The sequence below is a fragment of the Sceloporus occidentalis genome, unplaced genomic scaffold (assembly GCF_023333645.1).
Source record: "Sceloporus occidentalis isolate IW3139 unplaced genomic scaffold, rSceOcc1.0.p SCAF_16, whole genome shotgun sequence".
Classification (NCBI taxonomy): domain Eukaryota; kingdom Metazoa; phylum Chordata; class Lepidosauria; order Squamata; family Phrynosomatidae; genus Sceloporus; species Sceloporus occidentalis.
In genome coordinates, this window is record NW_028316996.1 from 5,869,888 (window position 1) to 6,003,220 (window position 133,333).

Here is a 133,333-nt window from a genome sequence, read left to right on the forward strand (position 1 = left end):
TACTGGGCAAGCCTTTACATGAATGGTCGCGGAGGGGTTGTTAAAAAAACCAAAACCAAAAAAAACAATCCTAAATACAAAAGAAATGCCAAGTCTGGAGCAACAAGGAGGGGTAGTTCACAGTGACATAAGACCTCAAGGAGAGTATAGATTAATTGCCTGAACTTTTCTTTATAAATCAGACTGACAAGTTGAGACATGCAGCAACTTGATCCCTATTCTCAAGCTAAACAGAGACAGACTGCACCAAATTAAGGACAAAATAAGGGCAATTATTATCTTATTAATATAGCGCCAACAATTTACGCAGCACTTCTTACAGTACATACATCCAGAGGGTAAGACAAACCAATACAGTTGACAGAGAGGGCCCTGTTTGCAAGCTAACAAGTCTCATATGTATCCAAAATGAACTTATCTTAACCTAGGTTCATAAGTTAAAGTCCAACCAGTAACCATAATTCCTCAGCTGCATAAACTTGGCACTTTCACCAAAATGGTGGCCACATACTTGCCTGCTTCACAATTACGCTATTTTCGTAATAACTAACCTTTCTACACAGAATACATCTAAAGGGTTTTACATGAAGCACATGTGGGGCTCTAAACTGCATTAATGATACCTGTTTAGGCTTCAGGGCAAAATCATGACCATTCCTTCCGCACTCAGATGTCATTGTATTCTAGCCGTCACCATCCCACTAATGGGTCTGTCCTCACCTAAACTGACCGGAACATGAGCGGCAAGAGACTGATCTCTCCTAAAACAAAACACTCTCTCCAACAGACGATAGTCAGTAAAAATAAAAAATGCATACAAACACTGCAGTTGAACAGTAAATAAAAATCCTGTCCTTGTCGAAAGATACAGATTTAGGCACACATACACTAGCTTGACACTTCCACTGGCATGGAGTGCCGGTGCCTTCTATTTAACAGAAAAGGCTTTTTTATTTTTATTTTTATTTATTTTTTTAGTGTCGACAGTGTTATGAGGTTAGGTAACAGTAACTCTTTCCTAAAGCCAGCAAATTGTTTTTTTTTTAATCTGCTAGCATGCCATTCTTCTAGGCCACTGAATAAAACTTTTTTTTGCTTAATAATGCTTAATCTCTGCATATAGACAATATTAAGAGGAATTAGAAGACTAACGGAGCAGATGGGTACCATTGTGTAACATTGGCTTAGCAGTAATACAATGTATGAGGCACATTTGCAGGAAAAATAAAGTAATTGATTCAAACTTGTATCTTTAAGATTTACAAATTAAACAAATACAAGTGTTGACTGAAACAAACAGGAAGAAAAAGTAGGCTTGTTTGATAACCAGCGGTGTATTTAACTTAGGCACCGACCTAGGACTGACTTTAGGAGCATCCAGCCACCCATCAGGGTTGAAGTGCTTGCAATGGATGGCTGACAAAATTACATCATAACGTGGAGTTCTGTGTCTTTTAATGCATCTTATAGGGGATGGACAGGCTTGATACAGTCCTCCATAGTATAAATGGGCTCCAAAACTGATTGGCCTTAAGAGATTTCCCTTGTAAATGGCCCAGTGAGCAGAGGCGCACTGAGGGGCCAAGTGAACCTATTGGTCTAGGTGAAGGCATATGAATATGTCGCTGGTTGTTTCTAATGCGTTACAGTTTCTAAACTTTCTTAATTCGAATGAGAAAAATAACAAACACATTTCACGTGGCAGATGAATAGGTTTTATATAATAACCAGGGTCTATTATTGCAGTTTTATGTACCTCATAGAAGAGCACGTTGCAATCTACAATAATAGAGTAACTAAGCATGAATGAGTTACACCTCAAAGTCACACACTAAATTTAATAAGCCATGATATGTGCTGATAAAAAAATCTGTAAAAAAGACCACAATTAGGTTATGCCCATCAAAAGCTAAGTTTAATAAATCTAATTACCGTCACGTTACATAAAAAAGTTTGAATAGTGAAAGGGTAGGGGAAAAAACCCAGAGATACTGTGAGAAATAAATAATTGGATGACTAGGCACCATCGATCTCAATTTAATGTCTGCTTCTGAAAGAATGAATTATGCTATTTATCAACCGCTGTATCAAAACTGCAGGCAAGAAACCTTTTAATGAGAAGAGACGAGGGATAAGGAACGACACACTACAGAATCTTTCACAGAGATAAGAGGGATGGCAAGTCCGCAGACAGTGACCTTGGATGGGCCTATAAATTATCTGGTTATTGTGCTTTTGACGTGTAAAATGTCTCAGAATCATAGAAATCGGTTCTTTAAAAACCTAAAGATATTGAGACTAATTTGTTTCCTCCTAACTATATTTTCCTCTTTATGAAAAGTTCTGTAAGCATATTAATTCAAAATGCTTCATATAGAAGCACCATTTGCAATGCGCAGAAGACCTTACCATACCCATAATGGGATGTGTATACAACACAGGTTATGGCATATTGATGGTAGAATAACAGAGTTTGGAGGGTGAGGGTGTTGTTATTCATGCTGTATTTTGATGAAAATTAAATATTTTGCTTCCAGGTTGCTTGTAGGAAAATTTAGTTATTTCATTTTTGGCTTACGGGGAAAAAAAGGCTTTGCAACATTCCGGCCTCATCAATCATAGTGACCCTCTATGTCACCATCAATTGCATAAGTGACAATGTTTTCACCCTTTGTCAAGCAATCTGCCCCCCTCAGATATTAAAGTAGGTTCTGGCTTCTGCATCTGGCCATATTAATAGAAGCTACTTAAAGATCAACATGACACAGGCAGCAGTAACCAGCAACCTGCATATTTACAGTACGAGACCAAAGACCAACATAGAAGCAATTATTCTTCAGACTTTACCTGGGAACTCTCTGGGTTTGTCCTGGAGTCCCCAGGTGAAACCCCAAGCCTCTGGACTCAGTTTCTTCTTTCTGCGAGCTAGGGAGCACTGTTTGGCCACTTCCCTTTCATTACAAATGGCACTTATCTGCCTTCTGATTCTATGAATTTCAGGCTAATAGCTGAGAAACACTGAACCAAAGAATAGCAAATGTAAAATAAATGCCGGCGACCAATAGAGTCGCTCGTACAGACCTTTAACTCGGGCGCGGAATTTGGTCTCCCCACTCCAAGAGACTCTATTGGTCGCCTCTGCTGGCGACCAATAGAGTCGCTCGTACTCTCCCGTTAACCCCTGTGATGCAGTGTAGATACGGTAGGCTAGATGGGGAAGGGACCAGGAAGATTAGTAAACAAAGACGAACACGAAGATTCTTCATTTTATGTGCCTTCATCCTCGTGTACGTTTTCCTGCCGCCATGTTCACTTATTCGGTATTCGGGCTGAACAACGAAAACGCACCCTTCGTGTTCGTTTTCATGTTCGCCCGAATAAAAAATGCACAAGTCTACTAATTATACATTGTATGAGTGGATGTTCTTTAGTATCTCTACCACATGGTTTAGAGCAAAGAATGATTTGTACTCCAGTGACCACGTAAAACATCATATTATAGATACGTGAATATTGTAGGTAGCACTTAAACATAAAACGTGGTCTTAACTGGCTTTACTAAATGTTTTGTAGTTGGTGTACATGCTGCATTACAAAATTTTTGTTTCACTGACATATTTAGTGAATCCGGATTTCTCCAATAATATTTTTGTACATTTTAACCCATGACCCGAATCAATAAATGCAATGTAAAAAATTACATTATACACCTGATAACATCTGCCTGACTCAATTGGGCCATTTACATATAATATAAACCTTTAAGGCTGTGCTAACTAATATATTACAAGGGCTCTTATTTTTATCGTTGTGTATGAATGATTTACGGTTAGCCAGCTGCAGGGAAGTTTCCCCATTCTGGTAACCATTAACAGAAGCAATTGCTGGGTGGTCAATGCATGAAACACTGCAATGGCAGGACCTATGTGTTCTTTAGGTCATGGGCTGCACTCCATGTTTTTCTAATAATATGCTTCTGGGGCCCAGTTGTATAATTATCTCCACAATGGATTATTTTTTTTTATTTTTTTTTAGCAACTAATGCTAATTTAAAAAAAAATAAATAAAAAAAGTTTAAATATAAAGAATGCTTTCTTTAGCAAATCATACCAAAAATGATTGTGAGTGACTTTATTATACATATACTATAAATAAATATATATATATATATATATCTTAATTCAAGGACCGGCAACTGAAGGGATTGTGGCAATCTTGAGAAGCACACTTGTTGTAATTAACGTGCCCTATGAATAGTGTGGCCAGACTCTTTTACTTTGTCCATTTAAGTCCTTTCATCCTAAAATATAATTTTCTGCAGCTTGACTTTCTCAGATCACTGGTCAAATATGCCTGTGTGAAAGAAACACTTGTTCTAAGTAAGACTGAACATTGCAAATGTTCTTATATGGCTGGTCAGCTGTGACCGACCTACAGCCGGAACCACCCTCTGCACACACTTGACTGGTTTAGGATGATTGTACTTGTAGCTTAACAACAGCTCAGAGACTGTTGCCTGTTCTAGATAAGGCTGTTTAACGGTTTCATAGCTGCCAGTGAGGGAATGCATCTTATGAAACGGGCAAAAGAAACTAAACATTGTTTTTAATTAAAAGAAGAGTATCTGCTTCATTTTCTAATTATGTGAACATGTGAAGGTTGGAAAGTTGTGGTTGAAAATGAAAGGCCTTAGGGACAAGGAAACCTAATTAAACATGGTAAAGGTAGAGGGGAGATTGAAGACTCATTAATAACTTATGAAGGCATCTGATAAGACGTTGCCGTCGGGAGACCTCGATGCAGCCTCTCGCTAATTTACAGGCTCCTTATGATTACCTGAATGCAGGCCTTAGACATGAAAGTCTAAGCTAATTTTCCACGCTATCTTCAAAAGACTGAATGAAAACAAGTCTTTTTCAAACAAATGTAAATTGCATTATGATTTTTTGCATAATTATGTAGGAACCACATAGGCATGTAATCATCATATGCATTTCATTACACATACACAAAAATATGTAACATCTATGCAGAATTACTTTCCATAGCTGATTCGCCTTCTTAAGTATCAAACGGGAAAACACAAGTAGGAGGCCAGAGGTAGAGAACATTGGCTAATTTTACATAAAGATGTACAATACTGGATTAAACAATGTTATTTTAGTGCAAGACATCTGAGACCATGGTCATTGTAGGGACAAACATTGTTTTAGGACACTACTGGGAATCTCAAACTTTGTTGGTACTTTATATTTAGATAAAAACAAATTAGTAATAAAGACCAAAAAAGAAGATACCCAAGAATAAGTGGATGGCTATCATTGAGCATAATATCATACAATTTGACAGCAATTAAGAACTATTGATCCCATCTACCCAGCACATTATATATAGGTATAATACATTTCATAGGATCACATGTCTTAAAAGCCTATGAGATACTGTTTAACAATGACCCTTAACACACCCCAGCACCCCCTCAGTTGTCATTAGTGGATATACGGTATTTTTCAATGTACAGTATTCTACTTTGAGTCTGGAAATCCTTAACTTAAAATCTGTAATAAAGTGGAGTTATCAGATCCAATAGTATATGTTTATGTTGTCTGCAGATATGTAACACAGTCTTCTTTAGCAGAGCCGGCCTTAGGCGTTGTGGCGCCCTGTGCGGACTACTCCTCTGGCGCCCCCCCTCACTACCCCCCCTCTCTGCCCCTTCAAACTACCCGCCCTCTCTGCCCCTTCAAACTACCCCCCCATGCCCCTTCAAAATACCGCCCCTCAAACTACCCCTTCAAACTACCCCTCCCCTCTGCCCCTTCAAACTACCCCCCCTGCACCTTCAAACTACACCCCCCCTCTGCCCCTTCAAACTACACCCCCTCCCTCTGCCCCTTCAAACTACACCCCCCTCCCTCTGCCCCTTCAAACTACACCCCCCTCCCTCTGCCCCTTCAAACTACACCCCCTTCCCTCTGCCCCTTCAAACTACACCCCCTTCCCTCTGCCCCTTCAAACTACACCCCCCCTCTGCCCCTTCAAACTACACCCCCCCCTCTGCCCCTTCAAACTACACCCCCCCCACTTACCTTGTTGCCGGAGTCCTGCGGTGAGAGCGGGAGGCATCCGTCTTCTCGCTCTGCCGCGGTGCCGGCATTTCATGTTGAGAGCCGGAATAGTCCGGCGCTCAACATGAGATGCCGGCACAGCGACGGAGTCACGGAGAGTAAGGGGCGCCGAGCGGTTGCCGAGTTTGTTTTTTTTAAACTTTATTTAACATGAATGATGTTAAATAAAGTTTTAAAAAAAAACACAAAAAAAAAACCGATGCTTTAATCTAAGTCCCGGTCAGGCGCCCCTGCAACCATGGCGCCCTGTGCGGTCGCACACCCCTAAGGCCGGCCCTGTTCTTTAGTAAAACACATGTATTTATTTAAATGTAATACAGACTTAACCTATGCTAATATAATGCATCTCACTTGACTAGGCATTGAGTAAATGGATTCTGAAGATACTGAGGCAGGCCAGAAAAAATGCCTTCTTGATCGCCGTGATGTTTACTTCCATGCAAAACTATTTTGGTAGGGCAGTACAATAAGGAGTCAGGATAGTAGATTTGGCTAGGATAGGGCAGCTATAACACACACACACATTATATATATATATATATATATATATATATATATATATATATATGTATATATATATATACACACACTGCTCAAAATAATAAAGGGAACACTTAAACAACACAATGTAACTCGAAGTCAATCACACATCTGTGAAATCACACTGTCGACTCAGGAAGCAACACTGATGGACAATCAATTTCACATGCTGTTGTGCAAATGGAACAGACAACAGGTGGAAATTATAAGCAATTAGCAAGACACCCCCAATAAAGGAGTGGTTCTGCAGGTGGTGACCACAGACCACTTCTCAGTTCCTATGCTTCCTGGCTGTTTTGGTCACTTTTGAATGCTTGCGGTGCTTTCACTCTAGTGGTAGCATGAGACGGAGTCTACAACCCACACAAGTGGCTCAGGTAGTGCAGCTCATCCAGGATGGCACATCAATGCGAGCTGTGGCAAGGTTTGCTGTGTCTGTCAGCGTAGTGTCCAGAGCATGGAGGCGCTACCAGGAGACAGGCCAGTACATCAGGAGACGTGGAGGAGGCCATAGGAGGGCAACAACCCAGCAGCAGGACCGCTACCTCCGCCTTTGTGCAAGGAGGAGCACTGCCAGAGCCCTGCAAAATGACCTCCAGCAGGCCACAAATGTGCATGTATCCACTCAAACGGTCAGAAACAGACTCCTAGAGGGTGGTATGAGGGCCCAACGTCCACAGGTGGGGGTTGTGCTTACAGCCCAACACCGTGCAGGACGTTTGGCATTTGCCAGAGAACACCAGGATTGGCATATTCGCCACTGGTGCCCTGTGCTCTTCACAGATGAAAGCAGGTTCACACTGAGCACATGTGACAGACGTGACAGAGTCTGGAGACGCCGTGGAGAACGTTCTGCTGCCTGCAACATCCTCCAGCATGACCGGCTTGGCGGTGGGTCAGTAATGGTGTGGCATTTCTTTGGGGGGCCGCACAGCCCTCCATGTGCTTGCCAGAGGTAGCCTGACTGCCATTAGGTACCGAGATGAGATGCTCAGACCCCTTGTGAGACCATATGCTGGTGCGGTTGGCCCTGGGTTCCTCCTAATGCAAGACAATGCTAGACCTCATGTGGCTGGAGTGTGTCAGCAGTTCCTGCAAGAGGAAGGCATTGATGCTATAGTAACATAGTAACATAGTTCATAAGGTTGAAAAAAGACCAAAGTCCATCAAGTTCAACCTATATACATATTGTGTCCCTACTGTGTTGATCCAGAGGAAGGCAAAAAACCCTTATGAAGCAGATGCCAATTGCCCCATACCAGGGGGAAAATTCCTTCCCGACTCCAAATATGGCAATCAGAATAAATCCCTGGATCAACGTTCTGTCCCTATTAATCTAATATCCATAACTTGTAATATTATTGCTTTCAAGAAACACGTCCAGGCTCCTTTTGAACTCTTTTATTGAGTTTACCATCACCACTTCCTCTGGCAGAGAGTTCCATAATCTCACCGCTCTTACTGTAAAGAACCCCCGTCTGTGCTGGTGTAGAAACCTTCTTTCCTCCAGCCGTAGAGGATGTCCCCTTGTTATAGATACAGTCCTGGGTATAAATAGGTCCTGGGAGTGATCTCTGTACTGTCCCCTTATATATTTATACATAGTTATTAAGTCCCCCCTAAGCCGTCTTTTTTCCAAACTAAATAACCCCAATTCTGATAATCTTTCTGGGTACTGTAGTCCTCCCATTCCCCTTATTACTCTGGTTGCCCGTCTTTGAACCCTCTCCAGCTCCACTATATATGGACTGTCCCGCCCATTCCCCAGACCTGAATCCGATTGAGCACATCTGGGACATCATGTTTCACTCCATCCACCAACGCCACGTTGCACCACAGACTGTCCAGAAGTTGGTGGACGCTTTAGTCCAAGTCTTGGAGGACATCCCTCAGGAGACCATCCGCAACCCCATCAGGAGCATGCCCAGGCATTGTAGGGAGGTCATACGGGCACGTGGAGGCCACACACACTACTGAGCCTCATTGTGACTTGTTTTAAGGACATTACATCAAAGTTGGATCAGCCTGTAGTGTGGTTTTCCATTTTGATTTTGAGTGTGACTTCATATCCAGACCTCCATGGGTTGATAAATTTGATTTCCATTGAGGATTTTTGTGTGATTTTGTTGTCAGCACATTCAACTATGTAAAGACACAAGTATGTCATACGATTAGTTCATTCATTCAGATCTAGGATGTGTAATCTTAGTGTTCCCTTTATTATTTTGAGCAGTGTATATATATATATATACAGTAATTCCCAATTCACATAGTTATACAGGGCACAACAAGAGAATGGGTTAACCAGTAACAAAGTAATTATATATATATATACACACACATATACACATGCATACATACACACACACACACTCTCAATGTACATCCCACCTTCATGAAAAACAAGGACTGCATATTTTTCAACTGATATCATCAATCTTACTATCATAGCATGGTATCCACCTTTGTGTATTTCAGATGACATATTAGGGTCGACGGATGGTAGTCAGCACTTCTGATATAGACACTACAGAAAAGGTTTTCAGATTTTCAATGAACAATATCAGTTATCCATTTAAAATAAATATATTTTCTGTGCAGCAGAGGCTGATTTTATCTACTGCTTGTCTGCAGGACTCGCTCATGAATGTTAAATGGCAAACCAGTGATATAGCTGCCAAATCTTTATGATGACCTTGACACACTCATCTTAACATTATCTCTACTAGGTCCATACATTGTGCAAGTCATAGACCTAGCAATGGGTAACCCCAGTGAATTTTATCCAAAGCCCCAATACACCTCCTGAAGTCTCGGTTCTTGCAGGACATTCAATGTTTTTGGACACTATTCTGTATAGCTGCCCTACTCTTTCAGGCAGTAGGAATCATTGGTCTATTCGAAAGAGACTCTAAAATCAATAGGGGTATGTGCTGTTGTAGTACAAACCTCCATTGCAGTTGCCAAGTGGTTATCTTGTGATACTCTGCCGCTGAGCACTGTGGCTCTTTGAGTATTGTGGCCATGCCCCCTCACTGAGTATGGTTGGCAGATGTACACACTACCAACACGGTTGTCCACATTTGGACAAAGCATTTAGTACTCAAATACTTACTCCTATAGAAGAGACCAGCACTGTTTTAAGTTAACCAACAGTATGAGATTATTTTTTTTTTTTTTTAGCAGTGAATACTGGTTTTGCGCCTTACAAATGAATAAGCTTCTTTGTGGGTTTCCGAAATGCTAACACCAGATGTGTGAAAACCTAGAACAAATGGGTGAATTGTTTTTTCACTTCACCTGGTCTCATAGGGGGCTAAATGAGCAACTAAATATATGAAGTATTGTAGTTGGAATTTTAAAACAAAATAAATTAAGTTATGAAATGTTTTATGACATAAACCAGGAAGCTTGATATAAGACACATGCCCTATGGCAACCAAATCAAATTAGCTTAATGCACACTGGGCATTATTTATTGTTTAAATTGTGCGTGCAGCGGAGTGGGTACAGAAATATAGTAATTCAGTTTGATTTAAAGTGCATAAATTCCCAGTATATTCATGCATGAGTAAATGTACCATGTGAGGCTTGTATAAACTCCTGTGTGGCTTACAATGCAGTCACAGATAATTTCCAGTGGTATGATATTTTGTAAATACGCATTAAAGCGTGGAGAGAGGAGTGAAACAGGGAGAGAGGCTTTATTACGTGACCGCGTGCTGCAAGCAGTTAAAAAGAACTCTGAGCGAGAGGATAGGGGACCCATTAGTGCTTAAGATTTTTTGTGCCCTACTATATATATAGTAGAATTGTACACATGAACCAAAAACGATTCAGACAATCAATTTTGCCCCATACTTTTTTAGACAACAAATTTGGTTTCCAATTTAGAAAATAAATTTGTTGTCCCTCACTCTCTATCTCTCAAACCATCTGTCAACATCTCCCTCACTTCTCTGCCAATCGCTTCCGTGTCCCTGCCTCATTTTCTGCAGCTCTGTTTCTTCTCTTGCCTCTTCTCTTTCTTCGTTTCTTCTGTCTTCTTTTTTGGTCCTACTGTCCCCGCTATCCGCTGTGTTGCCTAGGCCTCTCCAAGTGCTATCAAAAAAGGGTCAGGCTTCTGCACACATCCCCTCCTCCGATTCGAGTAAAGGGAGAGAGGCTGTGCCCATGGGGCTTGCCGTGACTCTGTCCTTTTGTGGAAGTACTCCTACAGGCCAGAATAATGCAGACGGATTTAAGAAAGAGGTGCAGAAACGTTGCTCTGGTATGCCAGGTTAATGGAGTAGATAGCGGAGAGAAGCAGACCAAGAAAGAAGACAGAAGAAGCGAAGAACAAGAAGAGGCAGCACAAGAAGCAAAGCTGCAGAAAAGGAGACAGAAACATGGAAGCAGTTGGCAGAGAAGGTAGGGAGACACTGACAGACAGACAGAGTGTGAAAAGAAACAACAATATTCAAAGAAAAAAAGTTGAGCTCTTTGCTTCGTTTTCATCGGTTTTGTAGGGGGACACTCCTCAATTATGGACATTCATAAGAACTAACAAAATTGGCAAATTATTACAATTTTTATTTGCACAAATTAGAATGCATATGCATATATATATATATATATATATATATATATATATATATATATATATATAAAAATGTGCACACAATTTTCAATACAACCTCCAGCCACAAATCATATATAGGAGGAAAAAAAAAAAAGGGGCACACACAAGGACTTTTTTCAGAGCCAGATTTAATAAATTCTAGGTAAATTTCCCCTATTATAATGAATTAAATTGTGTGGTATGCCCTATTTCTTTATATATATTATTATATATCAGCAACTGCGGGGCAAAAACAACTAAACTGCACAACATTTTAAGTGAATAACGTTATATTTAATGAAATATGCTACAATGCAATGTCCAAAGGAAATACACATTTGGCAGAAAATATATGTCAATGCCCACTTTGCATTCCTAACCAGTACACATGGATCAAAAGGGATAGCATATAGAAATGATAAAATATATTTAATAATGACAACATGCAAATTTTAATGGATAACCCTAGCCAAATCTCCCTAAAACATATGGCTGATAAACAGTTTTCGTTTACTAAACAGTTTATAAAACGCAGAGCTTCCATCAATTTGCACACACAGTACTAACCACTGTGGATTAACAGCAGGGAGTTTAGCTAGACTAGAATATCTCAATAATTATCTGGTACCCTGTTCATTGTAATATATATTATATATACATACATACATACATACACACACACCCTACATATTATGATAAATTCCAATTCCAAGTACATTTATAAGTACTCCACAAACTTACTGGTAAGCCTCTCTTAGATATTGGATTGAATACAAATGGAAATTGCATTTTTTTTTTATATTGTTTGATGCAAATAACTTTCTATCCAAGCATAACTGTAACCCTGGCATAAAACATTAATTAACAGAAAAATATAAAATTGCCTTGTAGGACTATAAAATCAGTCTGAAATATTTTTATGGCTATTCTTTACAGCCAAACAGCCTCCTAATGCAGGGAATGTGCAGTGAGCTTTAAAAGATTTTTTACAATGCACTTTTGGCTAAAACTCACAGAATGCTTTGTGCAGATATTAAGGTGCTGCTCCATGAGATCTGAACACTTGAAACCTGACATAAACAGACATTAAAAGTAACTTTAGAAAAGATGACTTTTCACTTTTTTGAGAGATCTTACTAAATTGCACAAACCGTGAGAAAAAGCTCACCCCGAACAGGGAAAATGTTATATAAAAAACATGCCCAATGCTCATGTCCTCTTGTTACCATTGAATTAATTATGTTTGATTAAAAAGGGATGTGTGCTTTTAGACATTATTTGGTTTATTTTCATATCATGCTCAGTATTTAACCAACCTAACCAAAAAAATAGACTTCAAACAATTACTGCACTATTTACCCATATAAAAAAAAAATACAATAACTAAGTGTGAAATGTACACGTAAGTGTTGCTGAAGTGAAGGTTCAGTGGTTAGCCTTTTACAAATATTAAGCAAATAAGTAAATGGCTCTATGAAAAGAATACCTTTTCCTGGCAGAGAAGCAACTGTAGAAATTGCCTGAAATGCACATAATTTATTAAAAAGTACTCCGTGTAATTAAGCCTGCAGAATCCCATGATCTGGGTGCTTCGGATTCAGATTGCTGTACATATGCTTGCCTGTTCCTCATTCAAACAAAGTTCCAGGCCATAAATCTGCCTGGCAGTGTAGCACACGGTCTAAATTGTGGACAATGATCCAACAGTATCATTACACATGTTCTGTATTATATGAAATAAGATGGGTTTCACAGTAACAATGACTAAGCGGGGAGAAGATGTGAGTGCGTGTGATCTAAGACCAAAATAAATGAACTAGTGAGGACCTGTGTGCATGCCGAGGCATGCCTTGGTCTATTCTCCAGACAATTTCATCAGGTCATTGATTATAAACTTATTTTCTTCTTTTCACAATACAACTGGTTTTCTTACAAACATTGAATTGTGATGAAATGAAACCACACAATACAGCTTGACTCTTGAGGTTGATATGAAATGGAATGCATTGCAACTCAAAAGTGGCCATGACAATTACAGCAGAGTCAGCACAACATGTCTCTCATATCTGATCTTCTAAGCTTTCAAACTAAAAAGAAAATCTTATATTCAGATCTGCAAGTCAGTTTTCTCACTGCGATATTAAGGAGCCAGATTCTGAACACATTTACCTCCTTACTTGGATCACAAATGCAACGTTGTTATGCTACTCACAGAACGCTCTATATCAACCCTGAGTGTGGTGAGCAAAAGGCTTCAGTGTCTGTATTTAAAAAGGAATATGAACTTCAAAACAAGTCCATATAAAGTGGCTCAGGAAATGTATTTGGTGGGTTTAAATTGACAAGAAGACCCTAGAAAATGAAGCCTGACATTTTCAACAGCAAGCAGGGTGTTTGATGGGAATTGCTGTCAAATCCCATCTGCAGAAAGCCACCTTATGTTATTATATTTTTGGGCATGGCTGGAGAGCACAGTCCTATGGTATCCCTCGCATGCAATGCTATATGCTATAAACATCTGAAGAACATTTCTCATTTAGGCAAACAAGAATGTAAGGTTGGTCCAGATCAAAAGAAAATTGCCTTCTTCCATTTGGCGCCTCCACTACTGTGCTTACAAAGTTTAAGAGTGCCTACAATATGTCCATGGTTACATACTGGTTTATTAGAGCAAATTCAGTTTAGCATAAAGCAAGTATACACATAGATCTAGAACAAGCTAATAACTTATTTAAGGTATGTTAACCTTTCCATAAGAGAAAAATATGCAGTGGCTATTAAGCACCAACATACCTTTACCCCATTCCATCTTCAATCTGCCATTTATCACCATTTCACTTTTCTTACTGTAATTATTCTCTCATGTGCCCAATAATGTAGGAGTCGTGGTGTGTGCCAGTTAATGCATCATTTTATCAGACCAACTGTATTCTGAAGTAGTGCCAAGATCCAACCACTTGCAATTCTCAGAATTATTATTCTTCATTAAACGCACAGCACATTTATAGCGGCTTGAAGGTTAGCACATACAAAGAAACATGAAGAAAATACAACAGAGCAGTCCAAGCAATTTACACCGGCAACAATGCCTATTAAGGTTGTGGAAATCCAATAGATGCAAACAATCTCCAAGTCTTTACCGCAGAGTACAGGTAAGCACAGTTGTGCATTCTGACCATACACTGGGACCTGTACTCTCTCTGTACTCAAGAAGCTGGCAGGGCATCCCTTTACTGACCATAGGGCAAACCAGGCAAATGTACCAGATGCTACTTATGGTACCTGCAGTAGATCATGTCCCTTCAGTAAGCAGCCATGGACTGTCTTAATACCAGAACCCCCATCCGCCATCCTCCCTGAAAACATCCCTAACTAGTGTTAACACTTCAAGCATCTTTTCCCAAGACATTTCCAAGGATTCCATAAGATTAGTTAGGAAGATCAATCATTAGAGAGCATTAACCCTCCTTCCTTGTGAGCTGCTCAGTGAACTAGGGATGTGAGCTCAGCATGACATCCTATGAAATACACAACTCTATAGAATATATATGTTGTACATTTATAAAAAAGTATAACATTGCATCAGTTAGAAAGGCCACAGCTGACGACTGGTTAAATAAGGCAGACATTTCCTATAGTGAATGCCTCTAAGGATTTGCATAAAATTCACTGGATTCCATGCAATCTATAATTACAACTTGGGGACTACACTGTTTCATTAAATGCTGGCTTTAGTGATAACATATAATGCAGGGTCGATTTGGAATAGAAAGAAGCAAACGAAATAAAAATACAAAAAATTATTATTACAGTAATATATAATTTCAGTATCAAAGAACAATTCCCAGCTTAGCCCTCTTGTCTCTAGAGGGCTAATGGATGGCTTTGTATTTTTAATCGTCGTACATTATCTTTTGATATTGTTACATGATTAATGTACTCACCTAGTTTTAACATACTAGGGTTACAGCATTTATCACTATGGCACTAAATTCTCAAGCTGAACCACCTAAAATGTTTTAACAACACTGGGACAATTTAAACAGGGCGGCTCCAGTGAAAATGAGACTGGCCCAGGTGCCAATAGCCCTAGTTACTGCTCTGACAACGCGTAGCAAGAAAGGTAGTTTGTTACGGGGAACTGTAAAAATAACCAATCTGTCCAATACACCAAAAATACATGAGCTCAAGAGATATAAATGTATAGATTGCTATTAACAAATACTAGCCTATTGTCACTTCATTACTATTCTGCTCGGGTGTAAAGAAAAACGCGCACTGCAGATTCTCTAAAGTACATTCTAGACTTCACGCTTAATTTATTGAGGCAGCTAATGATAGAATATCATTATCTAATATTTAAATTAGATTGATTACCTGAAACAGTTAAGTGTGACAAACATGCAAAAATAGTAGAAATTGAGAAGAGGGAACTACTTTTTCACAGCACTGAATGTTTTTTAATCTGTACGTCATACATTTTACAGCATGTTTGGGCTTTATCTCTGTTTAGTCAGAGATGTACATTAAGCGGGGCTTAAGATCCGTGGCCAAAGAGATAAACTGTGTTACAACAACTGAATGACACTTGTGGGCCACTCTGACAATCCTCCTCCCTCCAACTCAGTATCATCCCAATTAGTAAAAAAAGACATACCTGAGAAGTAACGGGTCATAACCGTTTGGAAATTTATTTTCCAATACAACGCAAAAAAAGTGGGTTTTTTTTATTTTTATTATGCGCGCTATCTGCATTGAAAATGCACATTTAAGTCATTTCCCAGCCAGAGAACTGTCATGTTTGAGTCATTTTCAAACTGCGGCATTGCTACTTATTATCATTTAGAATGGCTTAGTATTGAAAGCCTGAGGTTTTTTTTATAGCCTTAAATTTGTTATAATGAATGGTATTTGGTGTCACAGCTAGGATAATTATGTCTGCTGCTGATGGCACTTTGGACAGGTTTGATGTGTTTAAGCTTGGTTAATTTTAGTAAAATCAGATTTACACAACACTGCTGCCGACACCAACCAACTGCCAGGACCAGTGGTTTAAGTGGCTTTAATACTGGAAATTGGGATATCGCCGATACTAGAAATTAAAATAAGTAACCTATATAAAAAAAAAAAAAATAAAAAAAAAAATGGAGGGCAGGTAGCTTAATTTCCTTTTCTCAGTATCTTCATGATTATTCCTCTGCATTGTTACACAAATGTATTGTTTTTGTTGATTGTTTATAAGTTATAGGTACTTTTAACTTAAGCATTTGGCTACGCTAAAAGTGGTGATAATGCTCCTCTAATACTGCAGTCCCGTTCAAGCATACATGTAACCGTTCTTAAAGTTACAAAGTGATTATTCTAATACCAACTTGTTTTCGCTATAGTTAAGAGTTAATTCTTAATGGTAAATTTGTTGTATACTTTGGCTCTGCTGTCATTTACTAATGAAGCGGTTTCTTTGTGTACCCCTTTAATGCAGAAGTGCTATGCCTGGGAATGAGAACGTGCCAAATTTTTCCTTAAGTCTACACTTAATTCTCCCAGGTATTTGTCTAACAAACTCAGCAGAAACCCGTCCATAACTTTGTAAAAAATGTGTTGATGTTGTTCTTGCTAGCGATGCTTAATGTGGCCCTACTGTGTTATTTGTTTTCTACGCATCAAACAATCTTCCACAGAAGACCTGCATACAGTATGATGAAATACAAAACTGCAAAGCCAGAAAATGGCACAGTAACTGTAAATGAAATCCTAAGAAAACATTCATTATGAAAATCAAGTACATTTAAAGAAATGCAAAATAAATATTTCAAAAAGGCACCCATGTGATGTCATAATGATGATCATATTTTCACATATACAACTCTTTCAGTAGAAGTACACTAAAATAATTAGAAATCAATGTATTAAATATTAACTAAAAAAATACTGTAATGTGTCCGAGTATTCCTGACATCCCCAACATTAAAACCCACACAGACTCTACATCACTTTATATCACTCTACAAAAGAGTGATGGTGAAAATAAATTGGTGATTTTTTAGCACTCACCAAAAAAAAATTAAAATTTATTTTTTCCTAATTTGAGAATTTTTTATATTTTAGTCCTAATAAATGCTGTGGTATATGTTTTAAAAGAAAGCCCTACTTTTCATTGCAAACAATATAATATTTATGTGGTGAACTAAATGTAAACTAAGGATATTAGAAAATCTAGTGGTCCTTGGTCCTTAAGGGGTTCATAATAAATATTAGTCCCCAACCAATCTGTACGCGACTATGGTGACCGTTACTGAGTTAATGTATCGGCACATTTACAGCTAGTCTACGTGTTTTGCGAAGGTTGTATCAGTTTGGTAAAACTATAACAGAAATGATCTCATAAGTAAAGGGAAACAAACACGCAATCTCCCAATTTCAGAGAAAGAGCCCGAGCTAGGATAGCCACTTTCCTACCGCTAACGGCCACAGCAAAAGCTGATATGGGCTATTAGAATTCATGCCGAGCTAGGCTTAGTGACAGAGCTAAGTGTAACGGCGCTGGATTACGACCAGTAGACAGATGTGGGTTTATTAACTAAAGTGGGTGCTGCAGGAGAGTTTTCTCTGCAAGAAGGGCTGTGCTGGCCCTGCATTATGCATAGTTCAATCAGGGAGACACCTTCCAAGAACTCTCACTAATTTAAATATGCTTTACAAGGTGCCATCTAAGCTATTCTTACAGCAGGAGCTCACTGGAATTGGCCCTTATAATCAAATGACATCAGAGGAAACTGCCTCTTTAGTGAATAAATCCCTTTGTCTGATTCTGCTCTTGCATGTCATTCACACTAATTGTTCGGCAAAACCAGACAGCATGTCCCAAGGGACATTTCTATGTCCTATGAGGCACCTTTGGAGGAAAAAAAACTTCATGGCTGCTTCACTCGCACTCAACCACAGGCTCCAAATTTTAGTCCCAGCATCTCAAAGCATTTATATGCACTGAGTCTTACATGCCAGGTCCTGCTGTCAGCACATTCTTATTCTGCCACTGATTTCCACATGTCCATCTATTCCCTGCAAAACACTGCCCATTTTACAGCAACATAACCACAAATTCCATCCTCCACGCAATATATTAGAAACCCGAGCAAGTACACAACACTAACTTAGCGTTGTGATGGTAAGAGTGATAACATGAATGCAATAGAATGAGGCCTCTCGAGCAAAGCGTGAAGACAATATAGTTAGTCATTTTAAATAAAGAATTTATGTTTTTTTAATGCTTAAACATTTTTCATGGCTTTCATGCATTGCTCCAGTTTGCATTGTTTTATGCGGCTGATATGTTTGGATCTTTCACGTTTGGGGGGGAAAGATTTTTTTTAAAACATAAAAAATATGGAGACTATAAAATTGTTGTATATACAGAATTTACATACTAATTGATTTTAATACTGTTATTTTAATATTACTTGATAAGTTTTGTGCAGCTATGGTTTATTTTTTTACTACACAGCCAACCATCAGAAGTGAGGGAATTAAAGATATATGGGATAGGCATAAAGACCAAGGACTGATTAAGGTCTTTATATCGAGAAAATTGGCAGATTCAATGGGCTGAATGGTTATTTGTACCAATGTATGTATGTGTTATTTATATATATATATATATATATATATATATATATATATATATATATATATATATACACACACACACGGGTAACTGAGTGATGCAGTACTCTCTCGCATTGTTGAGGTCAGTAATGGCTTATAAGGCTGATAAGTGCATAGTAATACTAAACTAATACTAAACTAAACTAAAACAAACTAAAACTACACCAAACCATCTACACCAGAAGTATTCAAAATACTACACTACAAAGTTACTAAGTAAGGGATAGACCAAAAACAAAAATCCAAATTTCACGTGTCAAGTGTAAAAAAGTGATATAAATAAATTAATACAATAAATAAATACAAGAATAAATAAATTAATAAATAAATACTCCCCAAGATAGCAGCCTCCAAAAAACACTCTTCCTCAAGATGCTCAACAATACAATATGACGACCAAGGAGCGCATATACATGGGGAGAAAACAAAAACAACACCAATAGTGCAATATGTATACAAAATTAAAAATAAAAAAAGGGGTGTAAGATCCACTCACAAACTTGCTGAATAAATCAGGCTCATCAAGGTTCAGTAGTAGCAGAATTTAATATCTTCTAAAATCTATAAAAATAGAAAAAGACCACAAATGGTGCAATATCTTAACTAATCCTTAAACAAATGAAAAAGTCTTTTTCATCTGTTGGACTACAAATTCATGCTAAAATCGAATTTTCTCCTGAGGAAGCCAGTAGAGTACTGGCGAAACGCGTTGAGAGATATTATCCTGAGAGAGTATCCCATACAGTGGATCCGGGACTTTGGTTCACCTGCGCTTTTGCACACTATGATTTAGTTGTGCCTGTAATAACTGTAAGTGTATCCAGACCTCCCTCTCCTCGGATTAGTTAAGATATTGCACCATTTGTGGTCTTTTTCTATTTTTATAGATTTTAGAAGATATTAAATTCTGCTACTACTGAACCTTGATGAGCCTGATTTATTCAGCAAGTTTGTGAGTGGATCTTACACCCCTTTTTTATTTTTAATTTTGTATACATATTGCACTATTGGTGTTGTTTTTGTTTTCTCCCCATGTATATGCGCTCCTTGGTCGTCATATTGTAAGTAAGGGATAGAAATGGCCCTCTAGAACATAAAAAACATGTATGCGGGTATGTCTGTAATCAGGAGATGTTGCCGAACATAAATTTTGTTATTGCTCATCAGTGGCAACGTTGGTGTAGAAGAAATTCCAAGCTAAATTACAAAAAAATATATTTTAGTATAGATTATTTGTCTAATTTCTTTGTACATCAAATACAGAAAAGGGAATTTTGATCAAACCCACATACGGTAAAAATGGCAAAAGGCATGGGGTACTCAAAAACCCCAGCATGACAAGAGTTGAAGGAATATGAAGATCAATACACGACACATGTACCCATATAACTCACCCACGGTGGGGCCACTGAGTAACATACAGTAACTGTTGCACACATTGCATTAACTGACCTTGTGGTAATGAATGGATACACCACACAGTCGGCAGGGAGTTACCTTCATGATTAAGTATCTATGCCATGGGTATAACCTATCACCCAGGTATATCCCCATAAATTAGATTGGGTGATGAAGAGAAAACATATCAGGGGTTAATACATTATGTAAGAAGGGGTAGCTAAAAACATGCTTAGTTTGGAGCCTTTGCAGCCAATGTACCTGTAGACCGGTAATGGAATTATTATATAGCTTCATCATATTCTGCAGCCATATGCAATCAATAAGCAGTACATAACAAGTAATGTATAAGCAGGGTCCTGCTGGAACGAGCTTACAATATAAAGGGATCTAGAGGGAATAACACATTATGCAGCTGGAGTTGTCCCAGTCTATGCCTTTCTTTGGATTTGTTTACACAAGGGATGGAATACCCCAGTCTGCAGTCACCCGAGTGGCTTATTTACAGAGAACGGGTGAGTTCTGGTTGTTCAGAATTGTGGCGTTCCCGCTGAATGACGTGGCTGGTGTTCCTTTCGCATTATCTATCACGAGGTTGGACGTTCCTTCCCCCAATAACTCATCATTAGTTGTTACAAAGCTATAGCACATACCTGGACACAGTTATCACCGCAACGGTATACACATAAAGAATTTCGAAACAAACAAAAGTATCACAGAGACATTAATCTGTTTTCCCTAATTCCTCGATATTTCCCATTTTTGACACTAATGTATGCACCTAATGAGAAGTACCTGTCTCAGAAATAGATATTTCTTCAAAACACCAGACTACCGATTCCAGATTGTAACCCACAGGAGCAAAATCTCTCACGAACGAGAGGACCTAAAGCAGAATTGCATTTTCTTCCATTGTAAAATGAAAGTACTTTGCTTTGAAATATAATAAAACAAGACTTGAAATATTACCCTAACAGGAGTGTATTACCGCAAGACAAGAAATAAATTGATTGCCTTGACATATGTGGATGCAGCACTTCTGAGTTATAACAGTAATATCTCCAAGATTTATACTTCTTTGCTAGCAAGAGATATATTTTTCATCCTTGTATGTTATTCTCTATTATTTTAAATCGGAAGTTAATGTTTCCAACCCCACCCAGCAAATGAATGCACTCAAGTATTCCCCAAGGGATTGAGGCACGAAATATTATTTTTTGCACCTAAGTTTATTGATTATTTCATACCTACTTTTACCCTCGATTCTGTTGCCCGCCAGGAACTGCAAATGCATTACAAACTTTTAAGAATATATATATACAAACGTACATACATACACACACACGTATCCTCTACTTTCTTCCAAGTAAATTCATATTTTATTGACATAAGAACACAGTTTTTAACCATATGGGTTTTAATACCCCCCTGGCATTGCAAGCATTTAGGCAAATAAAATCTTATTTACAGTATAACAATATTTTTGCCTTTTTTTAAGTAAAAGTATATGACACAAAGGACAGAATTTCCAACAACCGCATTGCAATGCAGCCAAATCATTCTCCGGGGATCTCATAAGAAGCACATTAGTGAAGCCCAAATATTAATAAAGGTGGAAAGAAACGGAGTGACCTTGTGATGACCACAATAAATATTCTCCCAAGAAAAATACCGAATGTATTAAGTTGTAATGTGGGATCAGATATGTATGCTGTATATGCTTTTTTGGAAGATTATCAAAATACTACTTTGACTAAGTTAATACTTTTGCGTCTTGTGGAATATGTATTTTTTTTTTTTTCCCTGCCAATTTTCTTATGGCTGACAGTGTGGATCAATCAGGGACATAAAACTGGAAGAAAAAAGAAAAAGAAAATACAGCGCTGTTATTATAAATATATGTGTATATATTTTAAGTGTAATAAGTGTAGTCATTAAAATGTGTATTAAGCAAAGAAAAAAAAAAACACCCTATTTTTAAAAACAAAGTATAAAAGTATATAATTTATTAGATAGACAAACATTAAGCAAAAAAAAATAAAAAATACATATCAAAAATACTTACAATAATAAAAAACAATCTAATAAAGAAAAATCTAAAAACTCACTGTAGAAATAGTAATGCCTGACCAGGCTTGGTGCCAAAATGCAGGACGCGTTTCGTTTACAAACTTTTTCAGCTGCAGAGTAACGGCGCATAACTGTTATTTCCTTTTGCTACTAATAGTACTATTAAAGGAGGAGAAATGTTAGAAAAGGGGGTCATAATCTAAAACTAGAGGGTCAGAGGCTTAGAGGTAATGTTAGGAAGTTTTAGTTTCTAGTGAGAGGTAGATAAGTGGAACAAACTGGAAGAGGCAAATACAGTGAGAGAATTGAAACACGAATGGGATAGGAATATGGCTATTCCGAATCTAAGACAAGACCAAGGACTGATTTTAGTCAGACTCTTTAACCCCTTGATGACAATTGCCGGTCCGGGCACGTCACGGAAAAACATGTCGTTAACGACAAATGACGTGCCAGGACCGTCATTTGTTAAAACGGGTAAAAAAAAAATAAATCGATCCGTGATCGATTTTTTTACCCAAACGGCGTTGCTGTAATGCCTCGACCTCGAGGCATTCAGCAACGCCATGATCGGAATCAGGGGCCATGTCTGGCCCCTCCCCGGGGCGTCAACATCCGCCATACAATGTATGGCGGCGGACGCCCGTTTTAAAAGCGTTTAGGAGGCGATCAACGATCACCTCCTAAACTTAAATGGTGTCGCTGGAATGCCTCGATCAGGAGGCATCCAGCGACACCAAACACTTACCTCTTGATGGACTGTGACCGCTCCGGAGAGCGGTCACAGCCGCAGCTGCTGGTGATCTTCGCCATCAGCAAGATGGCGGCGACCCGGGAAAAAAAATAATAAAGACGAAAAAGTTCGCTAGACGGTCTCCTGACCTTCTAGAGAACTCTGGCTCCACTTGCAGGTTGAATACAGGTACTGCATTCAACCATGCAAGTCAATGGAGCTCAGCTTTCTAATCACAGTGTGATTAGAAAAAATTAAATTAAAAATAAAATAAAATTAATAATCATTAGAAAAAAAATAGTAAAAAACCAGTAAAATGTAAAAATAATTTCTCTCTGATGTCACTATCAGGGGAACCTTCAAGTTGAAAAAAAATCTTAAAAATGTTTTAAAAAAGGCAAAAAAAAATTAAAATATATATATATAAAAAATATATTTTTGTGAGCAAGTCCTAAAATTAGCACATTAGCTTAAAACAATTCTCGCATGGAAAGAGTTAAAATACTGGCATATTAAATGCCCATGGGGTGTCTACTTTTAAAAAATGTATGATTTGATGGGGTAAATTGAATTGGCTGGATTCAACATGTCCCAAATAACACGGGGGGAAGGATGGCCACACATCTAATTTCCAATTAGAAAAATGCACACGTACCAAATGTGGCCTTTTAGTTCCCCCCAAAAATGACAAACCCATGCATGTGGGGTATCACTGTACTCAGGAGATGTTGCTGAACACATATTGGGGTGTCGTGTGACAGCGGCATATACCAGGAGCTGTAAATTCATACATAAAGTAGGTGTGTGTGGGAAAAATACACACACAAAAATACTACTGCAAACTTTGAAAAAATGCTGGTGGTAAAATGTGTGCATGCAAAGAGTTAAAATACCAGCATTTAAAATACCCTGGGGTGTCTAGTTTTCAAAAATATATGGCTTTATTGGGCACACTGAAATGGCCCGGCTCAAAGATGTACCAGATAGGGCATGGGCAGTGGATCCCCAAATGCCAAAGTTCCACATTGAAAAATGTGCATGTCCCAAATGTGGCCCTTTTGCCCCCAAACAGCCAGGCAAAATCATTCATGTGGGGTATCACTGCGCTCAGGAGATGTTGCTGAACACATATTGGGGTGTTTTGTGATAGTGACATATACGAGAACTTTTTAAATCATACCTGAATTAAAATGTGTGTGACAAAACAAATGCAAAAAAATGACTACCACAAAGTTTGACAAAGACTGGTGGTAGATATGGTGCATGGAAAGAGTTAAAATACTAGCATTTGAAATACCCTGGGGTGTCTAGTTTTCAAAAATATATGGCTTTATTGGGCACACTGAAATGGCCCGGCTCAAAGATGTGCCAAATAGGGCATGGGCAGTGGATCCCCAAATGCCAAAGTTCAACATTGAAAATGCGCATGCCCCAAATGTGGCCCTTTTGCCCCCACACACCCAGGCAAAATCATTCATGTGAGGTATCGCTGTACTCAGGAGATGTTGCTAAACACATATTGGGGTGTTTTATGATAGTGACATATACCAGAACCTGTTTATTCATACCTAAAGTAAAGTGTGTGAAAAAACAAATGCAAAAAAAATGACTACCATAAAGTTTGACAAAGGCTGATGGTAGAATTAGTGCTTGGAAAGGGTTAAAATACTAGCACTTGGAATACCCTGGGCTGTCTAGTTTTCAAAAATATATGACTTGATGGGGTAAATTGCATTGGCCGGCTTCAAAGATACCCGAAATGGCACATGGGGGGGAAGAATTACCAGATTTGCCCCATAATGTAACATTGGGTATTTCTAAACTCAGGACAAATAGTAGAATCTATTTAGCAGGTTTTTTCATTACCTTTTATAGATGAGTAAAAGATTTTTCCACTAAAAGTTAGAAACAGTCATTTTTTTCTAAATATTTCACCATATTTTATACTTTTTTTAATAGTAAATAATATGATACAATCAAAACAATGTCATCTAAAGAAAGCCCTTCTTGTCCTGAAAAAAACAATATCTAATGTGTGTGGGTTCAGTAAACGGGAAAGAAGAAAATTACAACTAAACACGAGCAGCGCAGAAATGTTAAAACAGCCATTGTCACGAAGGGTACAAAAAGTAAAATCAGCCTTTGTCACGAAGGGGTTAAATCAGGAAAATGGACAGACTAGATGGGTCGATTGGTTCCTATCTGCTGTCAGATTCTATGTTTCAATGTATGAGGATAGGCTTCAAGGGATTGTGGTTATTTTGACATTGTGGTTGTCAATTGTAATTTAAACTGTAAAGTAGTAAACCAAGAGTGGTTGCTACTATCTCTTAAAGAAGGACTGTCACCATACTAGCTTTTAGCATTAAACCAGGTAATCTATTAATGCTACATATAGATTTTTTACGTCAGATCGATTATTTTGAAGGCATTTGGCTCTAAAGAGAAGTTTAACGCCATGCATAAAAATTAGCAAGTGGTATGTAAAGATGCAAAGGCATATGGGACATTCTGCATAATCCTCCCCTCCATGCATTTGCAATAGGGTCCACATGGAAACGTAACGCATTGACATTCATTAACCCGCATATAATGGCTGCGATGACCCTTTAATACTGATCATTTAGAATTTTCACACCCTGCAGCTTACTTGCAAAAATTTCAAAATGCAGTATTCATTTCTCAAAATTTTACTCCATTACCATTTAATTTCATACTATGCAAAGAAGAATGATTTATATGCTGTTGGCACATTCTTATTGGCAATGATTGGGAGAGTTCTTGCTATGGCCACTAAATGCCAGCCATTTCCTCTCCTTACCCCACGTTCCCAGATCTAACCTTCCAGACTTCCATATGAAGCAGGAAAGGTATATATTTACCTTTTTTCAGGATGGGTGTTTTACCCAAAGAGATAATAACAACATCACAGTAGCAAAATCAGATTGCCAGGAATAAGTAAAATCAACAGAACAGATCTTCATTCTAAAAAGCACGTTTCGCTCATAGAAAGATTGATTAAAGAGATACTCCAGCCTTATATAAACGTTAATGCATTTGCTATTCAAGTGTCAGCTTTAAATAAACAGTTATTTTTGCATGCAAATCCATATAAAGGGTTATAAGAATCCCCTGAATGCATCTGCTCCATTTCTGCCAGCTTTTTAATATAGTGCAGGAGATGCATATATCACATTATTCATAATACCTAATAATATGAACAGAACAGATCAAAGTGGAAGTGTATTATAAAAATATTGTTTAGAATATGGGGTAAAAATGGGGTTCTGTATTTTTTTTGGAAATGTCTGTCTTGGAAGCACTGTTTTAGTCTGTAATGGCCATAAACCAGGGTTATAGGACTAATTGCTTTAGATATTGCTGGCTTTATTGGTGGCTGCTTCAGTGCTAGTGCAGTCTTCTAAGTAGAAGTCTATCATCTGATTACACTGAAAATACTCTGGGGTCTATTGAATGAAGAAAGAGATAGTGTGCAGGAGCTCCTTTGACTTCTCTATACATTATTAGGGGCCAACCCCAATGAGCTTATGCTGCAAGAAGAGTTTAGTCTGGCCCTGTGTAATGCATAGTTAAATCAGAGATTTTATCCTTCACCCAGTAAATTGTGCGCTACGCAGGGCCATCTTAGACCTTCTTGCTGGAAACCATGCCGGTGATGGAATACAACTCTCCCGCCAACTCTCTGTTTAGTGCGTAAACCCAACAGTAAGTGGGATTAGCAATGGAGTTAAATAATATTGAATACAAGCTATTTTATTAGTATCACTACATGGTTTTAGTTAAGAGCACTTCAGCACAACCCTGGCAACAGCTTTCGCAACAACAACAAAAAAATTTGAACACAAAACATGGGCTCTGAAGTAAATAAAATCCTTATTTCTTCTCTTTTAAAATAGTAAAAAAAAGAAAAAAAAAAGATTTTAACTACTATCAAAAAATATGCATTTGGGACACCTAAATTTAAAATATAATTTGCTGCAGTAGTAATTAAACAGAATTACCAATACATTTCTAAATAATGCTCGGTTAAATAAATATGTTATTTGTTATATAAATATATGGTTATATAAAAAAATATTGTATATCCAACCCTTACAGAAGAAAATGGAGAGGCATTTATGAATCTTATTAATACATTAACAATACATAAAACAACACTTTTATGAAACTTACAATAAGTCCTGTGACTTCAAAAGAAGCTGGGATGAAATTGCGTAAATAGCTATCTGTCTTACACAAGAATAACTCTTTTCACATTCTCACTATGAAATATTTAAAAGTAAATGGGAAAAAAAGAGACTGCAAAAGTCTGGGGAGATAAATGTTTATGGCTCATGCGTTGTAAGCAACCAAAAAGAAATTTAAAACAATGCATATTTGCATATATTTCAATTATTAATACAGAATGTCTCTTTCAAGCTACCATAATGGCACTCCACAGGGATTGCTAGAAAGCTAGGATCCATTTTACAAATGGCAACGAAGAAACGCTATGCCTTAAATCTTACATTACATCAAAGGTTTTAGGAGTGTTTTCTTGCTTCAGGGTACCTCCATAATTCAATTTGCTTTCATTTTATCATCTAGATCCTAAAGACAGACAAAATCTAACAAACAGAATATACGCTGTTTAAGGCATTGTTCTTTCACACAGCAGCGGTAGGGTTAAGAGCTTGGGTTTATTAAGCATCTCTGAACAGGTATCCACCAAATTCAGCATATCCAGAATATGATGGCACCATATAAATTATAATAATCGCAGGTAAAATATGGACGGGGAGTAGGCCCTGCCACTGATTGCTCCCTTATCCAGAGAAGGGAAAAACTGGCCTGGAGACCCAGGGAAGCAGGTCTTTACCTGGAGACTCCTTGTCAGACCTGGAATCCCCAGTTATGTGTATAACTTGTTAATCATAAAAAAGATTAGATTAGTGTCTTTTATTTGCTCTACAACTGTTACATTTAAATTCTATTAAAATATATTTTAAAAGACAAAATGAATAAATCAGCATAGCATAAGGGAATGTGAAAGCTGTACATATTAACATAACATTACCATGGATAACAGCTGAAATTCTGACCACCTAGCCTTCTATGTGGTCTAACAATGCTCAGAGTGATGTACAATAAAGTAAGCTTCTTATGCTCTAGGTCCTGGATGAATACCCTGATTGAACAGTAGCCTAGAGGCATTTTTCAATTTTTAATACTTTATTTTTATTACTAAGTATATGCTTTCATCTCGGATTTGCCAATAACCCTGTGAATAAATTGCCACCTGCTTGTTGACCAGATACAGAATCGCTAACACGTATTTTTATTTCGTATCGCACCAGTATATTAGTTTGTTCTTGGAAGTATGTTGCAAAATGTATGGTATTCTAACAATTAGGTTTTGTTAATGTAAGGAAACAGGTTGCAAACGAGAAACAGAGAAAGACATGATTGCTGATTACAGTAAAGCACTCGGAGGCTCTGTATAATTAAAATGATGAACAGAACCAGCAACATCCAATTCAAAGAGATACTCAATCTAACATTGTAACTAGTTCAGAGATGCTCTGAGCACATATTTGGCTTGTTTATCCAGATAAAAACAAAGGATAACACATTAATTTACTTTATACTTAATGGGACAGCAGCATATCGTATTGATTAGCTAAGGAATTGCTATAGCAGGCCAGATAGAAATCTGTCAGAGAGGAGGAGGAATGGAGAGGGTATGTTTTTTGTGTAGGACCACAATACGTGTGTAAATTAACCCAGATAATGGTCCTCCTTGTATCTTCCTTGGCATTTCTACTCCACAGCAGGGACGTAACTAGAAACCTGGTGCGAAAAATTGCCCCGGGCCCCCTAACTTCAACAGCTGGTCTGTGCCATCATTGCCCCCACTGCTCTGTGCCTTCTTTGCCCCTTGCCCCCCTTCCAACATACAACATATTTAAACACGCTTACACAAATTACACACACTTACTAATACTCATTAATACACACTCCATCTTACCCCACTTACACACCGATGCTCACACACATACAAGTGCTGGCATAATAATCCCTGCCATGTTCCTGTACACAGCTTGTTTGCTATTTGATTGTGGACTTTGGTGCTTTGTATGTTGCACATTTGAGAGGCAATCCTTCTGCTTTGTATACCCATAGTCTGTTCCCTTTAATCTGTACATTCAGAACCACACCTGCCTTGTATCTTCAACATGCCATTTGTCTCCTAGCTGTCTGAAACCTTTAGATTCCAATTATTGTTCTTAGACTTTCCCTTGCTACTCATCACTACTTACACTTTGGCAGCCAGTGTAAGAGTCAACAGTAAAAGGACCAAAAACTGCGAGTTTGCTGTTGCTTGCAAATACTGTCAGTTTAGGGGTTTTACCCTTACCTACCTCCATGGTGAAGGTTCTCCCTAGGCCATTGAAATGGACTGGTTAGTTTCCCAGCAAGATTATAACTAGCAACTCCTATGACTGGCCTCCTATATGACCCAGGTACAGTCTATGGGTCAGAAACAATTTGTAAACTGGATTTAGGTTTAATAGCTTTTGCAGAACCTATTAACATATGTAATGTATTAATGAGATCAGCCCACACTCCGGAACAGTCCTGTATTCATATATGGAAACCAGGACTGTTGGATGTATGGTGTACTTCATGTAGGAATTACTATTTCCAAATAAACACGTAATAGTGTAATTCTCCCTGTACTTGGAGATATGCCTCTTCACTCTTATCAGGATATGAACCATCTACTATTCCAAAATACTGTCCCCACTCCTTGCTACAGATAACACGTTCCCCCACCCCTGGAAGTTTTGTAACCAGTATCCCTGCAGTTGAGTTCACAGTTAGCTTGTGCTGTCTTGTTATATTTATTACACAGATGCCAAGTAAACAAACACTCAGTACACCTCGTCCTTTGCATCTTTACCACCTCTTGTAAAAACATGTGCTGAGAGAGCCATTTTTCTACATTATATACTTTCAGTTTAGGTATAAATTCAGTATCTGCTTATTTTCAAAAGTGCACTGCACAATATAGAATCATATGGTGTTGTAAAAGTTTTCTTCATATTTCAAGCACATCTAAAAAAGCTATATAGCTGTATACTGGTACACAACATAAAAGTAACAATAAAAAGGATCTTAAATCAGTATTTGTACAGTGCGGGCACAGAGGCATCATTACCATAGGTTAAAAGGAGCATCAGCTCAACATCCAACAATCTGCAGGGAACCAAAAATATTTTCCATCTTCCACTGCCTCAAGTGGTTTGTTCCATGGGTACTTCCTGTCTGAAGCGTGAGTGAGTGAGTGAGTGAGTGTCTTACAAGAGACTGCTTGCTTGATACCAAGTTTTGTGTTCAAATTCAGGTAATATACTTATTGCGCTTGATAATGGTCAAGGTAAAGTTCATTTAACTAAAATATTCTGCTTTGATAGAGCAGTAAGGCGAGTTCTGTGCATTATATGCATTCATTATAAACAACACTGTATAAATAGAAAAAATTCATTGATTATATATATATATTATACACACACATGTATTATATGCATCTCTGTATTATAAACATTTAGTGAAATCTGGTTACAGGGTCTGCTTAGGCATGTATTGCTTGCCAAACAAAACATGAATTATATGTATAGGGACCAAAAACAGATGTTTGCCCATCCATGGAGGCCCCAGACGTAAAGGATCTGCTGCTAACGTCTTGGTACCAGATACCAACACCTTCAGAGATCTAGTGGAATCCATGCTTTGACAGGTCAGGATTGGCGGCAAAAGGGGGACCTACACAATATTAGGTAAGCGATCATAATGTTATGGCTGATCAGTGTATATATGTGATATTTTTTCGTGCCATGAGTTTTTTTATATTTGTTTCTTTTCCATAAGTGCTGTTGAACCACAGTGGATATTCCCCTGTTCACGTGCACGTTAAGTGTATTACATACTTGGTGTTCATATGGTGCAGTTTTTTAGTGCACCCTACCACTTTGTTGATTACTGCAATCTCTACCTTAGATATGACATGCAGGGCTCCTCACAACTCAACTCTCAGTTAATTAATATATTAGAAGCATGTTAGCACTGTAAAGGGCTGCAGTGAATATATGTTTGGGAAACTGTTACGCATCCATAATAGATCATACTTCTAGCCATATTTTATGAGCTGCCTTTTCAGGTTTCAACAGAAATTGTAGAAGTGCGATTCCCATAAGTAAGCTAATTTGAGTATGTCTTATTGCTAGCAAAGACATTTCGTCAGGAGAGAACACTAAGTATGAAACAAGAGATACCCCTCTAGGGGTTAACCATAGAAATGAGCAGATAATGAATTCTCTGGGTCCCAATCACTTCCATGATTCTTTATTCCCTTCCACTGACAATGTGGGAAAACTAATGCAGATTCCATTCCTATCTCAATACATACAAAGCACCAAACCGGCTCAGTATTAGCCAGTATGACCAGTACTATATCATTATAGCTGTAAATGCAGTCTCTGCAGCAGTCAAGTATTCGTGAGGAGCAAAGTGTTCCACTGGATATTTTCTGATAAATCAGTCTGCAGTCTGGCATTTCTTTTAGGTGTTTTATGTGACCAGAGCTATTGAGTTGTACAATGTAAGCTATTGAAATCAAATTCATTAAGATTAGAACTTTTCTTCAGGCTAATTATCTAATAAAATAATATGCCTGAAGGAGAGCTCTATGTAGCCTTGAAAACGTACAATAAAAGTATGATTTAATAAAATGCTTATTTATGAGTATTGAAAAATCTGCCAGGATGTCAAAACTTGACTTAGCCGATGTCTGTCAACTCTGTCAGACTGCTATATTCTGAAAACCCATGCTGTTGGGAGGCCTTGACTATATTGGGAGGCCTTGATTATATTGTTATTCAGGCTCCCTAGCAACAGTTAAAGTAATGGTTTTAATAAGACAAATAATATTTAATTATATAAATATTGATTTGAACTGAATAATGAGTCAATAACATCCAAACACTTCTGTTTCTTTGATTTCAAATTGGAACAATGTAATTGCCCTCTATAGTCTTAACTCTCTCTTTTTATATATTAAGGATGTACTAATCAGTGCTGTGTATAGCGTGCAGTGCATTCTAAATGAAGCACCCTGCATAAGGATGCAGAGCACACGTAAGGTAACCGAAGGGAAGGAGCCATGCACTCAATCGACCTAGTGTTTCAGTCCTTCCTTCTGACATATGCAGTAAGAAACCAAAGGAAGGGCGAAATAGGACCACAGTAATATGAGGTTAAATCTGTCTTCCCAGAAAGACTAATGATATTCAGATATAAATGTGGTAAATCCTCAATTAAAGACTAAAACAAAGCCTGTTCATATTCCAGCAATTTGGTTATACTCAGGGTCAGAATCTCCATAAGGCACACAAGTGTTTTAAGTACCGCTTTTGAAGGGATGGTACAAGAGGAAAAATTGGAGCTTAAGTATAGCTCTATCCTGCCTATGTCCTGTCCATTTGGCCCATCCTTGCATATCTTCATAGTCTTCCTATTTCTGCACATGTTCGGTCCATATTCCCCCTGTGCTTGTCTAGAATTATATTTTCATGTTTTACAGTATGGGGAAATAGAGGTGCTTTTGACTAGTTGTGGTCTGAAAGCAGCTATAATTCTAAAAATCCTGAAAAGTCCTCTAAATCAGGTTTGCTCAACTCCAGCCCTCAAGGGCTCCAAAGGCCACACACCTTTTGAATATCCTAGCTTTAGCACAGGAATCTCAATTAAAAATCCTTTGTTTTCAGGCAAGCGTTTACAGAAGTCCTAGCCTGTTTGCAGTCCTAAAGGACTAGACTTGTGTAGAGCTGTGCTTAATCCTTTCCCTAGTTCCAGTAATGTGCAAATGTGTCAAATGATTCTCTTTGGCAGGTCCATATAGCAAACTGAGCAAATGGCTCAGTCCTTCAGCCAGCCGCGGTCGGCTGAATACACGCGGCCACGTACTGGCAGAGCATAAGAGTGTGATGCATGGCCACTCATATCCAGTCAGCAGTTGCACATACATCGTCTTAAAGTGCCCCGGCTGCTTTTCATCCTCAGCCTTCTCAGCTTTAATCTAGGAGCCAGCTAAAAAAGTTAGGAGCCAGGATTTTTTTAACAAAGTTTTATTTTCAACGACAAAAATTAATGAATCCCCCCTACTTCTCCCTTTAAATATAGGTCCACTTTCCTCGAACCCCTAACTATTTTTTTTGTCAAGACCAACGTTCACATGGTGCGGCCGCGAGGTGAGGTGGTAAGACCGCCGTTTGTGCACGCAGGCCGCCTGGGATTTGTCGAGCCCTGATTAATAATGATAATATTTTTTAAGCTGATAACTATGCATTGGCATGAGAAGAAGCAAAATAAGAGTAAGCCCTCTACTAGTATTGCCCAATTCAAAAACTATTGGACTAGTAGTCATGGGCAATACTTTCAGTATTAATTTCACCACCAGATCTCATATAAAGGGGGTGGTAATTCCCTTGTGTGTCTTCTACAGTCTAGTCACCTTTGCACAGATCTGCACAAGACTGACCCTTCTATTGTTAGAGAGCCGGACAGTAATTCCTAGAAATAATTCTGGCAAGGTTTCTAATAGTGGTTGTGTACTATACGATCCTGTCACACTTAGCTCCCAAAGTTGTCTCCAAGAAATCAAAGATTTACGCTGCTATGGGAAAATGCTATATTATCCAATTACTGCAAAAGAACAATAAAACAGAAAAAATTTACATTTTGTTTGTGCAGACTACACTAGATTCAAATTCATCATATAATCTACAGTCTACTAATGTAGCTCGGTCTGAGCTGAATAAATCCCAAGAGGCAGGTAGTCACAGTCCTAAAATCTTACTAATGGTGCATTTTGTGTGATTTACATGGTTCACTAAGGGCAAGTCCCTTCCAGTCTGTTTAAAAAAAAAAATGAAGTTTTTATTTTTCTTCCTGCAAAATTTATATATATATATATATATATATATTTCATATACACACACCGCCTACTGCCATGTTTGCTATTGAAACAAACTTTTATATATTGGTATATACCACCAGTCCACAGTCTTCAGGATCACACTCTTATAATTAACATTACACAACACACGACAACACACTATGTATATACATACAGAAGCACATATGAAAATCCCATCTTTAAGATCCACATATCACATTGGTCATCTTCCAACATAGATAATATACCACAAGCTACAAAACAGAAATGAAAAGTGATTAAAATAGAAGGTAGATCACAGTAGAGGGTGCTAATGATTTATCCAATTATTTACCAATTACCAATCATAAACAAGTTGCAATTTATTAAGTGGGCAAGACTTCAATCCCACAAACCTATAAATCGTTTAACATATAACAGCACATAGGCAAATGCCAAATTTATATACCACAAGGACATGTATCTCTAGACAACTTTAACTCACTAACAGGCTATAAACATAATCAAGTAGGGCTGCAACAACTAATCGATAAAATCGATAATAATCGATAATGAAAATCGTTGCCAACGAATTTCATTATCGATTAGTTGAATCGATTTTTATCGATTATTAAATGAGGGTTTTTTCCGAGCAAACGCTCTGAAAAATACCCCTCATTATATAATCCGTTTAGTCTGACTCACAGCAGCAGCTCCTACTTATCAGTCCCTCCCTGTAATCACTGTGACAACTGGCCCCGCCCCCTTCCTTCTCCCAGAAGGCCAGAACCACATGGCTGTGACACTCATCTAACTGTAAGTATAAAATTAATATTTGGGCTACTGAAAGTTAGGGGAGGTGGGAGTTAATTTAGGGGCAGTTAGGGTTAATGGGGTGTTTAGGGTTAATTTAGGGGCAGTTATGGTTAATGGGGTGTTTAGGGTTAATTTAGGGACAGTTATGGTTAATAGGGTGTTTAGGGTTAATTTAGGGGCAGCTATGGTTAATAGGGTGTTTAGGGTTAATTTAGGGGCAGCTATGGTTAATGGTGTGTTTAGGGTTAATTTAGGAGCAGCTGTGGTTAATAGGGTGTTTGGGGTTAATTTGAGGCAGTTTTGGTTAATGGTATGTTTAGGGTTAATTTAGGGGCTGTTGTGGTTCATGGGGTCTTTAGGGTTAATTTAGGGGATGCTGTGGTTGATGGGGTCTTTAGGGTTAATTTAGGGGCAGTTATGGTTAATGGGGTGTTTAGGGTTAATTTAATGATGAGGACTGAGGGTTAATTTTATTAATTTATTAAAGTTAACTTAAGGTGCAGTTAGAGATAAAGGGGGGCAAATTAAGGGGAATCTAAATCCTGGGGGCAGTGAAGATTAACCCAGTACTTATTTATAAAAGTATGGTCTGTGACTCTATGAGGGGACTATGAGATATCTGGGGGTATAAGGCATATCTGGGGAGGACGGAGTGACATATCTGGGGGTATAAGGCATATAGGGTATATAATGCATATGTGGGGAGGGCAGTGTGGCATGTCTGGGGAGGACAGAGTGGTGTATCAGGGTGTATAAGGCAGATCTGGGGCCACAGTGGCATATCTGGGGGTAGAGTGGAGTGGCATATGTGGGGAAGGCAGTGTGGCATGTCTGGGAGGCAGTGTGGCATGTCTGGGGAGGATGGAGTGGTGTATCGGGGTATAAGGTGTATCAGGCACAGTGGCATATGTGGGAGGCAGCGTGGAGTGGCATATGTGGGAGGCAGCGTGGAGTGGCATATGTGGGAGGCAGCGTGGAGTGGCATATGTGGGAGGCAGCGTGGAGTGGCATATGTGGGAGGCAGCGTGGAGTGGCATATGTGGGAGGCAGCGTGGAGTGGCATATGTGGGAGGCAGCGTGGAGTGGCATATGTGGGAGGCAGCGTGGAGTGGCATATGTGGGAGGCAGCGTGGAGTGGCATATGTGGGAGGCAGCGTGGAGTGGCATATGTGGGAGGCAGAGTGGAGTGGCATATGTGGGAGGCAGAGTGGAGTGGCATATGTGGGAGGCAGAGTGGAGTGGCATATGTGGGAGGCAGCGTGGAGTGGCATATGTGGGAGGCAGCGTGGAGTGGCATATGTGGGAGGCAGAGTGGCATATGTGGGAGGCAGAGTGGCATATGTGGGAGGCAGCGTGGAGTGGCATATGCGAGAGGCACCGTGGAGTGGTATATGTGGGAGGCAGAGTGGCATATGTGGGAGGCAGCGTGGAGTGGCATCTGTGGGAGGCAGCGTGGAGTGGCATATGTGGGAGGCAGAGTGGCATATGTGGGAGGCAGAGTGGCATATGTGGGAGGCAGCGTGGAGTGGAATATGTGGGAGTCAGCGTGGCATATGTGGGAGGCAGGGTGGAGTGGTATATGTGGGAGGCAGCGTGGAGTGGTATATGTGGGAGGCAGCGTGGAGTGGCATATGTGGGAGGCAGAGTGGAGTGGCACATGTTTGAGGCAGAGTGGAGTGGCATATGTGGGAGGCAGCGTGGCATGTCTGGGAGGCAGCGTGGCAAGCCTGGGCTCAAACGTGCATAAATTGGGGGGGGGCTGGTTGCGAAATAAAGGCAAGAAATGCATTTTATCAAAGTTTTTTTATTATGCTGTTTGTATTTAATATAATTTGTTTATTACATTATTTTAAATAAATGAAAAATTTACATTCATTTTTTTTATCCGATTAATCGAAAAAATAATCGGCCAACTAATCGATTATGAAAATAATCGTTAGTTGCAGCCCTATAATCAAGTATTTTAAGGGTGGGATAACATTTTTTTTTTGTCAGCTCAGTGGTAAATAAAATTATTCTTCACAGCATTATAGAGAATTCTTCTCCAAGTAGGGTTAATTCCTTTATTCTAAAACCTCTTCTTTTCCCTTACGACACATAAAATCATTTAAGTTCAATAAAGGGTGAAATGGGTGTGATTGATTTTTAAATGCACTGTTAGATTTTTTTCCAATCTGGGTAAATCATGCATGTTTTAAACATTATAGTGCGGTGAGGCTAGGCTGTGGAAACTTGCTTTAAATCAAAGAAATTATTAAATCCCAGCAAATGTGTGCTCAATGCATTATTATTGTCTGCTACTGTAGCCAACGTTCTTGTAACAGCACCAGGCTTGTGCATCAAAGTAACATAAGTATATATGTGTATATTTATTAATAAAGTTACAAAAGCCGACTCAAAGGTTACATATTTGAGGGCAGAGAACAGCCAATCTAGTCTGCCCATTTTTCCTAATCTAATGAAGCTAAGTCCTTGGGCTTGTCTTAAATTCAGGATAGCTTTATGCCTATCCCATGCATGCCTCTACTACTTCTGCTGGGAGGCTGTTACCAACCACTGTCTCGGTAATGTACCAGCCAATAAGCAGCAAGTATACGAGCTGCAGGATTCTCAGAACCAATGGTTTAATCATTAAAGTCGGCGTTAGCTGGAGAGTTTGCAGGAGAATTGCGGTTTCCATTGCCTGCATTCACTGACCAATATAATGGGCCATCCCAAATTTCTCTGTAAGATGCACTGAGCTGGCTTAGTGAGACAACTAAAAAAAAAAAAAAGTCATTGGTTTAAATAAACTTTAAACAGGGCTATCCAGGTTCTAGGGTTGGCCCTTCATAATATCAAGCAAAGAAAGTGAGATGAAACTGCAACTCTCCTGCTGAAATCCTATGTATGCAAGTACCCCTGCTTCAAAAAAATGCCTACTTCCCAAATATGCAGCAAGCTTGCCCAGGGCCGGCCGAAGACTTAACGCCGCCTGGGGCCGCCGACGCCGGGGGGGGGGGCGGCATTATCTACCCCCCCACCGGTACTTACCCTTAAACAGTCCTGCGGCGAGTCTCCCTGTGCTGCCACGGTGCCGGCTTGTAATGCTGAGCGCCGGAAATTCACGTCACTTCCGGCGCTCTGAATTACAAGCCGGCACAGAGACCGAACAGGGAAACTCGCCGCAGAGGAGAGAGAGAGGGGCGCCGAGCGGGTAAGTGTAAACCACTCGGTGCCCCTCTCTCCTCCGCTTCAAAAAAAACAAAAAAAAAAACCGCTCCATTGTAGGGCCGGCCCTGAGCTTGCCTTAAAAAAAAAAAAAGACTATGAAATAAACATTTTACGTTTTAAACAATAACTCTCCTTTACATCCTCATAACAGAAGTCCTACAAAGAGAACTAAAATATAAGAACCCAAACCACTTTTCAAATTGAAATGATAGGCTTTTAAACTGGTTCTAGATGGATCTGTGTGAGCGGGTTTTAATGTTTCACTATTGCCTTTTTCTGTAACCATTACTTTTGTGAACATTTTAAAATAATCTGCATTGAAAATGTGGAACAGAAAATCAAGGAGGTGTGGAAAGTGCAGAATGAGCAAATCTTAACACTGCATGTATGATCTTTGTTTGAATGAATGCAGATTACAAGATACTTATCAACGGGCTCTAATGAAATTCCCTTCATATATTTGCCGTGCATTAGATTCTTAATAATTAGGTGTTTGAATGGGGCTTAATGTTCTTGCATGGAATATTAGGTCTTACTGTATAGATCATATTTCTCCATATACTTTTTATGACTTCTGGAAGGTGCTCATTTTTGTAAGTGCGCATATACATGAAATTTTCAAGCACAATTACATTTCAATACATTGTTATAAGCCTTTCCTGCAAAACCAAAGCCCATATTACAAGAAGTTTAGCTCTAGCATTAACTCGCCAAGTGATTTAGTATTTCCTTCAAATTTCCAGATCAAACCCAGAGAGTACCTGGGTACAGTCATGTGCTGTAAGCGGTAAGCGATTGCCTACAACTAAAAGCACTGTCCCATATAGCCAAAACAAGTCAGTCTTACTAGATCTATAATTGCGTTCTTTCCCCTAAAGGTTTGATCACATATAAAGATTTTGTTTTCTTCAACAACCTCTTAGTGCCCATGTTTGTGCCATATGACAATTAGGTGTTCTTGGTAAAAATCTTACTCTCCTCTCTGGGAAATTCAACAGTACTAGGAATGATGTTACAAAAAACGTTAAATTTGGCAGGATAGGTAAGAAAGCACCTCTATGTGGATATTATACTGGTTATACCCACAGAAGAGGGAATGAAAACGTTTTCTCTCATGTTTTCTCTGCTAGATACCATAAACATGGCAATTGCGGAAGCATAAAAAAGAAAGAAGAAAGACTGGCTTAAACGCCTGTCCGCACAAAAACTACACTATCCAAACAGACATAAAACTGATAACTTTCTGGTTTTCATTAAATTACAAAAACATGGGCATTCCTAAACCAAAAGCCAAATGCCCATGATCAGGACTTACTTTAGGTGTGGTAAAAGAGAATGTGCAAGGCTATTATTGGAGCAGTCATCCCTGCTACTGTTGGTGATGCTCTGCTGTGTCGACATTGGATAGGTTGAAAAAACAAAATACTTTCCTTCAAGTTTCTGGCATATTCTTTAGGGATATCTAACATGTCATTTACACCAAGCTGTTGTCAAAATGAAAAAATTTCCATGAATCCTGTTGATACCTTTCCTCCAATTGTAGGTGATGCCATTTTAAAACTTCTGAGGTTTGTTCGCTAAAGTGGGACTGCAGTTTCAACTCAATGACTTCACTGTGCATTATGAGGAACCAACACCCTTTGAAAACACAATACTGACTTGATGCAGCAGAAGTATAGCTGCCAAGTGTATCTACTGCGTAGTTAAAAAGGGTTATGGGTATCTGCACCAAAAAGCTTTGGTTCCAGGTCTTATATATTACATGTTGTAACTGTTCAGTCGACTTACACCACGCAAGGAATACTTTCAAGCAAAGCAGTTACACATTTCAATAAACTAACAATTGCTAAATCCAACCCCAAGTATTTAAGCAAAACGGGTCTTCTGGCCAGTTTCCTCTTTCTCCAGGCTATGGCACTTTATTAAACTTTTTGGTTTTTCTCCTTTCTGTCTGGTGAGAGCAGATGTGTGACGGTGACATCACGGGATAATTACTCTCACATTTTTATTTTACAGTGCATCCTGGGGTGGGTTTTTCGGTGTCGCTGAATTCCTCGCTATCGAGACATTTCAGCAACACTGTTTAGGTGAAGAAAGGGACCTTTGATCAATTTCTAACCTTGTTCAAAGCCAAGACGTGCCAGGCATGTCACCTGTCGATAACCGACCATTTTTCTGGTGAAATGCCTGGCACGTCAATGGTCGTTAAGGGTTAAAAAAAAAAAAAAGCAATAAAAACAAACATTTCTGGTCCCTAACAGAGCTCATGATTATAAGTTTAAATAACTCATTATGCAATCGCAGGTATTGCTGTAAAGGCAATGACAGGAACATCTCAGACGCACCTTCATGTAGCTTTATTACAGATGTTAAATGTCTGTAATCAGATGCTACAGAATTGTTAGCATCTGGTCTGAAATCATGTTAATGAGGTCTTCGTTATAGATAATTCTCTATGCTCACATTTATGTTCTTTATCAAATATACAAGTTTGTCTAAGAGTTATCTTGGCATAGTTATTATCCCCTGTATCAAACACCAAAAAAAATTGTTTTCTTTGTGACACCTGCACAACAAAGCAGCACAAGCCCACCCTCAGTAAATTTGCCAAGATATATGGTATGATTATTATATAATTGTTTAATGGGAGCTTTCTAATGGGAATGCTCAGGATGTGCAAATAAACTAATTTTGATTAGTCTGTAAGTTTGATTAAAGACCAGCTCTAGTTGCCACCATTGAATATGTTTATGGAATAAACTCTATATTGTAAGCTTGTGATGTATGTCTCCACCAATGTATCGGCTCATCTTTCATCTGTCACATTCTAGTTTTGTCATACCCTTTGAATGTAGCAAGTGTTGTGTACATCGTTTGGACATCACTTAGGATGACTAGCAGGAAAACACATAGGGGGACAAGAAAAATCTTTCCCTCGGTACGATTAGAGTTTGCAGCCACATGCACATAAGTTTCCATTTAGAACCACATGCAAATCTTCATTTTATAAACACAGAATACATAAAATACCCTCACATTTTATATTACATATGTAATAATATAAACGTCATAAGACTATTATTTGCCTACTGGTAATTAGTTCATGTTTTTTTCCCTTGCTTTAACCTTACACAATAATTCAGTTTAGATGGTTTGGCATCAGGTCTTTCCTTTTTACGTGGTGCAGTTATGGACTAGTGTCCCTGTCCAAATTGGTGGTCTGGTCACTAACTGTATCGCAGCCACACACAAAAACTTAGTAGAAGGTAAAGGTAACAAAGAAGACAATATGAGGTGGTTTACCTTGCAATATATGACAATCAATATCCTGCACAGGGAAGGGATACCTTGGAAGAACAGTGAAGATTACATACAGTGTATGTGTCAAATACATTTCCTCCTGGCATCGATATTACTATTTTTTTAATCCAAGGCGGTTAACTGCAGTGAAGCTAGCTTCCAAAGACTTGTGTTGATACATTCTCACAGTAAATGTCACATAAAAAGAATTTAAGGGGACTTGCTGTGCTTTTGCAGCAACAAACAAAGAATTGGTCTCTTTCTGCTCTGTAACATTTTGTCCTCGCTCCATGAAATACAGTGTATCTCATGTTCGGTAGCAGTAGTTTTCCTACACAAATCATTTCTACTTTTCCGATTGTGAATATTATCATTTCATGCGACAGGAAACCTTGTATGAGATATTTTAATGGATGGCTCTTGCAAAAACTTCTTTAGCTGCATGCAGCATGATTAAATCAAACCAAATTTGGCTGCATGTGACACATATCCTTAGCTGCCCTTGATTCTGGAATCCCATCACTCACCTCTCTGACAGTTTAATGTTCTAAAACAGGGCTGGGCATCTGCTGCCCCTAGATGCTGCTGGAGTACAGCTCCTACAAACCTACGCTTGCTTTGGAGGAAAATGATTACATCTTGGATGGTGAAAACAGAGGACCAAAACAACTGGATGGTCACAGCTGTAGGTCAATGGATTGAAGCCTTCTGTTTGTAGCTGTCCTCAGTCTAGCCAACAGGTTGTGTCATGATCAGCATGCTGAAAGCTTGCTTCTGACAATCCTGTTCTTACCTGTGCATTAGCAAGGTTGTGCTGACTGCACTCGTCAGCAGCACATCTCAGTTTGGTGTCGGTAAGACTATTTAAACCTGCCTAATCTTACACCGAGTGCTTGGGTGTTCTGGCCTTGTGCGGCCTTCCTGCCATTCTGGATTTCTGCTCAACTCCTGTGTTTCCCCTCAGCTTGTCTTCTGATTCTGCTCATGTTGCTTGTATCCCTGTCTGCTGGCTTCTTTTGACTGTGTTTGCTGATTGATTCATGCCCTGACCTACTGAACGTTTAGCAGCTCCATTAAATTAAACTTATGTCATGTTTTCTGACCTTTATATCTAAAGAGATTTTTATATTTAGAACTGTTGCTCCAGCAAATTCACTTTGCAGGCACATTTCAATGGGGTTTTTTATATCATAAAATCCCAGGCTGAATCAAAACTTCAAAATCAAAATGGGAGAAATGAGAGAAGACAAAAGTTCAAACAAACTAAAGGTTAACATGTTACCCTCACTGCATTAAACATATGTACTTTATGTATAGGATGTGTATTTTTGTGATTGTTTTAGAAATAATTCACTTACGGACTATAATACTTCGCCACGGCACCATTTTAAGCAAGATTTCCTATTATAATTTATTGTTTTGTATAGCGCCATCGAATTCTGTAGCGCTGTACAATGGGTAGACAGGACATAACAAGTAGTATGTAACATAACAAATTGACTAACGGATACAACAGATGAGGAGGACCCTGCTCAGACGAGCTTACAGTATGATGCGATGCCATACCTGGGAACTCTTGGATTTCACTTGCAGGCTCCAGAAATCAGAGTTGATTAAGAGGACTCGGGGTCTGTGTGTTTAAGCAGGAAAATTATGTTTGACCCCACTAACACTCCACCCTCTTGCTCCTGATCAAAGTTCTGCCCACCTACTGTCCCTTCCAAGTCCATTTGGATCTAGTCCTTTTCCCAATAAGTGGTTACCTGCCAGGAAAGAGAGGGCACTTTCGCGCATGCCCTGGAAGTTCACAGGTATAGATTAGGCTAGAGCCATAAAATGAATGTACTGACCTCAAGGTGTTGGAATATGTTTCCTGCCAAGGGGAAATAAATCCTAATAAACTGCAGAGGGTTAAACTGCATTAACTATAATATAAAGTGTCTATGGCTTGTTACTGATTGTTGCAAAAAGAACACATTCAAAATGAGGTGAAGCAACAAAAGTACAGAATGAACAGGGGGGAAAAATCAATATTCCATTCTAGAAGGTAGATGGTCTTTAAATACCTCTGAAGCCTTGGAAAAAAAATTTGTACTTTCCCTTTACAATGCAATTTTATGCTTCACATGCCCAAATCACAGTAATTTCCATAACCTGAAGTTGACACATTCGCAATAGAAGGATTCTGAAACTGATAACTGCTGTTATAGTTCAGAAATTGCTTAGTGTGCTATATAACACAAACCCCGATAGAGAGACAGTATTCACACAAGGGGGAAGATGAAGAAAATGTTCATAATGATATGCTAAGTACTGTAGTGTTGGATGTTCCTGCACACAAAGGATCCGTCTATTTAAAGGTCTATGCAATAAGGATTGAATGGAGTCTGGATCCAGTCGCATTAAGCTTTATTGGGATATACAGTTAAAGTTAATGCATATTTTCAAATATCTTGGTTCATTATGCAATCATGAAAGAAAGTTTAATTACATTTTAGCAAATATGTCACATCAATGGCGTTATGCAGGTGAGGAGATTATTATAATATGCAAATAGATCCATTATTTAGCATATATATTCTGGACAGTGAAAATCACTATTCACCGTTTAAATAATCTAAATTGTAAACCCTCCCGAGTTAATCTATCAGTTTGTCATTTCTAGTTTTGTCATACTCCTTGTATATATGTATTCATGGAGCTCTGCTTAAATTGTTGGCGCTATATAAATAAGATAATAAATATATATGTCCACATAAATAAAACATCACAATGTAAAAAAAAAAAGTTTGCTTATTATTGATCCATGACAAGACTGAACACCCTTGTCTCATGATATAAACCTTACAAAACAATTTGGCTATAAACTGGTTAACAGCAATAAAGATATTTTTTTTGTCCCCTGAAAATTAACATTAGCCGGCTTAAATTTGATTTGTCGTAATTTGCTTTCAATAAATCAAGCACCATCTGCAACAAGAGCCTAGTCCAACTCCCTATAACATAAATGAGATTTCCTTTGGTTGCCAAGGTAATTTTATCTTTTACGGAGAAATGAAAGGGAAAGATGAGCTTGGGCTACGACTACGAGAGGAAAAGTGGTCCAAAGCTCCCAGCATATTTCCTCACAGAGCTTTCCCAGAGAGAAAAGGAAGGAGGAAGACCGAATCTGTCTAGCATTTGTATTTTACATTCTCCTATGTTCCTAATAAACGGTTACCTGCCTCGAAAGAGAGGGCACATTTGTGCTGGCCCTGGATGTTCACAGGTATAGATTAGGCTAGAGCCATAAAATGTACAGACCGCAGTGAAGATTTCCAAACAGCAAGGTGTTGGAATACCGTTTTTAAATTTTCTGCCAATTTTCTGGGAAAGGACAATAGCACAGTAATGTCAAATCGTGGTACACTGGGATGAGACAGAGGTATAAACTAAGAACACTCCAAGGTCAAATAGCCAGATAATCAATAATCAAAATGGGGTACCAAATCAGGACATGGTAACATAAACGGAGTCAAGAGGCAGGTGTCAAAAACCAGAATACACAGGTTAAGCAAAGACATAATACTGCAGGGCCAAGAAGTGCAAATCTCCAAAGGGGCCTGGAACAGGCCTCAGGTGTGTCAGGAACTGGTGACAAGCTGGACAGGCATACAGGGAGACAAAATCCCAGTGACCACAGAGCTTCTGGGTGGCCACGCCTGTAGTTGAATGGTCAGCCATGCTTTGTCTCACTGGTTTGAGTCCCGTGGTTCCTGACTCGACACACACACATACACAGTTTAACACTGTACACTGATACCCGCCACACAAGCGCTCATTCCGCCCCACACGGTCTAACACTGTACACCAACACACATACACATTGTAGCCCTGTGTAATGACACCCCCACACACATACACACAAACCCCTTACACTGACACAGGCCCCCCCGCCATTTACTTGACCTAACACACACACTTTCAAATTAAACACATTTTCTGTTTCTTCAGACCTCAGCTTCAGTGTTCCTTCATGCTTCGTGCAGCTTCGGTGCTGAGCACTGGGATATGACATCATATCTTGGTGCTTGGCATCAATCATCAGGTCTGAAGGAACAAACCTTGTGCTTCCTTAATTTTGGGCCGGTTAGAGGAAGATCCATGGTCTCTCCAATCACCCCTGCTGTCAGGGCTGCTGTGGTGGCACCTAAGTGCAGTGCACCCCTCACGCTGTCCTTAGTGCGCCTCTGCCGAGGGTGTACTACAATTACTTCATAACATCCTTTTAAGTTGCGTGCAAACGTTTCTTATACAGAAAAGTGTTTCTATACACAGGAGGATAAGACCACATATAAACATGTATTCAGTATTCCCTTTAGTGAGTATTTCCTGTCAGTGAGTACGAGTAGAAAGCAAGATCTGTTATTTCTATTTAAACAATACTAGCAGTGAAAACATGCTTAATAATGCATACATTTGGCACTGATTTAGGCACGTCATTTTTCTCTACTGCGATTGGAATTAGCAAAGCTGAAATATAAACAGCAAAGAAAAATTAGTCAGATATGCAACCAAAATCAACTTGTCTTTATTTCACAATCCAGAATCTAAGCTCCACCTCGCACAACGAAAAAGAATAAAGAAATAAATGAATGTTAGATGTTTCACATAAGATACAAATGTGCAATAAAAATATTTAAAAAAATAATTCTACCTTTTTGGTAATCATGGGAGATTTTTAAAATGTTTAGCAATATTTACTGTAGTTGTATGTTTACTCTAGACCGAGACTGCTTTATTGCGGACATCGGGATTACACACAACAGTATCTAAAGAAATCCACAGTCTAATGAACACGAATCCCCTTAGTAACAACGGGGTAAAGCCACCGGGAGCAAGCTGATGTCTGCTTACGTTATCTCGGAGTCTGTAATGTTGGGGAATATTCTGGTCATGTGTGAACCAAGATTTCTAAAGCCATTGCTTCAGTAACATACCAAGGCTCTTTAACAGAGGCAGAATGTAGAATCACAGAGAACAAGAGAACTTTTTGATCCTTCTTAGCTAGAGTGGTCTGCAGAGAAATAAGCTGCCGAGTTCAGGGGCTCTCTCTAGAGCGGCACTGCTTAAATTGCTTACTGTTGTGCTCTGCCCTGGTTTGATGAATAGGAATTCATTTGCTAGAAGTGCAACAGAAGACCATTGTTAGGCACAGATTAGAAATGTAAACACTTCGCATTTCCCACAGCTACCGGCTTCACAATTGATTCTGAATACTGCTTTCAAGACAATAAATTTAGGGTGTCAGTAAAACCCGGTGCCGCTTAAAGAACAATACTGCCTCCTAGAGGAAGAAGTCAGAAAGCACAGATTTCCTAAACACCCACTCTGCGTTGTGAATGGCAACTCTTTAAGCTTCCAGAAAAAAGGGAAATGACCTGTACAGAGGAAACGTCAATATAATATTTAAGTGAATGAGTCAATAATTTTGACTACAAAAAAAAATAAGCCATTAAATACCGGATGCTTTTGGCAATAACAAAAATAGAAAAGATACTCAAACGATTAAAAACAATGCATGTTTCCATCCAAAGCAGAACTAAGCATGTTCTGCACATACTCTACAAAACATTACTGATAAAATAGCACACATGGGATTGACTGCCGCTACTCCCATTGGGTGGAATGGAAGTTCAACTGAGCATGTCCAAAATCCGCATGCCGTAAATAGACTGGTGTACTCCAGCAGGCATTTAACTTAAAAACCAGCTGCAAACAAGCCAGCCAAACATTTTGCCACAGGTCATGTTCAAACAGGGATATCCAGAAATTGTAACTTGTTTGCAGCCCTTAACAATTGGTGACAAACCCATACTGTATTTACCTGATGGTGAAGCATCTTCACTTAGCGCAGAGTTGGTGGTAACTTAAAAATAATAAATTCCTGACAATCATTGACTTGATTGCTAACTAAAATAACGGTTACTAGTCTTTGCAAGTACAGAGTACAGAGTACAGAGAGAAACATTAAGAGGTGAGCTCAAAAGACTGGACTCCCTAACGGCAACGTGAATTATGAAAGATCAGCCATCGCACGTATCTCTTGTAAAATGCATAGTTCAATCACTGAGATCTACCCAAATTAACTATGCATTATACAGGGTCAGGAAAGCTATTCCTGCAGGAGAGGATCATAGCATTGTCCCTTGATAACGTATAGTGATATCAGATTGTTATATCTATGGCCTCTTATTTCCCCAAACTAGTAACCGTCTGCACAAAACCCCAGCAATCAATTGGTTAATATCTATCGGCATCATCTCACCGATTCTGTACTATACAGAACAGATAACGGGTGAGGGACGATGACACACCACCGAGTCCCCAAAGTACAATTTAATGGTTATAAAATAACTTGAATATTCTCCAAAACAACAGGCATTCTAACAGATTTATGGATAAATGGTACACCACGAAACACATCTGTTCAGGAACATAAGACAAAATTAATACGATGTCATCCGCAAAGCAGAATCATGCTTTTTTTTTTGTATAACAAAACAAATAGAATTTATATTTTTTTCTCTTTTTTTTTTCAATCAACATAAAAAAAGAAAAACATCATGGCAGGAAAAAACAAGCAAAACAAAATCTGTTTGTCACTAAAATTAATTGACGTGTGATTATCCCAGGATTATGTGTCAGAAATACAGAAATAGAACATTTCAGCTGCTCCTATACCAACAGTGCAGAATGACTGGATTACAGAATCTCTTATCTGTCCATCTACTAGGTCTGTATTATACATATATTTATACCTAATAGATGCTCTGTCCTTTCCAATACAACAATCAAGCATGATAAGAAAATGGCACAGGGAACGGCATTTAATAGTAATGTTTTCTCCATAGACCAGCTGAACCTTTTAGCGATCAGACACAAATGCCTGAAAAAATTATCAATAAACACTAACTGCCACCATATCCATAGAAAATGCTGTTCATACACTCTGAGCACGCTAAGATCAGGGCTTTCTGCTGCATCCACATAATGAATGGGCTAGTGACATATTACGTGATCTTTATAATGATGAATGCAGTTATAATTTATTGGCTTATACAGCACCATCATATTCCGCAGTGTAGGGCTGCAACAACTAATCGATAAAATCGATAATCGATAATGAAAATCGTTGCCAACGAATTTCATTATCGATTAGTTGAATCGATTTTTATCGATTATTAAATGAGGGTTTTTTCAGAGCAAACGCTCTGCAAAATACCCCTCATTATATAATCCGTTTTAGTGACTCACAGCAGCAGCTCCTACTTACCAGTCCCTCCCTGTAATCACTGTGACAACTGGCCCCGCCCCCTTCCTTCTCCCAGAAGGCCAGAACCACATGGCTGTGATACTCATCTAACTATAAGTATAAAATTAATATTTGGGCTACTGAAAGTTAGGGGAGGTGGGAGTTAATTTAGTGGCAGTTATGGTTAATGGGGTGTTTAGGGTTAATTTAGGGGCAGTTATGGTTAATGGGGTGTTTAGGGTTAATTTAGGGGCAGTTATGGTTAATAGGGTGTTTAGGGTTAATTTAGGGGTAGCTATGTTAATAGGGTGTTTAGGGTTAATTTAGGGGCAGCTATGGTTAATGGTGTGTTTAGGGTTAATTTAGGAGCAGCTGTGGTTAATGGGGTGTTTGGGGTTAATTTGAGGCAGTTTTGGTTAATGGTATGTTTAGGGTTAATTTAGGGGCTGTTGTGGTTCATGGGGTCTTTAGGGTTAATTTAGGGGCAGTTATGGTTAATGGGGTGTTTAGGGTTAATTTAATGATGAGGACTGAGGGTTAATTTTATTAATTTATTAAAGTTAACTTAAGGTGCAGTTAGAGATAAAGGGGGGCAAACTAAGGGGAATCTAAATCCTGGGGGCAGTGAAGATTAACCCAGTACTTATTTATAAAAGTATGGTCTGTGACTCTATGAGGGGACTATGAGATATCTGGGGGGTATAAGGCATATCTGGGGAGGACGGAGTGACATATCTGGGGGTATAAGGCATATAGGGTATGTAAGGCATATGTAGGGAGGGCAGCGTGGTGTATCAGGGTGTATAAGGCAGATCTGGGGCCACAGTGGCAGATCTGGGGGTAGAGTGGAGTAGCTTATCTGGGGGTAGAGTGGAGTGGCATATGTGGGGAGGGCAGTGTGGCATGTCTGGGAGGCAGTGTGGCATGTCTAGGGAGGATGGAGTGGTGTATCGGGGTATAAGGTGTATCAGGCACAGTGGCATATGTGGGGGTAGAGTGGAGTGGCATATGTGGGAGGCAGCGTGGAGTGGCATATGTGGGAGGCGGAGTGGCATATGTGGGAGGCGGAGTGGCATATGTGGGAGGCAGAGTGGCATATGTGGGAGGCAGAGTGGCATATGTGGGAGGCAGAGTGGCATATGTGGGAGGCAGCGTGGAGTGGCATATGTGGGAGGCAGAGTGGAGTGGTATATGTGGGAGGCAGAGTGGAGTGGCATATGTGGGAGGCAGCGTGGAGTGGCATATGTGGGAGGCAGCGTGGAGTGGTATATGTGGGAGGCAGCGTGGAGTGGCATATGTGGGAGGCAGCGTGGAGTGGCATATGTGGGAGGCAGCGTGGAGTGGTATACGTGGGAGGCAGCGTGGAGTGGTATACGTGGGAGGCAGAGTGGAGTGGTATACGTGGGAGGCAGAGTGGAGTGGCATATGTGGGAGGCAGCGTGGAGTGGCATATGTGGGAGGCAGCGTGGAGTGGCATATGTGGGAGGCAGCGTGGAGTGACATATGTGGGAGGCAGCGTGGAGTGGTATATTTGGGAGGCAGAGTGGAGTGGCATATTTGGGAGGCAGAGTGGAGTGGCATATGTGGGAGGCAGAGTGGAGTGGCATATGTGGGAGGCAGAGTGGAATGGCATATTTGGGAGGCAGAGTGGAGTGGCATATGTGGGAGGCAGCGTGGAGTGGCATATGTGGGAGGCAGCGTGGAGTGGCATATGTGGGAGGCAGCGTGGAGTGGCATATGTGGGAGGCAGCGTGGAGTGACATATGTGGGAGGCAGCGTGGAGTGGTATATTTGGGAGGCAGAGTGGAGTGGCATATGTGGGAGGCAGCGTGGAGTGGCATATGTGGGAGGCAGAGTGGAGTGGTATATTTGGGAGGCAGAGTGGAGTGGTATATTTGGGAGGCAGAGTGGAGTGGCATATGTGGGAGGCAGAGTGGAGTGGCATATGTGGGAGGCAGCGTGGAGTGGCATATGTGGGAGGCAGCGTGGAGTGGCATATGTGGGAGGCAGCGTGGAGTGGCATATGTGGGAGGCAGCGTGGAGTGGCATATGTGGGAGGCAGCGTGGAGTGGCATATGTGGGAGGCAGAGTGGCATATGTGGGAGGCAGAGTGGCATATGTGGGAGGCAGAGTGGCATATGTGGGAGGCAGCGTGGAGTGGCATATGTGGGAGGCAGCGTGGAGTGGCATATGTGGGAGGCAGCATGGAGTGGCATATGTGGGAGGCAGCATGGAGTGGCATATGTGGGAGGCAGCATGGAGTGGCATATGTGGGAGGCAGCGTGGAGTGGCATATGTGGGAGGCAGCGTGGCATGTCTGGGAGGCGGCGTGGCAAGCCTGCATAAATTGGGGGGGGGCTGGTTGCGAAATAAAGGCAAGAAATGCATTTTATCAAAGTTTTTTTTATTATGCTGTTTGTATTTAATATAATTTGTTTATTACATTATTTTAAATAAATGAAAAATTTACATTCATTTTTTTTATCCGATTAATGGAAAAAATAATCGGCCAACTTATCGATTATGAAAATAATCGTTAGTTGCAGCCCTACCGCAGTGTTGTACAATGGGTACACAGTAGGGCTGAAACAACTAATCGATAAAATCGATAATGAAAATAGTTGTCAACGATTTTCATTATCGATTAATCGAATCGATTTTTATCGATTATAAAAAGAGGGTTTTTTCAGAGCAAATGCTCTGAAAAACTCCTCTCCTTATATAATCCGACCTCAAACAGAGATCGGATTATAACACTAGAATCCAGATCCCCCGCAACGCTGCAGGGGACCTGGATTCCCCTCACTGTCGGCCGGTCTCTCACTTCCGTCTCTCTCCCCCCTCCCATACAATCACTCTGCCTCTCTCCCGACTCCGTTACTGACAGGCACTTTCACTGCAGCTTCATAGAAGCCTCAGCGTAAGTGAAGGGCAGTAACGGAGGCTGTCTGTGCGCATCGTGCAGACCCCCACTGGCTGACAGAGAATCATCCTCTCTGTCAGCCGGTGGGGGTCTGCATCGCACAGACAGCCTCCGTTACTCACATTCACTTACGCTGAGACTTCTATGAAGCTGCAGTGAAAGTGCCTGTCAGTAACGGAGCTGGGTAGAGAGGCAGAGCGGTGTATGGGAGGAGGGAGGAGTCAGAGCGGTGTATGGGAGGAGGGAGGAGTCAGAGGGGTGTATGGGAGCCACCCTCCCATACACCACTCTGGCTCCTCCCCCTCCCATACGCCACTCTACCCGGCTCCCTGGTGTCTTGTGTGGAGTATGGGAGGGGGGAGGAGGCAGAGTGGAGTATGGGAGGGGGGAGGAGGCAGAGTGGAGTATGGGAGGGGGAGGAGCCAAAGTGATGTATGGGAGGGGGAGGAGCCAGAGTGGTGTATGGGAGGGGGAGGAGGCAGAGTGGAGTATGGGAGGGGGAGGAGCCAGAGTGGTGTATGGGAGGGGGAGGAGCCAGAGTGGAGTATGGGAGGGGGAGGAGCCAGAGTTGTATATGGGAGGGGGAGGAGCCAGAGTGGTGTATGGGAGGGGGAGGAGGCAGAGTGGAGTATGGGAGGGGGAGGAGCCAGAGTGGTGTATGGGAGGGGGAGGAGCCAGAGTGGAGTATGGGAGGGGGAGGAGCCAGAGCAGTGTATGGGTGAGTTATAGTGGTGTATGGGGGTATTAAGAATTTCAGGGCATATAGGGGGTATAAGGCAGATCGATATTAGGCATATCAGGGGGGCATAAAAGATATCTGGGGTAAAAGGTATATCAGGGGGCTCAGTGGCATATAGGGGATATAAGGCATATCGATATTAGGCATATCAGGGGGGCATAAAACATATCTGGGGGTAAAAGGTATATCAGGGGGCTCAGTTGCATATCACTGGCATATAAGGAGTATAAGGCATATCAGGGGCACAGTGGCATATCAGGGGCACAGTGGCATATCAGGGGGCACAGTGGAATCTGGCATATAAGAGGTATAAGGCATATATGGGGGCAGAGTGGCAAGCTGGGGGTCAGATGTGCATAACCGGGGGCAGTTTGGTAAATAAAAAATTTAAACAAGGCTTTCTTCTCATAGTTTTTATTAAATATGAAAAATAGTTAACATATGAATATTTACTAATAACTTTGTATTAAAACCTAGTTTTAGAAACACCGTGTTTGGGTTCTTGTAGCTTTTATTATGTCAGTAAAATAAGAAGGTGAATAGAGAGAGGCCATTGCAATAAAGAGATGAAAGTGTAAATTGTACGTTTTTTATTACATTATTTTAAATTGAAAAAAAATTGCATTTTTTTTATCCGATTAATCGAAAAAATAATCGGCCAACTAATCGATTATTAAAATAAACGTTAGTTGCAGCCCTAGTATACAGGACACTTGGAATTACAGAGAAAAGGTGCCCTGCTCAAAAAAAAACATTACAACCTAGAAGGTTGTGAAACATACTTTACACAATATTTGTATTTGTGGCTTATTGCTAATTGTTGTACTTAAGCAATCCCGTGTCATCAGGAGGTGATAAGGAGCAGCTTCAACCCACAGGAGTATTGCAAGCTACAAAGAAAACTCCATATACAGTTAAAGCAATAGAGATTAAGCCAGAAGGGATTCACTGTATGCAGTTTTCAAAATAAAACATAAAAGAGCAAATTTGCCATTGGTATGAAATCACTATTTTAAGCTTATAACCTGTGATATTGTAACATGCCGTCAGAGCTCCAGCAGTTTCTAACTAAAACTGGATGATGGACCCCATGCTGGCCCATAACGACAGTCCATGTGATGATGGAATATAAAGACAATGGTCCCAATTAGCTATTGCATCTAACACACTGATGACATATTCTGCTTTTCTTTTAGTTCACGCAGAGGAAGACACTGTTGGTATGGATTATAATCCTTATAGTGTTTAGATAACACCAGGTTGGCTGATGGCAACTATAGTCTGGAGAAATTGAAATGCCAGATGTTGCCGACTATATGGCTAAATATTAGCAATTTGGTAATGAGACAAAATTTGTGTCAACAGCATTGTTTTGCCATTTGCATCCTGTTTACAAAACCTATACACATCAGGGTATCACTAAAGTAATAACTAACATTAAAACTTATGGCTACGTGGTAACTATTCGGACAGATGTTAATCTATGCATTTGTAAGACGTATTGGACATGATGGACGTGTGAATGCAGGATTTGCATGTTGCTTTGTGCCAAAGAACTCAATGCTGATACAATTTGCAAGCTGTTGCATTAGCCGTTGGGTAATGAACACCATTATTTTGCATCCCCAGCGTCTAGCATAAGTAAATGAAAACTTAGCATTGGAAGCACCGGGCCTTCACAACTAAAACTGTTCGGATTAATAAAATAAGGCAGCGGGGCTCGAGGCAACAAGAAATCATGGGGCACTTCTTTCCTCAGGCTGGGACAAGCAGAGCTCATGTTCTACATTAAGCTTATTGTCTCTACAGGTCAGAGAAGCACCAGGATATGACATCATAACTCAGAGCTCCATTTAACACAGACATGAGAGACCAAAGCACGGGGAGAGTGGTAAGCAGCAGTGTAATGGGACACTGTCAAAAGAAGGCCCTGCTTACACATAATGTAAAGATGCCCAGATGTCAAAGAACAGCTTCTTCAGTTCTGGAGCTGGTCGAAGTGGGTTAAAGGGAGAGAGAAAAAAAACAGAATACTGAAAAGCAGGGGTCTTGGTAATATTACAAGAAGTAGCCAGAGGCTATGAGTTGTAAACACTCACTGTCTATTTCTATACAATGAAAACAATCGTTATTCTATGGTCGCTAAAAAAATCCCTAAATCTTAAATTTCTGCTCAATATGTAAAACACTGCATAGGAAAGCAGCAGAATAAAAAGCACTGCTTCCTCAACACACTGTGTCCCTTTCATATTTTACATTTTGTAAATATAGCATTAAAAGTGTGCAATTTTCAGACAGCAGCAGAAATTCGGAGAGGCAGAAAATCATTAGCTCAGTAAACAGCGCCTGTATTTTTAACCTTCCTTGGTGTGCCGCTTTGTTCCTCTCTACATTCAGCAGATAGCAAGGGGTCTGAACATCAGAGGATTTGGGTCATTTCTCACAAGTAGGCTATGAGAGGAATTTCAAAGCAGAAGATCTGCATTTTGTAGTTGCTGCATATTTTATATGCTCTGAAGCATTTGGCTAAAAAAATCCAATCGACAGCAATGGGAGTTTGTACACAAAGCCATCAGACTGGCAGATCCTATAGAAGATGAGCGTAAACAGTTTTACTATAATTACAAAAATAAGACATCAAGTATATCATAAGTCCATCAGATTCAGTATTCCAGAGCGTTGTTGCTCTCAATGCAAAAATGCTCTTTTTTGGACGTCTCCAATAATTGCAACAGAAAACCTTGTTATTTGTTTTGTCCATGAGGCTGATATACTTATGATCACCACTAAGACAAATCAAATACTTTCTTCATTAACCCCTTCGTGACAAAGGCTGATTTTACTTTTTGTACCCTTCGTGACAATGGCCGTTTTAACATTTCTGCGCTGCTCGTGTTTAGCTGTAATTTTCTTCTTTCCCGTTTACTGAACCCACACACATTAGATATTGTTTTTTTTCAGGACAAGAAGGGCTTTCTTTAGATGACATTGTTTTGATTGTATCGTATTATTTACTATTAAAAAAAGTATAAAATATGGTGAAAAATTTAGAAAAAAATGACTGTTTCTAACTTTTAGTTGAAAAATCTTTTACTCATCTATAAAAGGTAATAAAAAAACCTGCTAAATAGATTCTACTATTTGTCCTGAGTTTAGAAATACCCAATGTTTTTATGTTTTTTTGCTTTTTTCTGCACGTTATGGAGCAATAAGTACAGGTAGCGTTTTGCTATTTCAAAGCCATTTTTTCCAAATCTGGTAATTCTTCCCCCCATGTGCCATTTCGGGTATCTTTGAAGCCGGCCAATGCAATTTACCCCATCAAGTCATATATTTTTGAAAACTAGACAGCCCAGGGTATTCCAAATGCTGGTATTTTAACCCTTTCCAAGCACTTATTCTACCATCAGCCTTTGTCAAACTTTATGGTAGTAATTTTTTTGCATTTGTTTTTTCACACACATTTTACTTTAGGTATAAATAAACAGGTTCTGGTATATGTCACTATCAAAAAACACCCCAATATGTGTTTAGCAACATCTCCTGAGTACAGCGATACCTCACATGAATGATTTTGCCTGGCTGTTTGGGGGCAAAAGGGCCACATTTGGGGCATGCACATTTTTCAATGTTGCACTTTGGCATTTGGGGATCCACTGCCCATGCCCTATTTGGTACATCTTTGAGCCGGGCCATTTCAGTGTGCCCAATAAAGCTATATATTTTTGAAAACTAGACACCCCAGGGTATTTCAAATGCTAGTATTTTAACTCTTTCCATGCACCATATCTACCACCAGTCTTTGTCAAACTTTGTGATAGTCATTTTTTTCCATTTGTTTTGTCACACACATTTTACTTCAGGTATGAATTAAAAAGTTCTCGTATATGTCACTATCACAAAACACCCCAATATGTGTTCAGCAACATCTCCTGAGCGCAGTGATACCCCACATGAATGATTTTGCCTGGCTGTTCGGGGGCAAAAGAGCCACATTTGGGGCATGCACATTTTTCAATGTTGAACTTTGGCATTTGGGGATCCACTGCCCGTGCCCTATTTGGTACATCTTTGAGCCGGGCCATTTCAGTATGCCCAACAAAACCATATATTTTTGAAAACTAGACACCCCAGGGTATTTTAAATGCTGGTATTTTAACTCTTTGCATGCACACATTTTACCACCAGCATTTTTTTAAAGTTTGCAGTAGTATTTTTGTGTGTGTATTTTTCCCACACACACCTACTTTATGTATGAATTTACAGCTCCTGGTATATGCCGCTGTCACACGACACCCCAATATGTGTTCAGCAACATCTCCTGAGTACAGTGATACCCCACATGCATGGGTTTGTCATTTTTGGGGGGAACTAAAAGGCCACATTTGGTATGTGTGCATTTTTCTAATTGGAAATTAGATGTGTGGCCATCCTTCCCCCCGTGTTAATTGGGACCTTGTTGAACCCGGCCAATTCAATTTACCCCATCAAATCATACATTTTTTAAAAGTAGACACCCCATGGGCATTTAATATGCCAGTATTTTAACTCTTTCCATGCGAGAATTGTTTTAAGCTAATATGCTAATTTTAGGACTTGCTCACAAAAATATATTTTTTATATATATATTTTTTTTTTGCCTTTTTTTTTTATTTTTTTAACATTTTTTTTCAACTTGAAGGTTCCCCTGATAGTGACATCAGTGGGAAATTATTTTTACATTTTACTGTTTTTTTACTATTTTTTTTTCTAATTATTATTAATTTTATTTTATTTTTAATTTATTTTTTCTAATCACACTGTGATTAGAAAGCTGAGCTCCATTGACTTGCATGGTTGAATGCAGTACCTATATTCAACCTGCAAGTGGAGCCAGAGTTCTCTAGAGGGTCTGGAGACCGTCTAGCGAACTTTTTAGACTTTATTGTTTCTTTATTGAATTTTCCCGGACCGCCGCCATCTTGCAGATGGCGAAGATCACCGGCAGCTGCGGCTGTGACCGCTCTCCGGAGCGGTCACAGCCCATCCAAAGGTAAGTGTTTGGTGTCGCTGGATGCCTCCTGATCGAGGCATTCCAGCGACACCATTTAAGTTTAGGAGGCGATCGTTGATCGCCTCCTAAACGCTTTTAAAACGGGCGTCCGCCGCCATACAAAGTATGGCGGATGTTGACGCCCCGGGGAGGGGCCAGAGATGGCCCCTTTGTGCCGATAATGGCGTTGCTGAATGCCTCGAGGTCGAGGCATTACAGCAACGCCGTTTCGGTGCAGAAAGCGAAAATAGATCGCTTTCTGCACCCGTTTAATGACGTGCCGGTCCTGGCACGTCATTTGTCGTTATCGACATGAATTTCCGTGACGTGCCCGGACCGGCAATTGTCATCAATTGCAGTCACGCAAAAAGAAACCTCAGCAAGGACATTAAAACCGCTGTGTTGACATATTAAGTACCATTAGATATCAACCAGATCACTACTGCTGCACTATTTAGACATTACTCAGTGTGTTCAAACCTCACTTACAATTCCCATCATGACTGTTAAATGCACCGCTACTCACTTGCACATAGTATCATGCCTATTTAACAAAATGGCATGTCAGTCACCAATCACTCCAATAAAAGTGTTGTTAATGTTTAAGGATGCCGTGTTTGTGATACGTGTAAAGGTATATTACGCGTAGCTTACTGTGCAACGCTCTCCAACTATACCCGTTGTCAAATACCTCCAGGGTCAATTCTCTGTCTTTCTTTCTGAATATCCTCCACTACTTAGGCCTGTGTTGTAATGAATGTCCATCCAGGGCCATTGTCTAACAGTTTTACAGTAGTCTACAGAGGTTATCTGCGAATATGTTGCAAGCTCCCCATCCCAGTTGGCTGTAATCAGCATTTGGTGTGGCAATCGGCGCGCTCTGATGTCATTTTGTATTTTTCCTTTGATCTCATTGGTTTACGTTATTAGGTGATACAGTCACTTACTGCTTACGTACATTTTGGCTGAGAAGGGAAGTCCATTTGGTTTTAGTCACTGGCATTGAATTGCTACGTTCATACTGTGTATAGAAGGGACATTCTGTATTTTCTGACTTTATTTAGACAGGTCATTGAATCGTGCCCACGGTGTCTGGAATATTTAACAAAAATTGGCTTGTCTCGTGCATTGGGCGAATCTCCGATAAGGCGATTGCCGGTGAAACTGGCGAAAACAAATTTCAAAAGGGCCGAAACTTAATTAGGATTCGTCCATTTGTTGCCACATGTAGCAACAACAACAAGCCGCTTGGCGTCATTACAAGCCCTTTTTTGCACCGTTACAAGCCATTTGGGGTGCTCGGTGATGAGGTAGAATGGGAAGGAGGGTACATATCAATAACTTGATTGATGAGAAAAACTACCTGTGGGCATTTTTTCTCTCTGGCCAATCAGCATTGACGAGGAGAAGGGACACAATATATAGTGTGCTGACACCATTTTAACTTGTCAGTAGCAGCAGTTACAGACTGATGGGAATTGGAGTGTGAGACAGTGACAGCTTAGCAGATGCTGAGATTGATGCTCATTCCTCACCTACCATACTGCACGTTAATTCATAGTTTATTTTAGTACAGAAAACGTACTGGTGTTAGGTGGATTGATGAACCTTTTGTGTATTAATGCAGTGTATGTATATAAATTTGTATACCACTTACAGGGTAAAACCTCTAGCTTTTGATTAACCAAAAAAAATTGTGACTAAATTAGGCATTTGACTGCTTGCACACAATGTTGTTTAGTTGTTTAATAAATACTGTCCTGTACCAGCCAAACCTCTAATTTGTGGACAACACAAAATATTTTGTATTATCTTTCTATATTAGTATATGTTATTCTTCATGTTCAATTACAAAAACAGGCATTCTACTGGGCTTGCACACATTGTTTAAAAATTAAAACCTGTTCCTGAGTAGTTTAGGACAGTTGGCCATCTAGGCTACCAGTTAAACTTGTAATCTATTCTTCGTTGATAAATAAATATTGGTGACAGAAACTGATATTATAATATACATAATATATAGCATTGGGGAAATGCAGTCCTGCTCCATCATCTACCAGTGTCTGCCTGCCCAGACCCAGTGTCCTACTGCTGCTGCACCTCTTTTACCGTCCTTACTCTGGAGGAACCTTTTCTGTACAAAAATCTATGATATTGGGGAAATTCAGTCCTGCTCCAAGGAGCTGCACCCTGCCAGTGTCTGCCTGCCCAGGCCCAGTGCCCGGCTGCTGCTGCTGCTCAATTCTTATTTTTTTCTAATAAGGGGGTATCACTTTATCTTAATCTTTCTAAAACTGAACTCATTATCTTCCCTCCATCTCCACTACCTGAATTCTCTATCACCATTAACAACACGACTATCTCTCCTACTAACCAGGCGCGATGCCTTGGGGTCATCCTTCACTCTAACCTTTCCTTCATCCCTCACATTCAGTCCCTCGCCAAATCCTGCCGCTTTCACCTAAAAAACATCCGCCCATTCCTCACCCAAGAATCCACAAAAACTCTGATTCATTCACTTATCATTTCCCCTCTTGACTACTGCAACACTCTTCTGGTTGGCACTCCACTGTCTCGACTCTCTCCTCTACAGTCTATCCTTAATGCCGCTGCTAGGCTCCTCTTCTGCTTCCCCCCTCTGTTAAACCATCCACTGGCTCCCAATTAACTTTAGAATTAAATTTAAAATCCTGGTACTGACATATAAGGCCATCCATAATACTGCTCCTCCATACATTTCTGACCTCATTAGCAAATACTTTCCTACTCGACCCCTATGTTCTTCCCATGGGCTAAGGCTCTCCTCCTCGCTTATCACCTCTTCCTTTTCCCGTCTACAAGATTTCACTCGAGCTGCCCCATATCTCTGGAATCTACTCCCAAGGAACCTTCAGCATTCACCCTCCCTCCCGACATTCAAGAAACATCTAAAAGCCCACTTCTTCAGAGAAGCATACCATCTTAGCTGCTAGAACTTCCTTGTCATCGATACAACCACCACACTACCTCTCACCCTTTCTCTATGCCTTATGTTTGTCACCCCATTTCCCCTCTAGATTGTAAGCTTGCGAGCAGGGCTCTCTCCACCAAATGTATCGGTTTGTCTGTCAATTCTTGTCTTGGCATATCCCTTGAATTTATGTATTGTATTAAGCGCTGCGTAAACTGTTGGCGCTATATAAATAAAAGATAATAATAATAATAGTATCAGTTTTGTGGCTGCATGTTTCTGTCTACCAGTGCCTAGCCTGACCTGTGTCCTGATGCCCTCCCTTACTCTGGTCTTGGGGCCGAATGTGACTGCCAGAGCTTCACTTGTCCTGCCCTGTGCCTCAATGCCCTTTCTCTGGTGGATAATTTCTTGTTCTATTGGGGGATTCGGCCTGTCTGGCAGTGCCTACCCTGTGCCCTACTCTGCAGCTCAATTTCCTTTCCTGTACAGTGGGGCTGGATATGTGCCAGCATCTACAAACTCATAGAAACATAGAAAGTGACGGCAGATAAGAACCAGTAGGCCCATCCAGTCTGTCCAACCTCCGAGTACTTTCCTTTAGTACTTGCCCTTATCCTATATCTAGCTTGGCCTTATGCCTATCCCATGCTTGCTTAAATGACCTTACTGTATTAACATCTACCACTTCTGCTGGAAGACTATTCCATGCGTCCACTACCCTTTCCGTAAAGTAATATTTTCTGATGTTACCATTAAACCTTTGCCCCTCTAGTTTATGGTTGTGTCCTCTTGTTGTGGTAGTATTTCTCCTTTTAAATAAACTATCTTCCTTTACCTTGTTGATTCCCTTTAAGTATTTAAATGTTTCTATCATATCCCCCCTGTCACGTCTTTTTTCCAGGCTATATAGGTTAAGATCCTTTAACCTGTCCTGGTAAGGTTTATCTTGTAATCCATAAACCATTTTAGTAGCCCTTCTGTGCACGTTCTCCAACATTTCTATATCCTTCTGGAGATCCGGTCTCCAGTACTGTACACAATACTCCAAGTGAGGTCTCACCAGTGATCTGTACAACGGCATGAGCACTTCCCTCTTTCTACTGCTAATACCTCTCGCTATACAACCAAGCATTCTGCTAGCATTACCTGCTGCTCTACTGCATTGTCTGCCTACCTTTAAATCCTCAGAAATAATTACCCCTAAATCCCTTTCCTCACACGTTGAGGTTAGGACAGTATCAAATATTCTATACTCTGCCCTTGGGTTTTTATGCCCCAGGTGCATTACTTTGCATTTATCCACATTAAATGCCAATTGCCACAGCTCTGATCATTTTTCCAGTTTACCTAGATCATTTGCCATTTGGCTTCTTCCTCCAGGAACATCAACCCTGTTGCAAATTTTTGTGTCGTCAGCAAATAAACATACCTTTCCATCAAGACCATCTGCAATATCACTAATAAAAATATTAAAGAGAATGGGTCCAAGTACAGATCCCTGAGGTATCCCACTGGTAACAAGACCTTGTTTTGAATATACACCATTGACTACAACCCTCTGTTGTCTGTCACTCAGCCACTCCTTAATCCATTCAACAACATTGGGATCTAAACCCAGAGATTGCAGTTTATTTATAAGTCTTCTATGTGGGACAGTGTCAAAGGCCTTACTGAACCACCGCGATCAATTACTTTAGTCACCCAATCAAAAAAATCAATAAGATTTGTTTGGCATGATCTTCCTGAGGAAAACCCGTGTTGTTTTTGATCTTGAAACCCATGTGACTTCAGATGTTCCACAATCCTTTCCTTTAACATTGTTTCCATTAATTTTCCCACTACAGATGTAAGATTAACTGGCCTGTAGTTGCCCGACTCCTCCCTACTGCCTTTTTGTGAATGGGCACAACATTCGCTACTTTCCAATCCCCAGGGACAACTCCCGTTACCAATGATTCGTTAAATATATCAGTTAACGGTTTTGCTAGTACAACCCCAAGCTCTTTTAATAACTTGGGGTGTATCCCATCAGGCCCCATCGACTTATCTGTCTTTACCTTAGACAGCTGAAGTAGAACCTCCGCCTCGATAAACTCACATATTTCAAATGAATCAGTCTTTTTTCCCAACTGAGGTCCCATTCCCTCATTTTCAAGAGCTACTAATGCTCTTGCTGTCATATTACATTACTTCATCTGAGGGATTAAAAAAACTGGTCCATTTTTTAAGAAATTGAGTCCCATAGCATGCTGCTGGATGTGTGCATCCATTGGTGCTGTCCTGCTGTTGGTGGTGGTCCTGCAGTGCAAAACTGAGCATGTAACTCTTCCTTAACCTTGAGATGGTGCTGCTTTAGGTGCAAGGCGAGTTCAAAAAGTGTCAAGACCTCCCCGTTTGGGAACACCACCTGAATGTCATTTCCCAATCAAATAATGACCCTGAATTCCGTCTGAAACGATTTTGCCTGCTGTGCACAAGTCTAATAAACAGGATATGCTGCTAGATGTATGTACTTGGCAAAGCAGCTATTTACTGCCAACTATAATAAACGCATGTTTTTTATTATGAATTAAGGATAAAAAACTGATTTTTAAAAGGAAGCGTTGTCATTTATATATATATGCAGATTACCTTATTTACACCAGCAGAGGCACCAAGTCTATGATTGAGGGTGGCACAGACCAATAATGTTTCCAGCAACATTTTTGTTCTCACTTTTATAAATATTATACTTTAAATTATGTAACTAGTTAAAATCTTTATTCAACTCCAATATGAACTGAAATACAGCCAATACAGACTTAACTAGCTTCAGCTATTAGTATAAAAAGATCACTTGTCCTATCTTGTAGCAATGGAGTTAAACACTACTGAATGAATTAAAACCCTACTATATGGAAACCAGCTCCACAGAGATTGGAGCGAGTTCGGCAACAGATGTGTCTTCCTACCTTTGTGTCTTCAGTGCTAACTCCAAGTTCTATCGCAGCCTGGGGAGATTTCATTTTTGCTTGGGTGGATTGAGCCATCTGGAGGCTGAGCTGCCAGGCAATCGTCTCCAGCTAGACAACAAAACAGAAGAAAATAGCAAAATTTCCCGTTATAGCAATGTGTGCTTCTAAGCATAGACAGGGAAGAAAAGGAATTTTGGCAAACCTTCCGTATAATTATAAAGCATCTCTCTTGGTGTCCATTCTAAGACCATCAGTGTCAATTTTATCATTCGACCCACATATGACATTATTAAGAGAACAGACCTGGAAAAAAACAGAACAGCTAAAAGCCCATTTTATCATAGGACTACCCAACAGTGGGCAATTCAGACATTGTTGAACTTCAACCCATGTATATGGTGCCCATGGATTATGGAATTTGTAGTTTAAGGACATCTGGACTGATTCTTGTTAGCTACCCTAGCTTAAAATGGGAACATTACGGTACCGCCTCGGAGCCTCAGTGTATTACAGCCCAATGCCAAGCCTCCAGGGCTGTCAATCTCCAGTTTGTGGGATTCAGCCATGCACAGTTCTAGTCAGTTATTTATACTTGCAGACAACTAGATTACCAATTGCTGGGTCTTCGGATTAGGTAAGTATTATAAATCTTTCCTCCCCTCAATGAAGAACAGGAACGACAGGTACGGACCACGGACTTCTTTTGAGTAGACAAGATACTTACAGAAAAGTCTGTATATGTTTCGCAAAAATGTTTCATTAAGATGATAGAAAGCAAATAATATTAGTGTTTAGTATTTCTTCTAACTGGCATTTTTGTGTTTCAAACATTTCAACGAGTTACATAATACTCTTCCCTGCTGTTTAAATAGTACTTGTTTAATTTTGTGTTAGCAGAACATCAGTAGATATTTAAACTTAAACTCACAAGGAATAAGAATTAGTATAATTAAGCAGATATTCACCAAGGCAGAGCACACACTGTATGCCACTGTACACAATGTGACTTCTGTAGCTGTCTGCAATGGAGATTTACATTAACCCCTTAAGGACAATGGGCGGTCCCTAAACCCATTGAAAACAATGCATTTTGAGCCCGTACATGTACGGGCTTTGTCATTAAGGGGTTAATCAAAGAGAAGCAGGAACTGCCTATGAGAGGGAGGCAGTATGAGGAGACTGCTGCAGAAAGAGAGAGACTGCTAGAGAGAGAGGCTGCTACAAAGAGGGAGAGAGACTACTATAGAGAGACTGCTACAGAGAGAGAGAGAGAGAGAGAGAGAGAGAGAGAGAGACAACTACAGAGCTTTACTAAAGGTATAAGAGCCAACAAAAACTGCTTTCTATTAAACGGACAGTCTAGCTTCCCAGTCAGCCTTATCATAAAAAGAATGCATTTTAAAGTAAGTAAATACATGAACTAATTCCACCTTCTTCACGTCTGAGCTCAGAGATCTTGGAATTCAAGCACATTCATAACAAGCATTGATTTTGACGGCACATAAGAACCCTTCGGCCCATCCAGTTTGTCCATTTTTCCTTATTTATCTACCACCCTCTCCTGCACCCACACCTGAATGAAGCATTTCATATCCCCAAGTATGGGGACCATCTCTGTGTACATGCTAGTTTGACGGTAGTCAGCATGGTGCAGCTGCTTTAAATTTCACAGCTAAGATATATATACGGAGTGTTTTATGATGCTCCTTCTGTAGTAGCCCAGCTTTTTATGGTAATTTGGATATTTATGACCTCCAAGAATAAATCACCGCAATAAAAAATCTGAGTTTTCATCACCCAGGCAATTTATCAATTCATCCTCGGCTGTGAATGCTTGTAGCTGATTAAGGGTTTGAAACCGAGATCAAGACCTGATATATTGCAGCAACTTTGAAAGACATCTTTTATAATTTCCTTTCATCGATCCAAACATTGTGTTACCATCAGACCGGCCTGAAAAGCCAGGTCAGCTCTAGAGGATGCTACGGTGTCCCTCGGGTACAAACGGTTTAATAGTAGAGAAAAGTTTGTGCTTTAGGATGCATGCATTTAATGTCAAGATGCGGGAAACAAGGTGCACTGAAAGGTGCAGCAAGCCGCGCGGTTTTAAGCTTCAATACGGGGACCGGCGTTTTTATTTAGACATTAAGAGAGCATTTGGAGCTCACTAAAGCATAACTGATCGTGACAGGAGATTTCCTATAAAAGCTCTTTCCTCCGGTTCTACTGCTTGACATGGAAAAATGTAAGAAATAATGGAAATTCTATGCACGCCAATTTGAACAATGTGCATGGAATCACACATCTGGAAAGTGTCACTGCAGGTCAGACTGGGTCTTGCGCATTTATTTGAGTCTACAATTCGCATCACTACCTATAAAAAAAAAAACCAATTATATATATATATATATATATACATATATATATATATACATATATATATATATACATATATATATATATACACATATATATATATACACAGTACACACATACATACATAGAAACAAATCTAAAATAGGCTACCTCTCTCTGGGCGAGGATGATAAGGACTGAAATATGTAGGCTGGCAGGAGTCCTGCACATGTCACCTAAAGATTTTACATGTGGCTGGCTTAGCCTTATAGAGTTTGATATCTCGCAGCAGGTGCAGACATGTTGGCTGTGTGCATTACAGCAATATAAGTGTAAACAGAAGACCCAGCACAAGGTTGTCGTGATGTGATTTGATGAGTAGGGCATTTGTGGTCCACGTCAGCTCGAGAGGTACATAGTGCCTATAATTTAGATACACTATACAACACATGCAGTCATCGGCCATCATATATGGAGGACATTGAAGCCACGGGCAGGGGCCACACGGGGTCCATGCTGCTGTTTTCGGTGTTGCTGAATGCCACGACTTTTAAGCATTACAGCAAAGCTGTTTAAGTGAAGAAAGCAAACTTAAATCACTTTCTAAGCTTATTTAATGCCTGTTTTCCATGACATGCCTTGCACTTGGTCATTAAGGGTTAATAGAATATCTTCATAGACATAAAGAGGCCCTTTATCACTCCCATCACTCCAGTGTGGCAATAGCACATCAGGTTCACTAATCCAAGTTTAAGTTTAAAGGGCTAGCTGATCATTAGAGAACCATTTTGCAATTATGAAACCAGTTAGAAATCTTCCTGTGTTTCCATGAAAACGACTAAGTGACCCCAAACTTTTGAACAGTAGTGAATATATGTGGAAATGAAAAAAGATAAGAACTGTAGCAGAGCATCAACATTAAACCTTGTGCCGTCATCTTGATTACCTACCCATTGGTTTCATTGACTGAAATGCCAGCACCTCACTATAGTATGAAGCTGATGAAAGAGTATATTCTGTGCCTGCCTGCTAAAGAATAGGACCACTGACAGCAGCTGACACAGGATAGCATGTTGTCACATAGCACAGAACACACTCCGTAAAACAATGTTTAACATTCTTCTGCATCTCTTTTCAATCATCACACCATCTGTCCTTCACTTAGCTCATCACAGCCAAAAGGCTAACTCATCAGCTTCCTTAATAGACATAGAGTGTGTTGAATTGTGGCACAGAATCAGTTAAGAGCCCACCCTTTACCATGTGTCAAGCAGTAGACGGGTATCATTACAGGTCAACATCTTGCTTCAGCCGGATAATTTAAAAAGCTCATTGACTTTGTCTTCTGCTTCTTTGATATACGATATAACGATTTCTCTAATTGCTGAGGCGTTTTTAATTGGCGATCTTGTGCGAGCAATGACAAACAGCTTGGAATAATATCCCACACCATATCATCAGTAACTGGAGGCAGACGGCCTTGAAGTCATCGGTGGCATGCATCAGGTTTCTGTAATTATGTCTTCAACAATTTAATTTATTTCTATATAAGTTAACACAGTCGTCAAAAGTGACCTCTCAACAACAAATAAATTGTGCCCTCAAAAGAGATATCTTACTATCGATTAAACAGGTGATGCCCATGTGGAAATACCATTGTCTTCAGGAATACTATTAACAAATGCATTTAAATATTTTCCCATTTCCATGTCTCATGAATTTAGGTCAGTATAGGTGAGGGCTGTATATGGTTGGTCCCCATGAGTCAGTAACAAAATAAACTGGACATAATACCCATATCTATACATTCTGAGTATCTAACTGACTGCCACCACAGCCATTTTGTTCTTCATGAGTATAATGTTGACATGCTTTACAAAAAGTGCCTGCATTGCACATACTGACAACGTACTAAAAAGTAAATAGCCTAAATATGCAGTGAAATGTGGTTGCTACTGCCGTTTCAACTGAGGTTTATGAAATATGTTCCGACTAAATTACCGTATTTGCTCGATTATAAGACGACCCCCCAAAATCAAAATATTAATTTAGGAAAAAAACAAAAAGCCTGAATATAAGACAACCCTATAGGAAAAAAGTTTTACTAGTAAATATTAATTCATGTAAACTATTTTTTCATATTTAATAAAAGCTATGATTGAGAAAAAAAATATATTTTTTTTATTTTCTTTTATTTGCCAACCTGCCCTCCCAGTTATGCACATCTGCCCCCAGAATTGCCTTATACCCCCCTATTTGCCCCTCTGCCCCATGATGTGCCTTTTAACCCTCTATATGCCACTCTGCCTCCAGAAATGTCTTATACCCTCCTATATGCCACTGTGCCCCATGGTATGCCTTTTAACCCCCAATATGCCCCTCTGCCCCATGATATGCCTTATGGTTAAAAGGCATATCATGGGGCTGAGTGGCATATAGGGGGTTAAAATTCATTTCTGGAGGTATATATATATATATATATATATATATATATATATATATATATATATATATATATATATAAACTGCTAACAGCAATCACACTCCTATCAAGCCAAGGGAGCCAGTACATGCTGGAACCTGGGGATGATTGTAGTGTGATTACAGCCTCCCTATGCCATGCTACCACCCCCACCCCCCTTACACATCCATGCTATCACACACACATTCATTCACAAACATTTAAATACTCATTCATTCCATTAATCACACATACTTGCTCAAACCCCCCACCCCCCAACCCCCTTGCCTGAACTGCAGATCTCCCACTCGCAGACTTCTGCAGGGGCCCAGCTGTGCAAGCAACTTCTCTGGCCCCGCCCCCAGAGGAAGGAGGGGGAGGTAGATTATGTGAGGAGTTATGTGCTAGCTTCCTGTTCTCCTGCTTCTAGTAGCAGAGACGCTGCTCGCGACCAAAGCCCGGTAAGCAGCATGGCCCCAGCAGACATTTTTTGGGGGTCTGATTAGAAGACGATCTCGATTATAAGACGAGGGGTATTTTTCAGAGCATTTGCTCTGGAAAAAACCTCGTCTTATAATCGAGCAAATACAGTAATTAGTGATGGCCATTCAGAACCCACCTACATCTGCAGGAGATTTGTTTGGCCGACTCAACAAACACGGCTGCTGTTCGGACCCCTGTGCATATGTCTGAAAAGGGCTTCCATTAATTTCAAATGGAGCACTCTTCTGCCACTGACTGGCTGCTTCAAGCAGCCAATCAGTGGCAAGAATCACTGGACGCACATTGGAAGAGAAGCTTCTACCTCAAGTAAGTCTTACTTTTTCTTTGTTGTTTTTGACAAATGCATATTAAAAATTACTTACTGAGGACTTTAAAATGCATTCTTCCTTAGTGGGGCCGTCTGGGCAGTATACCGCCCCTTTAACCTATAAACCTTATGCACATGGATAGTTAAACATGTCCTCTCTATTCCTCTTAAACTAATCATTCATGGTTTCGAAAACAACATGAAACATAACACAATGTTTTTCATAAAATGGAAATGTAGTCATTGGTAAACAGATGGAAATGTAGCAGAATTTCAATCAGAAAATTATTTGCAGAAGCAGAAGATTCACGTGCGCAACATTTAATCATGGGAGAGGTAAAAAACAGAAAAATCTAAAAACATGCACAAGAGTAGATAATGTGGCATGCATGTGTATTTTCAACACCTTTTAATATTAAATAAATGTAAAAGTAGACTATACAAAAATGGAAAATATATTGTAAAAAATGCAGACAGGCAGTTGCTAAATGCAAAGCTTGCCTTGACTTGTCTTCTGTGACCAAATCTTCATTCTTTTTCTATCTCATTTTGTAGTTCAGAGATCAAACAATAAGATGTATTGAAACTAAGCAAAACCCACCAACCCACAGCAGAACCTAATGGGAGCCCCCTGGGCCTACAAATTAAGGTGTTTTTTTTTTGGGGGGGGGGGTTATGAGCCAAATAAAACACATCATGTAATTTAATGTAAAATTACAGTATACCTCTTTTGGAATATGTTCCTCAATATAAAAATTGGTCAATTTCATTTCATCTTTTTCAGATTTAAAGTCAGTCCTAACATGGGTGATTTCACATTTTGCCATTTAGCATCAGTGTAATTTCCCTTCAGAGACATAAACTATACTGGGACACACTTTTTTGAATTTTTGAAGGTGTCTCAATCAGACCAATTTCCACAGGTGTATAAAAACCAAGCACCTAGCCATGCAGTCTGCATTTACAAACATGTGTGAAAAAAATGGGCCGTTCTCAAGAGCTCAGTCAATTCAAGCAAGATATTGTGATAAGATTCCACATTTGCAATAAGTCAGTTTGTGAAGTTGCATCCCTGCTAGGCATTCCACAGTCAACTGTAAGTGGTATTATTGGAAAATGGAAGCGTTTAATAACGGCAGCAACTCAGTCACGAAGCAGAAGACCACATAGGTCACAGAGCACGGTCAACGAGTGCTGAGGCTCATGGTGCGTAAAAGTCAGCACCGTGGAGTGACGAATCACTATTTTCTGTTCTCTTAATGCTACAGCATACCAAGGCGTTTTAGACAATGCTATGCGTCCAACTTTGTGGGAACAGTTTGGGGAAGGCCCCTTTCTATTCCAGCATGACTGTGCCCCAGTGCACAAAGCAAGGTCCATAAAGACATGGTTGGATGAGCTTGGTGCAGAAGAACTTGACTGTCCCGCACAGAGCCATTCCAAGAGAACATTACAAAATCTTGCGGAAAGCCTTCCTAGAAGAGTGTAAGCTGTTAGATCTGCAAATGGGAGACTAACTACATAGTAATGTCTACGTATACAGAATGTGGTGTCATAAATGTCCCTGTTGGTGTAATAGGCAGGAGTTCCAATACTTTTGCCGATATAGTGTATATTGCCATCAAAGTATCTGCTCCAGAAATGAGTAAGCTAAAGGTTTCTGTTATTCAGAATAATTCTATGAGCATGCCACTGATTGTAAAGATTTGTTTCTGTCCAAAAATAACATAATTAGCTCCAATAACCTCAGAAAGTTGAACCATTAGGCAAACAGGTTACTGTTTCATGAATACCATTTGGATTACTGTGTTTGCCAAATAAAACCATAATATATTTGTTTCATCTAATATGCGGCAATAACTGCACGAATATAATAATGAAAATTGACAAATCATTTTTAGCCAATTTCATTGTCAAAGTTTAATTTATAATTAACCTTTTACAATAAAAGACAATCAGGACTATAGTGCTGAAAGGTAATCCATTTAAGAAATAGAAAATTTTCAGAAATTAGACTTTTAAATATGGGTTATGTTCTATTAGGTTGAATTAAATATATTTTTATAATAAACCAAACTATGCATGTAACAAATCTATTAACAGGATGTTAAGCTATTATATAGGAATGTATAAGAAAAGCCACAAAACTGATACAGATCACTAAGGTAAGAGAATATTTTTTTTTTTTTTTTTTAAAGCTGCTGTTCCCTTTTTTCCCCCTAACTTTCCTAAATACTTGAATTAGAGAAGGACACAGTAAAGTAATCGTAAGCCTCCAATTAGAACTGTGTTTTCAGGGAACAATAAAATAATGGGGATGCAAGTAAATTATCAAGTACATAATAACAGCAAGGGGCCATATCATATGATGTGGTACACATATTGGATTAAGGCAGGGCTTGACAAATTTGTTGTGAATCTAGGCGCCAGCTAAAAAAGTTAGGAGCCAGGATTTTTTTTTTAAACTAACAGTTCGTTAGGAGTGATCTGATCATCATCAGCCCACTTACTAAATTCACAGCATTTGACCTGGAAGCACCCTGGACTTTCAGGTCAGTGCTGGTTTTTGTTGTTTTTTGTTTTTTTTTCATTATTATTATTTTTTTTTTTTAACGCTTTCAATGCTGATGTTCCATTGGACACAGCATTGACTGATATTTAGTCCCCACAAGCTTGTGGGGACAAATGTTAACCCCTGCAATGCCACAAATGTGTTATACACAATTGTGGAATTGAAGGGGTTAACGCTGCACTGTCGCTCTCATGGAGCGATCAGGCAGCAGTGGAGGGTTGGGGCTGCTCTCCACTCATGTGGAGACCAAAGAACCCTCTCCCCTGTCCCTGAAGCAGCTCTAACAGCTGGGACGCAATTGCTGGTCTATAGACCAGCCATTGCAGGGGGAGTCTTTGATGACTGCTGTAGGCTTCCATGCCTACAGGAGTCATCACAGGGCTTGTGGGGGCTCGTTTTTGCCGTTGCTGGTCTGCCTGGAAGAGAGCCCCGTACAAAACGGGAATTAGCCCCTAAAATGCCGCAATCGCGGCATTGAAGGGGTTAACCCTGCACTTTCGCTCTCCTGGAGCGATCAGGCAGCAGGGGGGTGTTGTGTCAGGTCCCCACACTTGTGTGGGGACCCAATCAACACTCAACCCCCTTTCCTGAAGCTGCCTGTAGCAGCTGAAAACACGATTGCAGGTTTTCCCACAATCGCGGTTTCACCCTACAGAATCACTCCGTGGGAGTGATCTCAGGCTCGGGGGCGGGCTCGGAGTGGCTGTGCTGTCTGCCCAGACTCCTGGGCAGAAAGCAGCAGCAGCGCCCCCCCCCCCCCCCGCGATCACAGGCTGACAAACACCTAGGCGCCAGGACAAAATTCTGAAGTCGCCATAGCGACCTGGTGCCTGGGATTTGTCAAGCCCTGGATTAAGGGAAAGAGGTAAAAGTTTAGTACACAAGGGAAATAGGCATAAAAGGGTTCTCTACCTTCCCTGGGTTCCTCTTATAAAGCAATTTTACTGCATTAATAGGACAGACTCAAACATTAGAACTATAGATCTGATAATTAACCTTTAATAGACAGTTCCCTTTGTAAAGGAAAGAAAATACACTTTTTTAACAGCCACTCATTGTCATCATGTACTTGAAAATAATTATGCCTATTGAGAAAAATGAACAATGGAATATGTTGTAGTAATACTACAGATAATGGTGTTATTGTGCTCTAATTGCACTTATACTGTTTACTGTTTGACAAGAGGTGACACTATAATTACTTCTAAATAACATAAAATCAGGAGGGACTAACAATTTGCCGGTAGACACAAACAATGTCATCAAAACACTAGAAAGACATTAGAGAAAATTAAAGGCTGGACAATGTGCTCAAAGCAGAAATCGGACAGATTTTTCTTTTTTTGTAATGATTTTTTTTTTTTTTTTTCGGCAGCAATTTGAAATTAACACTTCGGGGAAACAAGAATTATCCGTATTGGTTTTTGTGGATGGAATTTCCACATTTAGGGATACTATTTCAACTTTTTTTTCTCTCCCTGAATTATAATCCCACGGCTCTAAATGTTTTTTTTGGTTTTTTTTTAACTTTTATACCGTAGGCAGCTCAAAGACGCTCATTACCGATACCGCCTCATATTATATTTTCCAGCATATGGTATACTAAGATTTCAGGGAGATTTATTGAAGAAGCCTGTCTGGGGAAATATAAAATTCAAACTCAGCCACAGATATATTACAAGTTTACATTGGTTAAAATGTTTAATGCAAATGAGAAATACGAAAAAAAGAAATGTATACTGGATTATTTTATTCCCCAGAGAAAAGGGAAAGCTTATCCACTGCTGGACACTTTGCTAAAATATTACTATGCAGATTTAGACTATAACAAAACACATCCAATCCACTTTACGCAAATAAATTGTGTTTCTTTTTATAAGGACACATTTTAATTGTTTAAAGTTTGAAAGAGGTTAGAATATATATATCATAAAATAAAACTTTGAACCCAACAGAGACTTTAGTCTGCAAATATATGGAAATGAAGGAAATTGCCAGAGAAAGCCTGAATTTTCTTATAATGTGGGGCTGGACAAAATTATTAGGAAGCACAGATACATTGAGAGTCAACTTGTTTCTTGCAGAGAGGATAGCCGGGGGGCTATTGCTGCTCCTTACCTGCGCGTTGCTCAGCGGAGTCACGTGAATTTATGTCACGTCACATGACCCTGCTCCGTTCCTGCTTCCGCTGGGCGGGACAAGAGAATTGCAACCAATTCAGAGGGAAGCAGCGCCCCCTACGGAAGTCTGCAAGTGACACTGAGATCTGCAGTTCAGGTAATGGGGTGGGTTATGAACGAGTATGTTTGATTGAGGGAATACGTAAGTATCTGTGAATGAAGAAATTAATGAGTAAATTAATGAATATGTGTGTGATAGCATGGATGTGTACAGGGAGGCTGTAAGTGATGTGCAGTTCCCATCCAGCTAGCCAGGTTTCAACATGTATCGGCTGCTTGCGCATGATAGGATTGTGATATATATGTATTTAATATAGCAGATTGCTAACAGCAATCACACTCCTATCATGCCCAGATTCCAGCATGTACTGATAGGAGTGTGAGTTCTGTTAACAAAAAAAAATATAAAAATATATTTCATATACACGGTGTCTTTTATTTTATTTTTTTAAAGGTGTGTTTGGGGGCATCATTTTTGGTTTCGGCCAAGCGCATCCTGAATTTTCGGTTTCGGTCCTGAATTTTCATTTCGGTGCATCCCTAAATCAGTGGTGTATTAGGGCCCCCAGTCACCTCCCCCTCCGTGGTCAGTGTCTCCGGTACAATAAAAGGCACTGCACACTGGGATATGACATCATATCATAAATAGGCCAGTGGAGGAGATCAAATATCTCCATATGTATCCAGTCCATTGTGTGGCAGGACACCGGGGGGGGGGGGGGGGGGGCTTGGACTAGTTGGTCTAGGCCAGGATATGTCACTGCTTCTAATACCCTCAAAGTACTGGCCTCTACCACATAGATAAAAAAAAAAATCTATGTGGTAAGATCTACCCATACCAACCAAAAAATTATGGGGCGCAGATACATATAAGGGAAAAAAACAAAAACAATATAGTGTAGAGCAGACCTGGGCAAAGCACGGCCCGCGGGCCACATCCGGCCCGCTGAATAGCTCGGACCGGCCCGCAAAGAGTGTCCTGGTGACTCACCAATGAGTCCGGTGTCCCCCCCCGCCCCGGTCACTTACCTTAAACTCCTGTGTTGGAAGCGTTTGTCTCGGGTGCCGGCGCTTTACGCTGGGTGCCGGCGCTTTACGCTGGGCGCCGGCATATGACGTCAGACGCCGGCGATCAGCAGTGAAGCGCCGGCACCCGAGACAAACGCCTCACGCTTCCAACACAGGAGTTTAAGGTAAGTGACCGGGGCGGGGGGGGAGATCCTGAGAAGGGGGGGTTAGGGAGTTAGAGGGGAGATACTGAGAAGGGGGGTTAGGGAGGGAGGTCTTACTGTGTGTGTGTGTCTTACTGTGTTTGTGTGTGTGTGTATCTTACTGTGTCTGTGTGTGTCTCACTGTGTCTGTGTGTGTCTCACTGTGTCTGTGTGTGTCTCACTGTGTCTGTGTGTGTCTCACTGTGTCTGTGTGTGTCTCACTGTGTCTGTGTGTGTCTCACTGTGTCTGTGTGTGTCTCACTGTGTCTGTGTGTGTCTCACTGTGTCTGTGTGTGTCTCACTGTGTCTGTGTGTGTCTCACTGTGTCTGTGTGTATCTTACTGTGTCTGTGTGTGTCTCACTGTGTCTGTGTGTGTCTCACTGTGTCTGTGTGTGTCTTACTGTGTCTGTGTGTGTCTTACTGCGTGTGTCTTACTGTGTTCATAGCTTATTCAGTTATTGTAATAAATATTTTAGCCCATTTTTTAGCTCAAAATATTTTTTCCTTTTTTTTCTCCTCTAAAATCTAGGTGCGTCTTATCAGCAGGTGCGTCTTATAGAGCGAAAAATACGGTATGCACTCCGAAGCCTTGTTCATTTTGTTCACTTCTGTGCTGTGCTAATAGTTATTCAGGCCTTACTTATTCAAGCACCTCTACCAATGACGTAGGCTTGAATAACTTTATTAAACAGCACATAAGTTAACAAAATGGACAAGGCTTCGGAGTTTGTAGTTTGTAGAGGTCTGGCCCTCTAAAACCATTCCAATTTCTCATGTGGCCCCATGGGAAAATTAATTGCCCACCCCTGGTGTAGAGTGTAAGATGAATTTTGTGTGTGGGTGAAGTGTTGCACTCACAAGTGGAATAGATGATTCAGACCCATCCAAGTAGAATGTAATAATATCTTTAATAATCTTCGTGTTGAATCTAAAAAATAAACAAAAATAGTGCAATATCTGGGTAAAGAATTAATTTCACCAGTAAAAAAATGCACTCACATTTAGTCCGTGCACCCAAAGTGCATGAAGCATGTATGTGGAAAATCCACCGATTGTGGAATATAGAATAGTCTAAATAGATTCTTCCAAACGCATTTCGCCGACTTGGCTTCTTCAGTAGAAGTATAATCAATCCGGTAAGTAGTCTTGTTCCATTTTTGTACTTTTTTTTTTATATAGCTGTTTCCGTGTGTACGTCATCCCACGTCGTCCGTTGATGTCACGTATCGTGTGCGTCATCACGCGCTGTCCGTTTCTCCTCTGTTTATGGGACCAAATGTGTTCCCAGTCCGCCACATAGAGATTGGCGTAACTGGGTGCGAATCTATATGTGGCGGACTGGGAACAAGAACACATTTGGTCCCATAACCCTTTCTATGCGAATCTGGTCCTCTGGCGCAGATATATTGATGATATTCTTATAATTTGGAATGGTCCTTATAAATTGGAACAGTTGAATTCCTTTATAACATATGTAAATTACAATAACTATAACCTACAATTCACTTCCTGCATACATAAAGAAACTAATTTCCTAGATCTCACCCTATATACAAGAGGAGAAGAGATCCATACGAAAACATATTTCAAACCAACGGACAGAAATAGTTACATCAATTTTACAAGCTGTCACCACCCGAACTGTTTACGAAACATTCCAAGAGGACAGATCGGTCATATTCGTAGGAATTGCACGGAAGAAAAGGAATTTATAGTCCAAAGCCAGAAATTAATATAAAAATTCGAAGATAAAAATTACCCACAGGATCTACGATAAGAAAGTTTTAGATCTATTAAAGAACAAAATAGAGATGAATTTTTAAAGAATCAACAACATCCTAAGAAGAATTTTGAGTTTTCTTTCTGTACAAGATATAATGATAAAGCATTTGAAATCAAAAAAGCCATTAAGAAATGCTGGCCTATTTTAAGACAAGACAACATTTTGAAAGATTTTTTACCTGAAAATCCCAACATTATCTATAAAAAAAAGATAATCTAAAGGTATTATTGGCACCTAGCGCATTACCCGAGATAGAGAAGAAAAACTTACATTTTCTCTCTATAAAAACTCCCGGGTACCATAAATGTAAACTATGCAGGACATGTAGCCTACAAGAGAAAAAAAGTATGGATTTCAGGTGCACAAACACGGGGAGAGAGTATAAGATTAAACATTTTATCAATTGTAACACCACTAATGTTATATATATGCTGGAATGTCACTGTGGAGCTCAGTATATAGGGCGAACCTCTAGAAAATTGAAAACTAGGGCCCTTGAACATATAGGAGGTATCAGAAATAACAATCCCAAACATAGCGTGCCTAGACACGCAAATAACTGTAAAGCTTTCTCCCTTGATAGTTTTAAAATTATAGGGATAGATATCGTTACCCCACATTGGCGCGGAGGAAATATTAAAGAAACGCTGGCCAAACGAGAAACAGAGTGGATATATAAGTTCCAGACACACAAAAAAGGGGGACTGAATATGGAACTTGATATTTTAGCTTTTATGGACTAGCCTATTTCTTATAATTTTTATGGTTACACAATTTTAACCTTATATTTATATTTACATTTATATATATTTATTTTTATATATATTGTATATAACATCCTTATATTTTAATAACTTAGATATTGACTTAAGATTCAATTTTATATTTACATACATTTTATATAACATCCCTATAATTTAAAAAAAATTTAAATTATCTTTTCCATCCTTTCTTTACAATTTTATAAATCCTGTAACCTATTAATCTCATAAGGATTCATTTAAATATCATGATTTTCAAAATATCTAAAATATATAATTTTTATATATATATATATCTTATAATAATTTATTTTAATATATACAACACACAATAGCACTCATAACAATATATAATCTCTATATATTCCTATATTTTTATACTATATTATATTTATGGAGATACTTCCTTTATTGATTTTATATAATGAACAATCGCATTTTCTAATCCTTCAACATTTATATTGATTTCATTTAAGTGATAGTAGATATCCTGATCCCTATAATATCTATACTATACTTCATTTATAATATTTCTATGTCACATCATCACATAACAAATCACATTTATTTTGATAATTCTATTTTGATATAGTCAGAAAAATTATATTTCATTTCATAAATACACAGATAAAATAAACTTCAGACAGTTTATTTTATGTCAGGAACCAATTTTTCGCTGCCTGAACCATGGCTTTTTTATACCTGTGGCGTTTACATCTGCGACCACTAGTGGCCACCCTCCGCCCTCTGGAGCACTCAGAACTCAGGTGTGCCTTGTTCCCTGGGTTGAGCCCTAGTCAATACATCCAGCTGGGTCTTGTTACCTGGAGTACCCTGCCTTTATGAACCTGCCCTGCCCTTCAGTCAGGGTCTTTGTATTGAAGTCTATGGACCTTCCTGCTATGGCTCTGCACCTGTACTGTTCCTGGTTCCCTGCTATTGTGTCCTTCCAAGTGGACTCCCTGCTATTGTGTCCTTCCAAGTGGACTCCCTGCTATTGTGTCCTTCCAAGTGGACTCCCTGCTATTGTGTCCTTCCAAGTGGACTCCCTGCTATTGTGTCCTTCCAAGTGGACTCCCTGCTATTGTGTCCTTCCAAGTAGGCTGTGTGCCTTTCCGTGCCCTTCCAAGCGGGCTCCCTGCCAAAAGACTTATTACCGGTATTTATTTTGCCATACGTCCGGTTTCTTGCTTTTACTGTATTACCCTTATTTGCTGGTCCTGTTATACATAAAATACACTACATTACCTGGAATTCTGCTTGTGGTGTCTGTTTGCATAATCATGCACCGTGGGTTACATACTGAACCCCAAGTATCCCCTGCGCATGGGCTCCTACCCGACCTGATCACCTGAGTCCTGACATTTTAATTCACACACTGAATAGCAGATATATTGATTTCTGTGATATCCATATCACATCTCACTATATTTCACTATAATAAATTAAACAATTATTTAATTTTAAATACTTCATCTTTTATTTAAAATCACTGTCACAATTAAATACATAGATATTTATATTGAACAATGAACTCCAGATAAAAACTATTAAAATTGAAAAATGAACGATTATATATTTAATACAAGCATACACAGACTGATACACAAGTTAGAACTTATAATGCTTTTTGGTGGATTCGTCTTCTTCTTTGTCTTTTCACCGTCTGTTTTCCGTCTATCTTTCGTCTCTGGGTATGGACGCCGAATGTATTTTCATTTACCTGCTTGATTACTCCTAACCGCATGTCTTTTTACCCCCACCCCTGGGAGGATCGTGTTATGATCTCCCTAAACAAAAGCTGAACCGCCTATGTTTCCAATACAACTTTATCGACATGTACACAGAGAGTTGGAGACACATGAAACACATGAAAGACAATACGCGACAGTACGCGACAGTGCGCGATGACGCACACGATACGCGACAACATCAACAGACGAGAAACGGACGACGTGGGATGACGTACACACGGAAACAGCTATATAAAAAAAAAAAAAAAAAAAGTACAAAAACGGAACAAGACTACTTACCGGATTGATTATACTTCTACTGAAGAAGCCAAGTCGGCGAAACGCGTTTGGAAGGATCTATTTGGACTATTCTATATTCCACAATCGGTGGATTTTCCACATACACGCTTCATGCACTTTGGGTGCACGGACTAAATGTGAGTGCATTTTTTACTGGTGAAATTAATTCTTTACCCAGATATTGCACCATTTTAGTTTATTTTTTAGATTCAACACGAAGATTATTAAAGATATTATTACATTCTACTTGGATGGGTCTGAATCATCTATTCCACTTGTGAGTGCAACACTTGATCTTACACTCTACACTATATTGTTTTTGTTTTTTTCTCTTATATGTATCTGCGCCCCATAATTTTTTGGTTGGTTTGAATTTCTACCCCCCGAGGAAGAGTGTCTTTTTTGGGCAGCTGTGGTCCTATTTGGGAAGTATTATTTGTATTTATAAACTTCATTTAATTTCAGCACATAGCATGTGACTTTAGGTTCATTCACATTTCTTTATAAAGATCTACCCACAGACATCCACTCAAGTGAATGTGTACTAAATAGATTATGGATTTCAATAAGTGACTTATAATTTTAAGTATAAAACAGTGTAAAGTCACAAAGTTATCTAAATTGTGGGGTATGCAGGGGACTCCTGAGCCGAGCTGGACCAGACTGGAAAATGTACCGAGTTGTTAAAGACTCTCCAAGTCTTTAGGAACCCAACTGAGAATTTGTTCTACAAATCACACAAGTTCTGGAATTCATTGGCATTCTACAGTGTTCAGTGGACTTAGAACTGATGTCTACAGAGTGCCAGGTATTTTAAAAAGTCAAATCTAATGGAAGTACATTTTCTCTTGCATTCATTACACAATCTACCAACATGCAGGAAATATTGGTAGGAAACTTGCCAACATACCATTGCTTCCCCAAAACTTAGCCCAGATTCTAAATTAACCGATAAAAATACTCAGGAGCTCCACTTAATCAGTCTCATCTTAGTTAGTTATACAACTCTCTCCTGTATGTTTAAATTTGTGCAAATTACTTTCACTGCTCATTTGCTTTGGATGAAAATCGGGGGCATTTTTAGTTCAGGAACTAAATTCGGTGCCAATGCCCACATTCACTGTACTCTCATGAACGCTGTCTGTTTTCGTACCTTCTCTGCCAACCACCTCCACATCTTCTTGCAGTTCATTTTCTCTCTTCTACCTTCTGTCTTTTATCTTCTCCCCTTTATCTTATCTTCTATCCTACAGTGACACCCTCTCCCCTGATCTAAATGCCAGGTTATGTCCATGGAGATGCATAACATTTCTCCTCCTTTGTTAAAAGCCCTTTATGTATTTAAATGTTTCTTTCACATTCCCTTTCTTTTTGCCTCAAAGGTCTTCCTGATAATTTTAATCGTGCAAACAATGTTCTATTCTACTATTTAATCCTAAAAACCATTTAACATTTTCCAGATATGGTCTCCCACTGCCTCTCAACATTTTAGTTGCAGTGATTTTTATACAGCTAAAGTAACTTGAACTGACGGTGCTAAAGTGACTTAATATTTTGAAGCTAGAAATGGATGCTTTTTAACGGCATATCTCCATAGGTGTCCAGAAACCCTTTATCACTCCCATCACTCCTGTGTTCCAACGGCACTTTGTGTTCAAAAATCCAAGTTTAAGTTTAAATGGCATTACAAAATCCTTTTCCAATTGTGTTACAGCTAGAAATGTCCTTGTTTGCCATGGAAACAGCTAAGTGACCCCAAACTTTTGAATGGTAGTGTATATACTGCAAAAGCCAAATGACTTGAAACCGTACAAACCAAAGCACTTTTTATTAAGCCAAAACTGCTCACACAAGAAAATTAATAATTGTCCATTATTGCTACCCTCTCCACCTTTAGTAACAATAGCAACAGCCACTTTTTTTAATATGAGAGCAATCATCTTTGGGCACTGTTCATGCAGAACGGTCAGTCATCTCAATAATTTGGACACAGGCCAAGGCATCAGCCTGGCTGTCAGGACTTTATACATTATGAATTGTTGGTAGATACAAAGTATACATACATAGCCAAAATTACTTAAATTATCAATTAAGCCCAGTTGGAATGCACTATTACATCCTATGGATTGCGTGCTAAGTGACCATGAGGATGTAAATAGCGTGTCGGTAGCAATGGGGAGGGATGTGAGTTTGGATAACCAGTATGTTTAGGTTTGTGCCATCTTGGCTGCGGGTGGTAAGTGTGTTTGGGTTTATGTCAGTGCGTTTGTCTCATAATATGCTCCCCTCTTTGGGAGGAAAAATCTCTCCCCATTTGTAAAGAAGAAGCTTTGCCAACAGTGTAAAAAAATATATATATATAAAACAACCATAAAAAAAATTATGCTAAGGGCCAAACTTAAACAAACTGGTTGCCCCTGTCATTTATGAAGGCTATACCAATTGCCCACCATCGTCAGTGATGTATCCACCTTGAAAGTTTCCCTAGGCTTGACTCTGTGCAGAGCGCCCTCCCCACCCACTGGCACAATTATTCTTAAGGATGCTCAACACCCAGTACATGTTATGGAGGCAGTGTCAGCTAGGCACAACCCTCATCAGAGTAAAAGGCCTGGTTTGAAAGATCTTTCTTGTAATTGCCCAACCGAGCAGCCAGTATGGTGTTCTGCTGCTGGCTTTGTGGCAGATGGACTGTCATGCCCTGAATTTAGACCTGCCACCCTAGGAAAGAATACACAACTGACGATTCCCAAAAAATTAAATGGTGAACAAAGAATACCCATAGCATGTAATGCTTCTACAAATCCCAGAATCCATGAAAAACGATGAATATTGAAAATACTTCCACATGGTCCTATCCATGTCTCCTCTCAATGCAACCGGATCACTTTCCTACAGAACCTGTAAAAGTAGCTAGGTAGCCGAACCCGGAAACCCAAACCCAGGAAGTCCAACAAGGATGCAGGACGACATCTGTCACAGAGAGCGTCAGTATTATAACAGTCTCCTTACTCCTCAAAAGGCCATCAAGAACTGTGTATTCCCAAAACCCCCAAATCTTGCACAAATATAACTATAATAGTGTGACATTATACTCAATCAGCTTCTATCCATTATATTTTGATAGCTAATTGCAAATGTCTGCCTTTCCATTTAACGATAAGGGAACAATGTCAATTTAATATTCTGAAGCTCACCTAGGAATATCCTAGTCAAGAGAGCATTAAGTCAAGAAAGATGTGAACGCTTATCGTTAGATTACACCATGTGAATGCTAAAACCACATGGAAAGCTATGCAAGTGAACGCTAGGAGGTAGCATAGCTCTCTGCACAGTGCATCTTAGACATCTGCTTTTATCCCCAAGATGGATCTAACCATTATGAGGCTCTCCAGCTCTTGAAAAACTACTGTTTCCATGACAGTAGTACATTTAAGCTTAGACCAGTTATGCCAAGGGTGGCCAGTGGCGTCTCCAGCTTTCATATTTAGGGGGGGCACATGGGGGGCCAGGGACCAAAGTAGGGGGGCCAATTATAAAATGGTACATATACATATATATATATACACACACACACACACACACACACACACACGTTAGGCAGTTATTTCTCATTCTTTAATATTAGACCCTGCTGCCGATATATAGAAATATTACACCCTGCTTCTGATATATTAATATTAACCCCTGCTGAGGATATATATTGATATTAGCCCCTGCTGCGGATATATACTTATATTATACCCTGCTGCCGATATACATAAAAATTATACCCTGCTGCCGATACATATTAATATTAGCCCCTACTGCCAATATATATTTTTAGTCCCTGCAGCCAATATATATAAAATTAGCCCCTGCTGCCAATATATGTTAATATCTCCATCTCCCTCCCAATCTATCCTATCTACCCCCTCTCTCCCTCCCAATCTATCCTATCTACCCCCTCTCTCCCTCCCAATCTATCCTATCTACCCCCTCTCTCCCTCCCAATCTATCCCTATCTACCCCCTCTCTCCCTCCCAATCTATCCCTATCTACCTCTTTGTATACTAACCCCCCCTTTGAAGTTCACTTACCTTGGGCTTGTAGAAGTCCAGCAGCGGGATCGCGAGGTCTCTGTCTTCCTGGTTCTGCCGCAGTGTGCGCGGCTTCATTGCTGAGCGCCGGATATGACATCATATACCGGCGCTCGGCTTGAAATGCCGGCACTGCGACCAAGGCAGAGGCCTCGCGGTCGCGGAGAAGAGTGAGAGGCGCTGAACGGTCGCTGAGAACTTTTTCCTCAGCGACCGCTCGGCGCCTCTCTCTCTCTCCTCCGGATCTATAAAAAAAAAAAAAAAGACGCCGTTTCAATTGGGGGGGGCACACTGGGGGGCACAGCATGATGTAGGGGGGGCCATGGCCCCCTCTGGCCCCCCCTGCCGACGCCACTGAGGGTGGCACCAGCAAAAGAGCTTAGATCCATATCTCATAGTATAAGAGTGTCAGGATATGATGTCATATTGCGGCTCTCTGCACAGTGCATCCTGTAGGAACACATATCTCTGCTACACCTCCCTAGAAGACCCCCTCTGCACGGTAAATTCACAGTGTGCTTGGGGGGGGGGGAACACACCAAGGAAGACATAGCTGCCTTAATGTGAAGGTGAAAGTACATTTTACACTCAGTTACCCAAGCAGGCAATCAAAAAAAAATATCTAAGTTTAAAATGGGATTTGCAGAATATTTCTCTTTATTAAACCGCAGGTCCTTCAAATTGCAAAGCCATTTCTATATGTCAGTGTTATACTTTCTGATGGGAACTGTAATATTGCTTTTTATAAAAGTGTACACAAGGCAATTTCCTGATAAGTCATAACTCAAATCAGGCTGTGGGTTCCTTTCATGCGCCTCATGACAGTTAATGATTTTGATCCTGTAAGTTTATAGCTAAACAAAAAGAAGCCGTACGTGGATGTGCTGCTGTAAATGGTTATTGGCTTTGCCCATTTAATGTGGCAATTATAGTGACATCTTCTATACACTGCTAATTTTGATGTATGAGACAGTTGCATAATAGGAGCTAGATCTTTGTCAGTTGTGGTAATTTAGATTACATTCCCGAATGGTTGGGAGGGAGCCGGCCACATTATATGTGTTCTGTAAATGAATTCACACAAATCTTTAGTGTCATTCTCCAGATACCTAGATGAAATCTGCCATCTGCAGCATACTTATTCCATCCCGTTTCCAAAGCTGCTACGATGATACAGGAAATTAAGTGCCTAGAGAAACTATAGCACAGAAAATAATTCTTAATACTTTCAATAAGTACAATACAGAGTTATTCCCTTCCATTATGAAAAAGGCCATATATTTCCCTTTAAATATTCAGCCTGCTAACAAGGACAGGGTAAGATAGCCCTAATACATGGACTGCGTAATTTAAAAGACTGGATGATGAATTTGTGGAACCCAGGTGTTGTTGGGCTACAGCTCAATGTTGCTTCGAGAGGTGTATGGAGCTACTTGCTACGCATAGTGTGGCCAACAAGTATATAGGTCATCTACAAAGCTTAAAAGTAAATTAGATGTGGAAACCCCGTGGAACGTTAACTCCATTTGACCGAGAGTGTTCTTTATTGATTTTAATGGGAGTGCTTTACTGACAGCTACTTCACGAAACCAAAACCGAACATCTTACATCTAAAAACGCATTTTAAAGTACAAAGTACAAAGGCAATTGAATACACATTCTTCTTTGGTAGGTCTACATGGGCACTGTAGCGCCCCTTTAACAGCAGCGCTTAATGTGATTAAATAAATACCTTTTTGGGATCCAGAATCCTTTGTTTAAACTTTTCCACAGTTTCCTGCCCTGCATTCTCCCAGGAAATCGCAAACGCTTCCGCTTTACTCGGGTCAAGATGGATGTTCTCCAGATGCTGACGGAGAGCCGCTGTTTTCACATTATGATACACAGCCTGAAAAACAGAGCAAGGAGGCTAGCACAATAGCATATTTTTGAAAATGGCGTCTGCATAAATCTACCATATAGTTTGTTTTATTCCTGTGACCAGAACCTTTATAAAACACACGTGACGGAGCATAGTGCATTTGACTTATGGATGTATTCTAGCTCCAATATCTTAGCCCAATACTACTACACAAACCTCCTTAGTCTGTATCATATTGCCTTCCGGTAAACAATATAATGTCTTAGTCAGCCTAACACTGAATAATGAAAGTCTATGGAAGAACAGACTTCATTAGCAATGTCATAAAGTATCAGCTTAGTGTGATGTTTGAGCAGGAAAGGCATCACAAATATCACATGACTGACAACAATGGCAGCCTCCATATCTGCAGATAAATGAAGTATATCGGAACAAAATGAAATAAACTGCTAACCTACCTCACTGTATACAGATCTGTATTTTATGCTCAATGAGAACAATATTTTAATGGACTTCTCCTTCCAACACAGATTATATATAACATATCGAAGATGTGAAATCATTTTCATTATGGAATATACAATGCCTGTTAGCAAACACACCCTTGAAAAGTACAACCAGGTACAAGGCCTTGTAAATCCACATGTAAAAAAACTTTTCCACAAATGCTAAATAAGGTTTTACTAATTTTACAAGACTTCAGTGTTCTGTCTTTTTGTATTTTGACATATAGGGCAGAACAATTCAATATAACAAAAAATAGGCACCATGGGTAAAGTCATGGCTATGTGATTCTTGGGATTTGTCCAAGCCAGTAAACTATTTTCCTGCTTTCTTGTTACAGGTTAGTTCTTGCAAGGATATAGGGAACACATAATATATTTTTCTCAGAAAGTATGGCAGATCCAATTTATCAAGCTATGGGACAGATGCCTCCTCTGTTGATCTTTTAGCGTGGTGTACTCAAATAAGCAAGAACATTTAGCTCTGAGTGACCTGTGATCATTGGGTTGATGATACATCTCTCTCACAGTGTAAGATGTAAAAGCAATAGTCTTTATATAATAAATCACTAAAAAAAAAGGAGAAGATACTGTATAGCAGCAAGTGACAGTAAAAATGAGGAGTCTGCTTGTGTACCTGAAATATAGTAACTAACTAAAAAGAGTCCTATCAGATAAAACTTAGCTTTTAATAGGATCTGGTTACACCACCACAAGTACTTCCATCTCCCGCAAGGTCCAGGAATGCCATGAGGGAGGATGCTCTTGCCTTAAATTTATTGCGACCAAACGATTGAAACTTTCCCGCATAAAATGGGACATTAATATCAAATTAAGAGAGTGTTATTGGATCCATAGATTACAGGCCCTGTCTCCAAAGGGCTTAATTGAGTTATTATCCACTGTAGGAATGTATATTAACAGTTATATATTTTTATTTATTTTTTCTTCTCCTCTTACTATACCTTTTATTTTAATGATCTCTGTGGTTCGATATCCATGGCAGCTCGCTAGTCTACATATAATACTACATTTATTAAGTATCATGTGTCCCAGAGTGTGAGTGTGTGTGTGTGTGTGTGTGTGTGTGTGATGACATCTCTGGAATGGATACACATGTGGCTGTCGAGTTTCCCCTAACTGGTCATACTGCTAATGTATAGTCTAGATAAATGGCCCTTTAGTGGAAGCATCACATAGAAGAACATGATCAGTGAGGGTTTACTTTATAGGGGCAGACATCCCAGGTGTTGATGGTCCATAGATGATGGTGTGTGCTTTTACAGGTCACTGATTAGTGTTATCTGCTTAACCTACTTAGAAACAGGAATGTGGTTTCACACCTAACTTGGGCTGACAATGTTCAGGTATGATTAACACTCACAACTAAATTGCCAATTTTGAAGTATGTTTCCTGCCACCCTAATCATGTAGCAATACTACAATGGAGGAAGATAGAAAATTAACAATATTGACATGAACTCCAGCACATATAGGACATAATGGTACAGAAGCAATCGAGCAACACTTAAACCCATAAGACATTGTGAATAAAGACATTATAAATGGTAAAATATAAAGCATGGTATGATTTATGGAATGGTGTGCTATGGTTTACAGACCAGGGTGTGGGGATGATGCCCCTAATCTATGAAGAGTAACCTAAATGCTTTAAAACAAGCCCAACAAATGGGGATGTTGTACGATGACATAGCCAGTTCCAAAGCCCTTGTGCTCCTTTATGGAGGCCATCTTGTGTACATACTTCCCTACAAATATATTCTAAGGTTTCTCCTTCCTAAAATTTAACAGATTTAATGATAATTTCCTTCTTAGAAAATTAATTATTTAATTCCATCTGTTTAATACACATTTCCATCCGATAAGATTAGGTGCTGTTTTTCACAGATGAGTAAGGTTGTTGATTTGAAAGTGTCAAGAGCACCATAAATTGTTCAATGTATCTTAGAGTGAAACTCAAACACATTTTCCAACGCAGTTCTTCTTATGAGCTCTGTCAGAAATATTAACTTATGATTTATTTACAAGCATTAATAATGCATACAAAAGTTTTTAGATTACAACTACTGGGTGATTAATATTTAATGCACCTTTAAAATATTTACTCTGAAGGCAGTAAAAGTTTCTGCTGCTCCCTGGGCTGTAATTAGTAGGTACACTGTACAGGCATCTAGATCAATGCAGTGTAAGAGGTGCAAGTTACCTGTTCCAAAATAAAGGATATCGTCTCTAAGACTAAATGGAGATCTTGCTTAGCCAAGGAAAATGCAGCCTGAAGTTTCTCCTCCTCTTCTTCACTAAAAGTCCTTTCAGCCTAAAAACATTAAGAAATATCATGTATTTATTTTGCAATCAATAAGTTAAGCACACACCGTAACTCAAAGATTAATTTACATGTATCACTATATGTATGTATAAATTTAAATTTATATATATTAGGGCTGCAACCAACGATTATTTTCATAATTGATTTGGCCAATTAATCAGATAAAAAAATAAATGTAATTTTTTCATTTAAAATAATTTAATAAACAAAGATGATGTTAAAAACAAATAGAATAAAAAAAAGTTTGATAAAACGGAATTTCTTGTTTTTATTTCCCAACCTGCCCCCCCTCCCAGTTATGCACATTTGAGCCCAGGCTTGCCACACTGCCTCCCCAAATATGCCTTATATACCCTTTATGCCTATCCCATCGATTCACAGACCTGTTCACAGCACACGGACACAATACTTTTATAAATAAATACAGGATTAATCCTCACTGCCCCCAGGATTTAGATTCCCCTTTACCTCTAACTGCACCTAAATTAACCTTATTAAATTAAATGAACCCTTAGTCCTCAGCATTAAATCAACCATAACTGCCCCTAAATTAACCCCAAAGACCCCATCATCAACCATAACTGCCCCTAAATCAAGCCTAAAGGCCCCATCAACCATAAAGACCCCATCAACCATAACTGCCCCTAAATTAAATACCCTCATCTTATAAATCTATCAAATCGTTTCAACTAATCGATAATGAAATTAGTTGGCAACGGCGGGCGCCCGATGAGCAGGGCTGGTTGGGGAGATCACGACCAACGTTCCCTCTAATTTTTCTTAGGTGGTGTGCGCAGAAAATTTCTCTTGTGCAAAAATTTTTCCAGAGCCAAAATTTGGTGCGCACAATATGCTTCTGCAAATGTTAAATTTAAATTGTTATTCTATATTTTTGGTACAGCTCGCTCATGGTTAATAATACTACATTATAGTGTGATAATGTAGTATTAGTTACACAACAGTATTACTTACTGTAATGTTTTTGTTTTTTTTAAAGGTGAAATTCTCACTGCATAAGTAAATTATGAGCGAATCACGAGCGGAGGCTCCAGGCCGCAGAAAGGATAAAAAAAAAAAAATTGGGAAAAACTGTTGTGCGCAGGGGCGTACCTAGCACCTGGGGTGGATCCTGTACGTGGGACCCCCCCCACACACACACTTTAAAACAGCATAGCTTTTATCGTTAAGCAAACATTGACAGGGGTACAGCATAACTGTCATTATTTACTAAGGCAGACATTGACGGTGGTACAACATAACACCTATCACTATATACTGAAGCAGACATTGACTGTGTTACAGCATAACTGCTATCATTATATACTAAGGCAAACATTGACGGTGGTACAGCATAACTGCTATCATTATATACTAAGGCAAACATTGACGGTGGTACAGCATAACTGCTATCATTATATACTAAGGCAAACATTGACGGTGGTACAGCATAACTGCTAACATTATATAGTGAGGCAAACATTGACAGTGGTACAGCATAACTGCTATCATTATATACTGAGGCAAACACTGTCAGTGGTACAGCGGAACATCTATCACCATATACTGAGGCATGCACTGGCGGTGGTACAGCATAACACCTATCACTATATACAAAGGCACACATTGACCGTGGTACAACACAACACGTATCACTATACATTGAGCCAGACATTGACAATAATGCAGCATAACCCCAATCACTATATACTAAGCCAAACATTGATGTGGTGTAGGCCTACCACTTTAGTGTCTGGCCTAGTATCTAGATCTATATATGCACCGAAATAAAAACTTCTGGACCTGAAAATTTAGCATTCACTTGACTGAAACCGAAAATGACCCCCCACACACACCTTTAAAAAAAAAAACAAAAAAAAACACTTATTAACCCCTTAAGGACTCATTTTTTGTTTTGTACCCTGTGGGACCGAGGCTGTTTTGACACTTTTGTGGTGCTTGTGTTCAGCTGTAATTTTCTCCTCACCCATTTAGTGTACCCACATAAGTTATATATTGGGTTTTTTCAGGACAAGATGGGCTTTCTTCAGATACCATTATTTTGATCGTATCATCTTATTTACTATAAATAAAATTAAAAAAACATGGTGAAAAATAAAAAAAATATTTTTATGGCTTTTATTTGAAAAATCTTTTACTCACCTAAAAAAGCAAGTAAAAAAACTAGCTAAATAGATTCTACTACTTGTCCTGAGTTTAGAAATACCCAATGTTTTTATGTTTTTTTGCTGTTTTTTGTAAGTTATAGGGCAATATGTACAAGCAGCGTTTTATGATTTCCAAATCTTTTTTAACAAATCTGGTCAGTCTGCCTCCATCTCCTCTTTGGAATATCTTTGAAGCGGGTTAACTCAATTTAACCCATTCAAACCATATATTTTTGAAAACTAGACACCCCAGGGTATTCCAAATGCTGTTATTTTAACCCTTTCCATGCACCAATTATAGAACTACACTTTGTCAAACTTTGTAATAGTAATTTTTTTTATTTTTTTTTCACACAAATTGTACTTTAGTTATAGATATACAGGTCCTGGTATATGTCACTGTCAAACAACACCCCAATGTGTGTTCAGGAACATCTCCTGAGTGCAGTTATACCCGACATGCATGGGTTTGTCGGGTTGTTTGAGATTTAAAATGCCACATTTGGGAAGTGCGCTTTTTTTCTCCATTTTGGTCAGTCTGTACCTATGCCCTATCTTTGAGCTCTGCCACTCCAATTTACCCCATCAGCCATTTTTTTTTATATATTAGACACCCCTTGGGTATTTGAAGTGCTTTTATTTTAACTCTTTGTTGAGATTTTTGAGAAATTTTAGCACTTGCTCAAAATAATAAACTTTATTTTTTTAATACTTTTTTTATACATTTTGCTGGTACTGGATGGTTCATCAAGTGACATCACTGCATAATTATTTTTAAATGTACATTTTATTTATTTTTTTATTTTTTTTTGTTGAATATTTTACTAATCACATAGTGATTAGAAAGCTGGGTTCAATTGACTTGCTTGGTTGAATGCAGTTCCTGTATTCAACCTGCAAGTGGAGCCAGAGTTCTCTAGAGGGTCTGGAGACCGTCTAGCGAACTCTTTCTTCTTTATTGTTTTTTTTTCCCGGGCCGCCGCCATCTTGCTGATGGCGAAGATCACCGGCAGCTGCGGCTGTGACCGCTCTCCGGAGCGGTCACAGCCCATCCAAAGGTAAGTGTTTGGTGTCGCTGGATGCCTCCTGATCGAGTGACATCGAGGCATTACAGTAACGCCGTTTAAGCGAAGAAAGTGATCATTGATCACTTTCTAAGCTTATTTAATTTTTTAGTGACCTTCTTGTCATGACGGTCCTGAACCGGCAAAGGTCGCGAAGGGGTTAAAAGTAACACACCAACATTAGACAAAAAAAATCAACATATATATAATAAACAGCAATCATACTCCTATCATGTCCAGGTTCTAGCATGTACTGGTTGCTTGGGCATGATAGGAGTGGGATTGCTGTTAGCAATTATATATATATATATATATATATATATATATATATATTAATATTGTTATCGAATTTGTTGTCCAATTTTGGTGTGTTACTTACTTTTAATAAAGGTGTGGTTAACACACCAAAATTGAACAAACAAATATAATTGCTAAGCATGATAAGAATATGATTACAGCCTCCCTATGCCATGCTATCCCCCGCACACACTTACACATCCATGCTATCACACACACACACTCATTCTCTACACCATAACACCCATCACTCTCACACACTTACTAATTCACTCTCACAGAATGTTTTCCTACCTTTTCTCTGTCACTGTCACTTTTCCTCCTCTTCGTTCTTCCTCTTCTGTGTCCTCTCCTTCCAGTGCAGTGGAGGCGGTGGGCGTGGCTTCAGTGCTGCCACGCGCATCGCAAGGGAGCAGGATCTGAGGTCTGCATTAATAGACCTCCCGCTCCCTTGATTTTTTTTAAGACGGTTAGAGGGAGATCCTTGATCTACCTCTAACCGAGCCTGCACCTCTAGCGGCGGACATTACTGTCCGTCTCTGGAGGGGTGCCGTGCACACAACCAGTAGCAGACCCCCCCCCCCCCAGGTACGCTACTGGTTGTGCGCACAGCTTAGAGGGAACACTGATCACGACCTCCCTCTAACTAGCCCAACTTCAGACCTCGGCTTCCGTGCTCCCTAATCAGTACGTGCCGGCTATTGATGCAGAGCGCGGGGAGGACGGCGCGTAGTGATGAGGGAGCAGTAAAGCAGAGGTCTGAAATGACAGACCTCACGCTCCCACAACCGGGTGGAAGATAGAAGAAGAGAAAGGGGTGTAAGTGCAGTGTATGTGTATATATGTGTGTGTGTAAGGTCAGTGTATGTGTATGGTCAGGTGTGTGTAAGAGCAGTGTAGGTATGTGTAGGTATATACTACAAAGACCCGCGAGAGCCCATTTTTCTTTGGTTATATATATATATATATATATATATATATTATATATATATATATATATATATATATATATATATATACACACACACACACACATATACGTATGTATATATATGTGTGTGTATATGTAGTAGAAGCATTATTAAAAGATCATTTATCAGACAAGCCAGAAGGCTTGTTTTTCCCCAGAAATCCCATGGTGCTGCCACAACCACAAGGAATGCTAGGTAGGCGAATGTAAATATATATATATACTGTATTTTCCAGGGTGTAAGACGACTGGGCGTATAAGATGACCCCCAACTTTTCCAGTTAAAATATAGAGTTTGGGCTATACTCGCCATATAAGACTACCCCTCTACCAAGTATACAACAACCAGCCAATCACGGCAAGCGATGTACTTTACCGGTGATTGGTTGGTTGTTGTATACAAAGCCTGCTTGGATTGGGTGGGTCAGCTCTCCCTAACATATGCCTGTCCACACACACACATGTATAAACATACACTGCCCTCACCCACCCCTTCCTTTACACACATATACACACACGTGTATATATATAATATACGGTATATATCTACACATACTAACATACGCCTGTCCATACATACACATTTATACACTGCCCTCACCACACACCCCTGCCTTTACCTGTGTGGTGAGGGCAGTGTATAAATGTGTGTGTATGTATATACACACACATTATATATATATATATATATATATATATATATATATATACACACACACACACACACACACACACACATACATATATATATGTATTACACACACACACATATATATAAACTACCTTAAGCTATAGAGAGTTGCAGTTCTAATGCCAGGTAGAGGGACACATATGTTTAAACTCTCCAGGCTATTTTATGATGTTTTTAACAGGGAAAAGAAAAAATGTCGGTGCGCTAAGCTAGTCTCAGGCTCAAATAATACAAATGTATAATATGAGGCCTACCAAACAGTGTGAGCATGCTGCAAATACAGTGTGTTGGCTGTACAATGCATACAAAAAACAAAATACTGTCTGCGCTTCTCACCCTAATAAAGTTGGCAACAAATATATAAACATAATATAAACCAAAAAGAGGTTTTGGTTATATGAATTGGCCAAAGCATAATTAAGCTCACCCGCCACGTCAAGGCACACTCAATAGGGTGAGATCCTACTCTCACCTCCTACAAATATAGTTCATATTTTATGATGTTTTTCTCTGTCTGGCAGCTATACTGAAGAAATGAAGTCATCCCTGAATCACTTTCACGGTTTCATTATTTTATTCAGCTCTTAAAAGAAAAAAAACCAGATGCTTTTCCAAGAAAGTCACTGTAATTGTATTGTTGTGATGAAAACCTCTCAAGTGGGACAGTCCCTCGTTGAATCCCAAATCCCTTTTTCAGAGTGGAAAACGTTCGCTGCGTATCACAGGTCAAGCACATGTTCTCTGCACTAAAAGCCTGTGTATAGGAAGGTTATTTTTTGTTACAGGCACTAAACTAACTCAGTTAGCTAATATATTTACTGTAATAGCTTCTTTACTGTCAATGTAACTGTGATTGGGAGGCCATTACAGAACCACAAACTTATACAGACCAACAGAAAAATTAAACAAGTAAATTTTCTTGAGTCTTGAGCGGACTATTCATTAACAAGCACTTCAGACACATTATGCCGGCGCCAACATAGCAATAAAGGCAGAAAACTTTATGGTGAGTTAAAATTTCACTCATACATTGTACTACGTATTTTGCTAGTAAATGTACTTATGTTTTTCACCAGCATCGCCAAAAAGCGATTTGTGTTTCCAAATCCTTGACTTCACTATACATTACAAAGGCCCATTCCCAACAAGCGTTTGCTGCAGAAAGAGCTTTATGCAGGGCTAACACAGACCTTCTCGCTGGAGAAACCTACCAGCATTAGCCCTTCATAATGCATTGTCATGTGATCGAGATAAAACCTCAATTCTCCTTCCAACTCTTCCTTTTGCGAGTAGATCTAAATGCATAAGGGAAATGTTACCCACTATCTAGTAACACCTTGCATCCGCATTTTAAACACTTGTAACATATTTGCTTAATATTATCTTTAGTAAGGGGGTAGTGTCACGGAGCTGGCTAGTCCGACCGACTACCTCCGCTGTCTTGTGCTCCCTTAGTCTGGGACAACACACTTTCCCCGGTTCCCCAGTCACTAGCCGAGACTCAGTGTAGGGTAAAACCAAACGAAGAATGATTTATTTTGGACACACAGGACTGGATATATCCAGCAAAACACACATTAACATAAAACAAGATATTGGGACACAAACCGCCCCCTTAATCTGCCTCCCAGAGACAACAGGGGCAGTAACGGGATTAACAATACAATAGGTGTGGGGGGGGGGGGGGAGAGACTGATTTATACAACATTAAACATCAAAGAATGGTGGTCACTCCCTGGTGGCAGATCCTGGCTGTCTGCTGGAGATAATCCCCTCAGCCAGTGATGAGATGATACTGCTGGGGGTAGCCACAGAAGTCTCTACAAACCCAGGGCCCATAGTCAATAGGGAGGAGACTGGCAGTCAGGCTTCTCCAGTGGCCCCAGTGATGGAGGCTTCCGTCACAATTCTTCCCCCTCCGAATTGGACTGACATAGGATGAGACCCCAAACGGGTTGACTCCGTAGTCAGTCAGTTTATTTGGCCCATCAATGCCCTCCCAAAATTGTTGCTCCTGCTGCTGCTGGGAAGATGGGCCGGCTGCGCCATCTCCCGGGTACCGCTGGGGAGGGATGCCTCCTGCATCCCCTCCCTGGTGCTCCTGCTGCCGTTGAGGAGGGAGTTCAGGTTGATCCGGTCCCAGAATTAGGTTCTGCCGCTGGGGAGATGGACCGGCTGTTCCACCTCCCTGCTTCTGCTGGGGGGGCAGGTCGGCCGGCTGTATCTCCCTGAATTCCTGCAGCTTTGGTAGGTGCTGGGCAGAGGCCAGCGATGCTCTGCCCTGTTGCCAGCACTTCAGATGGGGTTAGGGCATCTTGTGGGTCGGCCTGCCGCTGGGGAGGGAGGGCCGCTTCCTCCGCTCCCGGACATGTGAGCTGCCGCTGGGGAGAAGGGCCGGCTGCCGCATCTCCCTGGATCCCTGTAGTGATTGCAGGTGTGGGGCAGAAGCCAGCAGCGCTCTGCCCTGTTGCCAGCTCTTCAGCTGGGACTAAGAGATCTGGGCAGACTGCCCAGCATTCTGACGACCCAGGTGTGGAGACTGCAGTGTTATCCACCCCTCTTGGGTTAACATCCTCAGACAATAAATCAAATAAATCCCCAGTCTCTGGTTGTGGTGTAAAGTCGCACAGCTCCAGTATTGGATCTGGATTAGCTGCCCAGCATCCCTGTGACTCAGGGGTGGAGACCGCAGTCCCATCCACCCCGCCTGGGTCAACATCCTCAGCTGACCACTCAATCACATCCACAAAATCCACACAATCCCTGGACACCGGGGCATTCTGTTGAACGCGGTCGAACAGTTTTTTATACGCCTTCTCCAGTTCCCACTCCTGTGTAATTAAAAAGTCTAAATCACCTTTAAGTCCTAGTCCATCTGGGAGGTCCCACTCCCTGAAATCCCGGATGTCCTCAATCCGCCACTCCGCTGTGCTGCCGAAGTCCGGATCCTCCTGAAGACTATCCCATAATAATCCCAGGCCACCGAAGTCATAGCCCTCTGGAGAACATTCTTTCGCAGTTCCCCAATATGCTTGCTCTGTATACCACTGCAGAGCCCTATAGTGATCTTCCAGCTCTACCTCCTGTTGGACCAGCTTGTCCAATTCGGATACCCATTGCTCCTGGGGTTGCTGTCCCAGGAATGACATCCGTAGTTCCCGCTGGTCTCTAATCTTTTGTTCGGAGCTTGGAAGACACTGACCCCGGCATATAGCAGCCCTCTGCCATACTGACCGTCGAACCACTTGCCTCAGGTTCTGGTATTGTTCTGTAGGCAGGGCAGGGGTGTAGCAGGAGAGGATGACCCGCAGCAGCCCCTGGAATTCTGATACCACATCCATGTCCTCGTCAAGGCGACCGAAGTCTGCCGTCCTGTCGGTTAATCCCGGTAGAAAGTAAGTGTCCCTCGGACTAAGAAGCAATCCCACCGCTTGCCACCAATGTCACGGAGCTGGCTAGTCCGACCGACTACCTCCGCTGTCTTGTGCTCCCTTACCCTGGGACTACACTTTCCCCGGTTCCCCAGTCACTAGCCGAGACTCAGTGTAGGGTAAAACCAAACGAAGAATGATTTATTTTGGACACACAGGACTGGATATATCCAGCAAAACACACATTAACATAAAACAAGATATTGGGACACAAACCGCCCCCTTAATCTGCCTCCCAGAGACAACAGGGGCAGTAACAGGATTAACAATACAATAGGTGTGGGGGGGGGGGGGGGAGACTGATTTATACATCATTAAACATCAAAGAATGGTGGTGACTCCCTGGTGGCAGATCCTGGCTGTCTGCTGGAGATAATCCCCTCAGCCAGTGATGAGATGATACTGCTGGGGGTAGCCACAGAAGTCTCTACAAACCCAGGGCCCATAGTCAATAGGGAGGAGGCTGGCAGTCAGGCTTCTCCAGTGGCCCCAGTGATGGAGGCTTCCGTCACAGGTAGCATCAGGACTTTTCCTATAACAGACACCCTAACTTGTGGATTGTTTTATTACTTTGTTTCTGGTAGGCCTAGATACGATTAAATTATTTTAATCTGTGTTCCAAATACACCAAAAACAGGCTCTATTAAAATGCCCCCCCCCTAACTTTTCCTGAACTACCACACATTTTAATAAACCTTTAAATGTTTCAATATGTTTAAGACCATCACTGTATATAGACAAGAGTCATACTTAACTAAACCTAAACTAATTGTCAGGGGCTGGGTCCATACAGACAACTAATTAGGGCTGCAACTAACGATTATTTTAATAATCGATTAGTTGGCCGATTATTTTTTCGATTAATCGATTAATCTGATAAAAAAATTTAATTTTTTTTCAATTTAAAATAATGTAATAAAAAACATACAATTTACACTTTCATCTCTTTATCACAATGGCCTCTCTATTCACCTTCTTATTTTACTGACATAATAATAAAAGCTACAAGAACCCAAACACAGTGTTTCTCAAACTAGGTTTTAATACAAAGTTATTAGTAAATATTAATTCATATGTTAACTATTTTTCATATTTAATAAAAACTATGAGAAAAAAGCCTTGTTTAAATTTTTTTTATTTACCAAACTGCCCCCGGTTATGCACATCTGACCCCCAGCTTGCCACTCTGCCCCCATATATGCCTTATACCTCTTATATGCCAGTCTTATATGAAGTCAGTAACGGAGCCGGGTAGAGAGGCAGAGTGATGTATGGGAGGGGGGAGGAGTCAGAGGGGTGTATGGGAGGGGGAGAGAGAAGTGAGAGACCGGCCGACAGTGAGGGGAATCCAGGTCCCCTGCAGCGTTGCGGGGGCTCTGGATTCTAGTGTTATAATCCGATCTCTGTTTGAGGTCGGATTATAATTTTTATAATCGATAAAAATCGATTAGATTAATCGATAATGAAAATCGCTGACAACGATTTTCATTATCGATTTTATCGATTAGTTGTTTCAGCCCTACAACTAATGACCCAGAGCGCTCATTGATGGAATTCAGGAGATATTGCACAGTAGCGGAGTCAGAAAAGGCCTGGTGCAGGGCGACTGCACTCTCCAGGGTGTTGAGCACCTAGGGTTGTGCGGCCACATGCCAGGGCCCTGACATACCAGCGGATGTTGTCCAGTTCAAAACAAAACTTGGTGATATCCTGCAGGCACCTTGGAGCAGGCATGAGACATAGCTCAACAGAGAAATGTGCAGGATGCTGCAGGCTGGTAGTGGGGAAGCTAAGCAGAGTAACAGCAGAAACATAGCGAGCAAGAAACATGGAGACCGAGCAAGAAACATAGCCAGACAAGACATACATGGTACAGGACACAACAAACGGTGGGTCCTAGTGCTAAACCCTGCCTACTGAATTACTAAAGCTGAAACTAAACATTAAATCGAAACAAAGGTAAAGACATACCTATAGACTGCTGACTGAGACAAACATAACACCTTATGAAACAGAAGCTTAAGCTAAGAGCGGGACTGGAATAAAGTATCAGAAGTACAGCACAGAGCGAGACAGGGAGACTGTAGCGAGACAAAGAAAAACTAGACATAAGAAGCTCTGCAGCCTGGATGGGGCCTGACACTAATTTAAAGTTTGCAAAGTATAGAATAGAATGTAGCTTTAAAGCATCATAAAAATTCCTTGGACTCAGTAATAGTGTTTACAAACATCCAAACTGTTTTGTCTAGCAAACCTTTCAAGCAAAACATAATTTATTATTTACTAGCAATTCTTTTATGTCTTTTGTTCAAGGTATAAAGAAACCATTTAACGAAAAAAATAGCTATTACCGCTGCGATGGGTGAATAGTAGCAAAAGCTAAAATAAAAATTGTCACTTGCATAAAGACAAAAAATAATAATTAGAAAAAACACAACTGAAAAAAAAATCTTTATATATATTTTTTAAAATTACTTTTTGAATTATATACACACTATGGACAAAAGTATTGGGACACCTGACCATTACACCAACAGGGACTTTGAGGACATTGTATTCTAAATACATAAATATGTAGTTGATCTCCCCTTTGCAGCTTTATCAGCTTCCACTCTTCTGGGAAGATTTTCTTCAAGATTTTGGATTGTTTATGTGGGACTTTTGCCCATTCATCCAGTAGAGCAATTGTGAGGTCAGGCACTGATGTTGGATGAGAAAGCCTGGATCGCAATCTCCGTTCCAGTTCATCCCAAAGGTGTTTGATGGGGTTGAGGTCAGGGCTCTGTGTGGGACAGTCAAGTTCTTCCACACCAAACTCATCCAACCATGTCTTTATGGACCTTGCTGTGTACACTCGTGCACAGTCACGCTGGAATAGAAAAGGGCCTTCCCCAAACGGTTCTCACAAAGTTGGAAGCATAGAGTTGTCCAAAATGTCTTGATATGCTAAAGCATTAAGATATCCCTTCACTGGATGTAAGGGGTCCAACCGCTGAAAAAAAGGCCCGGACTGTTATCCCTCATTACAGTTTGTACAGTGCTGTGACCCCAAGCTTTTGATCGGCAGCGTGTGTATACATGATATAAGATATTTGTTGATTACATATTTAATGGAGCTTTGAACAGCCTTTGCACGATAGGTGTTCTCGGTAATGCGGTATTATTCAGATACTGTAGTTTTTTTTTTATTGGAACTAATCTTGTCTTGAGATACAGCATCGAAGTCCAACAAAACATGGTGCTGCTATTTGTAGTAAATACAGACAAAATCCAATAAGGATCCTGTTTGGCACTCAGCTTGAGGTTTATAAATTGCTCTACAGGGAGTGAAACAGGTATATGAAATACTTAATATAACCGACTCCCTGGATTTGACAACTTGTGTATTTATTTATTCTAAAGAATCAGACGCCAGTTGGATCCGTTTAATGCCTTGCATTTATGTTGATACACCACTAATAATGCACAGTGGAAGATAGATTGCACAGCAACATTTAAATAACTTTGTTCATTTTAATGCACATCTGGGCAAAATAAAATTGAAACGATCTGACAGACAAGACAGGAGACCGAATAAGATGCTGGATAATGGATACGGGATGAGTCTGTTGTTTTACTGCCAATGCAGGAAACGTTCTGAAGTTTGTAAATTTTGTGAGTTATTTTAGGGGAGTCGGTGTTTCAATACCACCATTCTTTAACCCACAACGATCCGATATGGGGTACACTTGACCTTAAGGAGGACTCCAGCACTTTTTTCATGTCAAATGCATAATGGTGTTTGCATAGACTCCATGGGATTTTTACTGCACGCAAATAGGTGCAGGTATTCTTTAGTTATTGAAAAAGGAAGCTTTGGTCTCATTTTGCTCCTTCCCTAGTTGTCTCTACTGAAAGCAGGAAGCATACCATGGTATGTTTCTTGTACATGCTCAGCTAGACCTCCCACTATAGTCACAATAATATAGACACAATAACTTTAATGGGAGTACTATTGAGAGGGCGCAACACGTTTATAGACTAACGCGCCCCGGTTTCCCTAGAGGCAGCCGTGGGAGCAAGAAAATGAATCAAGTTTTATTATTTAATTACAACATACATGAAGAAATTCAATTTGGGGGGGGCTAGATTATTCCTTTAGGGTTTTACACACACACACATTAAATTTAGCCTCTGCAAAAAAATACAGGATTAGTGTTATAGCCTTCACCCGATCACGCCAAGAAATAGAAACATAGATTTGATTGATGGGGGAAAACAACCTATTTTGTTCCTGCTGTAAAGACTGAAACCTTAAATCGGTCCTTGGACTTTTCTTTATTTCTATCCCAAGAATGTTTAATTTCTCTCACTGTATTATCCTCTACCATTTCTGCTGGGAGGCTGTTTCACTAATTACATCTAATGTAAATCTAAAGAAATTACATGTAAAAACAAAGAAGCATTTCACACAAAATAATATTGTGCTCGGTCTTTAAAACACACCATTTTTTATTCCCTATGATGCCTTACGCAGATTTCTAGAATCTCTCTACATGTGGATCATGTGTGCACGCCAAGGATAGAAGAACCCTGATACATTGGTATATCAGGACAAGCTAGAATGGGTTGGACAAATGAATGTAGTTATGTTACTTGGGGGGTGGGCAGTTCCCCCATAACTCAGTTCATTATGAAATATAGGAAATCGGGGATGTAAAACATAATAATCAATGGTACAATATTGTTATATTGATTAGATCCCTCAACAGTTTTTGTGTCTGGAAAAACCTAGAAATCCTATCATACAACATCTGGATTGATAGTGTCCCCACCGGTAGATTATGCTACTGAATTGCATGCGGCCCTCTGAAATAAACACTTGCACAACACTGTTGCAAAGAATTAAAATAACAGATCGATTTATAGAGAGGGATACTCCAGCCAACATATGCACTTTTCATTTTTGTGGTGTACCCTTTGCACATGCATGTATTTGACCTTTTCACGTGCATTTGACCTTTCCCCACCTTCCCAGCATGTGATTTAAATACTTCCAGGCAGCTTCCTGGTGTTCCCTTTTACGGGGCTCCTCTGGACACTGGAGTACCCCTTTAAGTGGTGAACATATGCGGATTAATCATTTTGAGCCATTTAGACTTCAAACTTCCATTTAAATGAAACCTTCATCCTGGTATTAACATTTCTTAAGCAAGTTGGATTTTGCCATAATTTGAACCTTTTTATTTATTCTTTTTTACACAATCCTAGGTTGTTCAATCATCCTCTCCTGGAATCTTAACACCTTAAAAACAACAAGCAGCTGACTATTTCTACCTTTCTTCGCTCTGTAATACTCCTGACAAACAGGACTCGCCTTGATGTATTATCTGCACGCAGGACAATGTGAAACCTCGGAGTTACTCACCTTCAAATGAAGTTTTTGGAGGATCCGGGACAGCAGTCTAGGAAATTTCCCTCCATCCATCGCATTCATAATGGACACCGCTTGCTTTATGCTGGAATGAATAAGGAGGTCTGTGAGTTCACTGGTTTTTCAGAGATAATATCACCTCTCATCTCTAAACAATCTCATAAAATCTCTGAACATTCATGGACGGCAATTTTCATTATTAAGCGCTCATCATAAAGGGTAGAAGTCTGGCTAGTAAACGTCTTTGGTGTTTTCATGGTTATGTCAGAGGATTTACAGATATTTGGATCCAAACGCAACAAGGAAAATTCAAAAGGCAGATGGGTAGCGTTATTGGCTGCATCGCCCAGCCTCCTATTGCTGGATCTATGTACTTTTACAGAAAAAAACAGAAAGCACCAATGACAGACTATGAATTCCAGACAAATATATAAAGGGAGTAGGGAGATTACTTATATGTGAATATCATGATCTGGCTAGGGTAGACAGCAGTTCTAAAGTGAGACTTGTTTCCACCAGAGCTGATTTGGGGATTATTCACTAAACAGTTTAGCTTGAGAACTCTGCTATGTCAGGCAAGAGGAGATGAGCAGCCCCTGGATACAACTGGTGAAATCTTATTGGAATATAAAAGGCATAATCACACACGGAAACATCCTAAATGAGCTCATCCTGAGACTCTTGATATTTTAACCCTTTAACAGCCCATCATGAAGATTCTACATAGTAACTCACTAAATGGCTCTACAGTAATAATTGCCCTGTTTGATAATCTCAATTTTACCAGAATGCAAGCCACCCCAGTGTCTGTAAGAAGTCAAATTGGCAACGTTTCAATGCCACATGTTTTCAGCATCATTCTCATCTTCCATTATATACACTGGATGTATGAGATCTATACTAACACTGATACTCTAAGGAGCAAAAAACTGCAATAGCTGTTAGAGTCTAACGTTGGTCTTTATTTCCTGTACAGGAGGCTAATTCAGCACACTTGCTCTCTGTTAAAAGCACACACTACTGGCTGAAGTCATATAACAATTAAAATGGAATGTTTTATGCATCTTACACTAACAAAACCATTCAGCCTTCCCTCATTTACATTGTCATTCTGCCTACAGTCAGGTATTCACACTGACAGCTGTCAATCAGATCAGTATGCGCTATCTTCCAGTAGTCATTACCTTGCGGTCTCTTTGACGATGGCCATTGCCATGACTCCAGCCCACACCACTGGCACCTACGTGAAGAGATATACTGTGCACCGTTTCGCGCTCCGGCTGCACTGCACTGCAAGTCATGTGATATGAACGAAACGAGTCAGCTGACTCGACTGGACTTTCTGTACTACGGCGACTCGTGTGTTCCAAACCGCGAAACAGAAATTCATAGGGATGTTTTCTAAACGTTGCAGTCATTTTAATTAGGTGACATTTGAGGCAGTTGCATTTTCGTAGCATTAATAAATCATCATATGAAGGCTAGAAATTTAATTGGAGCTAAAAGAAATGGTCTCAAACTAATGCCTTTCTTTTTGTGTTTGATTTGTATTTTGTGTCGTATTTTTTTACACAAATCATTATAATGCAGTTTTTTTACTCATTGGTCAGCTGGCAGTTATAAAAAATATTACAATATATATCAAAATACTACTGTGAGTAAACTTTTTTTTTGCTGAAACCAGAATTTAATGCAGTAAAATACAAGATCACAATCACAGATATCTAATACGTTTTACTGACTGACAAAATCTTTTTTATTATATGTCCATTTTTAGCTTTTTTTCTAACGCCAGTAAATTTACTGGCTATTGATTATACTGCCACCAAGTAGAGGAATAAGCATATGGTGGCCGGGTTTTCCTACAAAACAAGTTTGAGACGCTCACCAAGAAGCCTGTCCTACGGTGCGTCCCCACTTGGGAGCATCTCAAGTTTTAGCGTTCTTGGGCCATTACAGGGGGAAAAAAATCTCTATTAACGTATCAGTCTGATCCTGCCCCAAGGACAGTCCAGAACTAAAATATAAGGCAAATTTCCCCTGCGCAAGGGAACCAACAATCCCATTCGGCCTATATGGGCCTCATCAGTGGGGCTCCGGGTGGTATCCTTCTATCCCGAAACGTACGTCTGTTCTTGGTGAGTATCTCAAATGTAATTTGTATGGAATTTCAAAGGACAGTATCCGCATAGAGAGATTCATCTGTCCCCAGAATTGTCCCCATCTGCTAAAAAGGACGCTCCAACCATCAAATGCAATTTAATTGGTATGATAGAACAGTGTCCCTATTAAATTACTGTTTTTATTTCTCATGTAAATGCATGGAGGTGTTGATCACTCTCCCTTGTGTACTTGCCTTCTTTCCCTGACGCCCATGTCCCTGGCTTGCGTAAGATAAATTCGAACAAACAGATCTACTCCTCGCCAGTGTGCATGTGACCTCCGAGAGTTCAATGATGTCTTAGAGCACTCCATGCGCATGCACAAAATCTGTGGTTTGTGCCGGTGATTTGCAGCTTCATGCAACCACAACTTATTGAGAAGGCTTTAGATTGCTTGATAGTCGCTTTTGGGTTAAAATGCAAAGCAGTCCCACGGATTCAACTCCTTGGTAAGCCATATAGCCATGAAAAATTAGAGAGGACTTGCCAAACTTGGCAGGCTAATTAATATATGGCCAGATAGTGTGACAGAATACCCAATATCTATGCCTTAGATAGGTGTTTTATGAATGGTATTTGCTGGGTATGTGCTGAATTCATGTACAAGTGCTTGTCCAATAAAGTGAACAAGCTTTGACTAAATACTCCATCTCTTCTTGGACCAAAATACACTATATAACCAAAAAGTAAGTGGGCACCTGTCCTGATTATTGAGTTTAGGTGTTTCCACCAACTACTAACAAAAGTATCTAGCACAAAGGCATGGCTTCCTCCATAGGCAAACACTGGCAGTAGAACAAATAGAACTGAAGAGCTCAGTGACCCCTGTAGTTACGCCACTGATGGCAAACGTGGCATCCTATGGCAGTGCCACATTTGCCATCAGTGGCGTAACTACAGGGGTCACAGTGGTTGCCCAAGCTGTGTGGGGGCAAAGGAGGCAATCACAAGCTGTGTGGGGGCAAAAGTGTCACTGTGGGAAATGTTGCTTGGTGAAGTTGGGGGAGAGCAGGGCTATTTTCTCCCCGTGGTCCTGTGGCTTCTAGTCATGCCCCTGGTTGCCATAAGTCGGTTTGTGAAATTTCTGCCCTGCTAGATCTGCCCCCATCAATTTTAAGTCCTATTATTGCCAAGCGGAAGTGTCAGCCACGTACTGATGCACGTGGTGTGTAAAAATCACCTTCCCTCTGTAGCATCTCTAAGAGTTCCAAACTTCCTTCGGAAGTGACATCAGCACAAGCACCGGACATCAGGTGCTTTGTGAATTGGGTTTCCATTGTGGAGCAGCACCACACAAGTCGAAGGTCGCTATGCACAATGACAAGGGTTGGCTGGAGTGGTGTAAAGCCATCACCACTGGGCTTTGGGAACGTGTTCTCTGGATTGATGAATCACACTTCACTCTCTGGAAGCGTTATACTTCTGATGGAGAACACTACACACCGGAATGCATAGTCCCTAATGTAAAGTTTGGCAGAGGAGGGTTATGGTCTGGGGCTACATAAGGTTTTACCTTTGCGGGGTATTCCTAATGGTTGTTGTAGTTGGTACAGCGCACATGATTTTGTCTAATAATGTGGGGCTTTTATTCTGTATTTGCGCAGTATACAGATATCAAGGCATTATATACAGAGGTTGTATTTAAAAAATATGAAAACGTATATCCCATTCTGACCCTGAGTTCTGACATAATCCCAGATATACCTGGTAGCTTCTCTCAATTAACTATTTCATCTCTGTACATTCTGTCACAGGCTGTTTTTCAGGGTTTGGGTCCCTTAGTGATGTTAATACTCAGGGAAATTTTTCCACAGCCTCCCCTACTCTCCTTCAGACAGCCCCCCAATCTTAAACAACTATTAACCAGGAGTGCCCTGAACAAGTCCACAAAAAATGGCACTTTCCCCTGCCTACAAGGAAGGTGTAAAACATGCGCACACATCCACACTGTGGACATGGTGCCTATACCAAATTCTAATACACTCCATAAGATCAATGGTGCCTTCTCCTGCAAATCTTCTAATGTGGTTTACCTTATTATGTGTGCAAAGTGTCCAACAGCCCTCTACGTGGGTGAAACAGGCCAGCCATTGCATAAAAGGTTTAATTCACACAGATTTAACATCAACAACAAGAGAGCAGAGACACCAGTGGGAGAACATTTTTGCCAAAATGGACATAGCATCAGTGACATCAGACTGGCTGTATTAATGGGACTGTTCAAAACTCAGAGGGAGAGAAAAATATGGGAGGTTAAATTAATACTTAAATTTAACTCTTTAAACACTGGCCTCAACCGGGATAGGGAATTTATATCCCATTATCACTTTGTAGATAACAAACCAGACATGCACACAACCTGACCCCATTAGAGTTGTGAATACCCCCTGACACCTCCTTTTATGACTCCAATCCACCTCTGATTTTAACACTATTGACTGATCAAAGAACCTTGTCCTGGACATTTTGATGTTATCTGCTTCCCAATTGTAACCATACTGTTTGACTGATACTTAAAGAGAGGTTTTTCACATTATTGTATAACATGCCTGATGAAGGGACCTGAGAGGTCTTGAAAGCTTGCAATCTATATCTACTCAGTTAGCCAATAAAGGTATCATTCAAACTCCACTTGTCTCCGTTAATACTACAGCATAGAGAGACATTTTAGACTTATATGTTTCCAACTTTGTAGCACCAGTTTGGGGAAGCCCTTTTCTATTCCAGCATGACTGAACCCCAGTGCATAAAGCAAGGTCCTTAAAAACATGCATTTGGTGTGGAAGAATTTGACTGCCCCGCACAGGGCCCTGACCTCAACCCCATCGATCACCTTTGGGATAAACTGAAACAGAGATTGCAAGCCAGGCCTTCTCCTCCAACATCAGTGCCTGACCTCAAAAATGCTCTACTGGATGAATGTGCAAAATCCAGACAGAAACACTCCAAAATCTAGTGGAAATCCTTCCCAGAAGATTGGAAGCTGTTATAGCTACAAAGTGTTGGGGGGGCAACATCATATTAATGCCCATGGTTTTGAAATGGAATGTTGAACAAGCTCACATTAGAGTGAGGTTTAGACACTGAGGAAGCCTATTTAGTAGGTCAAGCCACTTTTAATGGTTTTTAACCAGAAAGCTGAAAATAAATACGTTTTTTTCAAACCATGCTTTTCTGCTCCTGGTATCCTAATGTTTTAAACACGCAAGTTCCAACATCTGACCTGCGACCACTATATGCTTGGTGGGGATCATTCCACCTACGCCAGAAGGTATGAGCAATCCATTTATTGCTCACCATATTGTGAGTACATAGTGAACTATTTTTATTTGTCTTATTCATTTTACATATACAGAAAGCACTATGCCTATTTCTGTTTAACTTTTCATGTGCACCTTATCCTGAGAACGAAAGAAAGAAAGAACGACACAGGACTGTTGTTAAAAACATCCCGAGGCGACGATTGTATCGCCCATACAAGTATTGCGGGACTAATTGCTAAAGTCCCCCAAAAATGTGAGTACCCATTCTTTAACTCTTTACCACACGGTGCCAGCCACATATTATACTACTGTGACTTTCTTCTCGTCTATGCGCAACCACTATCCTCTGTGACCTCCATGTTTTCCAGGATACATGTTTTTCATGTTGATGACCAGCGCAGGTAAAGTGCTGCCTGTAGTAAGTGGGATATAGAGAATTAGAAGGGAATTAGTACGTTATACACAACCCACACTGCAGGGAACCACTCTATCGGGGCTGGTCAGCAATATATACAAATTATACATATGGCTGATGTGGTCATCCTAGCTCACATAGGTGACGGTCAGGTGTCCACACTCTTTTGGTCATACAGTATATAGTATAGCTATATCAATTTTCTTTATACAATTAAATATAAATATGATTCTAGATTAGTTAAATAAACCTGTAACCTACACCCTATAGGTCCTTGAAAAATATATCACTTATATATATTTTGTATCAAATCATTATACATATAAAAGTACAAAATACCAGTGTTTTGTTACTTTTTATTTTAGGCACAGAATCATAGTATTTGCATTTTCACCAAAAACAAATTTATAAAAATTATACATTTTGAAAATTGAAAACAGAAAAATAAGCAACTTTTTGGTCAACACTTTGCTTAGGCAGCTATGTGAGTATTGAATACATATGTTCAAAATAAAAGACAAATAAATGTACACAAGTGTTAAGATTCTCGTTTCTATAAAACACATATACAGAAGATGTGAAGGGACTTCCACCAAGTACAGAATTAAATTCTTAAACACATCTATCTGTAATACACTAAACAAGGTCACACAGTTTATGACTAATAATATTAGCTAATTGTCCCATTTTTCTTGTGACAGTCACAATTTCAGGCTTTGTCCCAGCTATCTGCACTATTCTGCTTTTATGGTCAGTGGAGATTATGGGCCAGTCGGGGAGATCCTCTGAATGACCCAAACAGCTGTACAAATCAATGAAGGTCTTTGCTTTTGCAGCACAGACCACCATTGCAGCTCACACAAGGCCACATTGGGATGATCTGAAGCTGAGCACTGCAAGGTGGCTCTTCTGGTAGATTGGTAGACTCCACCCACTTCAGTTTCTGACCCTGCCCACTCCTGCCTCTGTTCCCACCCCCAACAAAGGTGGACATGGCATGACTTAGAAAGGAAATGATGCGATATAGGACATTATTCAGGTATATAAAAGGGCAGCTTGCTGATGACATCACCTGACTCCGTCTGTATTCTGTCATACACCCACTTTCTGTTGCAGCGACATTCTGGCCCGCATTTTCTGGAGTTACATTTGGGACATGGATAGAAACACCCTTGACAGTTCTCTTCCAGGCAATCACACAAATCTCTGTTATTGCAGAGAAGTTTTCCTTTCTTGTCATACTTCTTCAAGGAGACCCTGAGAAAGAGATAGCAATATTGTTTGCAGTCCTAAAATATATAGATTTATATATTTTTGAGCAATGGATGTGGATAATTCATCAGCCAGAAAAAAAAGGAATGATAATCATTCTGGTAATAATACACTCATTAATACAAGCTTAAGCATCACTGTAGAATGTAGAGGTAGGCTAACAACTGTCTAAATTACCGTATTGGCCGAATATAGGCTGCACTTCCCCCCCCCCACTTTTAGGTTTTTTTAAGTGGGGGGGTGGCCTAAAGTGTGGGTGTGGCCTATATTCGGGGTTTAGCGCAAGGATGTGCAGTTCGTGTCGCCCGACGCCCGAGACATGCAGTTCCGAGCGCCGGGCAGGTGTTTTTTTCATTTATCCCTCCTGCGGGTAAGCAGCAGGGTTAGAATCCATATCCCCTGCAGCGCTGCAGGGGACTTGGATCCTCCTCTCCGGCAGCCGTGGACATCTGTGAGATGACCTCTGCTGCTGGAACTTCCGCCTATGGTGGAGCACAGGCGTGACATAACCTTCCGGTGCTCCACCATAGAAGTGGCGGCAGCAGAGGTTGCCTACGTGTATTGTGCAAATAAGGTAATAAAGCTAGGTAAAAAGATAAACTTTTGCTGTCATGTAAGATAAATGTGATGTCCACTAAAGAAGAATAAAATAAATACATATATTCTAAAATATATATATATAAAATAACATATAATAAATATAACAGAATAAAATGAAATATTTTCCTTCGAATTTGCAGATGAAATTGATGTTTTCCATAAACATTAGTGTTGAGGGAATATCAGCGTTGTCTCCTGGCGTTTCACTTTATGTTCACCATTACAATGCATTGTGGCTCTAATTCCAAAGACTTTATTAGATTAGCAGATGTAGCAATCTGTCTTCTTTTACCTCTACATAACCCTAAATGTTTTGCCGTGAGCCCTTGTAACTGTTTTAGTAAGAATTTATTTCAACTCATTATTAAACATTCTTGAAATACAAACTAAGTGCTTTCTCTGCAACCCGGTACATCTGCTCTGTAATATGTAGCCATCTAGTGCTTTTAGGAATATCAGATTGTTATGCCGGGTTATGCACTTGCTCACTTGTTGCCAGATTTGTTGGGTGTGATATGTTTTACAGTCTTCTGAGATTTTTGTTTTTAAAGTTCTTCCGTTCTTTAGCAAAAAACGGTCAAAACAAAAAGTAAACAAGGGAGGTCTAATGCCCAGGAGATCACTCCCTTTGTATTTGCAAATCCAAGTTGTCCTTATATTATCTCTTTAAAGGGACACTCCAGTCTTAAAGCAGCCAACCAATATTGAGCTTTCCATTGACCATGGAATAGATAGGGAGCTGCAGCTTCTACTTAAGTTAAGTCATTTAAATAATTGTTTTTTTTTACATTACATGTAAAAAGCACTCACAAAGAAACATTTATTGTTCTTTTGTAAGGCTGCCAGTGACATTAAACTGTCTCTTTAATAACCATATCTGTACAACAAACTCACACTAGATTCTTTATCGGGGCAGATCATGAATTTAAAAAGGGACATTTTATACATTTGAAAGGGAATTATCAATTAGTAAATTCATTTATTAAAACGGCCAATGGCTTTTTTGTTAAATAAATGTAATGTTCAAGGCACATTTATTTTAAAAGTTCACATCCTGAATATGGCAGAACAAACATTATGTAATCAATACTTTGAACTTCTGTTCCTTCCGCTCACTCCACCCTTACAAAGGCTGCCTTAACAATCGGAGAGATAACTTTATGAAAGGGAAAAATCATGCAGCTTCCAAGAAAAGAAAGTTCAAATCTCTTTCCCTTGTTGTATAAAAGACTTAATACAAATACATGGCTTATGTTAATATGTAAGTTTTATTTCTGTATGGCGTGTGCTGCAACAGCAACCTTGTTGGACTGGTTAGGGAAGATCAGAGGGGCGACAGTGGGGGTATTGACCAAAAATTGGGACAGTCCTGCAGAAAACAGTATGGTTGGGAGGAACAAGTGCACAAGTTTCAAAAGACCATCTTACTTGTTTGTAGAATAATATCCATTCATCTGAGACATGTAAACTTTCTTCTTCTGGTTTCTTGTTTCAGGGTTGAAATCAGCTACTTGGGGTCCAGGGTTTTGAAATGCCAAACATTTCAGCTGTCTCTCAATCTGCTGCTAAAATAGTATCACCAAATATAAAACTTTCAAAAAATAAATAAAATAAATAAACCTATATAGACGCACCATGAGTGACATTCAGTGGGATTTCAACTTTGGAAATATGAAGAGAGAAAGGGAAAGTGAAATGAAAACTTCAACCAAAATGTTTTATTTCAGGTATCACATTAAGTATCACATGTTGAGCTCTGACATTTCGTCTCATTATCATACTGTTTTGGGGTTAACAATAGATTGTTATACAATAGAATATGACCCAGGGAAAGTCTGAAAACTCTAAGGACAAAAGGGCTTCATTACAAGACTTCATTAGCTTTGCCATACAGAATAATCTCATTGTGGTGTTTGAAGGTAAAGCCACCCAAAATATCACAAGCATGTCTACAATGGTGACCACAGGTCTGCAGATAAAGGGTGTCTATTGACACAAAATCAAATGAACCACACTTTTCTTTAATGTGAAACTAAATTACTCCATACAGCCCTGTATTTACCTAATTCTCAAAGAAAATATTTTTTTGCTCATGTAAAGTGTCTTAAGTGTCGTACTTTTCATGTTTATATATATATATATATATATATATATATATATATATACAGTATATGTATATATTTACTTACATGTATATCACAAGTTATTACATTTTTAGTAAACCAGAGCTGGATGCATGTCCGCATTGCTGTAAGATACAAACACTACAGGTAAAGTGACTACCTTCCTCCTTCCTAATAATAGTTTATAGATATTGAGTTATGAATAGTTGAAGTGGTGAAGTTATAATGGGAGTTGAAGTTAAAATCTCCAATAACAGAAGGGGAATTATTAAGTATATGAACTCCTCACCAGCTGCCTCTGTGCTTTGGGATAATCTTCCTTGTGGGTTTGTGTCTCCACTTCTTCTTGTCTCTCTTTGTTTCTTGTTAGGCATACTTTTTCGGATTTCTCATTCATTATCGAGGCTGTAAGAGTAGTATCTTTTGTTATTAAATCCTTTCACTTAGCTATTTGTTGAACTCCGTGCCTCGAGGATGGCAAAAAAGTCACCATTTCTGGATTTTTGAGCAATTTCACTTAATTATTTATTTTTGTGTATGTTGTTTATGCCCTTGAAGTACAGAGCTGAAACCCACTGGCATGGGGTCTAGCAGACAGACAGTCAGGTAGATACATTCAGCCTATATTAGCTTTTACAGCTTCCACCATAGTGATCATTATACATCCTCCATGGGACATTTTTTTTAGCACCATTTTCCACCAGTCATCATTACGTATACCTGTTGATGTCAGCTTGTGGGAGATTCTAAATTACTACAGAATTCAGAGTTTACAAAATCATTGTGCGTATCCACTTCATATCACAGATCATGTTCACATGAATCCAGCCCAATGTGAGATTCCTATAGGGATGAGCTTTTCATGGCCTTATTTTACCTGAACATATTTAACCCCTTCGTGACAAAGGCTGATTTTACTTTTTGTACCCTTCGTGACAATGGCCGTTTTAACATTTCTGCGCTGCTCGTGTTTAGCTGTAATTTTCTTCTTTCCCGTTTACTGAACCCACACACATTAGATATTGTTTTTTTCAGGACAAGAAGGGCTTTCTTTAGATGACATTGTTTTGATTGTATCATATGATTTACTATTAAAAAAAGTATAAAATATGGTGAAAAATTTAGAAAAAAATGACTGTTTCTAACTTTTAGTTGAAAAATCTTTTACTCATCTATAAAAGGTAATAAAAAAACCTGCTAAATAGATTCTAATATTTGTCCTGAGTTTAGAAATACCCAATGTTTTTATGTTTTTTTGGTTTTTTTCTGCACGTTATGGAGCAATAAGTACAGGTAGCGTTTTGCTATTTCAAAGCCATTTTTTCCAAATCTGGTAATTCTTCCCCCCATGTGCCATTTCGGGTATCTTTGAAGCCGGCCAATGCAATTTACCCCATCAAATCATATATTTTTGAAAACTAGACAGCCCAGGGTATTCCAAATGCTGGTATTTTAACCCTTTCCAAGCACTTATTCTACCATCAGCCTTTGTCAAACTTTATGGTAGTAATTTTTTTGCATTTGTTTTTTCACACACATTTTACTTTAGGTATGAATAAACAGGTTCTGGTATATGTCACTATCAAAAAACACCCCAATATGTGTTTAGCAACATCTCCTGAGTACAGCGATACCTCACATGAATGATTTTGCCTGGCTGTTTGGGGGCAAAAGGGCCACATTTGGGGCATGCACATTTTTCAATGTTGAACTTTGGCATTTGGGGATCCACTGCCCATGCCCTATTTGGTACATCTTTGAGCCGGGCCATTTCAGTGTACCCAATAAAGCTATATATTTTTGAAAACTAGACACCCCAGGGTATTTCAAATGCTAGTATTTTAACTCTTTGCATGCACACATTTTACCACGAGCATTTTTTCAAAGTTTGCAGTAGTATTTTTGTGTGTGTATTTTTCCCACACACACCTACTTTATGTATGAATTTACAGCTCCTGGTATATGCCGCTGTCACACGACACCCCAATATGTGTTCAGCAACATCTCCTGAATACAGCGATACCCCACATGCATGGGTTTATCATTTTTGGGGGGAACTAAAAGGCCACATTTGGTACGTGTGCATTTTTCTAATTGGAAATTAGATGTGTGGCCATCCTTCCCCCCGTGTTAATTGGGACCTTGTTGAACCCAGTCAATTCAATTTACCCCATCAAATCATACATTTTTTAAAAGTAGACACCCCATGGGCATTTAATATGCCAGTATTTAAAATATTGTTTTAAGCTAATATGCTAATTTTAGGACTTGCTCACAAAAATATATTTTTTATATATATATATTTTTTTTTTGCCTTTTTTTTTTATTTTTTTAACATTTTTTTCAACTTGAAGGTTCCCCTGATAGTGACATCAGTGGGAAATTATTTTTACATTTTACTGGTTTTTTACTATTTTTTTTCTAATTATTATTAATTTTATTTTTAATTTATTTTTTCTAATCACACTGTGATTAGAAAGCTGAGCTCCATTGACTTGCATGGTTGAATGCAGTACCTGTAATCAACCTGCAAGTGGAGCCAGAGTTCTCTAGAGGGTCAGGAGACCGTCTAGCAAACTTTTTAGACTTTATTGTTTTTCTTAATTGAATTTTCCCGGACCGCCACCATCTTGCTGATGGCGAAGATCACTGGCAGCTGCGGCTGTGACCGCTCTCCGGAGCGGTCACAGTCCATCCCCAGGTAAGTGTTTGGTGTCGCTGGATGCCTCCTGATCGAGGCATTCCAGCGACACCATTTAAGTTGATCGCCTCCTAAACGCTTTTAAAACGGGCGTCCTCCGCCATACAAAGTATGGCGGATGTTGACGCCCCGGGGAGGGGCCAGAGATGACCCCTTTGTGCCGATAATGGCGTTGCTGAATGCCTCGAGGTCGAGGCATTACAGCAACGCCGTTTCGGTGCAGAAAGCGAAAATAGATCGCTTTCTGCACCCGTTTAATGACGTGCCGGTCCTGGCACGTCATTTGTCGTTATCGACTTGAATTTCCGTGACGTGCCCGGACCGGCAATTGTCATCAAGGGGTTAAACAGTTATATTTGTAACATATTTGTACTGTGACAATACAGTCCATGCTCTGTGGTGGGCAATGGGTTTGTAGGTATGTAAGCCTACCACTAGGTGTCAGCATTGTTCTGTTTACATGCCCTTGATTATAGTTACATGCCTTGCCATGCAGGGGAACAGCACATGATGAGAAACAGATCATGTCAGAGTGCTATAACTCTCAGGTTTGCCATCTCAGCTATTTTGTGAGGGACACATAGATATTTTGCATGTCGCTGGCCAAACATTGTCATATCTAGGATCCCACTAGCAGCTGAGGTGAGGCGAGGCTAATGTGCTTGGTAGGGTTATGAGGGATAATGAAGATGCGTGAGATGGTAGGAGGAGGTTTCTAGGTCAGGACAATCTGGTTGGTATCTCATTTCAGGGCTGCTGCAGCACCAGAAATAAAGAAGTTGACGGCAAGCTCCGTATACACTGCCTGAAAGAACTAAATGACGTACGTGACGTACACTCCTAAAATTATGCAGAGTGGGGCCCATAGTCATTTTGCCGGATCACCAGTCCTGGCCTTGTATGGATTTTAATCTTTGTGAATTAATCAGTGTTATATCAAAAAGTCGGTTCTCTGTAATCTTGAAAGCTTATATCGAGAAAACAATAAGGTAGCCTTTTAAGTCTACCTATATGCCCATCTACTATGGCAATGACCCATTTTATTGTGTTAACCAACGCATTATTTGATATAAGGTCCAAAAATAAATTTATAATGAGGTTTCCCACTCTACTAGGCATCATTTAAATCAAAGGTTATTTTAATAGTTGCCAATTGTCGATGTCTAACACTTTTGTTTTTAATATATTATGTATTTTAGACATTTGCAAGGCAGCAGTTTTCTTTGTGTTTACAACAACAGATTTTGTAATACATACTGTCTTCCAAATTTTGTTACATTCTTTAATTGTATAATAGCTAGAAGCTTTAATTGCAGAAAGAGAGGGGTATATTAAGATTTGAGTCTTTATAGCAGGGTACACTATAATACTATAATAATATATAATGGGTACACCCCTTACGAAAAAATTACTGCAGTTTTTCTGAAGTAATACTGCAGTTTTTTGGACATGAAAAAACTGCAATACTGCACTTTTACTGCAGTATTACTGCACATTTACTGCAGTTTTACTGCATTTGTACTTCACTGTACTGCAGTTTTACTGCAGTTATTTTTGTACGGAAGTACAAATGCAATAAAGCTGCAGTACATTGAAGTACAACTGCAGGTTTGCAATATAAAAAAAAAAGTGCAGTAAATGCGCAGTAATACTGCAGTAAAAGGGCAGTATTGCAGTTTTTTCATGTCCAAAAAACTGCAGTATTACTTCAGAAAAACTGCAGTAATTTTTCGTAAGGGACCAGATAGACCAGTTCTTATTTGCTGTCAAAGTCTAAGTTTCTATGCGTAATTCATTTCCATGGTTATTTACAGTGAAATATTACTGGCTTCGATCAAAGTGCTAATAAATTAAACATTTCTAACCTAGACACACTGAACCCCAGGGAAATGATACAGATATTTTGCTAGACCTAGGGAAATCTTTTCTTGTTACAATCCTACTGGGAGTTATTTCATACAGGTGCATGACAATTGCCAATTTGATGGGGAAAAAAAAAACAAGAAGCAAAATGCTTATACTATAAATACATTAATAAACTGCTTTTCTGACAATACAAACTTGTAATAATATATATATATATATTGTATATATGTATGTATTGATATATGATATATATATATATGTGTACCTCCATGCCCACATTTTTAATATATGCAGTGACTCAAAGCAATAAATCAATAAAAATTACTTATTAAATATAGATATATATAAATACACACCATTTTTCTGTTGATTTCACACTATTGCCTTGTATGACTATATATGTTAACATATATGTTAACCTTTTTATGTTAAATGTGATTAATTAATTTAGAATAATTGAGAATCCCAGTCTAGATCTACATATAACAGTGTATTAGTCTGCGCCTTAATATAAAAAATAAAATATAAAAAAACAAAACAAGGAAAGAGAAAATCAAGAGACAAAAAATAATAATAGAGGAACTGCTGCAATACTACCAGTTGGTAGTGTTCCCTAAATACCAAAAAAAAGGATATCCAAAATCTATAAATTCTGGTGTATGCGCTAGCTCCAAAACAAATGAACAGGTTACAGAGTCTAAAAATATATTTAATAGATGCTTATTGCATCAATATTTAAAATACATAACTAAACATATAAAAAACAATTGCAAAACAAATGCCAGTGACCTGACACTTTCCCCCGCCCCGGGGCTTTTTCAGAGGTTTTTAGAGCTGCCTTAATATAGACACTGTTATCTTTAAGGCTTGTTTTGAAGAGTATAAGCAGTGTAATGTGGCTGGATTAAGTAAAGTGCAGCTTGATTTCATTGAAAACTGTGAATATCCCTCACAGGTTCAATTCTAAACGTGGGGCATTCAGAGAGGTCTACCCGCTACCCAGATTGGTTTGGAGCTAGCGCATACACCAGAATTTATAGATTTATTGATCTATGTATATATGCAAATTATACAATTCTACTATGACTGTTATTGGTATACAATACTTATACAAAACTCAAGAGAAATACACACAAAGGAGCGCAGTGTAATATGAGTCATCACAAACCTGCTCAAGCTGGATGACATGGCTCTTAATATCAGTACTGTCCAGGTCTTTTATATTTATTTTTTATTATCATCCTTTACTTGCTACTTAAAACATCAAATGCAAATCAGTTCAGGTTTAAAGATACAAAATGTGAGTTTTTGCAATGAGTTTTCAATGTCATACCTGAGATTGTTTCATTATATATAACATATATACATTGTCAGTATATAATATATTACACTAGACATTAATTCTGCAGCAATAATAATAATAATAATAATAATAATAAAATAATAACTGTTAAACCATCTGTTACTATTTTTCTTCTTCTTCTTGTGTGGATCACCTGTCACAATGTACCTGGAGAATTCCACCCAGAGAATACCTTTGAAGCAGCAATAATAAACTAGTTAACACTTTCAGTGCCTGAGATGCCTGCATTAATTGTAATGATGTTTAGCAATTTCAGTGCCTGAGATGTGTGCATTAATTGTAATGAACGGGTTAATTTCAGTGCTGAAGATGTTGCCATTAATTGTGATAATGTAAGCAGGGCCCTCCTCACCTGTTTTTTCCGTAAGTCTAATTGTTATGTTATATACTACTTGGCATGACCTGTTTACCCATTGTACAGCACTGCAGAATATGATGGCGCTATATCAAGCAATAATTATAATGTGGTTAACACATTCAGTGCAAAATATGTCTGCATTAGTTGTGATCAGCTGGTTAACACTTTCAGGGTAAATTGTGATCATCTATCACGCTTTTCTTTTGTTCTACATGCTTCATAAAGATAACACTAAAATCAAATATTACCTTGCACTACTGTATAACTATATTGTTTTGTCCATTTAACACATCCAAAGTTTGAAAAAATTGAAGCATTTGTTTAAATTTTAGTTATTTGCAACCTTGCTACACATTGAGAGTCACTCACTTTTGTTGCATTAAAGTACTAGCTGTCATTTGACGTGAATGTAAAGCAATAATAATGTGTGTCATTTTTCTAGATTATATATTCCCATTGTTTTTTTCCCTGGTTCCATCTATGTGCCTGGTATTGAAATCTGAAATGACTAATTTTATATATTCTAAGATCACACAAGAGGGATCCGGTATTGTAGTGTGAAAAGAATGTCCCCATATCATACTCACAGACAGCACTTTGTAACTTTAACTTACCTGTGAATTCCTGCCCTGTTCGGTGTCACCTGTGCAAGAAGAGTGAAGACCTCTCAAGATGCACTTCTAGTGTAGACAAGGAGGAGCTGATGATTTCTTTTTTTACACTCAGGATTGTCTCTATTAATGCAACTAAAATAATGAGGAGGTATGTCACAAGAGAATACCCATATTTACACGTAAAGTCAGGTGCTTACACCTGTCTGGTCAGAAATACATCCCAAGCTTCGAGCAGGCATCATGGATGAACCTAATTATACAATGCACTTAATTCTTGTCACACAAGAAGCACATACACACAAAATAATATAATAACATAATTCAATCCAGAACATAGTATGTATAGTATGATTTTTTTATTGGTAAATGTTATTCATGCAGAAAATATTATATATTCCTTCTAGTCACACAAAAAATGAAGAATTGGTTAAAAGTAAAAAAATCATCAGGATATAAGACTCACTTTGCTTTTTCTTTTTTAGCAGTCTTGGGACATTGTTTTTTAATTAATTATATTAATCCAAAAACATAAATATAATTTAATAAATTGTAACGTATTGCCCCAAGTATATTAGCCTTTTGCTGCTAATATAAACCAAAATGGAAAAATATATGGAAATCTTAAGCTGGCAAATATCGGATCTCCTAAATTCTACAGAATGTCCATTTTCATATTCACAATGTTTTGTTGACTTGTATCATTTCTCTGCAATCAGCTTTTACAATTTAAACTTCTGTAATGTTAATAAAAGTGTGAATAGCAGCAGTAGCAGCTTAAGTTAACAAAAAAAGTAATGTGAGAGTACCAAAAGTAACACCAAAATGACTTACAAAAAGAGATTCTAACTCTGAATGGTCATTAATGCTAATTATTATTTTTAAGAGACAGTATTCAATATTTGGGTAAAAAAAACATATCAAAGTATTGACATATTTCACTGATGAAATAACAGTGGAACCAGGTTAACATGTCACTTATTTTTGAAAGGGAACTCCTGCCATTTTATTTATCACTACTATAAAACATTTTCAAAAGCATTTTTTAAAACAGTTGTGGTGTTTGCACAATATAATGTTTTCAGTCAGGTTCATATAAGCCATTTGAATGTGATCTAGCGCTGTTATCTACAGACTCCTTATGATACAGTACTGTGCCAAAGTGTTAGGCGGGTGTAAGAATGCTTTAAAAAAAACAAACATATTTATAGTTTATTTTTTATCAATAAACAACATGCAAAGTGAATGAACAGATAAAAATCAAAATCAAATCAATATTTGGTGTGACCACCCTCTGCCTGAATTAACCCCCCAATATTAGAAAAAAGAACATGAATTTATCCCCTGGAGTAAGAAAGAGCATTGAGCAGTATATATAGGGCACAGGGAAAATACTGCCAAACAGACATATCCAGATTGTACAGTATTGTACAGGACAAAATGTTCCCCAATATTACAAAAAAGAAAAAGATTTGATCTTCCAGAGTTAGGAAATAGGTTGAGCCACAGAATCAGGGCACAGGGCAGGCACTGGCAGACAGACACATCCAGATTGTACAGCACTCTACAGGACTAAATTTCCCACAAATTTGAAAAAAAGAAGAATTGATCTCCCAGAGTAAGGACAAATATTGAACCACAGGGGCAGGGCAGGTACTGTGTGAGAAAAGGGTGATGAAAACCAGTGTGAAATAAGGTATATAGAGAGAAAAAAATGTTCCAAATACTTTCCTTAATATTGCTTGACCGGATACCCAGCTGCAACCCGTAAAAAACACTCTCCGGGTGTTTTGAAAATCCAACAGAGACCACTAGGGGGCGCTCGTGTATACTGGTTGGACAAGGTAAAATAAAAAATAATAAACCAGAAAAAAAGAAAAAGATGATGGTGTAGTATTATGCACAGATATTGACACTGTGTGTCTAATTATGCACTCACAATGTGTACGTCTTATTCAGGCTTTGTTAACATCAAATCCTCCGGGTAGATGTGTAGCCAATATTTGTAGGGAAGCAGAAAACAGATGGGGACCACAATGGTGTGATATCAAACAGTTCTAACAGCACGCAAATGTAGAAATACACTTACACTTAGTATGAAGGTATAATGCCCATATGTGTCTAGTCCTGCTCCTCTGCTTTCCTCCAACGTCTCTGGATACTTCCCAGTGTAAATTAAGCTGAATCCACAAAATAGTGGGGTAAAAGTAAATATTATTTATTCGAGGCTACAAGCCAAAATAAAAACTAAAAAACAATCATCCACCAAGGGATGTTAAAAAGCAAATAAAAAGTCCAATAAGAAGTCATAAAAAGAGATCTCTATAAAATCCTCAACGCGTTTCGCCAAGTGTGTGGCTTCATCAGGAGTATCTTCTATATCGATGTGCGGTTCTTTTAAATCCTGCGGGGCGCCATCTTAATTCGCCGGCGTCTGACGTCAGTGCGTCCGCTGTCGTCATTCCGTCTGTTGATAGACCTTCGATCCTCCCACGGAACTCCAAGGTAAGTGTAAAAACAATTTTATTAATCAACAGACCCGGTATTTAATTCGTATGTATAGCCAGTATGTCTGGTATATACAAATTATAAGCGGAACGGCAATTAAAAATGCCGATCGCTAATGCGGTGATGTTTCCATACACTATTTTCAGTGGAACGGTAACTGAAAAAGGGGCCGATCGTAACGGTAACTGAAAAAAGGGGCCGATCGTAAAGGCGATGGTGGTGCCGTACAACATTCCAGTGGGTACATACCCACAAGATTAGCCGTATGTGGATTGCAATATCTAACAGTGTGGATGATGCTCATAATCACAAAGTCGTCCAACATAATGTGCGCCCTGCTTGTGTATTTAGATCAGAGAAAAGTGGAACAACCGAGTTGGTGAAAGAATGAATGAACTCAGTGTCGATCCCCATCTACCGAAGGGGCGGAGAGAGACCCATACGTAGGTCAGGTAAGTATGTGTAAAGGTATGTAACTGAATGTTGATGATCATACTTTGTTGTTTCTTTGATAGAAATGGACCCCAACACCAATCAAGAGAACTACAAATAGTGTCCTTCGAAGGACAAGGCTACCCTGGGGGAATACCTGCATGGATATAAATATCTACTGAATTGTCAAAAATAATAATGAATTGATAAATTGTATATGTGTTGTTGAAATTTTTAATATTTTGAATGGATATTAAATGAATTTTAAATAAAAGTTTAAAAAAAATAAATATATATATATATAGAAAATAAATATAGATAAAAATCATTAATAAAAATTATTGTTATTATTTTTATGTTGTTTCAATGATTTTTAGTTTTTTATTTTTAATTAATAATTTATGTCTTCTTATTTCAAGTAGTGGTATACTACTGGGTGGTTTTATAAGAATGTGTATTGATAAAAATGTGTTCTTCATACCACTATACAGGGATATGTTTTGTATTCTTATCTGCTCTGTTTGTATGTATCTAAAGGTTATCACATATATGTCAAAATGTCCAGCTCCATATTTAGACCACCTTTTTTAAAAGTTTTTAATTTGAAAATCCATTCGGTTTCGCGTTGGGATAAATTATCTATCGTACTGCCCCCTCTCCAGTTTGGGGGAACCCAATCTATACCTATAATTTTTAAGGATTCTATAGAATATTTTGGGCACATATTACAATGTCTGGGAACGCTATGTTTAATGTTCTTGTTTCCTATGTTCCCAAGGTGTTCTAATACCCTCTCTTTCATGGGTCTTATGGTCCTGCCCACATATTGTAGGCCACACCCACATTCCAATAAATAAACTATATTTTTTGTTAAACAGTTTATGAAGTGTTTAATGGTGTATGTTTGACCTGTTTTCGAGCCTATAAATTGGTTGTTTTTTTGGGGTAAGAATGTGCACATCTTACAATACCCGCATTTATGAAACCCTTTGGGTTTATTTCCCACAAACATTAAGGGATTTTTTCTTATTGTTTGTTTTGGTAGAACACTTGGGGCCAGTAATGTTTTTAGTGATTGAGTTTTTTTGAAAATTATTTGTGGTCTATCAGGTAATACTGTTCCCAAAATCTCATCATTTTTTAATATGTGCCAGTGTTTGTCTATGATGCGTTTAATCTTATCTGCTTGGGTATTGTATTGTGTAAAAAAGGAAAAACTGAAATCCCTCTCTTTAGATGTTTTTGAAGACGTATTTCTATTCCCCAGTAGTTGCTGTCTATCTATTGCTTCTACCTGACGGAGGCTGTCATTTAGCTTATCTTCTGGGTAATTTTTTTCGATTAATTTTCGTTTAATTTCATTTGCTTTAATTTCGAAGTCCTCTCTTTTCGTGCAATTTCTTTTTACCCTCAAAAGCTGACCCTTAGGTATGTTATCAAGCCATTGAGGATGATGGCAGCTGTTGTAATTTATATACCCGTTCCTATCGGTGGGTTTGCTGTAGTTCCTTGAGCATATTTGGTTATCCTCCGAAAAAAGTTCTACGTCCAGGAACTCAATTTGTTGAGTTTGTATATTCGAGGTAAATTTCAGGTTGAAATCATTACTATTGGTGTATGTTATGAATTCATTAAGATTGTCTTCTGATCCTCTCCAGATTATGAGGATGTCATCTATATATCTCTTCCAGAGCACCAGGTTTGCACCGAATGGGTTGTTGTTCCATATGAATTGGTTCTCCCATTCCGCAACGAACAAATAGCTGTGCCGCAAAGTTGGAGGAAGAACTCATCCTCGAACCAAAAATAGTTATGTTTTAGTATATAGTTGATACATTTCAAAATGAATGATTTTTGTAATGGGTCCATATTCTTATCTCTGGATAAGGTGTTATTTATAGCTTCCAGTCCCTGTTCGTGGTCTATAATTGTGTATAGGGAGGAAACGTCCATTGTGGCCCATAGCCACCCTGGGGACCAAGATATATATTTTAGTGTGTTAAGCAGGTGAGTGGTATCTTTTAGATATGCTGGGATGTTGGGAACGTACTTCTGGAGGAAATGGCCGACATATTCCGATGTGTTGCATGTGAGGGAGTCTATACCGCTGATAATGGGTCTACCAGGTGGTTCCTTTAAATTTTTATGGATTTTGGGAAGGAAGTAAAAAAACGGTAATTTCGGATGTTCTTTTTTCAGGTAATTAAACTCCTTCTTATTCAGGACCCCTAGTTCTAAACCTTTTTCCAGTATGTCGTACAAGACTGTACTAAATTCCTTCGTAGGGTCTTTGCCTAGTTTTCTATAGGTGATAGTATCTTCCAGGATCCTTCTAGATTCCTTTACATAGTAAAGGCGATCCATCACCATTGTCGCTCCCCCTTTGTCCGCCTGTTTGATTACTAAATCGTGTTTATCTTTTAGTGCTCGTAATGCCATTTGTTCATTTTTGTTTAGGTTATATGTTTTGGTCTTATCACCCAATTTTTCCAGGTCTCTTTGTATGAGATCGGTAAAGACTTCTATATGTTGGCTTTTTTCATTTTGCGGGAAGAATTTAGATTTAGGTCTAAGGCTTGTATGTGAGAATTGTTCTGTGGTTATATCTCCGTTCGTATCTATTCTCTCTGGTCTGCAAAAAAACCTTTTTACAGTGAGTTTCCTTAGATATTTTTGAGTATCTAAGAAGAGTTGAAATTGATTGGGGCCTTTAGTTGGCGCAAATTTTAAACCTTTTCTGAGTAAACTTATTTCACTTTGTGTAAGTATGATGGACGATATGTTAATGATGCCTTCTTTTTCTGGAATCAGTACCTGCTCATCTGTTGTCCCCTTTCCTCTCCCCCTCTGGCCTCTTGTTCTCTTGTATATTTTCTTTTCTTCCAGGGGCTCTGCTCTAGGGGTATGTACCTGTTTCTCAGCTCTATGGCTTCCCTTCTCAGGGGGGTTTCTTTCTGTTTTGTGCCACCCTTTCGGGATGGCTCCCTGTCTAAAAAAGCCTGTTCATGTGAAGTTTCTGTGCTCGTATGGTTAGTGTTGATAGTAGTTTTTTGTCTTGTAGGAGAAGACATTTGTCTAGTAGGTGAAAAAGATTGGATTCTAGACCGTGTTTGTGAAAGATGGCCCCTATTTTGTTGTTCAAAACGTGTTGTTCTAAAAGGAATAATTCCTCTATTGTGTCTGGGTCTATCCCTTCCATTTCTTTGTGTGTAATAATTTTGATAGTGTGGGTTGTGTGTGGATCTTGGTGCATGAATTCCTCTTTCCATATCTTCTCTATCTCTATAAACTTTTCTCTTCTTGTTATTAATAATTTCTTCCTCTATTTTACTTAATTTGTTTTCCATATTATTTTTATTAGATATAATACATTTTTTATCTATTTTAGTTTTTATTTCTTCTTCTAGTTTTATTTCGTCTTCAATGTGATTAAGTTGTTTTCTTTGTTGTGTAACAATCAATTGCATTAGCTTATAAGAACACTCCTCTAGTGTCCTATGCCAATTCTGCATAAAGTTTTGATCCTCTGCACCAAACGCAGGACTTTTATGGATTCTTAACCCTCTAGGGATCGTTTTAGTTTTTATATACTGTTCAATGAAGGTGATTTCCCACCATCCAGTGGCGGAACTACCGGGGTCGCAGGGGTCGCGACTGCGACCGGGCCCCGGCGGCAGGGGGGCCCAGGCCAAGGGGCCGCCCGAAATCTTTTTTCCGTTTTTTTTTTAAATAAGGCAGGCGTCCAACATGCGGCCAGGGCAACCAATCTTACGCGAGCCGCACCTCAAGCCCTGCTACTTACTTGTGGGAGGGTCTTCTGGACTGCACAGAGGAAGCGGAGTTCACGTGACATCCTACTTCCTCTGTGCTTTAGCAGAGAAGGCAGAGGGAGGCCACGCCCCCTGCTGAAGTCTGTGAGCGGCATCGAGGAGCTGCAGTGCAGGTAAGGGGGTGGGGAGGGTGTTTGAATGAGTGTGTGTGATTGAGGGAATGAATCTGTGAATGAATGATTATATGAATAAATAAGTGTGTGTGTGATAGCATGGATGTGTAAGTGCTGGAACCTAGGCATGATGGGACTGTGATTGCTGTTAGCAATCACACTCCTATCATGCCAAGTCAGCCAGTATATGCTGAAACCTGGCCAGCTGCCCCCCTTGTGTAGTGATGCTGCCAGCAGTATGGGGTCTGCACTTACATCCACCCTGTACCAGCATGTACTGGCTGACTTGGCATGATAGGAGTGTGATTGCTAACAGCAATCACAGTCCCATAATGCCTAGGTTCCAGCATTTACTGGATGGATGTGTAAGTGCTGGAACCTAGGCATGATGGGACTGTGATTGCTGTTAGCAATCACACTCCTATCATGCCAAGTCAGCCAGTACATGCTGAAACCTGGCTAGCTGCCCCCCTTGTGTATTGATGCTGCCAGCAGTATGGGGTCTGCACATCACTTACAGCCACCCTGTACCAGCGTGTATTGGCTGACTTGGCATGATAGGAGTGTGATTGCTAACAGCAATCACAGTCCCATCATGCCTAGGTTCCAGCATTTACTGGATGGATGTGTAAGTGCTGGAACCTAGGCATGATGGGACTGTGATTGCTGTTAGCAATCACACTCCTATCATGCCAAGTCAGCCAGTACATGCTGAAACCTGGCTAGCTGCCCCCCTTGTGTATTGATGCTGCCAGCAGTATGGGGTCTGCACATCACTTACAGCCACCCTGTACCAGCGTGTATTGGCTGACTTGGCATGATAGGAGTGTGATTGCTAACAGCAATCACAGTCCCATCATGCCTAGGTTCCAGCATTTACTGGATGGATGTGTAAGTGCTGGAACCTAGGCATGATGGGACTGTGATTGCTGTTAGCAATCACACTCCTATCATGCCAAGTCAGCCAGTACATGCTGAAACCTGGCTAGCTGCCCCCCTTGTGTATTGATGCTGCCAGCAGTATGGGGTCTGCACATCACTTACACCCACCCTGTACCAGCATGTACTGGCTGACTTGGCATGATAGGAGTGTGATTGCTAACAGCAATCACAGCGAGCACAGTCCCATCATGCCTAGGTACCAGCATTTACTGGTTGCCTGGGTATGATAGGAGTGTGATTGCTGTTAGGAATCACACTCCTATCATGCCAAGTCATATTGCTAATTTTGTCCAATTGTGTGTTACCTACTTTTATTAAACATGTGAGTTTTTATTATTATTTTTAAAGGTGGGGGTCATTTTCGGTTTTGGCTAAGTGAACCCTGAATGTTTTGGTCCAGAATTTTCATTTTAGTTCATCCCTAGAATAAATCTAGGGAATCCTGAATTTGTAATCGCAAAACTTTCAAGGCCCAGAAATCAGTGAGAGGAAGAGTAAAGGTTTTGTGTCATTTTACTTTATTTTAATCTGCATATTTTATTAAAGGCCATATTTTTTGTAACAGTGAAAAATGAGTGCGGCCCGCGCACGTATACAATTCTGATGAAGTGGCCCACTGCAGAAAAAACTTGGACACCCCTGGATTATGCCCTTTGTACATGCGCCCCTTTTTCTTTGATTTTTTTAGAGATATGATTCAATATGTAAATTGAATTTGTTGAAAAAAAATTGTTGGGTAAAAATCATGGTTTTTTGGAGGGGGTGAGGGGGTGAGGGGGTCCCTTAGAGTAACAAAGGACAGCCCCAGAGTAAGAACGCGATGGAAAAGCAGCAGACGTAATAAAGTGTCACGGAAGTCTCCGTGCCCTGGGCTCCTGGAGGAGCCTGAGGGGTAGCCTCCTCCCTACAGACTATGTGACCAAGCCTTGGAAGGGGTTCTGTTTTTGGGGAGGTGGGTACGGGGAATCCATTTGGACTACTTCCACAAAATTGACACATTTTGCTGAAAATAAGTTTGAGTATGATATCAAAAGTCTACTAGGTAACATAATAGATCTGTCATCTTCTTTGTACATCTTTTATTTATTGTTGCCTTGCTTCCTGGGACAATCTGAAGCATTTCAGGACATGTTTAGCAAGGTTTGGAAGATCAAATTGATTAGTAACAAGGAGCAAGGAGTCTGAAGATTTGGTGGGAAAAAACAATATAAAAATGTGATCAAATTGTAATAAAGTGTAGTTTTGTGGGCGAGTAATATGACTACTATTACCCTGCAAATGTATTTGGCCAAACTGGTTAGTTTGTTGCCTGTATTGACATACATTTATTATTGTTTTTTTATCTATTTCCATTGGAGAAACAACAAAGAATGGAGAGAATGCGTGGCAACAACAAGAGAAATAAACAGACCATAGGAGACACCAACAACAATGAATGGCAAGAAGACTGTGTAGGCACCATGCAAATGACCACGGAATTAACATCTTTACTGATGCTACCTAGTATAACTATTGAAAGGAGGCTTATTGTTGGTGTTGATGGCCAGTGATGGTTGTGCCCCAGAATAAAGGCTCAGAAGGACAAGAAATGGTCTAAAAGCAACTGGTATGGTTGATGCTTACATGCAGGAGGGTTTTTCATTAGCCAGAAATGCTGCTTGCATGCTGGCAGAATAAGCATTCTCTATTGCTAGCTTTGGATATACCTCTGTAGAAGTGAAAAAACAAACACAAGAAAATCTGCTTGCCATCAGGTGTATTCAGTGAGGCAGGCTACATTGCAGAGATGTGGAGACTCTAACTTTCTAAAGGGACGAATGAACATCTAAGTTAAGGAACAATAGGTAAGAAAGCGGAAGAGGTTAAGGATTATAGACAGTGGTGGATGTGACGGAGACCAGTACTCAAGATGAGTAACTCTGTCGTGTAGGTCTTCCTTGCCAGTAGTAAGCTAGGCAGCCAAGTACGGTATTTATAACCTCAAGTCACCCAGCCACTTGCTAAGACACTGTGTAGGGTGAAAAATAGAACCATTTTGAACAGGATACTTGAACTTGTAACATGCATAATTAGATTAAACACATACTTAAATAAAAACATTTAAATACAATAGTTTCCCCTCTTCCTCCCAGGATAAACATTCTGGCCACCTGCCTTGTTCTCTCCCCCTGGTACCCTTTTGTGAAATGTCCCAACATACAGAAAAAAGGGGGCCCCTGGCCCCCCAATGAGTGCAGCCCCAAATCCATATTCCCAGATGCTTCTCATAATTGCTTCACTCTTCTCAAAATAGCCCTCGCATAGAAGGCTTTATGAAGGAGCAGCAGCCATTTGGAGTTTTAGCGGATCGAAAAAGATTTTCAGGAAAATCCTGCTGTCAAGTGTACCTAGTGTTTGTGGTGTTCAGTAATCCCAACAGCGTCAGCAGGCTGGGTAAGGATACTGCAGGAATAGTGATAAGGACAGGGCAGTCTTTCAGGTGATATAACTAACACAAGGGGCAAATACATGGATATATCTTCCACACTTCCCTGGAAAACAGTGAGCTCAGTCCGGCAATAGTCCATCAGGTAGGGCGAGATGTTGAAGAGGGGTGTAGTTGGTACCGTCACAGTGGACACAGGACATTAGGGGGAGAAGGAGTATGAAGAATTTTTTTAATGTATATTCTTTGGAAGGAATTTAACCTTTTGCTGAGAAATCCCTTTAAAAGTTTATCCAGCCCAAGTCCATAGGCCTGTAGTCCTAAATAGTTTCTCTGGTTATTTCAGCCACTCAGTGCTTCTCATCCCTGCCATTAGTCATATCAATTCTCAAGATGTTCAGTCATTTAAAATGTGTTCACATCTTATTTTCCCCTTAGGAACTGTCAATTCCTCTGTACAGGTCTGAGAGTTTCAGATGTAAGTAGTCAGGTCAAGAAAACATCTACTTTGCGGGATTAGCTATATTTTTGCTAAACTATCACTGACCTTCTAAGGAAACAATTTAGATCTCTATTATGCTGTGAATATTACAGCTGGTAATCATTGTATTTCATCTGGCATGAAAAATATGTTTCCAGTTTAGAACTGTCATAATGAAATACATGTATTCTTAGGCTGACCTTTTCTGGAAAAGTCATTCTGTAAGCTCTTAAACTAATGCAACCGTAATGTATGTCATTTTTTTAAGAGCGTTCCATACCTTAATGCTCCAAAGAGTTACCATGAGTCGCAAAGCTTTTAGTATAATTTCTGGGATTAGTATTACTGCCAGAGATCTTTGGTACACATTGTTCATTGCAAGGTGTGGTGCTAAGAATTTCTTGCTATCCACCTTTATTATTATTATGGCACAGTTTACCATAATCTACTGTCAGGAACCACTTTTTCGCTGCCTGAACCATGGCTTTTTTATACCTGTGGCGTTTAAATCTGCTACCACTAGTGGCCACCCTCCGCCCTCTGGGGCACTCAGAACTCAGGTGTGCCTTGTTACCTGGGTTGAGCCCTAGTCAATACATCCAGCTGGGCCTTGTTACCTGGATTACCCTGCCTTTATGAACCTGCCCTGCCCTTCAGTCAGGGTCTTTGTATTGAAGTCTGTGGACCTTTCTGCTGTGGCGCTGCACTGGTACCGGTCCTGGTTACCTGCTTTGTGTCCTTCCAAGTGGATTCCCTGCTTTGTGTCCTTCCAAGCGGGCTGTGTGCCTTTCGTGCCCTTCCAAGCGGGCTGTGTGCCTTTCGTGCCCTTCCAAGCGGGCTCTCTGCCTTTCGTGCCCTTCCAAGCGGGCTCTCTGCCTTTCGTGCCCTTCCAAGCGGGCTCTCTGCCTTTCGTGCCCTTCCAAGCGGGCTCTCTGCCTTTTGTGCCCATCCAAGCGGGCTCTCTGCCTTTCGTGCCCTTCCAAGTGGGCTCCCTGCCAAAATACTTATTACCGGTATTTATTTTGCCATACGTCCGGTTTCTTGCTTAGACTGTATTACCCTTATTTGCTGGTCCTGTTATATACATAAAATACATTGCATTACCTGGATTTCTGCTTGTGGTGTCTTTGTTTGCATAATCATGCACCGTGGGTTACAGACCGAACCCCAAGTATCCCCTGCACATGGGCTCCTACCTGACCTGATCACCCGAGTCCTGACATCTACTTGACTTTTTTTTTTATATATAAATTTCTAAAAACTAGTGGCGAGAGCTGGGCAAAAAGTTTAATTTTGCCCTTGTGGAAATATTCACAAATATCTTAACTTTTCCCCTTTTGACAATACATCCTGCAGCAATGCTGACTTCTGCAGATATACAGTCGAAACTTTCTATATCTGCTTGCTGTCATCATCAGCATTTCTGTGAACCCTCTGGGTTTGGCCAGTTCTTAGGGTTGCAGGAGTGGGGTCTTGACATGCCCCTTTCCCTTGAAATGGGGGTGTTTCCTACTATGTCAGTGGGAATCCCACATGATGTGGGTGGGAGCACCCACAGACATCAGTGGGAACGCCCCTGACATCAGTGGGCAGTCCTGGCCGCGTGCTACAAGGGTGGGCACTGGGTAGCCGGAAGCCCACAAGTTCCCAGGTATGATCATGAGGCATATAGCGAGTCTATTTACTTCCTGAAGCACTATGTTGGATCTGATGTAACAGAAAGCAGAAATTCTGAGTCAATGTACAGTTTTTATCTCAAGAGTTTCTGATGGTCATAAAGTGGAATTCTTTTTTTGCCCACTTGTACTATTCAGAATTTTCTGAAAAGGAGTTTTCAAAAACCTGATCAGAGGTGAATGAATAATATTAATTAATGCTGATTTTGTGTTATGAAATACTTACAGCTACATTGGATCATTCTTAAAAGCAGTTTTTCATGTTTTATTTAATAAGGTACCTCTTTTTGCAGGTGCATCTCTTCAAATACACCCACCACTGACTGATATACTGTATATTCGTATTCAATTAGTGAATACGGACACCTTGAACAATACTTTGTTGAATGGAACTTCACTGCATCCTAGAATATTACCAGTTCTGATTTGTGAGAAGGTCACTAATATAGTTCAGGCACTGACCATACAACAGACCTACAATTCCTTTAATTTTGCAACTCCATCAGTATCTCTGTTTACCTAGTTTTGAGGAGAATTTCATCTTCATATAGTTCCATAGCCAACATAAGTCTATTCTAAAACCAAGTACCTAGTAAGACACCAGGTTTGTATATTTTATACACTTAATCCTTAAATGTTTGTTTCTCACATAATGAGCTGTTACTATCAGATCTAGAAGAGCTATAAGTAATAGTTGGTTCTCTGGGTCAACACCCGAATTCTCAGGGTTGCGGAAGTGGGGTAACTGCAAGGAGAAGATGACCCTATGTGCCCCTTACTGCTTGGAGATGTAGATAAGGCATCAGTGCAAAGGAAGGATCTCTATCCCTGACCTAGAAACCAAGAGTCCTGTTACGTCTCCGTTTATCGCAGCAAAAAAGCACACAAAATAATACCCATCCACAAATCAGAGCAAATTTATTCACATTCTTCCAAGAAAATGTAAAAAAATATATATATAACTTTAGTTCTGCTGTTTAGGCACAAAATAGTGAAACCATTTATACACAGAACAGTTTAGCTTAGAAAAACTAAAAAAAAAATCATCTTTTAATTATATATAAATTGATTCGCTCAGAGATCTGATTCCTCTGTGTTCTTCCGTAACCAGACAATAATTTTGGTATTTACAGTGTTGATCCATTGCAGGTTGGCTCTCCTATAGCTTTCAAGTTTCTCCAGTAAATTGTCTCTGGTTTTATCCTCCAACGTTCTTATAATGAAATCGTGTACCTATACATTAGAAAGTAATGGAAATATTCCATTTATCCACAAACAAATACATCACATAATGATTCCCATTATTTTTATATGGTCTATGTATTTAAGTACTTTAATCTCTTATTACTCACTAGACTGTGCTAATGAAAACTTCTAATTTGTTTCCTAATTCATCGGTGCAATAGAAAGACACATCAGTGTTCAAAAAGTGTTATTTAGTTGGCATTACCACATAAGAAAAAGTAGCGCTTCTCTGTTCCTATAACAGATTTTCTGAATTAACAATTCATCAGCTCATCAGGAGTACTCCGTGGACCGTTACCACAGAGGTGTCTCACTGATAATAATATATGGAGTGTGTGGGATAGCATGGTTGTGTAAGTGGGGGGAGGAGCATGGCACAGGGGGACTCTAAGTGATGTGCAGCATCAATACACAAGGGGGGCAGCAAGCCAGGTTTCAGCAATCACACTCCTATCATGCCAAGTCAGCCAGTGAATGCTGGAACCTGGGTATCCCTGGGCATGATAGGAGTGTGATTGCTGTTAACAATTTTGGACAAAAAAAAAATTCAAAAACAATATGATTGTTAACTGCAATCACACTCCTATCATGCCCAGGCAACCAG

At 39.6% G+C, this 133,333-nt stretch overlaps 2 protein-coding genes across 2 annotated transcripts; both read right to left on the reverse strand.

Moving 5' to 3' along the window:
• Positions 1-37,570: 37,570 nt before the first annotated feature.
• Positions 37,571-103,559, reverse strand: LOC149302964 (COMM domain-containing protein 10-like). The gene is made up of 7 exons (XM_089481725.1): positions 103,528-103,559; positions 102,338-102,428; positions 88,190-88,300; positions 85,334-85,489; positions 63,352-63,462; positions 39,586-39,643; positions 37,571-37,704 (listed from the first exon to the last, which is right to left on the reverse strand). The coding sequence occupies exons 1-7, from the start codon at positions 103,557-103,559 to the stop codon at positions 37,571-37,573; spliced, it is 693 nt and encodes a 230-aa protein (XP_089337851.1).
• Positions 103,560-109,214: 5,655 nt separating this feature from the next.
• On the reverse strand, positions 109,215-111,518 carry LOC149302965 (ARL14 effector protein-like). Its single transcript, XM_089481937.1, has 2 exons — positions 111,484-111,518; positions 109,215-109,440 (listed from the first exon to the last, which is right to left on the reverse strand). Exons 1-2 carry the CDS (start codon positions 111,516-111,518, stop codon positions 109,215-109,217), a joined length of 261 nt encoding a protein of 86 aa, XP_089338063.1.
• Positions 111,519-133,333: the final 21,815 nt, after the last annotated feature.

Coding starts and splice junctions, on each gene's coding strand:
- LOC149302964 (XM_089481725.1), bottom strand. CDS start 103,559: ATGGCAATGGCCATCGTCAAAGAGACCGCAAG. Junction 88,301..102,337: donor TCCAAAAACTTCATTTGAAG/GTGAGTAACTCC, acceptor TAATGTTTTTAG/GCTGAAAGGACTTTTAGTGA. Junction 37,705..39,585: donor TGCCAGAAACTTGAAGGAAA/GTATTTTGTTTT, acceptor TTTTTTTTTTAG/TTGTCTCACTAAGCCAGCTC.
- LOC149302965 (XM_089481937.1), bottom strand. CDS start 111,518: ATGTCTCAGATGAATGGATATTATTCTACAAACAA. Junction 109,441..111,483: donor GGATATTATTCTACAAACAA/GTAAGATGGTCT, acceptor TCTCTTTCTCAG/GGTCTCCTTGAAGAAGTATG.